This window comes from Lingula anatina, chromosome 9 (assembly GCF_051362555.1).
Source record: "Lingula anatina isolate TDL-2025a chromosome 9, LinAna3.0, whole genome shotgun sequence".
Lineage (NCBI taxonomy): Eukaryota > Metazoa > Brachiopoda > Lingulata > Lingulida > Lingulidae > Lingula > Lingula anatina.
Window position 1 is genome coordinate 2,919,973 of NC_141775.1, and position 128,224 is coordinate 3,048,196.

The 128,224-nt window shown below is 38.6% G+C and overlaps 17 protein-coding genes across 30 annotated transcripts; 8 read left to right on the forward strand and 9 right to left on the reverse strand.

Annotated features, from left to right (window-relative positions):
- Positions 1 to 15,539: 15,539 nt before the first annotated feature.
- LOC106179039 (E3 ubiquitin-protein ligase TRIM56-like) lies at positions 15,540 to 18,113 on the reverse strand. The gene has a single exon (XM_013562528.2). The coding sequence runs from the start codon at positions 18,107 to 18,109 to the stop codon at positions 16,052 to 16,054; it is 2,058 nt and encodes a 685-aa protein (XP_013417982.1). The 5' UTR covers positions 18,110 to 18,113; the 3' UTR covers positions 15,540 to 16,051.
- Positions 18,114 to 19,193: 1,080 nt separating this feature from the next.
- Positions 19,194 to 21,637, reverse strand: LOC106178999 (E3 ubiquitin-protein ligase TRIM56). Its single transcript, XM_013562453.2, has one exon. The coding sequence runs from the start codon at positions 21,257 to 21,259 to the stop codon at positions 19,940 to 19,942; it is 1,320 nt and encodes a 439-aa protein (XP_013417907.1). The 5' UTR covers positions 21,260 to 21,637; the 3' UTR covers positions 19,194 to 19,939.
- Positions 21,638 to 22,422: 785 nt separating this feature from the next.
- Positions 22,423 to 27,010, reverse strand: LOC106179015 (uncharacterized). Its single transcript, XM_013562471.2, has 4 exons — positions 26,871 to 27,010; positions 25,457 to 26,527; positions 24,215 to 24,296; positions 22,423 to 23,786 (listed from the first exon to the last, which is right to left on the reverse strand). The coding sequence occupies exons 2-4, from the start codon at positions 26,508 to 26,510 to the stop codon at positions 23,675 to 23,677; spliced, it is 1,248 nt and encodes a 415-aa protein (XP_013417925.2). The 5' UTR covers positions 26,511 to 26,527; positions 26,871 to 27,010; the 3' UTR covers positions 22,423 to 23,674.
- Positions 27,011 to 27,225: 215 nt separating this feature from the next.
- LOC106179014 (C-type lectin domain family 17, member A) lies at positions 27,226 to 29,812 on the reverse strand. Its single transcript, XM_086996273.1, has 3 exons — positions 29,691 to 29,812; positions 28,543 to 28,797; positions 27,226 to 27,961 (listed from the first exon to the last, which is right to left on the reverse strand). Exons 1-3 carry the CDS (start codon positions 29,737 to 29,739, stop codon positions 27,720 to 27,722), a joined length of 546 nt encoding a protein of 181 aa, XP_086852399.1. The 5' UTR covers positions 29,740 to 29,812; the 3' UTR covers positions 27,226 to 27,719.
- A 589-nt stretch (positions 29,813 to 30,401) lies between these two features.
- Positions 30,402 to 43,659, reverse strand: LOC106179022 (NACHT domain- and WD repeat-containing protein 1). Of its 2 annotated transcripts, none has more exons than XM_086995026.1 (23): positions 43,271 to 43,659; positions 43,007 to 43,082; positions 42,709 to 42,793; positions 42,242 to 42,273; positions 41,861 to 41,977; positions 41,252 to 41,454; positions 40,710 to 40,874; positions 40,314 to 40,500; positions 39,808 to 39,965; positions 39,289 to 39,388; positions 38,847 to 39,016; positions 38,134 to 38,466; positions 36,864 to 37,672; positions 36,310 to 36,516; positions 35,704 to 35,948; positions 35,011 to 35,402; positions 34,613 to 34,721; positions 34,078 to 34,220; positions 33,664 to 33,771; positions 32,977 to 33,160; positions 32,449 to 32,584; positions 31,918 to 32,107; positions 30,402 to 31,643 (listed from the first exon to the last, which is right to left on the reverse strand). In XM_086995026.1, exons 1-23 carry the CDS (start codon positions 43,295 to 43,297, stop codon positions 31,374 to 31,376), a joined length of 4,446 nt encoding a protein of 1,481 aa, XP_086851152.1. In that variant the 5' UTR covers positions 43,298 to 43,659; the 3' UTR covers positions 30,402 to 31,373. The 2 variants fall into 2 exon arrangements, with proteins under 2 accessions (XP_086851152.1, XP_013417953.2); XM_013562499.2 differs by having other exon boundaries at positions 34,078 to 34,223.
- A 198-nt stretch (positions 43,660 to 43,857) lies between these two features.
- Positions 43,858 to 57,288, forward strand: LOC106179024 (ephrin type-B receptor 3). Of its 6 annotated transcripts, none has more exons than XM_013562508.2 (9): positions 43,858 to 43,986; positions 46,694 to 46,851; positions 47,647 to 48,342; positions 48,609 to 48,728; positions 49,459 to 49,572; positions 49,946 to 50,059; positions 50,922 to 50,990; positions 55,532 to 55,720; positions 57,013 to 57,288. In XM_013562508.2, exons 2-9 carry the CDS (start codon positions 46,773 to 46,775, stop codon positions 57,024 to 57,026), a joined length of 1,395 nt encoding a protein of 464 aa, XP_013417962.2. In that variant the 5' UTR covers positions 43,858 to 43,986; positions 46,694 to 46,772; the 3' UTR covers positions 57,027 to 57,288. The 6 variants fall into 6 exon arrangements, with proteins under 6 accessions (XP_013417962.2, XP_013417959.2, XP_013417963.2 ...); XM_013562505.2 differs by having other exon boundaries at positions 55,532 to 55,709; XM_013562509.2 differs by having other exon boundaries at positions 55,532 to 55,702.
- Positions 57,289 to 59,840: 2,552 nt separating this feature from the next.
- LOC106179026 (uncharacterized) lies at positions 59,841 to 64,113 on the reverse strand. 2 transcript variants are annotated; one of them, XM_013562514.2, is made up of 5 exons: positions 64,017 to 64,113; positions 63,202 to 63,574; positions 62,750 to 62,845; positions 62,041 to 62,157; positions 59,841 to 61,685 (listed from the first exon to the last, which is right to left on the reverse strand). In XM_013562514.2, exons 2-5 carry the CDS (start codon positions 63,526 to 63,528, stop codon positions 61,158 to 61,160), a joined length of 1,068 nt encoding a protein of 355 aa, XP_013417968.2. In that variant the 5' UTR covers positions 63,529 to 63,574; positions 64,017 to 64,113; the 3' UTR covers positions 59,841 to 61,157. The 2 variants fall into 2 exon arrangements, with proteins under 2 accessions (XP_013417968.2, XP_013417967.2); XM_013562513.2 differs by having other exon boundaries at positions 63,903 to 64,093.
- Positions 64,114 to 67,777: 3,664 nt separating this feature from the next.
- On the forward strand, positions 67,778 to 70,553 carry LOC106179031 (uncharacterized). The gene is made up of 3 exons (XM_013562522.3): positions 67,778 to 67,947; positions 69,664 to 69,808; positions 70,059 to 70,553. The coding sequence occupies exons 1-3, from the start codon at positions 67,911 to 67,913 to the stop codon at positions 70,258 to 70,260; spliced, it is 384 nt and encodes a 127-aa protein (XP_013417976.1). The 5' UTR covers positions 67,778 to 67,910; the 3' UTR covers positions 70,261 to 70,553.
- A 1,012-nt stretch (positions 70,554 to 71,565) lies between these two features.
- LOC106179012 (uncharacterized) lies at positions 71,566 to 75,435 on the reverse strand. Its single transcript, XM_013562468.2, has 7 exons — positions 75,069 to 75,435; positions 74,713 to 74,896; positions 74,104 to 74,136; positions 73,863 to 73,985; positions 72,934 to 73,157; positions 72,543 to 72,755; positions 71,566 to 72,137 (listed from the first exon to the last, which is right to left on the reverse strand). The coding sequence occupies exons 1-7, from the start codon at positions 75,360 to 75,362 to the stop codon at positions 72,000 to 72,002; spliced, it is 1,209 nt and encodes a 402-aa protein (XP_013417922.2). The 5' UTR covers positions 75,363 to 75,435; the 3' UTR covers positions 71,566 to 71,999.
- Positions 75,436 to 79,330: 3,895 nt separating this feature from the next.
- Positions 79,331 to 87,846, reverse strand: LOC106179025 (uncharacterized). 2 transcript variants are annotated; one of them, XM_013562511.3, is made up of 8 exons: positions 87,676 to 87,846; positions 83,011 to 83,324; positions 82,690 to 82,873; positions 82,380 to 82,412; positions 82,050 to 82,172; positions 81,170 to 81,396; positions 80,804 to 81,016; positions 79,331 to 80,091 (listed from the first exon to the last, which is right to left on the reverse strand). In XM_013562511.3, the coding sequence occupies exons 2-8, from the start codon at positions 83,302 to 83,304 to the stop codon at positions 79,918 to 79,920; spliced, it is 1,248 nt and encodes a 415-aa protein (XP_013417965.2). In that variant the 5' UTR covers positions 83,305 to 83,324; positions 87,676 to 87,846; the 3' UTR covers positions 79,331 to 79,917. The 2 variants fall into 2 exon arrangements, with proteins under 2 accessions (XP_013417965.2, XP_013417966.2); XM_013562512.3 differs by having other exon boundaries at positions 83,011 to 83,321; positions 87,676 to 87,839.
- A 1,586-nt stretch (positions 87,847 to 89,432) lies between these two features.
- Positions 89,433 to 96,447, forward strand: LOC106179023 (uncharacterized). 5 transcript variants are annotated; one of them, XM_086995861.1, is made up of 4 exons: positions 89,433 to 89,562; positions 93,812 to 93,990; positions 94,370 to 95,110; positions 95,515 to 96,447. In XM_086995861.1, exons 2-4 carry the CDS (start codon positions 93,818 to 93,820, stop codon positions 96,218 to 96,220), a joined length of 1,620 nt encoding a protein of 539 aa, XP_086851987.1. In that variant the 5' UTR covers positions 89,433 to 89,562; positions 93,812 to 93,817; the 3' UTR covers positions 96,221 to 96,447. The 5 variants fall into 5 exon arrangements, with proteins under 5 accessions (XP_086851987.1, XP_086851986.1, XP_013417956.2 ...); XM_086995860.1 differs by lacking the exon at positions 89,433 to 89,562 and adding an exon at positions 90,414 to 90,514; XM_013562502.2 differs by lacking the exon at positions 89,433 to 89,562 and adding an exon at positions 90,871 to 91,047.
- A 1,043-nt stretch (positions 96,448 to 97,490) lies between these two features.
- LOC147759783 (uncharacterized) lies at positions 97,491 to 103,498 on the forward strand. The gene is made up of 7 exons (XM_086995866.1): positions 97,491 to 97,544; positions 99,153 to 99,255; positions 99,921 to 100,146; positions 100,391 to 100,444; positions 101,304 to 101,435; positions 101,759 to 101,878; positions 102,461 to 103,498. The coding sequence occupies exons 2-7, from the start codon at positions 99,188 to 99,190 to the stop codon at positions 102,545 to 102,547; spliced, it is 687 nt and encodes a 228-aa protein (XP_086851992.1). The 5' UTR covers positions 97,491 to 97,544; positions 99,153 to 99,187; the 3' UTR covers positions 102,548 to 103,498.
- Positions 103,497 to 108,236, forward strand: LOC106179034 (high affinity immunoglobulin epsilon receptor subunit beta-like). The gene is made up of 7 exons (XM_086995867.1): positions 103,497 to 104,399; positions 104,618 to 104,720; positions 105,125 to 105,323; positions 105,646 to 105,699; positions 106,032 to 106,157; positions 106,505 to 106,624; positions 106,896 to 108,236. Exons 2-6 carry the CDS (start codon positions 104,653 to 104,655, stop codon positions 106,607 to 106,609), a joined length of 552 nt encoding a protein of 183 aa, XP_086851993.1. The 5' UTR covers positions 103,497 to 104,399; positions 104,618 to 104,652; the 3' UTR covers positions 106,610 to 106,624; positions 106,896 to 108,236.
- Positions 108,237 to 109,038: 802 nt separating this feature from the next.
- LOC147759784 (uncharacterized) lies at positions 109,039 to 112,258 on the forward strand. The gene is made up of 7 exons (XM_086995868.1): positions 109,039 to 109,187; positions 109,402 to 109,504; positions 109,894 to 110,065; positions 110,377 to 110,430; positions 110,757 to 110,879; positions 111,218 to 111,337; positions 111,614 to 112,258. The coding sequence occupies exons 2-7, from the start codon at positions 109,437 to 109,439 to the stop codon at positions 111,698 to 111,700; spliced, it is 624 nt and encodes a 207-aa protein (XP_086851994.1). The 5' UTR covers positions 109,039 to 109,187; positions 109,402 to 109,436; the 3' UTR covers positions 111,701 to 112,258.
- A 1,408-nt stretch (positions 112,259 to 113,666) lies between these two features.
- On the forward strand, positions 113,667 to 117,472 carry LOC106179035 (uncharacterized). Its single transcript, XM_086996048.1, has 7 exons — positions 113,667 to 114,416; positions 114,635 to 114,739; positions 115,142 to 115,373; positions 115,676 to 115,729; positions 116,038 to 116,163; positions 116,525 to 116,644; positions 116,941 to 117,472. Exons 2-7 carry the CDS (start codon positions 114,672 to 114,674, stop codon positions 116,956 to 116,958), a joined length of 618 nt encoding a protein of 205 aa, XP_086852174.1. The 5' UTR covers positions 113,667 to 114,416; positions 114,635 to 114,671; the 3' UTR covers positions 116,959 to 117,472.
- Positions 117,473 to 119,166: 1,694 nt separating this feature from the next.
- Positions 119,167 to 122,911, forward strand: LOC106179030 (uncharacterized). The gene is made up of 6 exons (XM_086995870.1): positions 119,167 to 119,561; positions 119,887 to 120,118; positions 120,964 to 121,017; positions 121,285 to 121,410; positions 121,746 to 121,865; positions 122,382 to 122,911. The coding sequence occupies exons 1-6, from the start codon at positions 119,488 to 119,490 to the stop codon at positions 122,466 to 122,468; spliced, it is 693 nt and encodes a 230-aa protein (XP_086851996.1). The 5' UTR covers positions 119,167 to 119,487; the 3' UTR covers positions 122,469 to 122,911.
- Positions 122,903 to 127,165, reverse strand: LOC106179027 (hydroxysteroid 11-beta-dehydrogenase 1-like protein). Of its 2 annotated transcripts, XM_013562516.2 has the most exons (7): positions 126,863 to 127,161; positions 126,216 to 126,325; positions 125,692 to 125,822; positions 124,933 to 125,034; positions 124,350 to 124,563; positions 123,871 to 124,008; positions 122,903 to 123,330 (listed from the first exon to the last, which is right to left on the reverse strand). In XM_013562516.2, exons 2-7 carry the CDS (start codon positions 126,301 to 126,303, stop codon positions 123,083 to 123,085), a joined length of 921 nt encoding a protein of 306 aa, XP_013417970.2. In that variant the 5' UTR covers positions 126,304 to 126,325; positions 126,863 to 127,161; the 3' UTR covers positions 122,903 to 123,082. The 2 variants fall into 2 exon arrangements, with proteins under 2 accessions (XP_013417970.2, XP_086851995.1); XM_086995869.1 differs by lacking the exon at positions 126,216 to 126,325 and having other exon boundaries at positions 126,863 to 127,165.
- Positions 127,166 to 128,224: the final 1,059 nt, after the last annotated feature.

Here is a 128,224-nt window from a genome sequence, read left to right on the forward strand (position 1 = left end):
AATGTGCCCTGGCCACAGATGATTGCGCTGAGAACGCCACATGCGCCAACACCGTGGGCAGTTTCACCTGCACCTGCCTAGCTGGTTTCACCGGCGACGGCACAGCGTGTGATGATGTAGATGAATGTGCCCTGGCCACAGATGATTGCGCTGAGAACGCCACATGCGCCAACACCGTGGGCAGTTTCACCTGCACCTGCCTAGCTGGTTTCACCGGCGACGGCACAGCGTGTGATGATGTAGATGAATGTGCCCTGGCCACAGATGATTGCGCTGAGAACGCCACATGCGCCAACACCGTGGGCAGTTTCACCTGCACCTGCCTAGCTGGTTTCACCGGCGACGGCACAGCGTGTGATGATGTAGATGAATGTGCCCTGGCCACAGATGATTGCGCTGAGAACGCCACATGCGCCAACACCGTGGGCAGTTTCACCTGCACCTGCCTAGCTGGTTTCACCGGCGACGGCACAGCGTGTGATGATGTAGATGAATGTGCCCTGGCCACAGATGATTGCGCTGAGAACGCCACATGCGCCAACACCGTGGGCAGTTTCACCTGCACCTGCCTAGCTGGTTTCACCGGCGACGGCACAGCGTGTGATGATGTAGATGAATGTGCCCTGGCCACAGATGATTGCGCTGAGAACGCCACATGCGCCAACACCGTGGGCAGTTTCACCTGCACCTGCCTAGCTGGTTTCACCGGCGACGGCACAGCGTGTGATGATGTAGATGAATGTGCCCTGGCCACAGATGATTGCGCTGAGAACGCCACATGCGCCAACACCGTGGGCAGTTTCACCTGCACCTGCCTAGCTGGTTTCACCGGCGACGGCACAGCGTGTGATGATGTAGATGAATGTGCCCTGGCCACAGATGATTGCGCTGAGAACGCCACATGCGCCAACACCGTGGGCAGTTTCACCTGCACCTGCCTAGCTGGTTTCACCGGCGACGGCACAGCGTGTGATGATGTAGATGAATGTGCCCTGGCCACAGATGATTGCGCTGAGAACGCCACATGCGCCAACACCGTGGGCAGTTTCACCTGCACCTGCCTAGCTGGTTTCACCGGCGACGGCACAGCGTGTGATGATGTAGATGAATGTGCCCTGGCCACAGATGATTGCGCTGAGAACGCCACATGCGCCAACACCGTGGGCAGTTTCACCTGCACCTGCCTAGCTGGTTTCACCGGCGACGGCACAGCGTGTGATGATGTAGATGAATGTGCCCTGGCCACAGATGATTGCGCTGAGAACGCCACATGCGCCAACACCGTGGGCAGTTTCACCTGCACCTGCCTAGCTGGTTTCACCGGCGACGGCACAGCGTGTGATGATGTAGATGAATGTGCCCTGGCCACAGATGATTGCGCTGAGAACGCCACATGCGCCAACACCGTGGGCAGTTTCACCTGCACCTGCCTAGCTGGTTTCACCGGCGACGGCACAGCGTGTGATGATGTAGATGAATGTGCCCTGGCCACAGATGATTGCGCTGAGAACGCCACATGCGCCAACACCGTGGGCAGTTTCACCTGCACCTGCCTAGCTGGTTTCACCGGCGACGGCACAGCGTGTGATGATGTAGATGAATGTGCCCTGGCCACAGATGATTGCGCTGAGAACGCCACATGCGCCAACACCGTGGGCAGTTTCACCTGCACCTGCCTAGCTGGTTTCACCGGCGACGGCACAGCGTGTGATGATGTAGATGAATGTGCCCTGGCCACAGATGATTGCGCTGAGAACGCCACATGCGCCAACACCGTGGGCAGTTTCACCTGCACCTGCCTAGCTGGTTTCACCGGCGACGGCACAGCGTGTGATGATGTAGATGAATGTGCCCTGGCCACAGATGATTGCGCTGAGAACGCCACATGCGCCAACACCGTGGGCAGTTTCACCTGCACCTGCCTAGCTGGTTTCACCGGCGACGGCACAGCGTGTGATGATGTAGATGAATGTGCCCTGGCCACAGATGATTGCGCTGAGAACGCCACATGCGCCAACACCGTGGGCAGTTTCACCTGCACCTGCCTAGCTGGTTTCACCGGCGACGGCACAGCGTGTGATGATGTAGATGAATGTGCCCTGGCCACAGATGATTGCGCTGAGAACGCCACATGCGCCAACACCGTGGGCAGTTTCACCTGCACCTGCCTAGCTGGTTTCACCGGCGACGGCACAGCGTGTGATGATGTAGATGAATGTGCCCTGGCCACAGATGATTGCGCTGAGAACGCCACATGCGCCAACACCGTGGGCAGTTTCACCTGCACCTGCCTAGCTGGTTTCACCGGCGACGGCACAGCGTGTGATGATGTAGATGAATGTGCCCTGGCCACAGATGATTGCGCTGAGAACGCCACATGCGCCAACACCGTGGGCAGTTTCACCTGCACCTGCCTAGCTGGTTTCACCGGCGACGGCACAGCGTGTGATGATGTAGATGAATGTGCCCTGGCCACAGATGATTGCGCTGAGAACGCCACATGCGCCAACACCGTGGGCAGTTTCACCTGCACCTGCCTAGCTGGTTTCACCGGCGACGGCACAGCGTGTGATGATGTAGATGAATGTGCCCTGGCCACAGATGATTGCGCTGAGAACGCCACATGCGCCAACACCGTGGGCAGTTTCACCTGCACCTGCCTAGCTGGTTTCACCGGCGACGGCACAGCGTGTGATGATGTAGATGAATGTGCCCTGGCCACAGATGATTGCGCTGAGAACGCCACATGCGCCAACACCGTGGGCAGTTTCACCTGCACCTGCCTAGCTGGTTTCACCGGCGACGGCACAGCGTGTGATGATGTAGATGAATGTGCCCTGGCCACAGATGATTGCGCTGAGAACGCCACATGCGCCAACACCGTGGGCAGTTTCACCTGCACCTGCCTAGCTGGTTTCACCGGCGACGGCACAGCGTGTGATGATGTAGATGAATGTGCCCTGGCCACAGATGATTGCGCTGAGAACGCCACATGCGCCAACACCGTGGGCAGTTTCACCTGCACCTGCCTAGCTGGTTTCACCGGCGACGGCACAGCGTGTGATGATGTAGATGAATGTGCCCTGGCCACAGATGATTGCGCTGAGAACGCCACATGCGCCAACACCGTGGGCAGTTTCACCTGCACCTGCCTAGCTGGTTTCACCGGCGACGGCACAGCGTGTGATGATGTAGATGAATGTGCCCTGGCCACAGATGATTGCGCTGAGAACGCCACATGCGCCAACACCGTGGGCAGTTTCACCTGCACCTGCCTAGCTGGTTTCACCGGCGACGGCACAGCGTGTGATGATGTAGATGAATGTGCCCTGGCCACAGATGATTGCGCTGAGAACGCCACATGCGCCAACACCGTGGGCAGTTTCACCTGCACCTGCCTAGCTGGTTTCACCGGCGACGGCACAGCGTGTGATGATGTAGATGAATGTGCCCTGGCCACAGATGATTGCGCTGAGAACGCCACATGCGCCAACACCGTGGGCAGTTTCACCTGCACCTGCCTAGCTGGTTTCACCGGCGACGGCACAGCGTGTGATGATGTAGATGAATGTGCCCTGGCCACAGATGATTGCGCTGAGAACGCCACATGCGCCAACACCGTGGGCAGTTTCACCTGCACCTGCCTAGCTGGTTTCACCGGCGACGGCACAGCGTGTGATGATGTAGATGAATGTGCCCTGGCCACAGATGATTGCGCTGAGAACGCCACATGCGCCAACACCGTGGGCAGTTTCACCTGCACCTGCCTAGCTGGTTTCACCGGCGACGGCACAGCGTGTGATGATGTAGATGAATGTGCCCTGGCCACAGATGATTGCGCTGAGAACGCCACATGCGCCAACACCGTGGGCAGTTTCACCTGCACCTGCCTAGCTGGTTTCACCGGCGACGGCACAGCGTGTGATGATGTAGATGAATGTGCCCTGGCCACAGATGATTGCGCTGAGAACGCCACATGCGCCAACACCGTGGGCAGTTTCACCTGCACCTGCCTAGCTGGTTTCACCGGCGACGGCACAGCGTGTGATGATGTAGATGAATGTGCCCTGGCCACAGATGATTGCGCTGAGAACGCCACATGCGCCAACACCGTGGGCAGTTTCACCTGCACCTGCCTAGCTGGTTTCACCGGCGACGGCACAGCGTGTGATGATGTAGATGAATGTGCCCTGGCCACAGATGATTGCGCTGAGAACGCCACATGCGCCAACACCGTGGGCAGTTTCACCTGCACCTGCCTAGCTGGTTTCACCGGCGACGGCACAGCGTGTGATGATGTAGATGAATGTGCCCTGGCCACAGATGATTGCGCTGAGAACGCCACATGCGCCAACACCGTGGGCAGTTTCACCTGCACCTGCCTAGCTGGTTTCACCGGCGACGGCACAGCGTGTGATGATGTAGATGAATGTGCCCTGGCCACAGATGATTGCGCTGAGAACGCCACATGCGCCAACACCGTGGGCAGTTTCACCTGCACCTGCCTAGCTGGTTTCACCGGCGACGGCACAGCGTGTGATGATGTAGATGAATGTGCCCTGGCCACAGATGATTGCGCTGAGAACGCCACATGCGCCAACACCGTGGGCAGTTTCACCTGCACCTGCCTAGCTGGTTTCACCGGCGACGGCACAGCGTGTGATGATGTAGATGAATGTGCCCTGGCCACAGATGATTGCGCTGAGAACGCCACATGCGCCAACACCGTGGGCAGTTTCACCTGCACCTGCCTAGCTGGTTTCACCGGCGACGGCACAGCGTGTGATGATGTAGATGAATGTGCCCTGGCCACAGATGATTGCGCTGAGAACGCCACATGCGCCAACACCGTGGGCAGTTTCACCTGCACCTGCCTAGCTGGTTTCACCGGCGACGGCACAGCGTGTGATGATGTAGATGAATGTGCCCTGGCCACAGATGATTGCGCTGAGAACGCCACATGCGCCAACACCGTGGGCAGTTTCACCTGCACCTGCCTAGCTGGTTTCACCGGCGACGGCACAGCGTGTGATGATGTAGATGAATGTGCCCTGGCCACAGATGATTGCGCTGAGAACGCCACATGCGCCAACACCGTGGGCAGTTTCACCTGCACCTGCCTAGCTGGTTTCACCGGCGACGGCACAGCGTGTGATGATGTAGATGAATGTGCCCTGGCCACAGATGATTGCGCTGAGAACGCCACATGCGCCAACACCGTGGGCAGTTTCACCTGCACCTGCCTAGCTGGTTTCACCGGCGACGGCACAGCGTGTGATGATGTAGATGAATGTGCCCTGGCCACAGATGATTGCGCTGAGAACGCCACATGCGCCAACACCGTGGGCAGTTTCACCTGCACCTGCCTAGCTGGTTTCACCGGCGACGGCACAGCGTGTGATGATGTAGATGAATGTGCCCTGGCCACAGATGATTGCGCTGAGAACGCCACATGCGCCAACACCGTGGGCAGTTTCACCTGCACCTGCCTAGCTGGTTTCACCGGCGACGGCACAGCGTGTGATGATGTAGATGAATGTGCCCTGGCCACAGATGATTGCGCTGAGAACGCCACATGCGCCAACACCGTGGGCAGTTTCACCTGCACCTGCCTAGCTGGTTTCACCGGCGACGGCACAGCGTGTGATGATGTAGATGAATGTGCCCTGGCCACAGATGATTGCGCTGAGAACGCCACATGCGCCAACACCGTGGGCAGTTTCACCTGCACCTGCCTAGCTGGTTTCACCGGCGACGGCACAGCGTGTGATGATGTAGATGAATGTGCCCTGGCCACAGATGATTGCGCTGAGAACGCCACATGCGCCAACACCGTGGGCAGTTTCACCTGCACCTGCCTAGCTGGTTTCACCGGCGACGGCACAGCGTGTGATGATGTAGATGAATGTGCCCTGGCCACAGATGATTGCGCTGAGAACGCCACATGCGCCAACACCGTGGGCAGTTTCACCTGCACCTGCCTAGCTGGTTTCACCGGCGACGGCACAGCGTGTGATGATGTAGATGAATGTGCCCTGGCCACAGATGATTGCGCTGAGAACGCCACATGCGCCAACACCGTGGGCAGTTTCACCTGCACCTGCCTAGCTGGTTTCACCGGCGACGGCACAGCGTGTGATGATGTAGATGAATGTGCCCTGGCCACAGATGATTGCGCTGAGAACGCCACATGCGCCAACACCGTGGGCAGTTTCACCTGCACCTGCCTAGCTGGTTTCACCGGCGACGGCACAGCGTGTGATGATGTAGATGAATGTGCCCTGGCCACAGATGATTGCGCTGAGAACGCCACATGCGCCAACACCGTGGGCAGTTTCACCTGCACCTGCCTAGCTGGTTTCACCGGCGACGGCACAGCGTGTGATGATGTAGATGAATGTGCCCTGGCCACAGATGATTGCGCTGAGAACGCCACATGCGCCAACACCGTGGGCAGTTTCACCTGCACCTGCCTAGCTGGTTTCACCGGCGACGGCACAGCGTGTGATGATGTAGATGAATGTGCCCTGGCCACAGATGATTGCGCTGAGAACGCCACATGCGCCAACACCGTGGGCAGTTTCACCTGCACCTGCCTAGCTGGTTTCACCGGCGACGGCACAGCGTGTGATGATGTAGATGAATGTGCCCTGGCCACAGATGATTGCGCTGAGAACGCCACATGCGCCAACACCGTGGGCAGTTTCACCTGCACCTGCCTAGCTGGTTTCACCGGCGACGGTAATACATGTTCGGATTACCGCAGTACGTACGCCTTTTTTTCTGGAATTGGCAATTTTTTCAATGCTTCATTTTCAAATTTAAAGTTTGAAATAATTAACTAATCATCTTTGGAAATATGATATGCCATGGATTTATTGGTCACCATTTTTGATACACAAATTAAATGCATTATTGGAACTTACATTACAGCTTGTCCTGGACCCCCCGGAACGGAATTTTGGCACGTCTCCGACGATGCACAGAAGTGTTATCAATTTTTCAATATCAGCTCTGGTTTGGACTTTTCTGCCGCAAGTATTTATTGTTCTGAGCAAGCCAGTGGGGCGACTTTAGCAATAATCCGCACTGCAGAGGAAAATGTTTTCGTTGAAAATCTTATCCCACCTGAGTAAGTTCTGATCCATACATCCTACCAAAGTTGTTTCAATCATTTAGCAGAGTGATCTCTGTTCATAAATATACACACCATGCGCCCCATGATATAAATGTTTCAAAAGTTAAACTGCAAAGGTAATTCAGCTTCTTTTAAACGTTTCTAATCATATTATACCGCTTAATTACTATGGCTTAAGCCAAATTAGTTTCGACGCGCATGAATGCATTACCGACACATTTGTTAGCATTATTGTCTTCTATTTATTATTCAGATGCTTTTCATTTTTGCAGCCCCCCATTTTTCCGCAGCTGGATAGGTTTGATAAAAGTGACTGGCACCACGTGGCAGTGGTTGGACGGGACCCCCACAACATACGTCAACTGGGACGGCGACGGGGGTGGCCTGCCACAGGACAAAGCCACGCGGCAATGCGGCTCCATAAACGATAAGAATTCTCAGTTGCGTTGGAAGGACCAACGGTGCGACGCGTTGGGGAACGTAATATGTGAGGTACGGCTAAGTCGGGTAAACAGAGGCATCGGTAGAGTGAGGTCTTATACAAGCCTAAACTAAGACTGCGTTCCCATAAACCCATCTCTCTAGCTGGTTCAGTCTAACTCTGCGGGGCCTCTCGCTAAAGTTCTTTCAGTGTAATCAGCTTTATTGTCTGCCACACCCCCTTGAGGAACAAGGGGGTCATTGACTATCGTTAATGATCCCCTAGCAGCTTGAGCAGCAGTGCTGCGCTCTCAAACTCCTGTTATACCGGTGTGGCAGGAAAGGTTGTATGCTTGGAACCACAGTCCGGTCCCCCATTATATGGTACAGTTCACAATCGCCCCATATACTAACCTCAATCCTCAGACTAACCTCAACCTGTGTTATTGGTGTGGGAACCCAGACGTCCACTCCTAGGACTGCCATTCCTGGCTTTTGATCACTTGGGGAACGAGGTCTGGGCCACTCTCACGTCCCACCCAGCAACACGTCACGTCGGGATCACGTGGCCAGGACGTTGCTACCACATTATGACGTCGTAGAGACGGGTTGGCCACGTGTTACCAACATGACGTGTTTGCTGGGCAGCCTTTGTTCACTAAGCCTGGTGAAATAACGACCTAGTCCAACCCGCAATTAAATAACAGATATAATTTTGGTGTGATAATAGCGTTATATCTTTTTCTTGCCATAATATATATAAATTTGACCATGTAATCATTTGAAACCATACCCTTTCCAAAACTTAAATAAGTGCCTAGAAATAAATTGTTCAAAATCACCCCCCCCCCTCCGCCCTCGAGATGCCATAGTCCACTTAACAATCAAGTTTTACTAACAGATTAAAGAAGACACTTCAGAAGTAAAAAAAAAAACTTTCCATTCTTTCAGATAACTCTTCAAAGTTCGTCACAGTCCGAGTCCTCGTTGAATCAATTTTCGGGAAACATTGGAAAACTGATTCGAAGGCGCCGTGGCACTCGACAGCCGTCTCCTGACCGCGTGCCTGGATTGCTACAATTGCTGAGCAACAGATGGAAATAACACTGAGCAAGCTACCACAGCCGTTACGGAGACTGAATAACGTAATTCTAATGCTGACGGCATGCGCATATGCAATGATATTTACAGTCACCGACTTAACATCGCATTGGAAGGCGAAATTGGGATTGTATTTCGCGTCAGTAGGATTATATTTGGCGTTGGCGTCAGTAGGATTGTATCTGGCGTTGGCGTCAATGGAATTGTATATGGCGTTATTAGGATTATGTTCCACGTCAGTAGGATTGTTTATTCCAGTGTTATTTCAAAAATCAGTAGGAAGTTATTTTTTATTATTTTTTTCTCTAACACGCAGATGCCAAGCGTACCGCAGCACAGACGAGTAATGTGGACGTGTGGTTAATTAACACAGTATTATATTTTGTTTACCCTTGTCTTAATCGATGTTGATGGATGCTCTGTGCCAGTCGGACTGGTGTAAATATGACTTTTTTATAATGATGTTCTTATTATATAACTATATCGACTAATACCCCGTTCACACTACGCTCAGTTATCCGGATAAATTGCGAATTAGGTCACAATTCGAATAAATGCAGTAGTGTGAACGCAAGAGGATTTTTGCAATGCGCATTTTCAAAATCCTGCAAGCGAGGTGGATTTCTAAGCGCGATCCGGATAACTTACCGGAATCGACACCTGTACAGATGTAACTGCGCATGTGTGCAGTTAAGTGCGGGTACCTATGAACGCTTGTTTATTACTTTAGCGATTGCACCAAACGTATTTGGAGGTCACCACTCACTACAACATGAGGAAACAAACTTATTTTGCCATCTTATACTTCTCAAGAATGCTGGAATGTCTTTAGAGTTGCATTTGTCGTCACAAATTTTTGTTGGTATTTTAAGATTTCATGTGCAGCGCATGCGCGAGTGTTCAAACAGGAAGTTAAACCTGAAATTTTCAACGTGTAATTCGGTTTCGCTTAGCGTGTGTGAACGCAATACCGAATCGAATTCCTCACGAAAAATTCGGATTATTGAAATGCGCATTTTTGCAACTGTAGTGTGAATGGGGTATTAGTGAAAGGCAGCCACTCACCTCAACTATAACCGTCAGAAGAAGCCTGTCATATAACAATTAATTGTGTAGAAACAAGGAAAGCTTCCTCTAATTAGATATGTTAATTTATATAACTTTTGCCTTTTCTTGCAAATTTAGCAAATTAAATGCAAAATAAAACATTTAATTATTCCACTAAGATTAGGTTGAATATCTATGACAGACCAAGAAAAAAAAAACATCTCATGGTGGCTTGATGGGTCTAAGTTAAAGACGGTTGGATTGAATACCCTAGGTCGTAGGTTCACATTTGCATTATAGTTACATGTAGGCGTTAGATTAAGGAATCGTGGTTAGAGCTGGCGTATCAAACAGTCAGCTGAGGTCTGTTAAAATATTGTGCATATTAAAATGTTTAAGCGACAACATTTTGAAAATGTTATCCAAATGTTATGTATAAAGTTTTCAACATAACGTTTAAGGAACGTTATAAAGATCTTTGAATAAAATTATTGAAAAGTTATGCAGAAATGTTACAGTGTCTACCTTTTTGAAATGTTTTTAAAATGCTATGCGTTAGCTGGGCTCATTAGCAGACTTTTACATTCATTTTGGTTCCTGTAACGCAAATAATAATAATAGCCTAATAATAATAATAATAATAATAATAAGCCAGGTTCTGAGGTCTTGGATCGCATTCACAACGAGTTGAGTCATGGCTTTACAAATCCTGGAACTAAATATGGCAGACGTACATGAAAAAAAAAACCCGCCTAATCTTTTAATAGTCTCTCCGCCTCTCACACGCCTCCCCATGCGTCGTTCCTGCGGGGGTACAGTCATTAAATCTCGGCTCCATCGGGACGACAAATAGGGAGGCGATTGCACTATTTTACAATTATTTTTAAGTCTCTCTCTCTCTCTTTCTCTCTCTGTATATACCGGGTACACATATGAACCAAATTACCAGACATATGACCATGGCCACAGTCGAACCCAGGAAAACCAGCTGTTTTATATTAAATACTAAGAGGCTCATTTCTACGCAAACATACGTTTCTATATATGATATTACCTGATTAGATGGGAGTCGGACGTTTGGACTCGCAGCGCATGCTTATTAAAAGAAGTAATACTGTGGTTCTATTGCGTCAATTGTGGTAGTGATGCAAGCAACCGGCACACACGCTGACATCAATACTAATCATCAGTAGAGTCCTGGGCATTGAATATGCAAGAAGCATGTGTGCCATAATTATACCTATACAGAGTTATATTTATATTCAATAAAGCTTGGAAACCTCGTCATTCCAAATCTCCACAACATCGTGTTCAAATTAATTTGACCGCACCAATCGTAAACGTTCACCCAGTCATCCGCCGGATTCGTGCATTCATATAAGCAACGCGTAACGTATCAGCTACATGTAAACGAATAAAACGACCAGTCTAACGTCTGTCATTAGTGTTGTACCGGTACATTTACCAAAGTTTTGAAGCAATTTCCCAGTTTAATTTAAAGAGCTCTTCTTCCAAAACGCTTTGTCTTGTGCACACACCTTCCGTTTGCCCTTCCTCAAAACGTACAAAAAAAAAAGGTGACGTACGCGTCAGAAATGTCAGTCTCACTGTCTGCACCGTGTACCCAGCACATTATGTTAATTGGATCTTGGTCCGCACGCAGAGCAACCCGCTTTACCTGTGGTCCGAGACACCTAATCATTTGACACCGCGCAATTAAACGACATTTGCAATTGGCCAGCATATCCAATAACTGAGGATGATACTACTTACACACATGCTAACAGAACCCAAAAGGCAGGAAAAATTGCACACTCTCTGAAACATCTTCAGAAACAGATCAACACAGCAGTCGAAAAAATTAGCATCATTATGCAAAGGAAAAGGAGAGCGAAAGTGGCATCATTTCAATGCATTTAAACAAGGCAAGGTAATGGAAATAAAAGCCCAATAAATTTTACTGCAACTGGAGTACACAGCGCGTAGGAAAAAAAATGGGATAAAAATTGTCGAAGCACCGCAGGCGGCAGAAGTGTATCAAGAAGGACAAGGCTTTACCGGTGGCGTTTTAAGAAGACCTCTCTCTGAAATGAAATCTATAATCACAAGGCAATGAGCGAGGGCCGTAATAAGCCTTAGCCAAGCAGCGAAAGTGGAGACAGAACTTCGTCTGGCATGCATGATCATCATAAAGACAGCTCTTGACAACACGAAAAACGCGAGAAATCGTACCCACGCTGAAAGAGAGCAAAATTTGGATTGGGGAGGGAGAGACAGTGACCAAACCGCCACCGTTGCCCAATCATCGACGGATTTAGTAAGACATGCTTTCACATATGAAGCATTTTTAAGAGATAGGAGACCCTAACTACGATGATCCAGTACGAAGGTATTGTTTTTCTTCTTTGCTGATAAAATCGATAGTAAGTCTTTAAAAAAGAAAGAAAGAAAAATACTGGCACCGCAATGTAGCACTTATTGTGATGTTTAAAACGGCGTTGAAAGCTGCTCAGGTCAGGGAGAACTGTTAAGAATCGACACCACAGGTTTCACACTGAAATCACTGCTGTTTCGTCATCAGCTCGAATCAGAAAAATTCATCCCAGTGCATTTTATGCGGCAGCTTTACCTCATAACACGGTAACATATTTCTGCACTTATGAGGAAAAAATCCTAACATATCGTTTCTCCTTCATTGCTTTTTGGGTGATGGCACGTTTAAAGAAAGTGATATAAAATCTATAGAAAGACTTTCTTTATTACATATGTTTCATATCGCGAATTGCCTGCAGACAACTTCCATTCTTATCCAAGACCTGGCTCACGTAGGCCAACATGCGACGTCATTTTTAATACATTACAGCATGTTATTTCTACACGTATTGTGTAATGAATTTTTTTTCTGATATGGTACTTGTTACGGACCGAAGCAGCCCGAACATAAAAAAACACAAACAACGAATATATTATAAACAGCTAACATACACTACATACACTAACTAATACTAACATGCTGCAAAAACTTTAACATTTGTCAATACCCTGTGCAGTTAAATTCTAATAGGTTCGTAGACAGTTTTAAAGCACAATGTCACAGTTTTCAGAGTCCCAGTCTGGTGAACGATCCTCCCGATAGTGTGCCTCTCTGTCACTAAATGAGTGTTGTGCTCCTAGGAGAATTCTGTACTCTTGGGCCATCATATTGCGTCGTAACTTGTGTAAGACGTGATCCTATTTCACTGTCTGTCAATCCGCACGTGCTACGGTATTGCGCACTTGTAAGTCACTGTCACGAGGTTTGTTCACCTCTGTTGCTCAATGCAACATACAAATATGCTTTACCAATGCATTCACGGAATCGTGCAACTGTCCCATGGCTTTTTGGCATTGCCCATCACAAAGTACAGTTAATAAAGTACAGTTCTTGTACTGTAAAAGTGTTACACACTGTCCACACTCACGTTTTGCATCAGTTCATGTTCTCCGGAGTCTCGCACTTTATAGCAGTCCCGCACTTCATTTACATTATACAAGTATGCAGGCACATACGGTAATTATTCATATAAATTAAACAACATAAATTAGCTTAACTAAAATAATAAACACAACAACGTCACATACTGCAACAACTCCTTCATGCACATACAAAAAAAAATCTAAGTAGGCTACCAGCTACAAATTTGAATACCCAGATAACGTTCAAAAATAAAACTAAGATTCCCTTCAATAAACTAATTTAAATTAAAACTAAAAGCCACAATTCCAGATTTATATTTGTTATGCCAGCCTATTCGGCTATGGTCACTTTTGTTCTAACAACACTTAACAAACTAACACTCCAAAACTAAGTTTCCACGCAAAATTCACTTTGTACAACTTAGTTCTCAATATTCATATATTTACAAGTAGCCTACATTAAACATATTATATGCACTACTGCATCGAATGAATTGTACTAAAAAGCAGTAAAGATAGATTTTGGAGTTTGACACTTTTTACAAAAGCATACTGTTTGTAAGTAATTTTGGAATGTTACAATTCCAAATTCACACAAAAGCTTGCAAAGAGTGCTGACCCCCGACAAAACAAATAACTGAATAACAAATAACTATGGAGTACTAATAAATTTAAGGTTAATCAACCTATAATTAACCATTAATTAGTAAGTGGAGCATCACCAAAATGTAATAATTTCTTTCCTCTTTATTTGTAACCTATCCTTAAAAATTAATTTTGAAATAATTAATATATAATTAATTAATGAATTACCACCAAAATCCAATAACTACTTCTTAGGCCCATTTGTCGCCTACCTTGAAAATTTCATCAAAGCTCCGTTCATCACGTTTAGACGGAAATGAACTAAGCATCAATAATAAATCGATTAACTAACGGGCCATCACCACAACCGAATCATATATTCCTTGAACTATTTCTGACCTATTTTGAAAATTCATCAAAATCCGTCCACCACTTTTTGACTTGAATAACTACTTATAAATAAATGAATAAATAAATAAATAAATAAATAAATAAATAATGTATCATCACCAAAATATAAACAGTTCTTTCTAGGTTCATTTGTAACATATTCTAAAATTTTCATCAAAATCCGTTCATTAACTTTTGCGTAAACCTGCTAACAGTCAAACAACCGAAAGAACGAACGGTAACCAAAACAATACACTGCCAAAAATAATAACCAAAATGTAATAATCCATGGTATACCTGTAATTGTTCCAAAGAGGCCATATTTTTGTATATTTTACATGCATAAATATATATGCATTCAATGTAATTGGAAATATCAACATTCTATTTTTCCAAATAACAACACACTTTCACTTTCCCTTTGCCTTCTGTTACGACCGGATCTCCATCCTGGTTGATGGTACATGCCTATTGGTCACATAGTCCATCATCTTTGGTTGCTGTGTACTGGATGAACTTCCCATCTGGGGATACACGGTGTATGCAGTGGTTATCGGTATCTGTGAGCAGTATATTGTCATATGCATCAACACAGACACCATGGGGGCGACCTAACTTGTTACCAGGTTATGTATACTGATACAGTGGTTCACCAGCTGCGGACAGGATTTCCAACAAATTTTGAATGGTCTAGAACCCGTCATATTTTGCTAAAACCCCATTCTTTTTAATCAGGCAGAATATCAACTGGGACAAAATATAGTGGTACGTGTACTGTTGCTCAGAATGGTTGTCAAAATAACAGCCAAACCACCTACATTTTCCAAACAGAAGAGAAAGGACGCCAAGGCCCATAGATCCATGCTTCGTGTTCAAAATACTCTAAATTCTCAAGTCAATTCTGTAATGTTTATTTTTTCTTTGCAAACTAGAATGGCAAGCTTTACTCCAGCCTCCCCGAACTCACATATATATCAGATTTCTCAGAGTACAATCCCTCCTTAGGTGACTATTATACCACTCAATACAATGTCTCTCCAAAACGAAAATCAGATTTATAATAGCGACCCAGATATTGATAGGAACGGACGTACCTGAATAGTCATCACGGTTTATTTTATTTATGTATTTTAATTATTTTGATATTGTTGTAGATTATGTTTATTTTAATGAACAATTTATAATTTTTTTATTGTACAATTTAAAATAAGAGGAATATGAGTATATAATTATTACGTAAAGGAGAAGCCAAATGAACGCTGGGATTTGTTTTTGATAATCGCGTCAAGGAAGTACAAAATAATTTTTAAAATAAAACAATCCTTTTTAAATTTGTCTATCATCCATCAAGAAAAAGAAAACATTTTCTATCATAAATACTGAACGATACACGATTTATGTTTAATTTAAAATGCGTTTGTCTTACAATACAACAACACGAAAAATACATTCGGGGTGGCTCACTTTTTACTGAAACTCCAATATCAAGGGTATTATTTTCAAAACATAGATATTATAAAGAAAAGATCTGAAATTAAAATCCACCATTCAAATTCACCTTTTTCGGACCAGTTTTTTATCATGGTTGACTGTAAATAATTTAATCTTTGTTATTATATAACTCAATCATCTTCATTCATATCGACAAACATATAAAAGACATACATTGTAAAACTATGTCAAAATATGAAATCAGAAAAAGCAAGCATAGGTTGTCAGACTTGTGAATATATTCATAAAACCATACTGTTTGACAGTTATATTCGAGTGCTATTAATACAAAATTCCATGGAGAAACTTATCATGTTCTATTTAAAATGAATTTTTGGCACATTTCAAACAGTTCATAATGTCCATGGATTTTTTATATCTTAATATATCATTATTATTATTATTTATTAAGTCAATTTAAATCTAATTTTTCAAATAACGATAGACTTTTAATTTTCCGTCGTGTTCGGTTACTACAAGATCTCCACCCTGGTTGATGGTGCATGCCCATGGGTCGCACAGTCCATCAGCTTTGGTTACTATGTACCGGATGAACTTCCCATCTCGGGATACAAGGTGTATGCAGTGGTTATCAATATCTGTGACCAGTATGTTGTCATATGCATCAACACAGACCCCATGGGGTGAACCTAGATTATTATCAGGTCCTGTGTACTGATACAGTGGTTCACCAGCTGGGGACAGGATATGGACTTTCTTTGCTTTATCATCACAGGCAATAATACAACCGTTTTTCATATATGCCACCTTATATGGTTCATCGAATATTGGTGTCCCATTGTAAGAATTTATTTCATGATCAGCAGTCAATGCTATTCTTTCTCTGTCAATGTCGTACAAACGTATCGCCCTTGCCGTCCCCAGACGTGCAACAGCAACCTCCGAATAATTGTCGTTGAGAGCCACACCCCATGGTTCCTGGACACAAGTCGTTTGGAGCACTTCCCATTGTGATGACAACATAAAAAGCTTGTTATTGCCATTATCAGACACAATCATTCTGCCATCAGGGAAGTGACATATTCCTACAGGGAACTGTAGTTTGGTACCTGAAACACTGGTAATGGATGTCTTAAATGTGCCATCTGAACTAAACACATTCAGTTTGGCTTCTGTGTCATAAACGGTGACATACTCTCCAGTTGGACTAATTGAAATGTCCCCTGGTCTGTAACAGCCAGTGTCAAACTCCAGAACGCACTCAACCTTGGACTTAAATGTTGGTTTGACTTGTGGAACAGGGACCATTGATGGGGAGTTTGAAGGCTGTTCATCATCTTCACCAGTGGGCTCGGGGGTGCACTCCTGAGATAGGCGATTCTCTCTCAATTCTTCATAGATTTTTCCAAGGGCAGCTCCACCCGATATATCTTGGTCAACATCTTGGTTGGTTTTAAATGTGAGTTCATATTCTTTGGGTATTTCGGTTACGACTGTTGTGTGCTGTAGCTCGTCTATTCTATTTCTTAACTGGTGCTCTAACATGAGGACCTCTAACGGGACACCTCGTTTCAGAGTATTTCTCACAGCATTTACATCACTCTTAATCCTGGAAGATAAGCCGCTGAAATGATCGTGGAACATATTTAAGTTTTTCATCTCAGCTAAAAAGATTCCATCTACTTCTTCAAGATGGGCTTTTTCTTTTTGGCGCACTAACTGACAAAGGTTATCTGCTCTTTGTGAAATTTCAACCTTAATGGATTTTTTGTTTTCCTGGAAGGATAAACTTATTTCATCCACTATCCCCATTGCCTCTTGTATTATAACGTCTTCTGTCTCCAGTTCTTCTAATCTTGACTGTAGTTGACAGCTGGCATTTTCAGAAGCTGTTGACAAAGTTATCACCTTGTGATCATCGTGACTTAAGATCTTACAATCACGACAGACGGGTTTCTCGCATTTCACACAGTAGTACCGAAGTGGTTCGTCCTTGTGTTCAGGACAGAAAATAACCTGCTGTTCTTGTATTATCTTTTGGTACTTCTCACTTTGTATTTGTTGAAAAGTGAGGACCTTATGGTCTTTGGTGAACCTGGTACTGCAGTGTAACTTAGAGCACTTTTCACACAAGTAGTCATGGCAGGTGATACATTTAGATGTGGCAACAGTTTCGGTTTCAGACGCCAAGGCACAAAAGCTGCACTTTGCCTTTTTGGTTGGTTTAAGCACAGTGTCCTGCAAGCTTTCAACAAAGAAATTATGTTTAAAGCCCTCCAGTCCATTCTCAGGCACTTCTATTTCTCGCTGACAAACCGGGCATGAGAACTTACTTCCTGGTTTTAAATCAGAAATTAAAGTCGACAGACACCCTTTACAAAATGTATGCTGACATGGCAAATCTGTTGGGTCCGTGTACTCCACAAGACATATAGGACAATTCACAAAGTTTTCAGTTATCACACTTCTTAGACTTCTTTCATTATCTTCTACCTCACATTCCGGAGCAGCTGTCGCCATTTTGAAGTTCAAGACTGAACCGTGAGCATATTATACTGAACTGCATTGTGAATAAAGTGCAAATCAATAGCTGTGGCTGACCTAAATCTAGGGTCACCCAATCGCAGGTTGTACTGGGCATGTTACTAGGCTGTAATGTTTATTCATAACTATTTATTATTCGTTCGTTTATTTATCAAATTAGTTTCAGTAAATTCAGAAGAGCATACATGACTGATAAAAAACGACCAAGCAAAAATTACTAACAATGTATTTGTTTTTCAAAGTAAAATTAGGAACTGTCCTTTTTTAAATATTTCAGCACCAATAGCAAACATGCATTTTTCACGGTGCACGTGAGGCTGCTGTAGCTATAGATAATTTTAATTGTTTTTACTTTTACTTGTTTTTAAAATGGTTCAGCCAAGGGAAATCATATGCCATGTTATTTAACATTTATCATTACAGTTGCACCTGACAACCCTGAAAGGTGGATTGATCGCCTCGTCATCTTGTGGCCAATGAACATATCACCAGTCTTATGGAGGTGAATGCGTTAGGAGAGATTTATTGATTGTGCTGGCGGTTAAAATCTCACTGGGACTGATATACTTTTTTAAACAAAGCCTTTTAAACCCCAGTGAAAAAAGTGAATAACTTAAAAAGCCTTAACTTCACTTAAATTGAGATACGAGAAAAATACCAGGCGAGGGAGGGGTTATGTCTCATCCCCTAATTTTCAAAGGTCTAGAACCCGTCATATTTTGCTAAAACCCCATTCATTTTAATCAGGCAGAATATCAATTGGGAAAAAATAGTTGTATGTGCACTATTGCTCAGAATGGTTGTCAAAATAACAACCAAACCACCTACATTTTCCAAACAGAAAAGAAAGGAGGACATCTAGCTTTTATGTTGATACGTGAATATGTAACTATTCATAATTATCCATCTATACATTTATACAGTCCATCAGAAAAAAAAAAATCTTACAAAATGTGGGATTTGTTTTTGAAAACTGCGTCAAGGATGCCCAACAGATTTTTTTAATACAAACAGTCCTTTTTTTAATTTGTCTATCATCTATCAAAAAAAAAACGTTTTCCATCATAAATACTGAACGATACATGATTTATTTTTAATTTAAAAAGAGTTTGTCTTACAAAACAACAACACGAAAAATAAATTCGGGTGGCTCACTTTTTGCATAAATTCCAATATCAAGGGTATTATTTTCAAAACATTGATATTATTTGGGAAAGATCTGAAATTAAAAGCCACCATTCAAATTCACTTTTTTTACGGAGCAGTTTTTTAACATGGTTGACTGTAAATAACTTAATCTTTGTTATTCTAAAACTTAATCATTTTCATTCATATCGACAAACATATAAAGGTTAAAGACAGACATTGTAAACCTATGACAAAATATGAAATCAAAAAAGCAAGCATAGGTTCTCAGAATTGTGAATAAATCCATAAAACCGTACTGTTTGACAGTTATATTCGAGTGCTATGAATACAAATTTCTATGAAGAAACTAATAATGTTCTATTTGAAAATGAATTGTGGCACATTTCAAACAGTTCATAATGTCCATGGATTTTTATATGTTAATATATCATTATTGGTATTATTAGTTAAGTCAAGTTAAATCTAAGTTTCCAAATAACGATAGACTTTCAATTTCCGTAGTTTCTTCTTACAACAAGATCTCCTTCCTGGTTGATGGTGCATGCCCGTGGTTCATATAGCCCATGTGATACAGTCTCCAGTTGGACTACCTTAAATGTCAAACACCACAATTATGTAGTTTACTAATGTTGGTTCATCTTGTGGAGAAGGCACTGATTATGGTGAATTTGAAGCCTGTTCTTCGTCTTCACTAGTGGTCGCCGGTGATGTTAAGTTTGAAGCCTGTTCTTCATCTTCACTAGTGGTCGCCGGTGATGTTGAGTTTGAAGCCTGTTCTTCATCTTCACTAGTGGACTCGGAGGTGTCTTCCTCGAATAGGCTAGTCTCTCTCCATTCTTCATGGATTTGTCCAAGGCCAGCTCCACTCGATATCTCTTGGTCCACATCCTGGTTGGTCTCAAATGTGAGTTTTAATTCTTTGTATAGTTCGTCTTCGGTTAGTTTGTCCTTTAAACCTAGTCCAGACGGCTTCTCTAACCGGTCCGGTAACATGAGGATCTCTACTGGGACACCTCGTTTCAGGGTGTTTCTTATAACATTTACACAACTCTTCAAGGTGGAAGATATGCCGCTGAAATGATCGTGGGCTGTACTCCAGTTTTTCATCTGAACAGAAAACGACTGCTCTAAGTCCTGTAGAATGTCTTTTTCTTTTAAACGTACTATCTGACAAATATGATCTGCTCTTTGTGAAACCTCGACGCAAATGTGTTCCTTATTTTCCTGGAACGATATCCTCATTTCCTCCAGTATCCCGATTTTCTCTTGTATAGTTTCGTCTTGTGTCTCAAAAAGTTCTAATAATGACTGTAGTTCACCGCTGACATCTTCAGAAGCTGTTGACAAAGTCGTCACCTTGTGACGATCGTGACCTAAGATCTTGCAATCACGACAGACGGGTTTCTCACATTTCACGCAGTAGTACCGTAGAGGTTCGTCTTTGTGTTCGGGACAGAAAATAATCCGTTGTTCTTGGATTACCGTTTGGTACTCCTCACTTTGTATCTGTTGAAAAGTGAGGACCTTGTGGTCTTTGGTGAACCTGGTACTGCAGTGTAACTTAGAGCACTTTTCACACAGGTAGTCATTGCAGGTGATGCATTTAGCAGTGGCAACAGTTTCAGATTCAGACGCCAAGGCACAAAAGCTGCACTTTGTCTTTTTGGATGCCTTAAGAACACTGTCCAGAACACTGTCCTGCAAGCTTTCAACAAAGAAATTATGAGTAAAGCCCCCAAGTCCATTCTTAGGCACTTCTATTTCTCGCTGACAAACCGGACATGGAAACTTACTTCCTGGTTTTAAATGAGATATTAAAGTCGACAGACACCCTTTACAAAATGTATGTTTACATGGCAAATCTGTCGGGTCCGTGTACTCCACAAGACATATAGGGCAACTCACAAAGTTCTCAGTTATCACAGTTCTCAGGGATTTTTCATCTTCTGATTCCGATTTGGGTGCAGCTGTCGCCATTTTGGGGGTGTCTATGTAACTGTGCTGTTAGTAGGCCTAGAACTGTAATCACCTGATTCATGCTCAAAGATCGTTAAGGCCAAGTCAAAATGTTAGTTAACTCTTTTTTGGTACCTTGTTGTTTTTATCAAGCTGTTTTCATGAAGCTGCAGTTTTTGTCATTTTTGAAGATAAAATACCTAACTCATTGTCAATAATGCTCTTCTAGGTGCTTTTTTTTTTCGTTTGTTTGTTTGTTTGCTTGATTGTTTGTTTGGTTAACAGTTTCATTTTTTGTTTTGAAAAACACAGCTTAACTTGGTTCGGCCTAGCTATCAGTGATGCAGTGCCAGCGTCAGGTGAGAATATGATACTTGTGTCGTACTTGTGCCCAACATCTCCGGTGCTTATCATCAATATTTTCAATATTAACCTTATCGGTATGCGGGTACGTGTAGTTGCTGGGTGCCCCCGTATTATTTTTCTCCAAAACAAAATGTGGTCTGCATCTAAAATAGCAGGAAGGTGTATGCCGAATTAGAATTTGATAATCACAAGGCCAGGACATGAAAATTTTATTTACACATTTATCTTAATGAATATTTACAGAGGGAAAGGAGGCGTATATATCCAGTTTTCGTCATATTCCTCTAGAGCACGTATTGCAACATATCCGGTCACAAGGCAGCGCATTCATACGTCACAATTGATCACAACTAACACACTCAGCGCCAATCACACTGTTTAACTAGTCTCATTTTGCCCGCGTTTTTACTTGACATATAAACTTGCATAGATGGAAGTAATGTAAGCAACCACTTATAATTAGTTGTAAGGGTTCGGTTCCAAATCATTTATATTCTTATAAAGTCAAGTACTTGATCTGTCATCACACCTCATGATCTCACTCTCATAGCTCTGAGATCAATATATATATATATATATATATATATATATATATATATATATATATATATATATATATATATATATATATTCAGCAGCTTATTGTTATCTGTATTTATCTACGGGTAAGAAGTTAATGCTTAACCTATCCTGGCCCGGTCACAAACACCACACTCCTATCTGTTTACCCTCTCGACACAGTTTTAAAGTTTATCTGGGGTCAACGGGTGATCTATTGACGGCAGATCATCAGAGCGTTAACTGACACAGATCCCATACCTTAGAAGAGGGGACAATTAACCACCCCTCCTCAAAACCACAAGTTACAAATATCTTTATGTGTAGACATTCAATTTTCTGGTTCTGCGAACTGATTAATCGGGATAGCTTGGACACTCAAAATTTTCATGCGATATTTCAAAGTAAACCTAATGGGCGCCCCTACCCTCCCCTATCCTTAAACCACGGGGGAAATTAAACCACGTCAGCTTATTGATCCCATCCTCTCCAATCTGAGAAACAGTATTTCCCCCCAATTTTATGACCATTCCATTCTGCAAAACTTTGTGAGCAAGTTAAAAGCAGTTCTTCAAATTCAGAAATCAACTCAAGCTATGCTTTAGATAATTGAATAGAATATAATGCATTTTTATCGCTGAATCTAGTTTTTTTAAAGCTGAATGTATACATTTAAACATACAAATGTAGGAAATGTAACACTGATAAACTTTATGGAGCCTGGTTGACAGAGATGATTTCAGCACCACATGTAGAATGCAATCATTATATTTCTTAACTTTCCGAAATTTTCCTCTCAATTGTGCCGGTCTGTCATAATTTTCGTAGTAAAATTCTGTATCAAACGAGCGCTAATATAATATCATATTCAAATGCCTTTCTTTTATCAGCCCTTTCCCTGCATATTGATCATATTTTAAGAGGGAGGGAGTTACGTGTCACAATTATAGAATTTTTAAACATTTTTTAACAATGCCATACGCAATTTATGGCTTTTTCGAACACGACATATACATGTTTGAAAAAAAAACGTAATGCGTGACAGGTGCCTCATTAACTTCGGTTACACGCTATGAAATAATCAATGTACTTTCATATTTCTCGCTGCCCATACCCCAGAGTTCGTGTATTTTCGGATCAATTCGCCGGTTTATGTCCTGGTTAATACTGCAGCCTATTTCTGTTGAGCGATAAGTCGTTTTTTTTTCTGAGAGTGTTCGTGACTTCATGACCCTGAGCTTCAAACCGGATACTTTAGATTCCCAAATATCTATATCATGTGATAATTACGTTTTTTGCACCAATCACAAACGTTCACCCAGTTATCCACCGGATTTGTGAATCCGTATAAGCTACCCGTATCTTATAGGAAAATGTAACTTAATCAAGAGACATATCTATCTTTTGATATGCAGTTGACTTCAGTCAAACGCTGAAGCGGTTCAGGATCGTGAAACAGGCAGATATGGACATTGGAAAATTTAAAAAGCTGGTCTGTGTCTGTGGACACACTCAGGCTGATGTCTGCTCATGGTATACTTGGTTTTCGAACTCGAGGTGTTGATTCTTAGAGCCCTCTCGTTCATCTGTGTCTTCCAGGTAACGCGGGCTGTTTTGATGTCTTCTGAAATATGTACACAGCACATGCATTTCAAAGTATTTCTAACAGATTAACAGAATTTTGAATTAAGAACCAACCATTGGTAAACTTGTTAATTTGGTGGTACTGTATACACATAAGTTTTCTGTATAATATTTTCTTACAAAGTATTCATATTTAGAATAGTAAGACAAAGATAAGATATAGACTAATGTGTTTGCAAAATATTTAAAGAGAGAATGCTGCTTTACTTCTGTAGTTGCTTTGAATAAAAAAAAAATAAGATAACAAAGACCATTTACATAAGCTATCGCAAGGGGAGAACTTTCAACATTTTCAAGGAAACAGAAATTTACTTTCAGTTTTTCTACAAATTTACAATATAAATACAATACAATATAAATACAAAAAAAATACAAATGACGAAGAAATGCTGGGGCATTATTGCTTACCTACGGCACATTAGAACAGTAACTCCAACAATTATGAATAACAGCGCTGCCCCGCCACCGGCCCCGGTGTATGTGTATATTTCTATAGTTGAAAAAAGTGGAATAAAACGAGCATTGAGTGCATGAAAACGTGGTTAAATATTTCACTTGCCCTATATTCCCCGAAAGGAAAAAAGAACACTATTATAGCTCACTGAACCTTGTTTTATATATTTTAGTTATCAATTGAAGGTTTGAAGTGAGTGGAACATATGTATTAGCCTTCTGTCCGCCCTTAGAGACATTCTAAATCCACCAGTTGTTATACACATGCATATATGACTTGACTGCTTTGCTTCATTATGTAAAAAATTAACTTAAGATAGACGGATGTCATACGTACAGCGTAAGTCGTTAATGACTGACTGACATATTTCCCAAGTTGAAACAAGGCGAGATAAGTACAGGGTTGGAATATATATCGGTTATATACACACAACTAGAAGGGTTAAATATATGCAAGTACTACCCGCGTTATATATTCCCCTCAAAGCCATAGTTGCTATGTTTACATAAAATCCATCAAATAAAAGTGCCTGATGTCAGTATTTCCTTCTGAAGTGTATGGGACATTATGGACAATCACTTAATATTATATTTTAATTACTTCCGCCAAGGAGGTTATGTTTTCATAGACTTTTGTTCGTTCATCACTAGCCTAACTCAAAAACATATGGAATAATTTTGATGAAAATTTTAGAATAGATTACAAATTGGGTACCTTATAGTGATTATATTTAAGAGGCGACCCATCAACTACTTAATGATCAATTAAAAACTAGTTTATAATTAGTTAATAATTTGTCAAGAATCAGAATTCAGTTTTCTCGGTGTATTGTAGGGAAGTGCCAAGTAATGGTTCGCACATATACGAGAAAATTTTCATTTGGAAGGAAAAAATACAATTATTAATTTCTTTAAGGATGCGCATAGTGGGTGGCAGGAACATATAAAGCGTTATATCGACTTAAATGCTATTATGTTATAAAATAAGGATACAAAATGAATACTATTGAAATAAGATTTTTATTGATATGCAATATGTTTGTATGTCTTGGTCGGTTAAAAAGTTTCTGCCATCCCACGCAATATGCATCCTCAAGATATCATGTTCTTGTTTGGTCTCAGATGTAAATTACTAATTATTACCTGGCGTCACCTTTGGAAAAAATAGAAATGACTCTTTGTTGACTCATAACGCACCTTGCTGCCGCCTTTTTCTCTCAGCTTCATGCTGTCTCTCGCGCTGTGCAGCCAGAAGATTAGTTTCTGCTGTAGTTGTGGGCGACAAAAAAGGGTCCTTTGTTTCATATTCATCTGTTGTCTGTTTGTAGATCTGTTGTCTCGTATACGTTTCTGTATGTTTGGTGCTCTGAGTGACCCCCTGTTGTTCGTTTGTAGTGGTCAGCGTCATCAGTTTTGTATTATGGTTTAGAATCACTGTTGATGTTATATGCGGTGAGAGTGAAGATCGGAATGGTTTGCGCGCACTTGTTGATGATTGCTTCAAAATGGGAGTACTGGTTGTGTCATAGGGGGAAAAGGTGATTTGCCTCGTGGTATGTCTGAGTGCATGGGTTGCCATAATTGTGGATTCGCCTGCTGGGGAAGGCGTGTTTATTTTGGGGGCTGTGGTTGTAGTTGTGGGTGTAGTGGTTGTAGTTGTGGGTGTAGTGGTTGTAGTTGTGGGTGTAGTGGTTGTAGTTGTGGGTGTAGTGGTTGTAGTTGTGGGTGTTGTAGTTGTGGGTGTAGTGGTTGTAGTTGTGGGTGTAGTGGTCGTGGGTGTAGTGGTTGTAGTTGTGGATGTAGTGGTTGTAGTTGTGGATGTAGTGGTTGTAGTTGTGGGTGTAGTGGTTGTAGTTGTGGGTGTAGTGGTTGTGGGTGTAGTGGTTGTAGTTGTGGGTGTAGTGGTTGTAGTTGTGGGTGTTGTAGTTGTGGGTGTAGTGGTTGTAGTTGTGGGTGTAGTGGTCGTGGGTGTAGTGGTTGTAGTTGTGGGTGTAGTGGTTGTAGTTGTGGGTGTAGTGGTTGTAGTTGTGGGTGTAGTGGTTGTGGTTGTGGTTGTAGTGGTTGTGGGTGTAGTGGTTGTAGTTGTGGGTGTAGTGGTTGTAGTTGTGGGTGTTGTAGTTGTGGGTGTAGTGGTTGTAGTTGTGGGTGTAGTGGTCGTGGGTGTAGTGGTTGTAGTTGTGGGTGTAGTCGTGGTAGTTGTCAGTGTAGTGGTGGGAGTACTGGCTTTATTTATGGTAGTGGAGGTTATCATCCTTTTGGTGGTTACCTCTGTAAAACAAAAAATATCATACATGACAATTATGACACAAACTGGAATATTTCCATACCGTTAGTTTACTGCCTGCATCCAGGCCTTCGTCTGGCAGTATATCTACATGACAATTATAAGAGGCTCTTTCCCCAAGTGATCAGTGAGAAACAACATCCACTTACATCAGTCTGATGAAGGATGACCGTAAGCTAACGGTATGAATGTATTATTTATACTAGTATGTAAATGCGTTATTTATAATTATCATATATGATCAAACTACCACTTGGATGCAAATTAGATACAAGTTTAATTTTTAAAAATCATGAAATACAATTTTGATGTCAATTATAGAATTACCAGAACATTTGTATCCATCTCCAATAAATCCTGGTTTACATGAACAGGTATAACTCCCTGGGGTATTCGTACAGACAGCCCGACTGTCACAGGTGTCCGTTTTAGTGTGGCATTCATTTACATCTGGAGGATTAGCATAACAAGCATAACATATATAACTCAAAACAAATAACTTATATCAAAAGTAAGGCAAACATATAAATCAGTAATTAACTCTCTTTAAGATTTTTTAATCTTTTGATCAAGAGTGCCGTTACATATGTTACCGCCGTTACGTTTTGTAAACATGCATATATCTATACTGTATTGTTGTAAAGTTAATTACTTACCCTTACACTCATTACAATAAGTAATAAAAGGGAAATCAAATAGATGGAAAGTTAGAGTGATATTGAGTGCAAATTAAGCTTCATCGAGTGTCAACAAGTGTAGAACATGTTTTTAGTGTCAGAAGAAGATGGAAAAGGTCCAAGTCAATAACATTTAATGTGATTGGTCAATTTCATAACAGATTTTAATTTTGATCAACTGTTTATCACATGATAACTAAGTTTTGGACATGATTCAAGTATGAGTAATGCAAATAGTATTTTGGATGAGTTTAGTTGAAAACAAGGTTCTTAGACATTACCTAATAAGGGAATGTTCTATGGTAAAGTAAACATAACAATGGAAAGTTTCTGGAAATCACGCCATAAACAATAAAAAGAACATAATTACACGCGTGATCAGTACGGAGAATTAGAGTATAAATATGGGTAAAATTGTATGAAAATTAAGTGGTGAATAAATGATTGAAGACTCCAGAACCTCGTCGACGTTATAATAGTATTAATGCTGATTTGACTATCATGTCAATGACAGCAAAACGATAAATAATATATTCAGTAAAGCGTCTTCGCCATTAGATTTCAACATATATTTCTTTTCTAAACAATGCGGCTCATACTTGCCATATTGGCAGATAAATCCAAATATTTTATAACACGGATAATCCTTCCATCTGCTTAATTTTGTGAGTACGGCACAATTTTCCTCAGTTTTCCCATTGGGCTCCTGCCCTCCCCAAGCTTTAAAAACCAAAGGACGTCCTGAAATGAATGCTTTTAATGCAGGTTAATATAAACAACACTCTGATGTGTCAAAGTGTAAATATACATGTACATATGAAATTCAACGGGGCTCAATTTCCTCTCACTGTGCCCCATTTCCCTTATTTCTTGGACTGTGACATCTTTGTTAAGATATCAAACTGATTCACCGCCGAAGTATAAAGGAAAGACAACTTTCAGTTTTTCACAATAGCATGCATTTTATGGATAATACATTTGGCAATGAACTTCTGAAAATACCGATGTTACAAGATTTCCATACCGGTATAATATAACAAATGAAAATATTTAGTAAAATGTAGTGAAAATAAATTCACAGAATGATGATTTAAATTTTCATCAGTTCATGCAGTAGCAGCAATTGACACATTCCAGTGCTAGTAACAAACATTATGAACAGGCCTTTGAAACAGAGGTTAAGAAATGAGTTTATGAAGAATTTTAAAAAATGTAACGGGATTTAACTCTGCCTGGTGTCGAAGTGGCGTTTTATATTTTCATTAGAACGTTATATACGAATAGAGTAAACGTAAGGTCTTTTCAAATACAATTAAAATTACCTGATAACCACCGCCAATTTCCTTCTCTTTGTCTATCTGTTGCTCCGATCCAATAATATAATACCATATATGATAACTTGTCAACCAATCCGCTGTTTATATCACTGGTTGTTATTTCAGCAAGACTACCACCTTTTTCTACGCACTTGCTCAAAGCAACTGACTGTTGAGCCTTTTGTTTTTCTACCAGTTCATAGCAATAGCCGCTACCCTTCACTTCAAATGTGGGATCTTTACACACCTGTGTCCCAGTGCCTAAAGTATAATGAGCAGAAATAAATATGCGAATTTAATATCCGGACACAACCGATCCCACATAATTTTCATAATTTGCAATTTGACTGACTGGTAAAAGGCGTGCCAGACAATTAAGCTGATTACAGTGGTTGTACTTAAGCGAGAATGCCAGCAGAGTTGGATCAATCCAGCTAGTATGATAGGATTGTCTGAACGCTTCCTATGCTTTTCTAGGTACCTCCCCTAATTTCTCCCCGAAGGAACGTTGCGAATCAGAACTGAAATCTTGTTGGAACAGGCAAAAGTGTATCGGATGGGGGGTAGATAAAACAATTGAATTTCATTTTAGTACACGATGCGTCACTAGTTTCTGCATCGACTGATCGCTTCCATTCTACTTCAATAACTTTCGCAGCCAATTTCTTTGACCCAGAATTCCTTTTTAGTCCTAAAATCTGCATGAAATTTTTCATTGCAAAATACTAAATCACTATGCTTTTTATGTAATTGCCTAATTTATTACATGGGGGGGGGGGGGGGGGGGGGGGGGGGGGAGTGACTATTAAGTAAACAAGTGAGTTCCATATTTCTACCATACAGTTGTGCCACAAGAAAATGACCTCATTATCAATTGACATCGGCACAATAGGCCTAAAATACGGATCATCTACTGCCACCGAGCGTTTTTCAGAAAATCTTTAACAAAAAATCTTTCAAGGGAAAGTTCAAGATAAAGATATTAAATATAAACCCAGTCATAATTCAAATAAAACTTCCATTCCACCAGAGAATACATGAGGTATAGGTTTGCACGCACGATATCTACAGCCATGAAGTTTGCAGACTCATATCGATTTTTTAAAATTTTCTTTGAGATTTAATCGAATTACTACTTCCTATTCTTTTCTCACCTATCGTGACGACTGCGGTAAGAAGTCCAAAATAACAGGAAAGTTCCATTGTCCGCTAACGTGCAGTATGCCTGTAAAGGGCGGCCATGTGGAATTAATTGCACATTGGACGTTATGTTGATACTCACATATATGTTTAAGAAAAGGGCACAGTTTTCTTGAACGATATCTTATCTTTGATACCGTGCTGCAGTTTTTGATCTACTTACAGTACATGTACACAGATGAAAGATTGCGCACATCATTGTCTTCAGCTTGGAGTTACAATATACATATGTATATTACAAAGTGTCATCTTAAAATATATGTAAAATGACTTTTGATCTCTCTATCGATAACTTTTCTTTGACCCCCTTCCTGATATCCCAATTCTGTTTGCGACCTGTGATTCGCAAGGTAAAAATTGTGTGTAGGCTCACTTATTTTGTTCACGAGCTCCCATCGTTGAGAATCAATATCAAAAGATTAATAAAAATCCGTGTTATGGAGCATTGGCACCAAAATTCTCCCCCCCCCCCCCCCCCCCCCCACAGTCTCGACTTCTTGAGACTTCCAGTGAAACGTGTAAAACAATCGCACCTTTTTAAGAGAGAGAGAGAGAGAGAGAGTGAGAGAGGCGGAGGGGGGGGGGGAGAGCTGACCGACAAAATGCAGACGACAAGTGTCTTTATTAGGAACGTAAACTATCCAAAACGAGAACTTCCACAAACGTTCCTTTCATCGTCGATTTTTATTACAAAGACTCATAATATTATATCTATAATTCATATCACAGATGTTTCACTGGATAAAATTATCATTAAAAAAATGTATACTTTACTAAATCAACAAATATCAAAATAATTATCTCTGTAAAAACGTGATAAATTAGCTCTCTGCTATCAAAAGCAAAGGCAGTTGTAGTTTTAAAAAACACATCAATATTTACTAAATTTGACACGCCTTACGACGTGACTTTTAAAATAATTACAAAATACTTTGTGCTTGTATATGATGATACAATAAAATGAATATAACAGCATACATTATAGGAAGCTTAATCCTATCAAAAAATACAACTTAAGAACCTCAAATTAAGATGAAATTATGATCATTTTTAAAATGTCTATTTAATTAGATTTCCTCCCAGCAGGATGACAATTAACAAGTTCCAATCCTAATGTGAAATTTATAAATAAATGTGTTAAATAAAAAGGAAAACCCCTGATATCCTTCATATCAACCTGTATCGATTACCTCAAGATGGTTTTCAATTTGTAAATGTTTTCTAAATATACAAACAAATGTAAAAATAGGCCGATAAGTTGCTGATCTGAGAGAGTTCCATGTGGGTATTGTGAAATAATTGTAAAAGTTATAACTGTCTGATATCTTTAAAAATTTTACATATATAATAAGTATAAGAAGGGCCTAGATAATTTGGCATACAAAAAATTTTTACCAGTTAAGCTAATAAATTTTTTAATGCATAAATTGAAGTTGTCTGCTTCAAGATAAATTTCGTCCAAAAATATATATATTCATATAAATAATAATAATAATAATAAAATGAATAAAAACTGTGATCATTATATTAAATTGAAATAAGTCTTAACTCAAAAAAGTGTTTAAATTAAAGGCTGCCTTGATTTTCAATTTTCCATCTTCAAGTCATCCCAAAATGGTGTTTGCATAAAAACAAATCTAACCCTCACAAACTTTTCCAAGTCTAAAGAGTAACAGCTGCCGTTTCTCCTCAGCTTCCCCCTTTACAGCAATTACTCCAAGATGGCGTTCATTTCTTGAAAAAGACATCTTTTTCACAGAGAGTTCTGAAAGGGGTAGACCAAAAATGGCTTCTCCAGAATTCCAGGCTTCATCGGTGGCGAATGTCTGCCACAGCCGCAGAGAATGGTCAGTTTGACACCAGGAGGCTATCCAATGACCTTTGCTGGAGACAGCTAACTGACTGACCTGTAATAATAATAATAATAATAATAATAATAATAATAATAATAATATCATCCCCTAGATTACTGAAATTTTGTTTCAACTTCTTAATACAATTTAATTTATTATTTTAATGTTATCTGTATACAAGTTATATCTGTTAATGCCAGTCTAGACTTCAAGCATGTTGCTTTTCCCTCTCACGGAGCTATCCAAATCACTGGAAACTACAATTTTAATCTTGAATCTTCTTAAAAGATCTTTTTCTCATGTCACAGTGGTGGAAAAAAAGGCCTACCTCTCTAGCATGTCTTGTTGAAGGAGATGTTTTGCGATTGTTGATAGATCTACCTAGAGGGCCATCAAATGCGATGACATATCCATCATCTGACCCACTGACTACCACACTGCCATCTAGTGAGGGCTCCAGTGCTGTGGTTCTACCTCCGCCTGTTGTCTGTTTTGGGTCATCTGTGACAGCAGTTCCTCTACAATTATTTTTACACAGTTTAAATTTCTTTTCTATATTCATATTTTGTAGCGTATTTACCATGTCATTGATTGACATCCAAAATTTCTTTTTACATTTTTTTACAATCATCTATAAAATGTATCCTTTATTTAAATTTATGCTAGTAGTTTGCACCTTTCAGACAATCACAAAGTACCAAACTTAAAGATATTTTATGTTTATGTTTAATCAATTCAGGATTACTTAAACACCTTTCAAACAGGATGCACTATAAAACATTTTTGTCTAAGACTTTAAATATCTTAGAGTTAAAAATCATTCAAAAATTAAAATTAATAAATTAAAGAAAATTTTAACCTGTAAAACATCCCGTTTTCTTTCTTTCCAGTGACGGTTTCAATGTCACACTTATCTTTCTCAATTTTTCTCCACACCACCACCTGACGCTGGATACCAATACCAAATCTCTCCCCATGTCCCTGCTCTGTCTTTGCTGAAATAACAAGTACGTAAATATCATAATAGAAAAAAAGCCATTATATGGCAATTATTTGCCTTTGCTGCATTAACAACTACACAGTTCTCAGTTTATTACAGTGACAAACTATTCAACCAGAAAAATCACCTGTACATGTTTTTAAGTCACTTTATAATTTAAAAATTGAAGACCTTTTAACGTGTTTAAGTATTGTGAAATAACATGTACTCTCAAACATGGACAAACTAACAAACACATTCAAATACACACGTGTGTGCAAACACACACACACACACACACACACACACACACACACACACATGCACACACACACATATGCACTCACAGTCACACACAATGCACACACACACATGTACACACACACACACGCGCGCACACATACAAACCTGGTAAAGCAGCAAAACAATTCCCTCTCATTGGCAGAGGCGTCAGGATCCTGTTGCACTCAATGACTTTGCCCGTAACTGTCCTTAAGTCCACTGCCCAAAACTTATAATTTGCGTCTTTTTGTTTATTATAGCTGCCTTCTTTCTTACGCAAGGCAAAAAGCTCATCTGGTGTGATGTGTATCTGTCAAAACAAAAATTCATATTAACACTGGATTTTCATCTTTATAATCAATTAATTGATTAATTAAAAATAATTCAAACTATCATTCCAAATATATGTAAATGAATTGATATGAATCCTCAGCACAGTAATCATGATGGGAATAACAATATGAGTTTGAAGCAAAATTGCAACATATAGCTTCCTCTTTTTCGTGGTAACAAGAAATTATTAAAAATACTGTCACCTGGTTTCTGCTTTTGTGATGAGGACAGACATTACTTGCTGATTATGTTTTCGTAAAACGTACATGTTGAGAAGGTTTTGACCTCCCTTTCCTATTCGAACTGTTGGAATGAACTACCCTTTTGGGAAAACAATTTGATCCAAAACTTTAAATTGAGTCCTATGACTTTTAACAAGTTGGGTAAAATGGTTCAGTTTTTCAATAAAAAAAAATCTTTTGAACTGCTGGCTGAAGGCCCAACCCATCTCTTACAACTGAACTATCTGAAAAGTCTTACCTGGAAGCCAATATAATTGTCTGTCAAGGTCAGTTTGGCCTGGTGGTACTGGACAGGTTGCTGCAGGGGAATGACAGTCAGCACAGAGGCTTGGTGGATGTCATATACCTGAATGATAATAAAGTGAATGCTGCTGTAAAGTGTGGTTAAACATTTGAAGAGACAAACTTTTTACTGATGAATTCATATGTGTTGTGTAAATGAATGTGTGTGTGTGTGTGTGTGTGTGTGTGTGTGTGTGTGTGTGTGTGTGTGTGAGAGAGAGAGAGAGAGAGATTGGTAGCTGCTTTCTGACTTCAGAGTCCTTAGTTGAAGACAGTCTAAGTGCCACAGGTACTTGCTATATTGCCAATTGCTGCTTGTTTCCTGTGTTTCAAGACTAGCAGTGTCTTCGGTCACTCTGTTAATACTCACCTCTATCAAAGTGGCTCCCTGTTCCCTGTGACCCAATACAAACACTGCCTTGCTGCTGTCTCTGGTCAGAATGCACTCCATCAGAGGTGCACTGGAGTGGGTCAGAAGATCCACAGGGAACTGGTGAGATAGCTGGCCACTCTCTGCTGAAAAAATGAAAATCTCTAAAAATATTTCTGAATCACAGTTAAATCAAGGTAGCCCTTGCATATCCCCTACATATAAGAGCAGTGTATTTTCATTAATTGAGGATGTCTACAGAAATAACATTACAGGTTCTGGAGTGTATTTTATTTCTTATTTCTCAAAAGAAAGAGTGTAGAAAATTCTGCCTTAAAACAAATATGTCAGAAATCACAGATTCCAAATGTGTACAGTACATTCCATGTTCAATAAAAGAACTTACCACAGTTGCACTAAGTGCTCTATACTAGCTGGTCTAAGAATCTGCAACTAATTTAGTAAATTGATAAAAGTCAAGGTGTTTTTATTCTGCAAAAATTGGAAAAAAAACTGACAATCCGCAGATTCTTACCAATATTTCCTGTGTCCTGTAATGTGTATTTTGCTGAGACTGAACTTCCCTCAACACACACCAGCAAACACCTGCTGTCTGGGGACTCTGGGGACTCAGAGAATAGTACCTGAATAAATAACACCTTATAATTTGAATGCCTGGATAAAGTTTAATCAAAAGTGAAAATTAAAAAAACACTTATTTCAGAACCTTAAAAAAATACAAAAAAAAAACAAAAATAAATAAATATAAAAAAATAAGAATAAATAAATAAACAAATTAATTAATTATAAAAATTGCAAGCAAGGAATGACTAACAATTGTTCTCCAAAATAAAATAATTTTAAATAAATAAAATCATTAAATCAATTACGTCACAGTAAACGTGATATGTTAAACATCAATGGATAGTCTACCTGTACTCTGTTATTAGCTCCCTCCTCCATCATTAATTCTTCACCAGGGTTCAAAGTCTCATCAACGCTCATATCAACGAGACTGATGAGGACAACTTCAAGCTGAGCTCTCCCTTCCTTCCTCTCCTCCTCCTCTACACAGGACTCAGACTGGCTCTTCTTGTAGATCAGCGCCATCTTGTCACCAGTTGAGCTGAAGTCAATGTCAAGCACTCCTGTGGTAGGGAAAGGAGCACTCTGGTCCCCAGATATCTGAGGTAGTGTAGTAGAGCTACTGTTTTCCTCTCCAGAAGAGTACATCAAACATGGGATGAGGGGCTCCAGGACGGGACTGAGACAGTGGGACAGGTACTCTCTGGACTGCTGCTGAAGGGATAGTATTCTGGGATGGTCTGGAATATGACAGAAAGCCATATTTAATACTGATATTTGATATATATAAAATATTATATATTGGTGTTAATGTAGATTTCATTTGAATACATCCATTACCTGACCTGATTTGGACAATTATTATTTCCATTGTAATGCAAGTAGCTATATGAAGTTAACTATCATCATAGAGTTATGATTAGTCATAAAAAACATTAACACCCTAAATATATCCCACTATAATTGTTATACAATTAATAAAGGCATATACTTATAGACAAAAAATATATATATGCCAATGTCTTAAACCAATTAGCATACCTGGAGATGCAGGCAGACAACCTAGTATATATACAGGTAATTTCAACGAGGATCTGCCACCAACGTTATCACAGCTGTCCATGTGAAGTAGACATTTATGTAACTGCAGTATCTCTTCATCTTCACTGTCCATGTCCAACCCGTCTCTTATGTCCTCCAGCACGTCTTGGAGAGAGAAAGCGGCCATCTTGGATACAAGGAAGTCAATGTTGAAGAGGACTTCTGACTTGAGTTTGTCAATGTTTCTGTAACATTGAAATAAGGTGGCAATTCTTGATTTGGGTAGAAATTGATCAATTTATATATAGCATCATCTGCAGTACTTATGACCATTGCCCCTTCACAGAAGACAGCTTCATAAATTAAACTTATTTTACTTTCAAAAACATCCTGTACAATTGATGTCACATGGTCAATGTTATCATCAATATATCTGACAAAAGTAAGAATTTTCGCTCTAGTTTTATAACAATGTCAATGAAAATAAAATGTGTAATTCTGATAAGACATGAATGTTAGATAAATAAAACTGAAACTATTTCAATAATTTGTTTCATACCATAAATTTTTTCAATACTAATATAACCATAATTTTAATAATCTTACTTGGACTTAACCAAATGATATGGCAGGCACATCAGTTTACGCCTGTTATTTGGTGTTGTCTGCTGCAATGTAATCTGTCTGTCTGCATCTTGGATGACCTTGTTATTTCTCTGCTCGAGGGTGATGGTGCGACATATACTGTCCTCAGCGGAGAACATGGTTACCAAAGTGCTGTGTAGTTGGGCTGCATTTTCCCCCTTGGTGTACCTGTGAATTAATTTACAAATATTTAGACATATTATTAAAGTACAATTTTTAATATTCTATTCCCTTTCAACAAGCACTTAATTTATATATGTTGCCACTTATACCCAGTTTGTTTAAGTCACAAAAGACAAAATCATATTCCACTGGCAAAATATTATTAATGATGACAATTTTCAATTATTAACAGAAACCTTATTAAATTCAATAATTTCTGAAATCTAAAACCCAACACAGTCAACTTTAAATGTGATTGTTGGCCAGGAAAAACTGCAAAAGACAGACAAAAATATGAAAACATCGTAGGTTTTGTAGCTATGAAAAGTGATTCAGGTAATCAAAAAGTATACCTTTCTGTTGCTGCCTCTATAAACTGTCGATGATACCAATTCAGGGTAATCTTACCATGACCTTGGCGTTGTACCAAATATTCCTTGATATCATGGTACACACGTGCCCAGAGCAATGGCGGAATACGTATGATTCCTTCCACAGGAGGATCATGGTAGACATACACCTTACTCAGAACGTCGTCCGTACATGAGAGAGCGTCCTCGATTTCTATCTCTGTCAAACCATTCAGTCCAACTGTAATGTACCCCAATGCTTTCTGGATAAGAAGCTCCCCATACTTATTCTCCAATCCAATAAAAAGTTGTAAAATGGCGCCTCGCACTGTTGTGGCCAGACTTTCCCTGTCAACCTCTGTGTATGACCGCCATGTTTTGGCCTGGTCTAGGAGCAATTTCAGAAACAAAGGGCTCGGACTCTTCTCGAAAACTTCTAAAAACATCGTCTGTTGTTCATCTGTGAGTGCCCTCTTTTGTTTCTTGAAATAGGCCTTCATGATGTCTTGCGCTGTCACGACAGGAAGGGCTCTCAGCTCAAAATATCCTGCAGCCGCCGGCAAATCTGTCTCATTCCCATTCTCGCAATCAATCTGCAACTCCTTAACCAAATTTTTACGACATTCATTCTCATCTGTGGTCAAGGTGGAGATGACCATGCAAATATTACTGGGCAGTTCTTTGGGCACCCATTTCATGCTGTGTCCACCACTGGCTGGAGATAGCTGGTCAACAGAGTCCAGGAGTATTATTATAGGGACAGGAGAGGACCTGGCCACTGTTCTGAGAACCCACTGCAAGTTCTGTGTGACCTGGAACAAAGAGGAAACCTTTAATAACTTCAGCATGTTGAATAAATATATATTTGTATGAAAATGACATTTTTTTAAACCTGTTTTTTCTTTAGAAATACAACTTGGCCATGGCTAAGAAGCTGGGCCACAGTGAATACATCCCATATGGCACCTGCATCATATTAAATCTCTATCCAAGTCGCTGCCCAGCAGACAAATGGCATTGATTCACCATTGAATCAACGTTAATTTTGGTGGATCAACGTTGAATCAACGTAGAATCAATGTTGTTTGCCTGCTGGGTGGGTCATACCTTGACCTTGAGTGTCTAACCTAGGTCATAAGTGTCACATGTTGACTTACATGTATCTATCTATCTAGGTCTCTATAATCATGTGATGACCTATGTATCTATCCATCTAGGTCAGTAAGTTCAAATGTTGACCTATATGTGGGTCACTGGGTCCCACTCACCTTACCTTATTTCTCCTGAGCATGCCTGGAGGCATGATGACCTTGCAGGCCTTGGCCAGCTGCCAACAGATTCCCAGCAGCACACTCAGTATGTTAGTACTATCAGGAGATGTCCCCAGGAACCTCAACACCCGGATACAGCCGCCATCAAACCAATTTGGCAACTGCTCCATCACCTTGGCAACCACAGAGGTTTTCCCAACACCAGATGGGGCATGAAGCACAACTGGTCTCCGGTGCTTCTTGTCCAGGAGCGCCATCTTGATTTGTGAAAGGATCTCATCTTGTCCACAAAACAGTTCACATTTTGTTTGTGCAAAGTGAAGATGATGGAGAACCTGTGATAAAGAAGATAATTACAAATGTAATTTTGAAAGCATTCCAAAAACATCAAGATGCTAGATTTCAAAATAAATAACATTTTTTTTAAATAAATAAATAAAACCGTTTTTCAAAAGCATGACAGACACCAGGTCTCACAAATGCTACAAACACACATCAGGTCTCATAATTGTTTCTGTTCATACATTTCAAGGGTCTCCTTAATATTTTGATAGGAAATCATCAAGTGAATAAAAATTTCTTTCAAAATGCATTAAACAGACAGTGTAAGATGGAAATGTATGTACTACGTGTGCAATTTAGTGTAATAATTAGCAATCAGCCATAATGAATTCTCTTCAATTGGAAAGATGGCATCCAGAACACATTAATTTACCTCTCTGTAAACCTCAGCTCTCTGCTTTCTACTGGATCCTTCCTTAAGACTTCTGAACAATTTGTGATCGGAATCATCGTATGCTTTCTGTACAAGAGACATCATGTCTGACACAAAGTTATCACAGAAACTTTCCAAATACTGTTTGTCTTTAATAGGATTAATTCCTCCTGCAAGTAAAGAAGTAGGGTAAAGTATGAATTAAGACTGTATATTTTGCCCAACACAGACCAACCATAACAAGAAATCAAAGAGGATCATTATGAAATATATATAAACTATGATAAAATCATAATGGACCTAAATGTGTTTACTATGTACAATAATATGCTAATTAGCAAATTGATTCTAAAATATGTGTGTGTGTGTGTGTGTGTGTGTGTGTGTGTGTGTGTGTGTGTGTGTGAGAGAGAGAAAGAGAGAGAGAGAGAGAGAGACTTACCTGATTCCCATTGCACTTGAAACTTCTTAATACTGCTAAGATAAGTAGACACCTTGTCATGCAGCATGGCTCTGTATTTTGCAGCACAAGCATCTATCACCTATATATAACAAGTTAAAGTATTATAAAACAAGCACCCTGTTTCTGTTGGTACAAAGAAAAATACATATATGTATAACAAAAGAAAAAAAAAAATGACGGAATATATAAAATGCACACCCCAGTCCATGCAGTTTCGCATCAGCTAAAAATATCCATCCATGCATGTGAAGTGAGTTACACATGTATGAACACATACATTTGTGCATTTTCAGGACTCATGACATCATAGTTTTTGGCTGATTCATCTTAATCAAAGACTTCTGTTGTGCTGTACATAGAAACTGGCCACAGAGCTAGCACTATATCCATAAACTGATTCAGAAGTATATCCCAAAAGATCCATGGGTTCATTTTAAACAATAAAAAATCAATCAAATAGGGCAGAAGCAATTTGCAAAGAAATGTCCTTGACCTGACCTTTGTGTCATCTTCCTCCTCAACTAAATCCAGGTGGCGCTGTGTCATGTCACCGTCTAGATCATCTTGGATTCCAACCAATTCACGTATATAACACAGGCAATGGGTGTCAATATCCTTGGCTTGGAATATGCCAGTGGTGATTTCTTCTTCAGTTACTGAAAAAAGAAGTCACTATTTAAAGTTACACTACATAAAACTGGCATGTTTTAATTGCATTGTTCCCTAAAAATATGAATTACCTACTGCTCAAATTCTACTCTGTGATCTATGTTCTAATCTTTGGGTGATTTTAAAGACTTGTTGTGTAGATTGAAGACATGAGTTTGTAAGTGCATCTACGTATTAAAAACTCTCTCTCTCTCTCTCTCTCTCTCTCTCTCTCTCTCTCTCTCTCTCTCTCTCTCTCTCTCTGCTTTCTCTGTGCTCTCAATCTTTCTCTCTCTCTCTGAGTGGTCTCTCTCTCTCTCCTGGCTAACCAACTCTATACTTATATCCTATAATACCTGACATAAAATACTGGTGTTCTCTCTCCCTGCTGATTCTCCCTCTATCTGCTAGTACTGTTGCAGTTTCTCTCAGTATCAGCTGAAGTTTTCTAAATATTCTCCACCACTCTGCCTTGTCTTGACTAGACTGTGCTGCCATCTCTGGGCGAGGGTCACCAAAATATGGCAGGTTTGTTCTGATTGGCTAATATGGAGTAGAAATATTTTGTAGTAAGAAACAATGTTTCACATACAGGGGCTTCCCACAGATTTGGTGTACATGGAGTCCAAAATGTGACAGCTCTCTGAAGAAAGCCTTGTTCACATATTGAATTTCACTTTACAATTAATAACTGCACATTTTTTTCTTATTATCATATTAGTGAAAAGAAAAATGAAGAATAATCAGCCTACTTGTAATGTGTACATAGGTGGGACATTGTTGTCATCTCTCCTGTACCACTGCTGTAGCAATTCTTCATCTTCTGAGAAAGGAAGGAAGTTTTTAATTGCTTCAAACTCCTCAACGTCTAGCTCCAGTGGAAATGGTCGGTAACCATAGCGATCTCCAAGGAAACTCTAGGAATAATGATCATACAAAACAGTCAATTCTTGAAGTATGTCATACGTAAATCTCATACAAGCAATTTATAACTTATAAAAATATAAACATGACTTTTTAACTAGATCTTCTCTTTTAAAATATGTGTCCTAAGTATAAACTACCACAGAAGGAAAAATTATCAGTTATTATGACTTGAGTAAAGAAAAAGTTGATTGATAAAAGCAGACAAGAGGGATTCCACATCATCTTACATACCACAAACATGTGCACCAATGCCTCTACAATCTAACTCTGGGCATGCAATGTCCACCATTGATTTTTTAAAAAAATACGGATATATATTACCATTTCCATTAAATGGAGTCAAATAATTTTCATAAACATATCCTACCACAAAGTTAGGCCCAAACGACAACATCTGGCAATTTCTGATCTCGCTGATACACAGCTTCTCTGTGGAGTGGTCATTCGTGGCATCATCGGTCACTCCCCATCTCATATCCACTATCTGAAAGTCCAGCCCAAGGTCTCTGCAGGCAGCCTTCAGCCTGGGATAGCCTGTCTTGGCCAGTTCATCTCTCTCTGCTCTCATATCTGGAGGCAAGAAAATTTTACCACATGGCATTATTTGTAGGGTGCATGCTAAAATTAAACGTTATTTCTTTTGCAAACAATGAATAGACAAAAATAAACAGAAAAAAAAATGCTCAATATCAGTTCAACTTATCTCTAATCTGCCATGGGGACTTGATTTAAACACTGTCTACTGAGTCTATTAAAATTACAATTTTTAGAGTGAAAATTTATTTAAAACCATACTGAACTGTACATTCATTACTTCTGTGCAGATGCCAGCAAGAAAATAATAATAATAATAATAATAATAATAATAATAAATAAATAAACATAATCATCCAGCAAGCTTCTGGTAGAGACCATTGTAAGCATATATCACATATTTTACCTAGTATTTACCTGTAGAAATCCCTTTAAAACTTACCTGAGAAAGTGGAGCTGAGAAAGACTCTGACAACTGTGGAAGGAAGAGGAGGGAGATCTTCCAGTGTTCCACGCAACACTTTCTCTTTAACACTCAGCTTATTTATGGCAGGTAGCACTGAATTTAAAAAAGTAAAATATCAGTTATCAAGAATGTAAAATATAATTATATAACATAAAAATTACATTGTGGATGATTATCTTCGAAAGAAACTGATTAGAAATTATGCACTTAAGGAAAACATATACTACATATTGGAAAAATATTGAGAGCATGTGTGATACTGAAACACGAAAAAATAAATTAATGAATTAAAGAAAGCACACCCAGACAAGTGATTTTCGGATCATCGGATCAAAGCATGTTCAATTTGAGACATACCTGCATGTTTGGATGGTAACCCATTAGTAGATCTAAAATTAAAATTTTATACATAATTATCATTTTACAAATACTAATTAAATGCACAAAACAGTATAGTTCTGAGAAAAGGGTTAGAGGGGGTCATCTTTATATATTGCTGCCTTTTTACTTCCCTGCAAAATGTAGCTGTCCGCGGTTTTGAATCAGTGCTTGAAAAAAAGAGTTGGTGAATGTGTTTTATCTTTCAAAAGTTTTTTTTTTTTTTTAATTCAGAACTATGTTATCAGTCCAAAAGTAAAAGAATTAAGAAAGAAAGAAAGATAAACAGACTGAGAATTATTTTGTTTGCAATGCCAAATGTGACTTTAGCCACATAATTCTTTCTGTGCTGCACCTACTATAATACTTTATACTGGAGTTTGATTCTAAAGTACTTCCTTGCAGACAATATGCATGTGCATGGTGCAGTATGATTATACTGTTACCTTTGTAGCTGTACATTCTTTCTCTGCTGTATGGGTTTGACATGCTGATCATTTTTCTTAGATTTGTCAGTGGATCCCATCGGGCCTAATGAGAAAATTGTAATGCCTTATTAGGCCCTGTATGTAATATGAATGTTTAAGATTTATAAAATATAATAAACTTAAAATCAATAATAATTTTTCTTAAAGATTGCCTTAACTAGTAGATTGATTGCTATGGTGAAGGGTACCCATGCAGTGGTTCATTTAAGAATAATGAAAAATATTTTAATTGAAGGGCATAGGATTGTTCCTGTACCTTTTCCCAACCCAGACACCTGCAAAAAAGACCCCGGACCCCCAAGCTTTCTGGCAGCGACTTCTGGTAGCTGACCCTGTGAAAAAAATAATAAAATTAATTGCATTTTAGAACTGCAGTGTAACAAGGTGAAATAAAAATTATATTACCATATGCATATTACATGCACCAGTATTATAATGGTACTTATATCAGTACTGCATAGAGTGGAAGGGATAATCATGTTCATCAATTTTATTAATTTTTAATTAATTTTTCCCTTACCTTATTAGGATCATTCCCTTTCTTCATAGTGGATGTTAAGTTAAATCAATTACTTGAGGTATTGGGGGTCATTGCAAATGTGCACAGTACAAGTGACGCCCGTGTAACAAAAAAAAATTGATTTCTCCAACACTAGTACAGTGTGTGAAGCTGCAGCTTGCCTGGGAACTCTTGAATCGCAGCCTTACTTAGGTACATGATAAAATACGGCAAGTAGACTGCATCGCATTTTTCTGGTCATCTAAACTGAACTTTACCAACATCTAAGCATGCTCTGTACATCCAATGAGTTAAATGCAAAATTACTTTCTTTTTACATAGATGGCAGAAGCCCAGTCTTTAATCCCAGCATGTTGAGTTTGTTGATTACCTTTCACAACGAGGCCGGCAGGGATACGACCTTCACCTCAAGAGGTGAACATTAGTTTTTCCGGTTCATAACTATATTTTTTAATTTCTTAGGCTCTTAAACTAAGATTTACAAGTTTTAAAGGAAGCAGACATGTGATTGATGCTTTTTGCCTCAATTTATATTTGAAAACAAAGGAAAATAAACAGATAATTAATTAAATATATATCACCGCCAGGTGGCAGTTAAACTTCCGTTTTGAAGCCGGATGAAGATTTCTGAGAAGCCATACTCAGCTTCCGCAACGCCCAAATGCGTAGGTTTCCAAAGACTCCACCAAAATAGAGCAGGCGACAGTTATGTGAAGGTTTGTTGTTTTTGTTTCACTCTCGAGAACTATTGTTTTATTGTTTTGGTCCTAAACGTGCAGGGAATTCACCCAGTACGTCTTCACGACTCAACTCTCCAAGGTGGTGGAGAGTCCATTTTCTGTATCAAGTTGTTTACGAGTTGAATTGCAAAGCACAGCGCTGTAGTGATTAGGACATCTCATTACCGAATGTAAGAAAGGCACATTTGGTTGTCTTTTCTTGGTTTTTGATACTATATAATTAATTCGGTGCCATTAAAGAGAAAAGAATTTTAGAATTCTATTAGTATTAAATATGTATATCATATTGGGTTTTATTTTTATTATTACTTGTATTAGGAGGTGTGAGAGAGTGGACATGTATTGTTAATTGTATCACAGTCATAGAGCTGTAGGTGGCTTTGATTTGACTTGAAATCCTGCAGGCTGTAATTGACAAATTCTTCATTTATTGCTGCCAAGTGGTATGTCAATATGAATTGTGTGAAAAGGACCAACATATGTGTAGAACTTAATTCTTAGATTGGCTGGCCTGCAGGGGGTATAAGACACCGAGATGTGTAGTTTATGCACTGTAGTGGTGAAGTGGGAGAATTTGAGAGCTCTTTTAACTGATATTAAATAATGGTCCGCACAGAAAACAGTTATTCCTTGTAAAGTAACAGCCAAAGAATATATATGGAAAATAGAGCATTGTTGTTTAAATCAGATAAAGCTCTTCTCATGTGGAATTTAATACCAAATTAATTGGCAAGACAATGTCCTGTGACTCAAATAATGTACTATTTTCTCTTTTTATAAATGTCATGTTATTTTCATATTTAATCAGATATATGATAGATTTTTTTTTTGTGTAATGGGTCATCTCTATGATAATTTCACAAGTTGTTGTTCTGGTAGGCTGTGCCATGAGATTTTTAGGGAAATTATGACTTCACTTTCATCCAGAGTTGCATAATGACTCATTGTTCCGTGCTATCAGGTCAAGTGGCTTCTCATGCACTTAATACAAACATCAATTTACCTCTAAGACTCGTGTTTCAAATTGTGATGACATATTACTTGTTATTAACTGCTTACTTTTACAATTTCAAAGGTGAAAATGACTCGGGTATGCTTGTCTCTGAAATGTTTGTCTGTTTTGGAAGTAGGCCAGAGCTAATTGCACAATCATGATTGTTTTGGGAAGATGGGATCATTGTTTTGGAATTGAATAGAAGGTCATCTTATCAGCTAGCAGGCTAGCACCTACTTACGTTCATTATTATATTTCTTATTCATCTGATTGCAGTTATTATTTATTTATTTATTTATTTATTTATTTATTTATTTATTTATTTATTGTTGAGTATTGGAAAGTTCTGATACAGTGAATAGATCTGCCGTGGTAATACACTCTCTGGTGAATAGAAATAACGTTTTGAACAAACTACATCAATTGTTGTATAAAATATCTTTGTCATATATATTATATATATATAGTACATACATGTATGACTCATCCTGGTTGCCTTGAAGTAGTGTCTATTGTCAGGTGTTTGTTATTGATTTGCTTACATCCTGGTTCTGTGTCACTGAAAACTGTGTTAAGGTGTGCCTAGGACCTTTAATGAATATGGCATTGGCTCAGTAATTTCGAACACCTCACATTTTCAAAATTAAAAAAAATTGTGTGTTATGGCTGTCACTGTGAACTTACCCCTCTCTTTTATTCGAAGTCATGCCAACAGAACGTAAATGGGGAAGCATGATTAATTAGTTTTGTTTGGATTCAGTGAGTCAATACCATACCACCGTTCCATATTTATAGAACATGTCTCTGAATATAGGGCATAGGTGTGCTGTTGACTGTGTGACTGCTTTGTAAGTATATTAAAGGGATAATAACTCTTCGTTTTGGCCAAAAAATGAATTTTCCTGGAGTAAACAACAATTTTCCCATACTTACCAATGGTTAATGAATCCATTTTTACATTCAAAGTTAGTCCCTGGTTTTTTTCTAAAAAAGTTTGTTTTTTTGTTATAATCTCTTGAGAGATTATAACAGAGTATATCCATCAGTGGAGGTCATGTGGTCTAAAGACAAACTCAGATATCAAAATAATAGCTATAACTGCCGTTTTTGTGGTAAAACAGAATATATTATATTTCTGTGAGTTGTTCGCAATGTTTTTATTGTGAAATATAGATCCCATATGAAGAGTTATTATCCCTTTAAGAAGCCTTCTCTTGTTTCCAACATACTCTAATATTCACCTGTTTTCTGTACTCTACTCAACGCCTGGCAAAGGCCTGTTATTCTGTGTATATGACTGCATTCAGCAAGAGTCTCTGCGGAGTTGGATCGATCTATTTAGAGTGATAGTTTTATTGTGAATGAGTCCTTTGGCCTTGAGGTGTTCCCCTCAAAGGGGGGGGGGAGGCAGGCATTCCCTAGTATTATGAAACATGAATTTCTTTATTCCATATCAACTGTTTAGGGATACAAAGCTGTCAAAATAATGTGATATTTCATTAATTCACAAAGTATCACATTACTTGCTTTTATTTAGATGTTGTGTACAAGAACAACAACAACTTAATAAATCATTATAATAATTATTTTGTGTGTGTGTAGCATGCATATGTTTAAGAATCATTATTATCATATTTTGCAGTGTGGAGCCTCTTTAATTGTTGACCTGTTATTTCCATTGTTTTCCAGAACTTTGAACCAGGAAGAGTCAACCAATGTGAATTTCAGTGTCAAGTAGCTGAGTAGTTTTGTGTTAGAGACACCGAAGATGAAGACAGTAAATATGGCGGCACTTCTCAAAGCCTGCCTCTGTTCCCTGCTGATATTTAACTGTGCGGGAGATGAAGGTGAGTAGATGACAATCCTTGTTTGTAATATAAAAGGGATGATAACTCTTCACATGAGGTCAATATTTCACAATATTTAAATACATTATAAACAACTGATAGAAATGTAATGAATTTTATGTTACCACCTAAATGGGGGTTATGGCAATTATTCTGTCATCTGTGCTTGCCACTGGACCACATGGACCTCTATAGCTGGCTATATATGTATGATAATCTCTTAACAGATTATAACAAAAGACCAAACTTTTTAGAAAAAAAGAGGGACTAACTTTGAATGTCAAAAGATTCATTAACAGTACTATTGGTAAGTATGGGGAAATTGTTGTTTCCCTCGGGAAAGTCTGCTTTTGGGAAAAAAATCTGTTATAAATCCCTTTAGCCATTCTCTGCCCTGTCATTTTAACAGACACCTTGAATATTTGATTTGAATCATCAAGTGAAAGAATTGATGAGGCTGGCACAGAGAAATGTGGGGGGTAGTACTACGTACTAGTACTGACATGCAATTTAGAAATCAAGAGTAATTTGTATAAATAATTCAGTACAGTAATAAATCGGATCATTTTAATCGATACATAATTTTGGAATCATTTGAAATGTATTTTTTGTAGCGTTTGGTGCTTTTACTGTATAGTTGTCTGCTTTTCAACTGAGCTTTACCACTCAATAAAAGTGTTCTAATTTTAATATATTACTTGAATACAGTATCTGTAAAAATCACAGTTTGACTCATTATCGTATGTTTAGAATTCCACGAAGTAAAATTTAAAAATGTGATTTTTTTTTTTTCAGTTTTACTAATGAGGAGTACTGATACATTTGACAACTGGACGATGCTACAGTTAGATGGGGATGACAACAGTGACCCTCAGACACAGTGGACGAAAAACAATGTCCTAAAAGCTTTTGACGTGCGAAATTTCGCAGGAAACCAAAACAATTGGGTGGTCTCTCCATTCATATCTGTAGATCCACTGGTCACCTCCGTGCGGGTGAGAATGAGTTTTATACTGTACCAATGTGACTACACCATATACACTGTTGACCAGTGCAAACAGTCCTTTAAGTTGTACTCCAAAGTGTCAACCAGTGGACAAACAATAGACGCAGCTTTTGTGAATAGTTTCACAGAACGAGGTCAAGTCGATTTGAATGACCCCGGCAACCCAGATAGTAAAGATACAACCTTTAACATCACCGCCGGGTCCGCAGGGTTTTACGTAGCGTTGAAAGACGAAGGCGCCCACATACAGGGCGTGACCATTGAAGTACATTACTTCAAATGTATTGCTCTACAAAATGGGTTGATATCCTTCCCGGCTTCGTTTCCATCAGACACTGTGGTAACGGGTCAGTGCGCGCCGAACTCCTCACCTGTTGGGTCCCTGGAGAGGGTGTGTTACAGCACAGGGCAGTGGTCCTCGGGGACGGGCTCTTGTGGATGCGACCCTGGGTTCGCCAGGAACAGCTCTGGAAATGCGTGCTATCGTAAGTGGGAGATTAAGGTCTGCAGAACACTGTTGATATTGTTTGTCATTCTATGGATGTAAAGCTGCCAGTATTTGATTTTGAAGTTTTGATTGAGATGAAGACATTCTCTTCACATGAGGTCAATATTTCACAATATTTAAATACATTATAAACAACTGATAACAACTCTCTCTCTCTCTCTCTCTCTCTCGGAAATTGTGAAGTTAGAGAGTCAAATTGAATTCCAGGTACAATTAAATGTTTTGATTATCTGTCATTTCCAGGTCTCTCCCCCTGTGACAGTGCCCCATGTTACAATGGTGGTGTCTGCTCTAATAGTGCAGATGGCAGCACCTTCCAGTGTGCCTGTTCTGGTATATACAGTGGCCCCACCTGTGAGATAGGTAAGGGCTGTATATATTCACTTGTTTTTATACACAGACATTGAAAATATTACTGTAGATGACATGTTTTAGAATTTTCTACTTGTTATGTACATATTGTATGGGGTGCAGAGATAGAAAAAAGTGGAGTATCTGGGATAGCGCTAACACTTGCCAATTTAGCCAAATGCTAAAACTGACTTAAATTGGCAAACAAAATAGGGTTGATTTGATTTGTTTTAGTCAAATTTAAAGCATATGGAGGCAAAGGCATGGAAAAATATTGATTTGGCTAAGGGAAAAAATTTGCTAGGGCTACCCCATAGTATGGTTGACAGAACTCGTTATCCTTATCATAGACACGACTAAAAAGAAAACATTATCAATAATGACAGACAGTTCCCATCCAGCCCATACCCTTTTTAAATTTTTACCTAGCAATTCGAGACTCTTAGCTTTTAAGGGTAGTAAGCGATTTTTAAATAGCTTTTATCCTTCGGCAGTAACTATTTTTAACTCTAACATGTAATTTTAATTTTCATTTTTTATATTTCAATGGCGCTACTACAGGGCAAAAGATTCCCAATTTTATACATTTGTATTTTATTGGCTTAATAAATTATTATTATTATTATTATTATTATTATTATTATTATTATTATTATTATTATTATTATCATAGTTGTCGTCATCGTCATTATTATTATTATTATTATTATTATTATTATTATTATTCCACTGTCTCTTCTAGTCCAGGGGTCCTGTACCCCTGACCCATGTCAGAATGGAGGAACCTGTGCAGACCTGGGAGGCAGCTACCAGTGTTCCTGTCCCTCTGGCTACAGGGGGTCAGAGTGCCAGAATAGTAAGTAATGTACCACTTCTACTGGCTACAGGGGGTCACAGTGCCAGAATAGTAAGTACTGTACCACTTCTACTGGCTACAATAGTGTTTTAAAATGATATGCCTTATGAAAATATTATATGGGAACAGGGGTTTCCCAAGGATTTTGGGTACATGAAGTCCTAAATGTGATTTTGTAAGTTGGATGCCATTCACAGGGAGTCCAACACAAGCAAGCCCAACCAACTCAAAAACTTTGTAAGGTGCTCAGCCGCCTTTGGAAATATAGGCCGTCTTTTGACGCCAATGGCGATACAAATGATTGCTGGATAGCTCTCTGAAGAAATCTTTGTATGCAAAACTTGTAACTTTATCTAACTTTGTTTTCTTTCAGCGGACTTTTGTCTCAACAATCCTTGTCAAAATGGCGGCAGTTGTTTTAACAATGGAGATGGGACGGGATATTTTTGTACCTGTACTGGAGTGTACGAGGGAAGGAATTGTGAAAGTAAGTAGATGGGTTTTTCTGTGCAGTCTGGTTCTGAATGTGGGTTAGGAGCTGACTGAGTGAAAATCCACCTGGGATTTTGTTGTCTGAGCCACAATTTGGTGTACCTGTTATCTACCGTTTTTAAAAATTTATTTTTTTTTTAATTTTTTAAAATCTTTTTTATTTTATTAAAAAATCATGTGTGCAGTATTATCTGAAGACCACACTCTAGAAGAGCCGAGCTTGGCAAAGAAAAATATCTTTAAGCAATATACGGAGGTGCTGTCAAGATTTAATGGAAAATGTTGTGTCACTTTTTCTGTCTTGAAAATTTCAACAACATTGTAGAAAAACCAAATACTATATTCTGTCAAGGAATGATGTAGACATTACCTTGGACTTCTCAGTAGGCAGATGCTATAATAAAGATGATAAGAAATGTAAAGTAAATAGAGCTTGATCTGATCAAGGGGGAGAAGTTGAATTTGATGTTTCTCTGGTATATATAACATTATTATGTACACTTTAGACTGTACATACAGCCATCACCTGTCTCTTACATCGTCATATCCATGCACTTTCAGAGATAACACGATACTGTAAGTGGAAAACTGTTGGTTTTCTAACTGTTAGTCAAGCATGAAAAACTGAAAAATACCATTTTTTAAATTCTGAAAAGTGGGTTGGATTTGTGTTGGACATGTGTCTGACATATATAGCTGTTCATTATTCTTCAAGAAATAAAATATTATTATAAATAAGATATCTGATACTTGTGAATCATAATGATAATTATTATTCTAAATGTACAACTTTACTAACCAGGATTATGGCAAGTACTTGTTTTGTAGTTCTTAACATTTTACCTGTTCTAACTCAGGTCTACCGACTACTACTACTACTACAACTACAACTACAACAACCTCTGGTTCTGTTACCGTGACAACAGGTAATAATAATAAGATGTAGAATAACATTTTTGAGGATAAAAAAGAGATTTAATCCAGCTTATAAAAGGGTGAAGCAGGTTGGTTCTTACCTTCCCCCCTGCCCCCCCCCCCCCCCCCCCCCCCCCCAAAAAAAAAAAAGTTTTCCCCACTTAACAGATATCAAAATGGGGTTAGAGGGTATTGCGCTTACTGGAAGACTGTGTATAATTCAGATTTTAACAAGATGGGCAGGACTAGACTTAGTTTTGCTCATAACATGCATGCATATGATACAGTGTAGACATAATTAGCCACTCCCATGCATGCAGCTATGCTCACCTGCATGCATGCACACTATTGTAACTCCTGTGACCAGTGTGTCCTCTCTGACCCATCTCTCTCTCCCCCCCCCCCCCTCCCCCTTCACTCCAGTAGTGAAATTATTAAAATACTTTGTCTGAGGGATAAAGAAAGTGATATGCAATTATAACCATTCTTCATTGTGCAGACATCTGAAAGCCACTGTGCGGGTGGTGACAGTTGTGTAATTTTTTCCTTTCTTGTGCGTGAGTGTGTGTTCAATTAAGAAACCTCATCTCTAATTGCTGGCTACAGTTCAGGTTGAATATACTAAAATCATTCCTTGTTGAATCATACATGTAATATCTTCTTAAAGCTTGGTTGGGTTTATTAATCATAAAATAGGTGGTGTGGTAAATACCTTATTTGTAAGAAAGTATTGTGTGATATGCACTCAAAAATTTAGTTTTCATTTAATTGAAATCTTAAGTTGGGAATTTCCTTTCTTTGTGTGAACTGCCTTCACCTTCTTTTTTGTCAAGTCTTAGAGCCTTATTTCATTAGCGTTAAGTTTTTAAATACAACTTCTTCTGACAGTAACAGTTCCAGTTCATTTAAAAAAACCTTTTCTCTGTCTTTTCTTTCAGCTCTGTCAAATCTGAGTGTGATGCCAGAGTCCTCTAGATCTCTGCTAGCATTGCTGCCTCTCTCTCTATTACCTCTGTTTGTTTGCTAAATTAATGTTTGCTTTTCATGTATATTATATAAGTTCTTCTAAAACTTGACTTTAAAATTATATTTCTCAAAAAAACTATGATATTGTAGTGTTTGAAGTTATACAAAGCCAAGCTTGTTGCCTATTTGAAAAGTCATGTGTATGTATACTTGGATTGATAGAATAAGTTTAAAGTAGATACATGTACTGTGTTGGCTGATATAGATATGACTGTATGAAATAACTGAAGTGAAGGAACAGCACAACTTTTTCTTGGTAGTGTTTTTTTTTTTTTTTTCCTCATAGTAAAAATCTGAGGTGCTGCTTCTTGAATTTCTCTCTTGTGATATCCCCAGATCATGTCTAATATTTGAAGGGATAACAACTCTTTGTATGAGATATACATGTCACAATAAATACATTGTTAACTAGAAAAGCACTCCGAGAGTGCAGACCTTTGCCAAGTCAGCAATTTTTGATTGTTATTGATTATTGATCTGGATCACCACCAAAAGCTTATCATCTCTTCCTTGGCCCACTTCTGACCTACCCTGAAAATTTCATCAAACTTGGTCCATAACTTTTAGAGTTATGTTGATGACAGACAGACAAACAGGGATGAAAACATAACCTCCTTGGAGGAGGTAACAACTCATAGAAAGATAAATTATATTTTACCACAAAAAAAAACGGGGGTAATAGCAGTTATTCTAAAATTTGCGCTTTTCATCAGACCAAGTTACCTCCATAGATGGCTATACTCTGTATTGTTACAAAAAACTTTTTAGGAAAAAAAAAATGAGACCTACTTTGAAGGTAGAAATGAATTCATTAACCATTGGTTAGTATGGAAAAATTGTCATTTACACCAGGAAAATTCATTTTTTAGCTGAAATGAACAGTTGTTATCCTTTTGATTTGAAGTATGTCTGATCGTGGGTTTCATTTTGGTACCTGTAGCAAAACTTGGTACCTGTAACCGCACTGCCTCTGTTACTGTTTACTGTAATAGTCTTTGAGATTATTATTACTATTTTATTATTATTATTATTATTATTTTTTTTTTTTTTTTTTTTTTTTTTTTTTTTTTTTTTTTTGTTGTTTATTATTTTATCTCATTGCCAGGTCTGTAGCCAGCAATTTCAAAAGGATATTTTTTTTTCTAAAAAAGAAATGGAAATAAAATAAAGTAAAAAAAGTAGACCTGTAATCCTGTTATAGTCGATATAACTGCACAGCAAGCACACAGCATGAATCAGATTTTGAGTTTATTGATCTCATTGTGGCTTAAAGAATTATTCTTTCTACCCCGCCCCCCTGCCCTCACTGAAAAAAAGAGAAAAAAAAAACAGGCTGCAGGCCTAGGCAACATTATGAGATCAATTCAAGCTATTCTTCTTGTAATATATAAACGATTATTTATCTCATGAGAAAACAAAATTTATATTAAACCAAGAAGTTAATTTGCCCTACCCACTATTTAGAATCATTATGTTACATTGTAAAAAATAATTCTATATCGAACAATTATATTGGTTCGTCAAGAAATAAAAATTTCTGTGATTCCCTAACTTTAGCTCATGTTTGGTTATTTATATTTATTCACTCTGTTTAAGTCCCAGATTAAATTTTTGTTGATTATAATGTGGCAGTGCTGTTAGTAATGATACACTACTGTAGGTGGCAGCATTGTACGTGTAAGGCCTATGGTTGCAACTACAGGTATTCTTGTCTTCGTGTTGATATTTTTGAGTCATTTTTGAAGTTTTACTACCTTAGATTTGTATTATAGTTCACGTTGAAGGTTATGTCGCTTGCTAACATCTTTTCATATTGTTGAACTTTAACAAGCCCACTAAACAAAACATTTGTATTTGATCTGTTTTTTCTGGTTGTCGTTGGTAATAATAGCTGGCAACTCCTGGGACTGGATGGTGTTAATTTTGCACAGATGAACAGGAAAATTAACTGTATTAACTGTGAAAGGTTGGATAAATATTTAAGATTCATATGAAGTTGTTTTTTTTTTTTTTCCACAAAAAATCGACCAAATGCCACCATATATTTGAAATTGCTTTTTGGCTTTCTGTGCTGTATATAAGAGGGGCAGATAAGTAGGTCAGATATGAAAATGTAAAATTTATGATGGAAATTTTGAAAAAAAGGACAGTTAAAAGCTGTTTTATGGATGAACAAGTAATTACTTTGGTTTATCTCTTGGCATATCAACTGTATTTGAGTCATATATTAAGAAACTAGACAAAGTAGAAGTGATTTATATGCATTACTGGGAATCCACCCTCCACAGACACTCAGGTCAAATGTATCTTTAACAATAATTATGTGTATTAAAGGCATCCTTGAAGATGAACTCAAAGGCTCCACCAGAAGGGACTTGTACATTGCACACCTTTTCTTTTCTCATTTCTTGATTAGAAAGACTGATCCAGATAAGTGGATGTCACTAGTCATTGTGTTATATATGAAAAGATTCAGATACAGACAGAACAAACTAAGGGGATGTTTTAGGTGGAAACACTGATGTTTTGTTTAGTGCCAAGAAGTGATGAAACCCCTGGACTGTATTTATGACTGCATTCCTATAAACTCATCATACTAGCTGGGTCAGTTTAAATCTGTGGGGTGTCTCGTAAAGTGCTCTCAGTGTAATCAGCTTTATTGTCTGGCACGCCCCCTTCAGTAACTAGGGGGTGATTGTCTATAATTGTCAATTAACCCCTTGTAGCTTGAGTAGGTGTGCCTGACATTTAGGCTGCTTACATTGAATGCAATTTAGTGAGAATCCCCTGAGAGTTAGATCGATCCAGCTAGTGCGATGACTTTATGGGAATGTTCCCTAAACTCCTATGTTACTTACAGTTGAATTAGCATATTGAATTAAGGTTCCATGCATATTTCACTTATTTATGGCTTAAACTTTTTTTTATTTCCTTTAGGCTTCAATATTTTAATCATAATATCATATTAGATTTGTCAATTTTTTAAAGTCAATTACAAAAAGTCACTGCTATTATTCTTAAATAAAATCTTCTGTTTTAAAGTTACTACTAAAGTTTTATTGTTCATTTCATTGATGACATCCTCTTTTTAGGCAGCATGAAGGTGCATCACTTTTGTAATAAATATAGTACATGTTTGCCTTTACTATATAAGTTTTTTTACCTGTGCATTTCTCAACTATGTCATAGCATTTTTACTGATTTTTAATTTTTTTCTTTTTTTAATTGTAAAGAACTGTCTTGGTGACAAATTAACATTACTGTTTAATGATGTGTAGAAAGTTAATTAAGTTAGGTATTTTCGTCAAACTATCAGGGTTTGTCATTTTCAAAAATTTTGCAGGATATCACAGCTTAATTTGGTTGTGTACTAACAGGATAAATTAGCTTAGAAAATCACTCAAATGTAAGATTCATTTGGATTTTTTTTTTTTTTTGGCAAAAATGATGATTTAAATGTTCTTTCTGACAAAAAAAATTAGCCATTGTGCATAGCATTCTAAACATCTTGAATTTCATGTTCCAGACGATGGATCTGTGACTTCTATTACTACTCCTCATACTACAGTGATAGCCACCAAGACCCCCCCTGGACAACAGTCAAATAATGACCTCTACATTGGACTGGGGGTTGGCGCAGGGGTCATCCTGCTGGGCTTGGCGGGCCTAGGAATTTACTGCTACTGGAACAAGAAAGGTAACAGGTACAGAACAGGTATAATCGCTTATTGTCATTATATGTGTGTACAGAGTGCTTACTCTGTGTGTTCTGAAGTCATGCATCAGACATGAGCTTTTTGTGTGGAATTGTGGAATTTTGCATTATTTTGGGTGACCTCAAGGGATATTAACCCAAAAATTTGGGTTGGGTGTTTGTAACATATGGTAATTAACAAAGACCAGTTCCTGGAGGAGAGGGACAGAACAAAAAAAAAATTGTCTAGTTCAAAAAGTCATAGTTATCTTTATAAAAAAGTATAAAGGATAATTTCTTCATGTACGTGTATGCCATTTCCTTTTGCAAATGGGTAACATTAACAGGTAACCTTACCACGCACCCAAATATCAACATAGATTGAGACATTGTTTTTTTAAAAGTGTGCGAGAAAATCACATGTCATTTAATAAAAACTTTGCTCTGTCATATTTGGTTCTGAACATTAGTTGCAGATTTTAGTTTTGAAATCCTGGGCTCATATCTGATGTATGGCAGTTTTCCTCTGAGTGACTTTTTCTCTTGTTTTCTCCATGTTGAAAACTGAGTTGAAGGTTTGAAGAGATATTAATAGTAGAGCATATTACTGCATACCATGTGCCATAATTGTACATTCAAAGAAGTGCTTGTTTTAACAGCTTGAAAAATGTTTTTCTTATTTGCATTTTAAAACTCAGTCTGGTTAATTGCAAGTAATCTCTCATGTGAAGCATATATTGTTTCACTGAGGTTGTGGAAATTTGATTAAACTTTTTATTTGTTTATTTAAAATTAATAAAGCGCATATCTTGTCTATTAAACATGCGGCATACCAAATCTTTGTGTATGTAATTTTTTTTTTTTTTTTTTTTTTTTTTTTTTTTTGGCATTTTATAAAAATCATACTGATTGCTGCAATTATAATTTGACCTCACATTTGTGGCATGTTTTTGGTCACTGAGCTGGTGAAAATGAAAATAAACTGTTTATTTACATGTTCTAAATTATTCAAAGAAAGCACACACCAAATTATTCACCCCATCGGGCATAAAAGAGCTTTAAACTGACACTTTAAATTTAAGGTCCTAAATTTGACCTACGTATCTGACCTACTTATCTCCCCCATTCATATACAGCAAAGCAGGCAAGCAGAAAAATCTGTTCAAATATGCAATTTCATTTAATACAAAACAATGTATTTCTGTATTTCTCTAAATTAAATATTTGAAACCATGTGGTGACATTTGGTTAACTTTAGTAGCCAGAAAATTTGAGATCATATACATCGTTATAAGTTGTGCAATTTTTTGTAGGAGGGGCAACATAGAAAACGGTCCCGGCTATCTACACGATGAGATGGAGGTGAAGAAGCTGAATGAAAAGGAGGGAGAATCTGCTCCTCAGAACTCTGAGAAACCAAAGGCTTAAGCTTTTGTCTTTTCACTGAGAAAATGCATCTGCTTTCCAGAACTCTGAGAAACCAAAGGCTTAAGCTTTTGTCTTTTCACTGAGAAAATGCATCTGCTTTCCAGAACTCTGAGAAACCAAAGGCTTAAGCTTTTGTCTTTTCACTGAGAAAATGCATCTGCTTTCCAGAACTCTGAGAGAACAAAAGCATAAGCTTTCATTTTTTTTTTTTTTTTTTTTTTTTTTTTTTTTTTTTTTTTTTTTGCCAAGAAGATGTATCCTTCTCAGGAACTTAAAATATTATTTGATAAACAAATGATGCGTTTTCATTGACTGTCAGTATAAATTCAAGATTTCTGTAAGCCTTTTGTTTTTTTTTGTTTTTTTTTTGGAAAGAATATAACCAAATTGTAGTATATTAAATTCTGAAACACTCAATAAGGAGTAAAACTGTTAAAGCATTGTGTTTTGTGTCAATTTCTTAATGAAATAGGTATTTTTTTCTGTAAAACATGCACTGCACAATGTATAGCCTAAAGTTAACATGATACATGTGCTGTGTGACATGTAGGCATCTTTCTTGAACTTAGCTGTGAATGTCTTAATATGTGGTGGAGAACTAGTTAGGAAAATTACCCATGGTGCTTAGTAGGGATATTATCACAGCATGTCAAGTCCTCTCTGGCTCTGTAGTTTGAAAAGTTCCAGTATTTGAATATCTGATATTTAATTTGAAATGATGAATCAGATATAATATGTGTTAAAATTGTTATGTTAGTGTGTATTTAGTATTTAGCTTTGCTCTTGTGAAGAGAATCGTTATTCAGTCATGTAAACATAAGACACCTGTATTTATTTTTGTTTAGTAGGTTTTTAAGAAATTTGTATAGGCCAATTTCAGCTTTTGTGTATGCTGAGAGAAAATTACATATTAAAACGTCAAAAACAATGTTGACTGTAATGTATTTTTGCTGCAGAACATGTTGGAATATTTTATTACTCATCATTAACAGTTGCATTTAGTTCTTTTTTTATGTGGAATGTTGTTACTGTAGCAAAAAAAAGTTTCATCAGTTGAACTGATAGCATAAGGTATACTAATGATTATTTCTTTTTAAACTGTGTTGTTAAATTAATGTTGTTTTTAAAAGCACATTTCAAGGGGTGTTCATGGAACTTTTGTCTTATTATAATTATATTTTTTGTCTTTATTAAGTTGTACAAATCGGAAAATTCTCACCTTTTTACATGGCGCTGTACCAAATTCTGTATCACTCTAGTATGAACGATTAACAACATGGCATTCTGATAAGAGAGTCACTTCAACAGAGCCCTTGAGCTTGAGGCAGCCAATTCACCAGATTGGTTAGCTTTCACATTTGGGCTTGTGAGGGGGGGGGGGAGTCAGTAAGAGCACATTCTGAACAGCAGACTAACAGATCTGCAGATCAAATATGGCGACCTACTAAAAAGCTTTCCACTTTATTCTTGATTAGACACTGAATAGATTCCCTGTGGGGATTACGCAACAATCATTCAAGTGGGTGGGCCATATTTGATCTGCGAATATGTTAGTTCGCTGTTCGGAATGTGCTCTAAAACTCATGCTGGTTTTGAGAATGGTCTTAGTTTGTCTATTGTAAGGGCGCATCCCCATAGATTTTAGATCGATCTATCGCAGTGGGGAGTCTCACTAGATTACTGTCAGATAATCCAGCTTAAATGTCCGTCCCACCTACTACAAGCTGTAAGGGGGTAATTAACTTTCGTGCCCGCTCGGCTCACAGCTATTTAGCGTGAACCCCCAGGGAGTTAGGTCGATCTAGTTGGATTGATCTAATCTCTGGGAATGGGGTCTAAGGGTCTTATGTAAGAAAGTATTTTGGTTGCCTTAGATTATAGAATGTAAGAGTCTTCTGTGTTAATCAAGACAGGGTAGTGTTTGGATGGCGTTGTAAGAGCACACTGTATGGCTGTTCGTTGTTTTCATGATAGCTGGCAACGAAAGATAATATCTTTCTCTTAAAACAAAGAGTTTTAGTTTGACTACAATAATTACTTGGGTCTTTTCAATGGGCAAAAATTATGAAACTTTCAGATATGCTATTATACATATTAATTTTTTATCACAAAAATTATTTATCTGTGTAGCATTTCTGGTGCTTTTACAGCATAGAAGAAAAATATAGTAAGAGTAACCTGCTTTTTAATTTTGTTGCTACCACTCGACAGGATTGCAATAATTTTAAGAAATTGTTACTTAAAACATACAGTACCTTGAAATTCACAAATTTCCCCAATGAGAAGTTATGAGTAATCACCATAATCACAGAGGACGTGCACATATCTCATTTATGGGGACAATTGTTATTGCTAATGAACATACCAAAATGCAGTGTCAATAACCACGCTTCAAATGTTTCACATTTGCGTATGTATAAGCCTTTCCTGAAAATATTATATGCATAATTAAATAAGGGGGCATTTTCTAGTCCAAATTGGCATATTTGCCTTTTCTTTTAAGAACATTATCATAGGACCACTGAAGTAGGCCACTTAAGTATGCAAAATGACTAATTTTGATTTTTAAAAAATCTCAGATTTTCTTGTCAGTCCTCCCTCTAGATGGCTTCTGTCTGTTATAGCAGTGTTGTGGGCACATATGCTATGTTATTATTCTTTTTCCACATTGTTTCTGAAGCATTTTGCGTAATAAAAATACTCATTAAAACAATTCCATGAAATTTGTTTTATTTCATCACTTGTCAGAGGGTTATTGACTATTTGGTAAGTTCTTTTTGGGGTACACAACAATATTAATGACTCAATCTTTTCAATGGACATGAATTATCAAACTTTCAGATACATTAATATCACTATCTAATATTTCTACATAGTATTTGTGGTGCTGTTACTGCATAGAACAGAACTATAGAGTAGCCCGCTTTTCAATTTTGTTGCTGCCACTCTACAGGAATGTTCTAAATTAAAAGTTATGACTAAAAAATACAGCATCTGTAAAATTCACAATTTTCCCTCGTTGAAAAGATCAGTCTGAGAGTAATAGCATGCACACACACAAACACACACCAATGACACAGGCACTAAAAAAAAAAACATTTGCTACACCTCCAATAACTAAGATGTTTACAACAATATCTAAAAAGCACTGACAAGATAAAACTTTTTCTCTCTTTACTTGTAATACATTGAGCTATTGTGCAGAATCTAAACTAAATGTTTGCACTGATGAAAAATTATATTGTTCTAATTTTTTTTTAGATGATAACATGATTGAAACTAGAAAAGCACTCCGAAAGCGCAGACCCCGCCAAGGCAGGGATTTTTTATTATTATTGATTATTGATCCGGATCACCACCAAAAACTAATCACCTCTAAGTTAACCCATTTCTGACCTAGCCTGAAAATTTCCTCAAAAATTGAGTTATGTTGATGACAAACAGACAGACAGACAAACAGGGCTGAAAACATATTAACCTCCTTGGCGGGGGTAATTAGCTAATCAAGGACTTTCATTCAATACCTTTTTTCCCTGAGGTTTAAAATAATAATTTACAAAATAATAAAACCAATTAAAAAAAAAAAACCAACATGATCTGAAATGTTTGTTCAAACAGTGATCACAACATTTATGTCCATGTAATGATAAACTCGAAAACAAACATAAAAAGTAAATAATCAAATCTGCAAATTAACAACATAAAAAAGCCAAGAAACACATGAGCCAATAGAAGTCCCCATTCAGAATGGATGATCCGAGTACTAACTGATCCACCGACCACACTTCAAAAGAGATGCTGCTGATTCTCGATGATCTGCCTGTCTCCACACAAGCAGTTGCTGCAGGGGCCTAGCAATTAAACCTTGGAGCCAACATTTAATCCGTTTAATGGCGCGTGTGGAGGTGGAGAGACCATCAGGAATCAGCAGCATCTCTTTTGAAGTGTTGTAATTCATAACTAGTCAGCGGTTCAGTTAGTACTAGGATCATCTACTCTGAATGGCGCCAAACTCATTCAAAACCCTGTGTTAGGACTTGGACACACTTTTAATGATAGTCCTTGTCAAATTGAAATATCTCTCTCGAGTTCCAAACATCACATCATCCACTGTATACTGGGATTCGTTCTGCTTAAACACTTGACCCAGAATAATATTAAGTCCAGACATTTCATAACGGTGGCAACCAGAGTATTTATATCGCGGCTTGTAAATGAAGGAACATCCTGTGGCTTGTGCACCATAGGGGGCGACACAGTCTTTCACAAGAGCACACTGCACCCAAGGCAGCATCAGTTGATCTTGAATAACCTGGGTATTGTAGAGTATCAGGTTATTGGCCTCAACCATGCGGTGGAAGTGATAGTCTTCAGGTTTTGTGTTGAAGAAGCCAAACATCTTTGGATGTGTCAGTGTTGACGTGGAGTCCTTGCTGTCAAGAGTCCAAGCTGAGAAGCCTGTCCTTTGTGCATGTTTTATAGCGCCATCTATAGTACTGGCAACAAAGTATCTGTTGGCATCACTCCAGAAAACTGCTTGATGCTGCTTAAGTATTATCTGAAATACATATCAGGAATATTTTGCAGATAAATTAACATATCACATTTATTTCATATGGGATCCAAAAAAATGAAAGACTTCCATTCTACTTTCATTCATCCCCTTTTATTCTGAACAAAAATTATTTGTATTTTAGCATTTTTTTAAAATTAATATATATAAGAAATAAATCAGGGAAAGTTAATGCTAATGAATTCACAGTAAAAGCAACATCTTAAGAAATACTCACAATGAGAACGAAGGGGACAAGGAGAGGAAGAGAGGAAGAGAGGGGGGAAGAGAGGTAGAAGGTGTGTGTGGGGGTGTGTGAGAAAAAGGGAGAGAGAGAGGGGAGATCTTTTCATATCCTCACCTGTATACACACTGGTTTGTATGCTTTAATATCAAGGTCAGTCACATGTGATGGGAAATCATCAAACTTGAATTTTCTTATTTCACAACTACTTGTGAAGTTGCATGCTAATTTTAACTGAAAGGAGAAAAGATGAATTCAAAGTGAATCAAAGACCAACCATCATCAGATTTTGAACTGTCCTCCACTCAGCTGAGAGAGAAAAGAGGTGGTTACAAGATGATTCTGCCTCTGATGCTGAAAAACAGGACTTTATAGTGTAAAGAAAATTGTACCTTGCATTTCAGGCTTTGTCTGTTAAATACACAATTAAATTAATAATTAAAATAAGAAAATATTTTTATAGGTGCATTTAAAGACTTGTGTTTTACAAACACAATCATCCTAGACAGCACAGAGTTTTGGAATTGGCCCAAAATAAAGCAAGGTTTCAAGGGGATTGAAGGAGATCAGATCAGATATAAAATTCAGCATAATATCTAGTGTGGTTAGCAATGAATAAAAACTTACTGAACTTATCCACTTCACCCTGTTTTTGCTTATCAGTTAATCCCGCCTCATTTAAGACTATCTTGGGGGATTTCCATAACAAGTACAAATTAGCTTCTGCAGACAAATATGCCTGGTCACATGTTATATCTGTATCCACTTGTACATTGTTCTTTTATCCTTACAACATTCGTTTCTTTCTGCATTTGCCTTACTGTACCTTATTAAGATCATATGAGCCAAGACCTAAGTCAAATACCACAGTTTTCAATAGTTTCTTCAAAAACTTTTTCTTCGACTCAAGCAGAAGCTGTACCTGAATGAAAAACATAATAAATTCATTGAACTTCACAGAAATTATAATAAATAGTGAGTAACAGCTAAATAATATTTTAAGAATACATACTTTCCTTCATTATAAAAGATTATTCAAGCAGTTTACTTGCTGTAAAATTGAAGCATCTTGACAGAGAAGAATTTCATCAGCTATTTCAATATTAAGCTGATGACAGAAGAAAAATTACTTCATTATGAAGCATCTTAAATTCTTGTCAAACAAATACATCCTTTTAGATGTGTGTGTGTGTGTTTGTGTGTGTGTGTGAGAGAGAGAGAGAGAGAGGGAGGGAACGAGACGGAGAGAGAGAGAAACCAGACTTCCTGTATACTTACTTGTTCTGTATTCTTAGAAGACACAGCAGTCACTAAATACGGCAATACATGTTCCTTCCCTACTCCCCCTGCAGGATAATTGTTAGTACTGTAATTAAACCCCAATAAATCCAGGTACTTTTCATCCAAAACTAAAGTCTTTTCTCGAACAATCTGAACATTTTTAAGATTGGAGATCTGCTTATGTGTCTCGGTGACAATAGTTCGTATGTGTGGTGTTGGATTGACTGCTAGCCATATGGTGGCCGAGAGGGTGAGGAGAGACAGGATGAGGATGAAAAAGTTCTTGGTCTTCATAAAGCCTATCATCCCAGCGGCAGCCGTCATACATGTACACTTTGCCTCAGTTCACTATCCCTAGAGATATTGGTCTCTGGAAAAAGAATTCACCTTGGCGTGAAGACTGTACATGTGGCAAGAATCAGACAGTGAAATCTATAATGCATTTATAATTGTATTTATCACTGTGCAATGCGTAATATAAAACAAAGTTACTCACTAGCTTATTAATTAGTAAATATGTTTAAACTTTCGAGAATAATAAGATTTAACTTGAATGATCAGTACATTTCCTGATCACTAGTCACCATATCGTTACATGTTGTTAGTTCATATTTTGTCAGTTTCTTTTATCTCGTAACCCCTCCTCTTAACTCTTCTTATGATCACTGAGTTTTCTGTCAAAATTAAAATACACATACGATTGCTGCTAGTTGTCGATTGCTAGTACACTTTCACAGATCTATCTTCAAGACCATAAGCACCATGCAAAGTCCCTGTGAAAGCATAGTGTTCAACAACTGGCAAAAACACACCTCTTTTCCGTTTTCCTAGGTGATATTGTTTTTGGGATTACCCGCAGACAACCATTTTGGGAAGTGACGTCATTATGCGTGCAATGGATGCGCGGCACACATGGGGACGGGTTTTTTTTTTTTTTGTGGGAGAGGCAGAGGGTGTTCGAAAAACAAACACGATTTGCTGTTTCATCAACTGTATTTTATGTTTGCATGTCCATTGGGTTTGGTATTTAAGAATATAGAAATCTTCATAAACTCAATTTTCACCGTGTAGTATTGGGAGTAATTTTAGGTGTGCATGCATTTATACAGGCTTTTCCCACGCTATGATACAGCTACAAGGTGCCATGTACATGTAGGCCTACGTCATATTACTGCATTGTCAATATTTGGGTTTTATGAAATTTGTTGTTAACACTTAACCGATTGTGTTTTTTTTTTTTTTTTTTTTTTTTTTTTTTTTTTTCCTACTATAGGTGCTGTAATTATAAGTTGACCGTTTTTCATTAAAAAAAAAAAAAGATAATGGGAAGAAGCAGAAAGAAAGATAGGAAAAAAGGCGTAGGGCCTACTAGTAGACGGTGCACTATAGGTAGGCCTACTGTAGGTCTACGTACACAATGGGTACTGTTATCAGGTAAAAAATATTAAAAATGTCAAGCAGCCGATCAATAAAGAAAAAATCCCGAGAGCAGTTTGCCAATTTCACGGCTTGGGCTTATTTAGGCTACCAATTTATGCCTTTCAAGATTTGATCTGAAAACAGCAAAAGCAATGGAGGTAATTTTTTTTTTTTTTTTTTTTTTTTTTTCTTTTTTTTTTTTTCTGTAACTGGACACTGTAACAATTAATCTAAGCTCAAATTAAAATAGCTAAATTGTTTCTTCTCTTCTCCATATGTGGACTCAGCAGCATTTCGTCTTCAGAAGAGTTTTTTTTTTTTTTTTTTTTTTTTTTTTTTGTTCTCGCTTGTTTGGTCAGAATATGCACATGTCCGTAGCTATTGTTTCAGGATTTACAGCACCGCACAGGGCATAAATCAGTGTTGGAATAAAGGAAGGTGAGAGTGACGTCGGATGTGTTGGAGACCAGACACTTCCCTTCTCTGTGACTTGATAAAGAGATTAAAAGAGTGCCTCTTCTGCTCCCGACAGGGTGTTTCAGAAAGTCGGAACCAAAAACAAGAAAATAGAATTTGGACGACATGAAACTTCCTCTCTGATCGACGCAAATTCTGGAAAATTTAATAATTCCTTCGACATGTGCCACCAGCATGTCACTTGAACAGGACCCACCCAAAGTAGACCTACCAACATCCCCTTTTTTACATGAAAACTTGGTTCACACTGTCTTCGTTTTCCCCATAAAATGTTTGTCAAATGCTTACTTAGGTCCTAGGCCTATTCATCGGGTTGGCCATATCTTCAATATCTTTATTGGCTCTGCCGATATTATGCTCGCTTCTTCAGCTTGAAGACAATAGATTTTTTGGTTAGTTTAAGGGGGGGTCTAATATTGATAAACATTACCAGTATATAACATACGGTATGCTATCCCGTATGCCTCTTTATACAGTATTGAAAATCAAGTAAGATCGACTGTAGAATTTAAATTAAAATCCAAAAGATATCGACAAGAATATTGTTTTACTTTCATAAAGAGATGCAGCGGTTGGATAGAAGCTTTTAAGTATATTTTGCTTCCTCTAAATGTTAAAAGTCTATTTTTGCTTGAGAGAAATTTCAAAGGTCTAATCGACAATATCGTTTCAGTTTTGGATAGGCCTAACACTCTTTCCAAATAAATGCCTCTCGGGCAAGGCAGATTCCACCCCACAATTATATTAGCTGTGCCTATCAGTAACTATCTAATTAATTATCTACCTAAGACGCCATTCCCATAGATTTTAGATCGATCTGTCCCTGTGGGGAGTCTCACTGTCAGCTCAGCCGGCTTAAGCGTCTGTCCTGCCTACTAAAAGCTGTAAGGGGGCAATTAACTATGGTGCCCGCTCGGCTGACTGCAACTCAGCGTGAAACCCCCAGGGAGTTAGGTCGATCTAAACCTAAATTTCTGGATCGATCTAATACTCTGGGAATGCACCCTAGGACGCATGGTAGATCTTATATTGGTGCAGTTCCCAGTATCCAGTGGATCTCAGGGTGCTGTCAAGAGTTTGGAATCCTATAGTGTTATCAAAGTAAAAACAAACCCACGCCGTGAAACCCTGATTTACCCAGGAAAGTGTTAACAAAGTACACATGTAGAAACAAACATAAGCCAGAAAGTCCTGATTTACCCAGGCCAAGAAAACTGTCCTGTGTAAACTGGCTTTTGAACACACGCACGCTCTCTCTCTCTCTCTCTCTCTCTCTCTCTCTCTCTCTCTCTCTCCACACACACACACACACACACACACACACACACAAAAAAAAAAAAAAATCTTTAAAAATTTTACTTTTTTGTACCATTGAATACTGTTTATAAATAAGCGGACTTGATTGACCTCTTGATTAGGCAGTTCTGTTTATTCACTATGGAACTTGACATGGCTCCTGTGGCTTGCACGATGCTGCGTGATGTTGGTTATTGCATGGAGTTTTAAGTCCGTTTGGTGCGTGCCTTGTTGAACGCGTGATCGATCCTTTCACTCGCTCGGTCAAGCAGTAAACTTTTGCGTAAAGTAAGTCAAGTTTCTGTTTTGTATAAAACAAATTTCTTAATCACACGTACGGCAATTGTATTCCAGTGACCTTTTCTTTTCCTTTTTTTAAGCTATAAAATTTTTAAAAAATATTTCTCACAAAAGCGTTCTTTTGTTTTTAATTCTTTTCGTTCTTTGGGCGTCATCGTGAGTCTAAAGACGCAATAACATGTTTTGCTTTGCGCCACATCGCGACTCAATCAGGGGCAACCTTTGGCATCTGCCCAGCGTATAAAGATAAACGCGTTTATGTCATTTTCTTGACGAAAAACACGCTTATCCCTTTTTTTTCTGAACTTTTGAAGTTCTGATCCCATAAAACAAGGGAAATAGCATGTAACTGAAACTGACTGGGAGAACGAGTTCTAAATTAAATCAGCCTGTGGAAATCATGTTGGTGTCAAGGTTATGCTAAAAAGAGAAAACAAGGCCGAAAGGACAGCGAATACAAACCAATGGAGTAGGCTGAGTATGGTTAAAACACCAATAGGGGGTTTTCCGACTTAAACGATTGTTTTAGGTGCCAAAGAGCAACAAATTTACCAAATTCCTTTTTCGAGGTTAACGAATTTATGTTTATGTCCCTCTATATACATCGTACCAGAAAATAATCAAGGAGGGGGGGGGGGGGGTAGTTCAGACCAAGCCCAGCACCTCCTTGCATCAAAATCCAGAGGAACGAATACGCCTCTTAAAAACATATGTAGCTTGGATTAACATAACCATATTTTGATATACCATGTAATCTGATAAAGTCACTTGTATTGGATGAAACCCGGCCCATTCCAAAGTTGGCCTGTCAGTCTATAGGTCTACTTAAAAAACCGACAATAAAAGGGGACTTCATTCCCCTTTAAGTTAATTTATTTAGCCTACATATCAGATGTTTTTGCATCAAAAGGATAACAACTGGTCAAGGCATCGCCGCTTTTCAATAGTTTTGCAACGCGTGGAATATGGTCAAGTTAATAGGTGAAAGTTACTTTATCAAAGGCTTGATCGACCTTCCAGGTCTTGAAAGGCAAACAAAACGCAGCGAAAACGATGTCCAAAATCAATGTTGCGCGTGGCACGTGACCGTCACGTGATCACAGGCAGTTTCAGTCTGACATAAAAGACCCAGAACCGCTGCTGCGAACGCTTATCGAAGAAAACTACCGTAGTCTAACTTTAGGCGGAAGACTTGGGAACAACTGTCCGTCAAAATGATGAAATATGGAGTGATCTTCGTGCTTTTGATAGGTGAGTCCATGTTTACCCTGTGGTCTACAAGTGGGTGTGACACAGAGAAAAGTAAGCGTAGGCAAAGCGTTCTTTATTTTATGCAGCCTACCTGTTGGAATTAAAATCTTCTGGGCACTTAATAACGTAACGGTTATGTGTTTGTTCCACATATTATTCTCATATTACAGGATTTTTTATTCGACATTTCCCTAAATAAAAAATAACGCCAAAGTGCATGGCTTTAAGGAAACTTCATATAGCTATCTACGAATCCTAGGCAGGGTGCAGCTTATATAATTAAAAGTAAAGGAAAAATGCATGGTTTTAAGGAAAATTCATAACTATCTTTGAAAATTCAGGGTAAAGCTTAAATGAAATTAAAATTAACACCAAAACGCATGGTTTAGGGAAAGTTCATGGCTATCCTTGAAAAATCAATGTGCAGTTAAAATATAATAAAAAGTAACACCCAAAATACATGGTTTTATTGGAAGTTCATAACCAAATTCAGGGTCAAGCTTATATTTAAAATATTAAATTTATTTTATCTCCATGTTGGCAATGTGACAGTATAAAGAGACGACGGGCGTCTTGCCTTGAGCTAAACATTCTGAATTTAGCTGCCTCGGCTGTTGGGTCTTTCCTTTGTGTGTATAAATAGCAGTTTCTCATGTCAACGCTCTGTGTTCCTGCAGGGTTGGTATTCCAAACCAGATGTCAGTGTTTGTTATTGCCGGAACTGTTGTAACAGTTGGGAGCCACGTGTTTTGCAGAATCACACGTACGGGAGCCACAACCTGGTCTTTGTCTCACGCGTATTCTGGCTTATGTTCTCAACCAAGATATATATCAAGATTAAGCAGCGATGTAGATATAGTAATAATAAGTAATTTATTCCAGCTTGTTATGTTACACGTTTATCATTGTTGGCTGTTTATGCTACTTTTGCTTCTTCTGTTTGTTTACATAGTATAGGAAAGAAAAAAGTACATGTATATGTACCAATTGCAATAGATGATTTGATAAGATACGTACACAATTGATAGTAATAAACTTTATTAGTTTTAGCAATGCTAAGATAGGCAATAATAATCTTTATTAGTTTTAGTAGAATAATGCCATAGGTAATATTAAGTTAAAATTGTATGTATATACATATAAATAACACTATACAGGTACAACCAGTAGTCTATATTCAAGGCTGATAATTGTAATATAACTGTACAGGTGTGTCTGTGTTGTTTCTGTATATTTAATTTTATGAATATATGAAATTGCTGCAAGTCTGTTTACATATGACTAGGGACCAAGTGAATGTCAGTGTCACTGTGCTTCCCACGAAGTGATCGTGTATATTGGTACAAGCTTTATTTATTTATTTATTTATTTATTTATTTATTTATGGCAGTCGTGGTATCTGGAGAGAGACAGGGCTAATTACACACAGGTTAAGTCAGTTAGTGATGTTTAAATTACGTCTTCCACATTTTTTCTTTTCTTTTCTTTGTTTTTTGTTTATTTATTTAATTAGAGAGCGCGATTATTTTTACAAGAAAGCTTGAACGAGTTCTCTCTCCCTCTCTTTCTCAAATCTTTGATGCGATGTTACAAACACTAATTATCGTTTATGAGACAAGATTGTCAGATACTGCAAGCCGATCTGTCTCATCCATAGCATGACCTAAAATAGATCAAGTCTCCGAAGTATGATTAGTTTTTGTTGTTATATTTCAGCACTGGCTTTGGGCGCCCGTGATAGAGCGCGCATGGTAAGCCGCGCTTGTCAAAAAATCCGAAAAACTGGCGAATGCCCTCGACCTATGATTGGGAAGTTCTTGTGCAAAGACTTAGGAAACGGGGAAATAGAACACAAGAATTTGTAAGTTAATAACTTGAAACGCACGTTTGTTAAAGTCTCCTCCTCTTCCCTACCTCTCCTCTCCAAAACACAGGCCCCTTAAATCTCATTTCATATATAGAATGAAATAAAATGAAAGCATTTGAATTTAATTCAGTAACGAATATACCGGTATAGCCTCGATATCGATAACAACAAACGCTTATCCATGAACTCTGTTTGTTTGTTTGTTTGTTTGTTCCAATATTCTTTTTTTCCTCGATAATTCCAGGTGCCAGTTCATGAAGGACAACTGCCATGACCCCAGAGAAGACGGCTATCACCTGTGTGACGCAGACAAAGAACCAATCACCCACCGCAGCTCGGGTCACGTGGACGGGCAAGGGAGGTTCCATGCGCACGGTCGAGGCGGTTACCATGACAGCGAGGGTCACTACCACAATCACGGACGTGATCAACCGCACCACCATTAACCGGGAACGTCGAGAATTTCGTGATTTTGAATTGGAATTGAGAGTAGCTGTTAGGCCACGTGACTTGTTAGTTTTCTGATGTAGTCATCTTACAAACTGGGGGACATACATGTATATGTTCTATGTCAACTGCCAAATGGCAGGATCGAATTCTTTGGTGAGCCTTAAATACTCAACCTAAAACTGTGAAACATAGACGCACATTTGTCAGTAACAATTTAAAACTATTTCTATTCAACAACTGTACCACCTAAGTTTTAAAATTAAAGCTTTAGTTTTTTCCAGAAATGTCATTGCCTTTGTTTGTTTTATTTTAATGCATTTTCTTAATTTAATCTTTTAAAGAAAACACACTTTAAAAGAAACGTAATCCAGTGATAAAGTGTCATTAACTTGGTCAAACCTACAGGTAGGGGCGTCTTTATGAACTTAAACTTTAAACCTCCTATTACGGCTGCAGATAGGACATTAAAACACCTTAAGCGAACGATAGAATAACAGAATAATATTTAAATATGGCCTAATCTAAATTTCCCATCATTTTCGCTGTTTTATACTTTACTCTTCAGTATGGAAAGAGAAGAGAAAAAGTAATAGAAAAGCAAGTCCTTGGTTTGCACCACGATATTATCCTAAGTGTGTCCGTCACTTTCGTGACTGGAATTTCAAACGTTTTGTGAAATGAGACAGACAATACCCATTTTCAATGTGCCTTTATTTGAGTTTGAATTATTCTTGGAGCACCGTTCAAGTACTATGAAGCGAAGTTTGTTGTGAGTTTCCGTGTGTACAATGTGCCCCTTTAACTGAATGTATACAGTGGCGGGTGTTTCGCTTGCCTTCTAGGCATGGGCGTCCGCAGGGGAAGACAATGAGGTTAGTTGACCCCCTGGAATTTTGGCAGGTACGTTAATTGTGGGTACCCAGCCAATCATTAACTCCGCCTTCAATGATTTTGACCCCCTTGGTTAAAAAAAGGAAATTCAAAATTACGCAGAGGGGCGACCGATGCCTGGCAGTTAGTTTCATAAAGTATAAAAAATAAATGAATGTTGCCCATGGTTTTATAGCGCTTTGAATAGACAGAAAGAAGTGGCTTTTAAGCATAAAGATAAAAACTTGTCCACCGGGATCAACATTCATCGTAATTAGGGGATTTTTTTTTTCAATAATTGATCCGTTTTAAGTTTTTATAGGATGACGCTTGGGCAGGGACGGCTCAAGTCATGCAAAAATAAAAGAATGGAATACAAAATCAAAAAGCCAAAACAACAACAACATCATCATTACATTTATTTTTATAACAGCAAAAGCAGTTATGAAAAGAATTACATTTCTTAAAATCTGACAATACAACGTAATTTACCTTACGAGATCATGAAATACATGAAATACAAATATCACAGGAATGACGAGCGCATTCATGGAGCATCCATTCCAATTTCAGTGTATTCAACATTTCTTCACGACTCAATCACCCTTCATTCCCCACAGTGTTAGAAATTGAACATAGATGGCGCTATTATCCAATGGAGAGGGATTCAAAAACAGACAAAGTTAACTCTCCCTAACCCCTTTCTTCTCCCTCTCTCTCTCTCTCTCTCTCAACGAAAACTATACAGCACGCAAACAGCACGCAAGAACGCACAAATTAAAATATATATGAAATAAATAATTTCTGTTTATATTGAATCAAAAACAATGGAATTAGCAATAATATTCTTGCTGCTTCAAACGACCTAAAACTCCAATATGCCACCCGGAAGTGATACCTTCTGAGGCTCTGGTTGGTCAGAAGTGTCGGTGACATAAGGGGGCGGGGCAATCGCCTGCTCGTCCTCTCGAAGATTGACGCGAGACTGATATGAGGGTGGGGCCTAAAAACCAAAAGGTAATAATATAAAATTGAAATAATTGATAAATCCTTCTTAAACGAAGAAGAAGGGTGTTGCATTAGGAAATATATGACAATGCATTCTTTATTATTTCGTTATTGATAGCACTTTTTTGTTATTTTATTTTATTTTATTTTATTAAATTTTATTTTTAATTTTATTTATTTATTTATTTATTTTTGCAACAAGGTTTCTTTTCCAGGCCCCATGCAGATAGACACAACTGTGCAGGGTTTCTCGCTGAGTGTCAGCGGGCCATGCAGAGTCTTAAATTTTTGGATAGATGCATCTTCGTACTGTCGAGACGTAGCGTTGGGTAGTCGACCGACGCTCACTGTTCATGCGGTGGATTTGAAGAAGAATTGTCAATGTTTCTGAAATGCTTACCACAACTGTGAATATATCCAGATGAGACGAGTCTGTCACCATTGGGGTCACCACATTTCTTCCATTAATGGCCTGTCTGGGCGCTTGCGTTTGATTAGCAGACGATCTGTTCCCCCCTGGTATGCTAAGGGAGGCCCCGTTATTTGGAGTGTAACGAACTGTGCCTCCTGTCATTTCCCGCCGCAGTTTTTTCTTTTGCTGGCGATGTACGACCTGATTAATAATATAGATATTCGTAACTAGATACTTGGAGAAAGATTTTAAAATATTATCTTAATTACCACTTACCATATTTTTTTTCAAAACGGGCGAATTGCTTTCATATTAATGTAATACGATGTTAATCAAGTGGAACACACACACACACACACACACAAAAAAAAAACCCAACCTGTAGTGCGGTGATGATTATCGCCATGAGAGCCAGAACGCCACAGATGATGAGAATAACAGCCCAGTAGGAAAGGGTTACATTGCCAAAGCCGTTTTTGTTTGTTCCACTTGGTGAGAGCGTTCTATCGTTATAGTCAATAGGACGGAAGTAAGCACGAGTTGACTGTGAAGAAGAGGGGGCTACAGTGGTCCTGCTTGCTTCTCGTGGGGATGTAGTTGTAGCTGAAATAAAATTAATTGGGCAATTTCAAAGCATTGGAAACAGCAGATGGAAATTTGAAAGGCCTCGGTGTGTTATTTTCGTGGGATCTCTGCACCATCCCCATCACCCCCACCCTAAATATGTGTTTGTAAATAAACGTTTACGTCAGATGACCACGGATGACGTAACGCGTGGTGTGATTTTGACGACACATGAATGGTCGGCGAGAATGCATTCCTTTCTTACATACATGTATTTCTTTCTAGCACTCTCAACCAGAGTCACAGAGACAAGTTTTTCTTTAGTACTAAGACTACAAACATTTAAGGCTATTCACTTGCGGTACATGTTTCTGTACCGTAGGGAATTTTGTACAAAATGACGTCATCAAGCGCTTAGCTGCCTCAGGTAGAGCGTTTATTTCTTCATCTAAACCAAATCCAGTTTGGGAAAAACAAATATTTTAGCCTCTTACCTCGTGTAAAATAAGGCACATTTAAAGTGTAAACGTCAGACAAACTGCCATAATTGATTGATTAGGCCGGCCGTACGCTTTTTTTAACCAAACGATCAAATTTGTACGGCCTAATTCGATCATCTGAAAAATTGTGACAAATACATCATTATGCCTTTGGTCACCATGACCCTCCATTAAAAATAAGAAAAGATTCAAGACGAGGACAGTTCCGCAAATGTCTCTTTAACGTATAATCGAGTCTTCCTACCTGGGTCACACCTGGAGAGCGTCTCGTCAGAATTGTCTCCACACTGGTCATAGCCGTCACAGAGCCGACTGGTGAAGACACACTCCTTGTTACCGCACTGCCACAGGTAAGAACGGCTACAGCCTGAAATAATTGAAAAAAAAAATAAATAGGTAAATAAATGAATAAACAGGTAGATAAATGAATAAACAAATTACCCCTGAACACGGTTCTGACTTGTTCCGACGGGAATTGTACTTACTTATAAACGGCGGTGTCTGTGTGTCTCCAGGTTCTGCAACAGAAAGAAAAATAGATTGACATTTAGAAAGCTGTATTATGGTTATATCTATCTATCTATCTATCTATCTGCCCGTCAGTCCTTCTGTTCGTCTGTCCTCATTCACCCACTGCACTTCTCCCTCCCTCCCTCCCTCCCTCCATCCATGCTGAGTATATTATCAAGTGCCGGAGACGTCATTTATAGTACTTTTTGGACCTCTTCTTCAAATATTCCTCAGCCACCCGTTAATCACATATATGACAAGGTATTATACCCCTACGAAAATTTGTCTCATTTAACGTTCACTTACGGTTCTCAATCTATTCTAGAGCATTTGGTGTATTTTTGGAGTTCTGATGTTGTTCTGTAATGAATGTTATAGTTCGAGAACTGTTTTTTGGAAGTCTTTCAGAATGTCCTACAACAGATTAAGAACAGTTTTCATTAAAAGAGGAAAACATCATGTTCTAGGAGAGATTGAGAACCGTAAGTGAGCGTTAAATGAGGCAAATTCCCGCAATAACCTCTCCCACGGTCCCGGCTTTGCCTTACCACAACCACTGAGGTAATATGAAAGGCACTACTCACGCCCGGGGGTGGTTGTGTACGACATATTAAACCCATTCCCGGAGATGGAATGGTCACTTTTGAATTTTATGCCCAGCCATCGACTCGAGCTTGTCTTGACGGCGGCAGGGGTCGCTGGATCACTGTTTACATGCATACAGTGAAAGTATAGCTCTTGTGTGTTGCTGCACGGGCCATCACAAACCTGTCAACCAAATCAATAAACTCATCAATTGATCGACCAATACAGGTATTTCTGGGTTAACGATGTAAATCAGTCCCTTCATTGGTTTTTCAAATTATTATTTTGCAATATTCAACTTTTTTGCAAAATAAATTAAAAAGCAAACAATTCATAAAACTACTGCTGTACTTACTTGGACATAGTCCCTGCACAGTATATACCTTTGGTATAATGCGGCTTGCAATATGACATAATTGATGGTCAGTCTAACCCTTTGACCCACTGGAGCCTCCAGCAACCACACACAGTACTCCTCGTCGTCATAGCTCGCGCTCTCCCCGTGACCTGGTGACGTAATGGTCCCCTCTGGGGTCAGGCTGAGATTAAGGAAGCCCCCGCATGTACCCCAGGTGGAGGTGGTGGCAGCGAGTGGGACAGAAACGAGAACCAGTAAGGCGCCTGTGGTTAGATATTTGACGGAGAACATGGCTGAATGTATGGGAACCACTGAAAATAAAATGAAAAAGATGAAATAATGTGAATTGATATGTGGATTATTTCACAAGAAATGGCACTCTGAGTACTCTAGCAATGTGTACCGGTATAATGACTGACATGGCTTTCTGCTTCATGGCTTTCCTGCAAGGCGCTTATATCTTCCAAATTTACCATTTATCATGTCTCCTGCTGTGGCAAAAAGGCAGTTCATCTACTTGTAAAATTACCCATTAAAAGACAAAAGGAGTTAGGAATCAAAGTCATGGTCTCCGAAAGCCTCCGATTGCGCATGTCTGATGAATCTTAAGCTAATGCAAGTACAGATAACAGCGGAGAATGTATTTTTGTCAAAGTTACCTTAAAAACGCACTGTAAAAACTGATTTTATTGAGTAACTTAATCCACCCAGGAATACCATTGACGTAAAGCTCAGCTCTGGTGACAGCATGAAAGTATATATAGATATACATCCATGGTGACAGTAGGATAAAACGGTACAGCCATGAATATATGTGTTTTGTTCTGTAGTATGCCTTGTCACTGAGGTTGAATGATAAGGTAAACCGTCTGTCTGTTATCTAAACCTGCCATGATACAAAACAAATCATGACCACATACAAAATATATCAATATGAAGAAAACAGACGGAAACTGAAAATATATTTTATGGCTTGGGTTTCTCTCAGACGACAACCTCATTTGTCAAAGCTTTTGATTTACTGTTCTGGGGTGGGTGTTGTCAAAAATTGAGAAGTAAATGGACGATAACGACGTCGACGGCGTACCGGTTTATTGCATATTCATCTGTTATGACAACAGGGCCTATGTGTTCCATAGATATGTGCATAATTGGCTATATCATCAGAAATAATCATCGTTATAGTTGCCCAGTTCTATCTCTAAGACATGAAGAAGTCTCCAAAAATAAATACCTCCTAGTACTTTTAATATTAATCTATTTCATTTCAGCATTGGAACTAATTTCATTACCTAAGGATAATTACCACGCATCCACTATAAAGATAATTTTAAGATACTATAGGGTCTATTTAAAACGCCACCAAACTGGTGAAATTAATTAGGTTGAAAGTCACTTCTCGATCGTGGTCTCATTCGCTAACAGACACGCAGGGGGTGGTAGGTTAATGGTTTATTATGATTAATAAGTGAAATAAACTACTGTGGAGGAGTTTGCAAAGGTTCTCTTATGTGCACCTTAAATTACATCATCATCATCATCAATAATAATAATGAATTGATCCAAAAATGGAAGGGTGGGTTCAGACTTGCACACTAAATTTTTAAAATACTCAATGTATCTATTGATACAGTATCAAAAAGTAGGTTTCTATGTCATTACTATAAGTCAGGCACGGTAGCATGCAGTACTTGACTTCGAGACATCTGTATATTTTCCCAGTTAATAAGACTTGCCCATGGAGAGACGGCATTGTTGGCTTCGTCACCATTCGACCATGCTGTGATATGCTGTATATGTTTGACCAGGCAGTCTGACGATTTAATGCAGACTTTACCAGTAACGACACTACAGACACCTGCTATAACGTCGATCAAAAGGCGAGTATTATACATTTGTACCTAACAACTAGTGCTTGGTATCAAGTATTTTTGTCAAAGTTACCTTAATAACGCACCGTAAAACTGATTTTATTGAGAAATTTTATCCACCCAGGAACCCCATTGACGTAAAGCTCAACTCTGGTGACAGCATGGAAATATATATATATATATATATATATATATATATATATATATATATATATATATATATATATATATATATATTTCCATGGTGACAGTCGGATAAAACGGTACAGCCATGAATATGTTTTGTTCTGTAGTATGTCTTGTCACTGAGGTTGAATAATAAGGTGAACCGTCTGCCTGTAATCTAAACCTGCCTTGGTACAATACAAATCATGATCACAGATAAAATATATCAATATGAAGAAAAAAGATGGAAACTGAAAATATATTTTATGGTTTGGGTTTCTCTTAGATGACAATCTCATTTGTCAAAGCTTTTGATTTACTGCTCTGGGGTGGGTGTTGTCAAAAAATGAGAAGTAAATGGACGATAACGACGTCGACGGCGTACCGGTTTATTGCATATTCATCTGTTATGACAACAGGACCTACGTGTTCCATAGATATGTGTTTAATTGGCTATATCATCACAAATAATCATCGATATATTTGACCATTTCACTCTCTCAGACATGAGGAAGTCTCCGGAAATACTTCCTTGTACCTTTAATATTAATCTATTTCATTTCAGCATTGCAATTAATTTCTTAACTTAAGGACAATTACCACGCGACTACTATAAAATAATTTTAAGATTCTTTTGGGCCCATTTAAAACGCTACCAAACTGGTTTAATTATTGTAATGTTTAAAGTCACTTCTTGACGGTGGTCTTCTTCGTTAACAGACACGGGGGTGGTAGGTTAATGGTTTATTATGATTAATAAGTAAATTAAACTGTTGTGGAGGTGTTTGCAATGGTTCTTAAATTACAACATCATCATCATCGTCAATTATAATAATGAATTGATCCAAAAATGGAAAGGTGGGTTCCGAGCTGTCCCAAAATCTTTAAAATACTCAACGTATCTATTGATACAGTATCAAAAAGTAGATCACTATAAGTCAGGCACGGTAGTCTTCCATGCAGCACTTGTTCTTGACTTCGAGATATCTGTATATTTTCTCTGTCAATAAGATTCCAAAGACTTGCCCATGGAGAGACGGCATTGCTGGCTTCGTAACCGCTCGACTGAGCTTAGCAAAATATCAGGCCTGCTGCAAACTATCTCACAAATTCACTGCAAATTTGCAAGAAATTCTGCAAAAGCTTGAATACCTTGCCGCTTGAAAAATTTGCCGCTAATTTGCCTTAACATAAAGACTTTTCTTGAAAACCTGCTGCAAACTTAAGTTGTTAAGGCAAATTTGTTGCAAATAAACAGCAATAAAATTGTTTCTTGCAAACTCCAGCAAACTAATTTACTGCAATTTTGGATCAATATAGCTGCAAACGTTTCATTTTGCTAAGGGTGTTGATATGCTGTATATGTTTGATCAGGAAATTTGACGATTTAATGCACACTACAGACATAACGTAGATGAAAATGCGCGTATTATACATTTGTACCTGAAAACCGGTGCCTGGTATCAAGTACTCCTCTTACCTTTATACGTAGACATATATACGTAGACTTTATACATGAATTTGGGAATTCATGTTCCCCTTGCTGTGTTTCCGTCCCAGTTTCTGTGTCCGCCTGCCAAATTCTCTTCAGTAAAAAAGACCAGCAGGCACTTTGCATTAAGTGTTTATGAACAGTGTATGAACAGGTAGACCTAAACGCCGAGTATTTATGTCACTCCAACTATATGTTCATCGATCGCGCTGCTGACTGAATTTCCAATGTGTTTCCACTCCCTAAGCAGCATACCACCAAACAATAAACACCACTAAAGATACATGCGTGCGCTGCAATGTATAAAAGTGTTGCAAAGCCTATATATATATCTTGAATTTAAAATATTGTTTAAGTAAATATTTCACAGGAAAATCGACGCCATCTTGAAAATGATGGCCATCTTGAAGACGTTGTATGATCAGATGCATCATGTAACATATAGCACTCTTATATGTGTGAGCTAGACAATAATTATTTGATAATTTAGCTGAACCAAATTCCACGTCATAACTAGAAAAGCACTCCAAGAGCGCAGACCTCCGCCAAGGCAGCAGTTTTTATTATTATTGATTTAAGGGAAGTATACCTATTTATTTATTTATTTATTGTCAACAATTGGCCCTTTTAAGTTTTTTATAGGATGAAGCTCGGGGCAGAGACGGCTCCAGTCATGCGACATGGAAGAATGCAATACAAAATCAATTTCGCCAAAACAACAACAACAATACTAAATTAATAAATGATTTTTATGACAGCAAAGCCGACTATGAATTAGAATTACATTTCTTAAATTCTGATAATACAAAATTATTCACCTGTCGAGATCATGACTCACAAGGGTCCAAATATCACAGGCATGACGAGCGAAATCATTGACCATCCATTCCAATTTCAGTGTATTCAACATTTCCTCACGTCTCAGTCATCCTTCATTCCTCACACTGTTAGAAATTGCACCTAGGTGGCGCTATTATCCAATGGAAAGGAATCCAAAAACAGACAATGCTAACTCTCTTTAACCCCCATCTTCTCTCTCTCTCTCTCAATGAAAACTATACAACTTACCACACACCACACAGCAGGCACAAATTAAAATATATAAAAAATAAATAATTTCTGTTTATATTGAAGGAAAAACAAATTCTTACTACTTTAAAAATTACCTAACACTCCAATACATAAACATATTCATTTATAAATTGGTACAAGTGGACGGTGGTAAAAAATTCGATTTCATTAAAAAAATAAAGTTAATCTAGTTTATCGTGATAACGGCACCCTTATACTTCTCATCCCAAAACCGACGATCTTTATTTTATTGTTTCTCAGTCTGCGCTCTGTGATCTAAATATACCCCAGGTGTGTCGCCGCCCGGAAGTGATACCTTCGGAGGCTCTGATTGGTCAGAAGTGTCTCTGACATAAGGGGGCGGGGCAATCGCCTGCTCATCCTCCCGAAGATTGACGCGAGACTGATATGGGGGTGGAGCCTAAAAACCAAAAGTTAATAATAAATAATTATAGTAACTGATAAATATAAATCCTTCTCAAATGAAGAGGAAGGGTGTTGTATTGAGAAATATATGACAATGCATTTTTTATTTATTTATCATAATTGATAGCACTTATTTATTTATTTTTTTATTTTTTATTAATATTATTATTTTATTTTATTTTATTTTATTTATCTTATTTATTTTATTATTATTTATTTATTTATTTATTTTTTTTTTTTTGCAGCAAGGTTTCTTTTCCTGATCTAAGGCCCCATTCAAATAGACACAACTCTGCAGGGTTTCTCGCTGAGTGCAATCAGCAAAACACATTAACACGCCTCCTACTGGCGTAAAGTAGAATCCCCAAAAGCTGGAGATCATACGAGTACGTTGGAAACAAGAGGAGTGTGTTTCAGATATGCTGACTGCATTTTAACGCAGAGCAGGGTCGATCTACAAAGACAGTTGGCGTGTCTATTGGAACGGGGTCATATAGGCTACAGGCAACAATTGTCAATTGTTAACCCATTAACAAACAGCACGTTTCAGATTAATGTACTATCTGGAGAAAACCACGGCCAGAGTCTTAAATTTTCGGATAGATGCATCTTCGTACTATCGAGATGTAACGTTCGGTAGTAGACCGACGTTCACTGTTCTTGCGGTGGATTTGAAGAAGAATTGTCAATGTTTCTGAAATACTCACCACAACTGTGAATATATCCTGATGAGACCGGTCTGTCACTATTGGTGGCAACACACTTCTTCCATTAATGTCCTGTCTTGTCGCTTGCGTTTGATTAGCAGACGATCTGTTCCCCCCTGGTCTGCTAAGGGATGCCCCGTTATTTGGAGTGTAACGAACTGTGCCTCCTGCCATTTCCCGCCGAAGTTTCTTCTTTTGCTGGCGATGTACGACCTAATTTACAATATAGATATTTGTAACTAAATAACACATAGTTGGAGAAAGAATTATAAAATATTATCTTACTACTTACCATATTCTTTTTCAAAACGAATGTATGGCTTTCATGTTTATCAAGTCGACCTCGAATACAAAAAGAAGACCAACCTGTAGCACGAAGATAATGATCGCTATGAGAGCCAGAACGCCACCGATGATGAGGATAACCGTCCAGTAGGAAAGGGTTACAGTGCCAAAGCCGTTTTTGTTTGTTCCGCTTGGTGAGAGCGTTCCATCGTTATAGTCAATAGGACGGAAGTAAGCACGGCGAGTTGACTGTGAAGAAGACGAGGCTACAGTGGCCCTACTTGCTTGTCGTGGGGATGTAGTTGTGGCTGAAATAAAATTGATAGGGCAATATGAAAGCATTGGAAACAGCAGTTGGAATTTTGCAAGGCCTTGGTGTGCTATTTTCGTTGACCCCCCTCCCCCTTAAAATGCGTTTGTAAATAAAAGTTTACGCCACATGACCTCGAATGATGTAACGCGTAGTGTGATTGTGACGACACATGAAAGATTGGGGAGGAAGCATTCCTTTCTTACATATATAAGTCTTTTTCTATCACCCTCATCCAGGGCCACTAGAACTAGAAACATTTCTCTGGGTATTCATTTGCTGTACAATTTTTGTACCGTGGGAATTTTGAACAAAATGACGTCATATCATGCACGTAACTGCCTCTGGTAGAGCGTTTATTTCTTCATGTAAACCAACCCCAGTTTGGTAATACAAACATTTAAGCTTCTTCACCTCGTGTACAATAAGGCACATTTAGAGTGTAAACGACAGACACACTGACATAATTGTTTAGTTTGGGTCGCATGCTTTCTTAACCCAACAAACACATTTATTAGGCTTAATTCGATCAATTGAAAAATAAGCATTGTGCCTTTCGCCCTCACGACACCCTCCGTTAAAAATAAGAAAAGATTTAAGACGAGGACAGTTCCGCAAATGTATCTTTAAAGTATGATCGAGTGTTCCTACCTGGGCCACACCTGGAGAGCGTCTCGTCAGAATTGTCTCCACACTGGTCATAGCCGTCACAGAGCCGACTGGTGAGGACACACTCCTTGTTACCGCACTGCCACTGGTAAGAACGGCTACAGCCTGAAATATTAAATATATAAATAGATAAATAAATGAAATAAGTAAATAAGCAAATAAATAAATACTAGTAGATATATTTAGGGTATCTAGCGCAGTCTGTTACAATGTTAAAGCAATTTTAACAGATTGCATGGTAGCGGCCCTCTGGACAAGGGGTATGGTTTCATTCTGTCTGGATGTTTTTTTTTCGACGGGAATTGTACTTACTTATAAACGGCGGTGTTTGTGTGTCTCCGGGTTCTGCAACAGAAAGAAAAAAGTGACTGAGATTCAGAAAGCTGTATTATGGTTATATCTATCTATCTATCTATGTTTCTATCATTCCTCCCTCCCTCCCTCCATCCATGCAGAGTACATTGTCAAGTGCCGGAGACGTCATTCATAGTACGAACCCTTTATTATTTATATATTCTTCAGCCACCCCTTAAGCGCATTTATAACAAAGTTTTAACCTCTCCCCCAGGCTCCCACTTTGCCTTACCGCAATTGCTAAGATAATATGAAAGGCACTACTCACGCCCGGGGGTGGTTGTGTACGACATATTAAACCCATTCCCGGAGATGGAATGGTCACTTTTGAACTTTATTCCAAGCCATCGACTGGAGCTCGTCTTGACGGCGACAGGGGTCGCTGGATCATTGTTGTCATGAGCACAGTGATAGTAGAGCTGTCTTGTATTGCTGCACGGGCCATCACAGATCTGTTAATTAGATCAAAAAACCAATCAATTAATAAATCAATACAATTATTGGTTTTTCAGATTTTGCAATCAAATTATTCAATTTTTTGCAAAATAAATTGAACAAGAACAATTCATAAAACTACCGCGATACTTACTTGGACATAGTCCCTGCACCGTATTCGCCTTCCGTAAAATGTAGCTTCCAGTAAGACATAATTGACGGTCAGTCTAACCCTGTGCCCCAATGGAGCCTGCAGCAACCACACACAGTACTCCTCGTCGTCATAGCTCGCGCTCTCCCCGTGACCTGGTGACGTAATGGTCCCCTCTGGAGTCACGCTGAGGTCAAGGAAGCCCCCGCATGTACCCCAGGTAGAGGTGGTGGCAGCGAGTGGGACAGAAACGAGAACCAGTAAGGCGGCTGTGGTTAGACGTTTGACGGAGAACATGGCTGAATGTATGGGAACTACTGAAAATAAAATGAAAACGATGAAATTACTTTAATTGATATGTGGATTATTTCACAAGAAATGACACTCTGAGTACTCTCTCATAGTCCGGTTGCTTAGGGCAAAAAAATGGCCAAATCGTGACACAGCGGATAAAAGCACCAAATTTTGCATTTGGGTACCTTTTGACATACTAAATCAAATTAGAGCCGTAGCCCATGGAAAGAATTTACCGTTTCGCCAAAAATCCAAAATGGCCGCCAATTTGTGAAAATTTGTAGAAATATGTACATATCTATGTTGATTTTTATCAAATTAAGTATTTTCTCAATGTTTTCCACATCCTTATTACCCATATTATGCATATGTGTCAGATAAGAAACTAGTGGCCTTGGACTTATTGAAAAATCCAAGATGGCCGCCGTATGGCATAGGAATACTAGAACATGTACAAGGGTTAATGCCAACTAGGAAGATGCATTGCCCACTATCTAATTTATTTTGTTTCTTATTACACAAATAATATATTTGTGGTAAGTAACTTACCTTTATTCACAGGCTATTCGAGAAAAATCCAAGATGGCCCCCATATCAAAGGAATACTAGTATACACATAGGACTTCTTCTGCCATGGAGATAAAATATTAATTGATAAATTAGGTTTGTTTCTGAGTATTTTCCACATCTTTTTAATTCACATTATACATATGTGATGAGAATGTTATGTGTATCCTTTTTGAAAACAAAACAAAACAAAATGCCTGCCATTAGCCATAGAAGGTGGGGTTCAGTTAATACCTGCGAGAGATAGGCTTACAAATAAAATGAAGCTAAATTCAGTTGTTATTCTGTTTTTTTTTTTGTTTTTTTTTTTTAGTATTATTATCCCATGATACATATCTGATAGGTAATTAATGTCCATATTTTATCATTTTGGGGAAATCCAAGATGGCCTTCATTTCCCCATAGGAAAACTGGTGCATTAGATTTTATAGGCACTTCTAAGGCAAATGAGGGTAATCATGATATTTTTTCAAAATACTTAAGGGTATACACTTGTTACCCACCAGATAGTGTCTAAAAGTCCAAAATGAATGTGGGAAATACCGAGAAACAAAATTCATTTTATATTGAACCCGATGTCTCTCTGGCAGTAGTTGACTGTACTATTCCTATTGTGAATTGCAGCAATCTTGAATTTTCTCAAATACTCAAGATGTACACTTGCTACACACCAGATTTATAAAGAGTCAGGTTAATAAGGATGTCAACATGTTTAAACATCAAACGGCTTTATTTCATGTTGGAATCAATGTCTGAACTGTTCTATTAATTGACACCTATGTGCATTTGAATGATATATTCCTATGACAACTGGCAGCTATCTTGGGTTTTCTCCGAATAATACTCAAGGATACATACACTTTCAAAACACACAGAGTCTTTCATAAGGATAAATAGGATATGAAAAACATTTAAAAACGACCCAAAGTTATCTACATTTAAATCGTACTCAGTGTATCTCTAGCATTATTTAATTATGTGTTCGAATATTCTAATGACAAAAGGCAGACATCTTGAATTTTTTTCAGAATACCCAAATATACCCACGTGCTACAGACCAGGTATACATCATAGGGGTAATAATAAATGGAATGAAAAACATAAATTATTTTTAAAACAAACCCATGGAAATATAATAGTATAATGAACCATATGCCTCATTAGCAGCAATTGAAACCCACCCATTAGTATTCCTATGTTAAATTGTACGTATCTTTTTCTCAGTATATCCAAGGATGCACACTATTTACCCACCAGATATATATCATAGGACTAATAAGGATGGGCAAAACTTGATAAGCAAACACAAATTCACCCTGGTAGTAGATGAAAAGCCATGGATGTGCAGTTGTAATTCCAGTAGTATTCCTATGGCCAGTGACGGCCATCTTGGGTTTTCTCAAAATGATCAAATATGCACATTTATTACCTGCTAGATATGTATCACAGTGTAATAATAATAATGTGTAAAACACTAAAAATAAACTGAATTTGATAGTAAATTAGCTGGCGTTAGTTCCAACCCTTTGTAATACTAAAAGTATTCCTATTACATATGACGGCCATCTTGGATTTTCTCAAAATGCCCTAGTATACTGTTAATTACTCACATACATATTGTGTGGGTAGAAAAGATGTGGAAAACACTCAGAAACCAGCTTAATTTGATAGTGAAAAACTAATCTTTCCAGTTGCCATTAGTTGAATCCCCCGTATACTAGAATTCCTGTGGCACATGGCAGCCATCTTGGATTTTCCAAAATGCTCAAGAACACTTCATAGTTACTCACCACAAACATGTTATGTGGGTAACAAAGATCTGAGAAACAGACTTAATTTGATAGTGGACAACGTATCGTCCTAGCTGGTAATAGTTGTGCACTAGTATGTATTCCTATGGCTGTTTCTATGGCAAATGACAGCCATCTTGGATTTTTTCAAAAAGTCCAAGGGAACTTGTTTGCCATCTGACATATATGAATAAAATGGGTAATAAGGGTGTGGAAAACTCTGAGAAAATAATTTATTTGATAAAAATCAACATAGGTATGTACATATTTCTAAAGAATTCAATATATTGGCGGCCATTTTGGATTTTTTGGCCAAACGGTAAATTTTTTCCGTGGGCTACGGCCCTAATTTGATTTAGAATGTCAAAAGGTACCCACATGCAAAATTTGGTGCTTTTATCCGCCGTGTCACGATTTTTTCCTTAAGCCACCGGACTATCAGTGTGTATAATGACTGACATGGCTTTCTGCTTCATGGCTTTCCTGCAAGGCGCTTAAGTATCTTTAGAATTTACCATTTGCCTGAGTCGTGAATTGGCATACAGTTCATCTACCTATAGGCCTAGTTTTACCCATTTAAAAAGTGGAGAAAAGTTAGGGAGTAGATAACAGGCATGACCTCGGAGAGCATCCGAAGAAGAGCGATTGTGCGCATCTGATGAATCTGAAGCCACATGTAGAGATATAACAACGGGGAATTTATTTTATATCAAAGTTACCTCAATAACGCACCATTAAAACTGAATATAATGAGTTACTTAACCCACCCAGGAATAATTTATATGTTAAGCTCAGATTCGGTGACAGTAAGATAAAACGGTACAGCCAATGTAAAGCCTTGGATGTTCTGTTCTGTACAATGTCGTGTCACTAAGGCTGAATAACTGTCCGTAATCTAAACCTGCCTTGATACAATAAAAATCCCATATAATATAAATCAATAATTAAGACGTACACAACAGGTGAAGGACCGATATATGAAAAAAACAGACGGAAACTAAATATATATTTAATGGCTTAGATTTCTCTCGGACGATAACCTCATGGTCAAAAAGTTTTGGATTTACTGCTCTGGGGTTGATGTTGTCAAATCATGAGAAGTAAATGGATGACAACGCCGTCGACGGCATACCGGTTAATTTCAAATCCATCTGTTATGACAACAGGACCTACGTGTTCCATAGCTATGCGCATAATTGGCTAAATCATCGCAAATAACCATCGTTATAGTTGCCCATTTCCATCTCTAAGACATAAAAACGTCCCCAGAAATACTTCCTTGTAGCTTTGATATTAATCCATTTCATTTCAGCATTGTAATTAATTTTATTACTTAAGGACAATTACCACGCGTCTGCAACAAGTACGATATATCTTTAAAGACAATTTCAAGATCCTGTTAAAAGAGGGTTCCAAACTGGTTAAATCGTCGCGAGGTTAAAAGTTATTTCTTGACCGTGTCCTGATTCTCTGACAGCGTCCACGCAGGGGCTGCATGGGTTACTGGTTAATTCTGATGAATAAGTACTGTAAATTAAACTACTGTGCAGGAGACTGTAACGGTTCTATTATGTGCACCTTAAATATCATTACCATCACCGTCAATGATAATTATAATAATGAATTGATCCAAAAAAAAAAATGGAAGGGTGGGTCTCGGCTTATCCACCAAATCTTTAAAATACTCAATGTATCTATTGATACAGTATGAAAAAGCAGATTTCTGTGTCATTTCTGTAAATCGGGCAAGGTAACCTTGGACAGGGCGCCATGCAGTACTTGTCCATGACTTCGAGACATCTGTATAGTTTCTCAGTTAATAAGATTCCGAAGACTTGCCCATGGCGAGATGGCATTGTTTGCTTCGTTATTGATCGACTATTGGCATATTGTATATATTTGACCAGGAAGTCTGACGATCTAATGCAGATTTTACCAGTAATGACACTATAGACACCTGCTATAACGTCGATCAAAATGAGTAACTTATACAACTGGAACCAAGTACTCATCATACCTTTATACGTAGACTCCCAAATTCATGTTCCTCTTGCTGTCTCTCCGTCCCAGTTTCTGCGCCCGTCTGCCGAATTCTCTGCAGTGAAAAATACCAGCAGTTACTTTGCATAACCCACAGTGTGTGAACAGGTAGACCTAACTAAACACCGAGTATTCATGTCACAATCACTCCCATTGTGTGTTCATCGATCGCGCTGCAGACTGAATTGCCTAGGTTCGTATTGACTATACGTGCTCTCAGTCCCTAAGCGGCGTACCACCAAACAATAAACATCGTTAAAGACTCATGTGTGCTCTGCAGTGTATTGAAGTGCTGTAAAGCCATTGTAAATTGCATACATGAACATGTACAGGTACAAAGGCAGATTTAAGGAAAGGGTAAGGGTTGGGCTGAGATTTGATTTTCTAAAATATTTTACAGTGCAAACGGGGCGAAGGGACAGATGTTAAAGTGGGACTAACCTTCGTGTCCTCTAGATGTGTAAAATAAAAAGTATAAATGAGCAAAAATGTCCTTTAGCTTGGTAACTGAATTGTAGATGAAAATTATTAAGCAGAAGGTGAAAATTTCCTTCCTACCGTGAGCTTGCAGTCAACATGTACTTAGGTCTTCATCAGACTAACTTTTACACGATTTGCATATACCCTGTGCATGTAGGCCGACCCCAGTTGCAGTGACGACAATTTTCAGGATAAACTTTAAAAACTTTTAAACTTAGGACGACGACCAGGTGGAATGATATACGTACATGTAAAAAAGTGAATGCCGATGCGTGTATTCCTCTAGCTTCCACCTCCTCTTGCGCTAAGTCTACAAATGTGGCCAAATGAGCCAAATGATTAACTTATTGTCATTATATAGGTAAAACAGACAGCGAGGGTTGAACATATGCAGATATTAAGCAAACATCTCAAGGTATGACTACCGATAACAATAAACACTTTTTTATCATTTTTGCACGTTGGCTTCTTTCTTTCAAATTCTTTGAAATTTTCAATAATTTTTAAATGCAGTTCTTTCAAATTCCCTTGTGATTCAGCACGGCAGAATGCATAATGCTAAGGAACATCCTTTACGATTTTGGATACGTTTCTCATACATTGGGAGAAGAAATGTATTACTAGTACCTCAATTATTGGCCTTAATTATTGCATCAATGACATACATATATATATATATATATATATATATATATATATATATATATATATATATATATATATATATATATATATATATATATAAATACAGGTCAGTCACGCTGGTGGATAATGGCGAAACCCCTTCCACCCCAAAGTTTTTTTTTATTTTAAAAGGATATCTATAAACAGTTCACACATTTTAAGCCAATATTTCACAAACTTGAAAGATGTTTTCAAAACAATTTCCCGACCTCTGCAAATTAGGAGAACGTGCCTCCAGTGAGAGGCAACCTGTTTAAAAGAATGATTTATGACACGGGGAATACTGCAATCAAATGGCTCTTTATTACTCACATTACGTGTGAAGTGTTGCCATTTATTCCTTCAAATACATAATTTAGCCACACGTCTTTCTCAGATTTAGACCTAAGCAGTTACTGGGGTATGAGAGTCCGTCTCAAGGCCTGGGACAGTGAAAGTCGCCACAGCCGGGTGTATCCACATACATTTAAATGCCGGTGTAACGTGACAGAGAGTCCCCCATTACAGAGAGTCCGCTTCCCATTCATTTGTACAGGTGAGCCTCCCCTTAGATTTTGACCCACATAGGTCAGGCTAACCCTAACCATTATAACTTTGTGGAGGGCGGACTTTCTGTTACACGGACCCTCAGTTTCGTTACACCTGTAGTGAAAGAGAACACCATTACTTTTATGCGCAGCTGCAACACGGTTGAAATCAGGTATATTAGGTGATCATTAAAAACTAAATCTAAGGTCTAGAATATCAGAACAAGCAACACTTCAATATTAGCGATACTGTAAATGGCAAGTATTACAGGGATCATAGACCCCATTCCCATAGATTTTAGATCGATCTATCCCTGTGGGGAGTCTCACTAGATTACTGTCAGCTTAGCCGGCTTAAGCGTCTGTCCCGCCTACTAAAAGCTGTAAGGGGGTTATTAACTATGGTGCCCGCTCGGCTGACTGCAATTTAGCGTGAACCCCCAGGGAGTTAGGTCGACCTAAATCTTATATCTCTGGATCGATCTAAATCTCTGGGAATGCACCCTATAGAAATGGTAAGCGTTCAACTCCCTGGCAAACACAGAACGTTTTAAAACGTTACCATATCGTTACCAAAGTGTTTTTTCTTTGTTAAATGAACGTTATTGTAACGTTATAATATTGCGTGCTGTGTTAGCTGGGTGTCAAGTTAAAAAGGGGTCTCGGGTGTCTATTTTGGCACAGTTTGTAGGGTTGCAAGTAAAAGGTGTTTTGTTTGGTATGGTGGATCCAGTTACAGTGGGGATGGACTTACCTACAGGGAGCAACGTATGCTGAATCTATTGCGGCTGTTCCGGGGGATTTGATTTCATCCAGAAAAAATTAATTTTATATTTCTGTACCGAATAGGATTTGCATAGGATTTACCTGCATACTTTAACTTTTATAAAATGTTTTGGTTGATACCATTTAGCATACAATATACTAGTACAGAAAAAATTAACGTTTGCTTCTGCCTGGTTTCTACAAGGACAAATATATTTTGCGATTAGATTAGGCATCATGTGTCACAAGTACACACAAATGAATGACGTACACACATACAACCGGTCAGGGGATCTTGCCGGTGTGACAGGAATGGTAGTCCTAGGAATGGAAGTCCGGGGTCCCATATGATAAGTACAGGTTAGGGTTAATTGGAGAATTGGGCTTAGTATATAGGTCGAATGCCACCTATGCAAAGTAATGGGGCCTGCGATTCCTAGCGGACTACGGTACCATTCCTTGCACACCGGCATCAGAATAATTGCGCTAGTTGGTGTTATCTAAAACAGTAATGACATGTATTCGTCCACAGACTCTCTCCCATCGTTTAACAGAAATGCATTATAATTTGTCTGCACAGATAGACGCCGTGTCTAACCATCTTAAAAACAACCCGTATATTAGCTGCATGCGTTCCCATAAACGTGATTGGCGTGATACATGTAAACATAGTCATCAGGTCAAAATTACATAAAACAAACAGGCGTCAAGTCACACACCGCAAACAGACTCGAGGTCCTTTTGTTAATGTATCGCCTCAAGCGATTACATCTTGCAACCTTATTTGAGAAAAGTCCCAGAAGTGATTTTATATGTAGATGCATGTTCACTGTTTTCTACCAGTATAACGGCTTGATATAGGTACTGGTATGTTACGTGTATGCTACGGTCTGGTAAGTAGGTCTAAGATAAAGCCTAATGTCTACCTGATAGGACTGCAACAATGGGGCTGCGCAAACGTTCAGTGACCTTGTTATTGCGTACCGGTATTTGGTATATTTATTTGGACTAGTGTCGGTCAATGACACACAGGTATAGGTTAGTCGTGAAGGACACGCGTCGAGATTCTGACTCGGAAGAACATCCCCTGTGAACGTTTTGCAGATCACGTGTTACAGGTAATGACTTGTTATTGTTTGGCGTACATGTATAAACTCATTAGTAATATCTAGAACATACTGTATATGTATAGACTCATTAGTTATATATGGAGAACATATATGAATGTGACGTTAGTACCTGGAATATTGGTACCCTCTACTGTGGGGCGACAGATTGATTTTCCACAGATATTCATAGATATGTCTCTAGATAAATAGACGGTCATTTTGGTCTGTTGTCAACAGAGAGGGAATATTGGTCAGGGGCGGATTTAGGCCGTCTTCTGAGTCTTCCGGAAGACGGTCAGATTTTCAAGTTTACATTGATGGGTATATAATTTTTTTCTGTCGGAAGACGGTCAAAAATGAAGGATGAATAAACAAAGATAATTTGGAAGACTGTCAGAAAATATCTTTGGGTCCGCCCCTGTTGGTGTCAGTTTATTCCCCCACATATAAAGGAGAACACCAGGCCCGCAGCCAGGGGGGTTCGGGGGGTTCGAAAGAATCGCCCTTTTTGCTGGGAAAAGGTCCAAGTTGGATAAAATTTGATCTAGGTACAAGAAGGTTTTATGGTAAAAGGTCCACTTTTTCAGAAAACGAACCCCCCATTTGAAATTGCTGGCTACGGGCCTGAACACTGTGTGGCGGATTCAGAGTAATTTTCTGGCAGTCTTCCAAATTATCTTTATTGATCAGTTCTTCATTTTTGACCGTCTTCCGACACAAAAATTTAGATACCCGCCAATGTAAACTTAAAAATCTGAACGTTACTTCCGGAAAGTTACGTGAAAAGTTACAAGAGTTTGTAAGTCCACGACTTTCAAGAGTTTTGAGAATACCGTGTAAGTCCAAGATACAAATTCACGTAAATAGTTACAAATTGTTGTAAGTTACAAAGTTTTGAGAATACGGCCCCTGACCGTCTTCCGGAAGACCCAGAAGACGGCCTAAATCCGCCCCTGACACAATAATACAGTACAAGCAAGCAGCCACCATGATCTTACAGGTTAAACCAAACACCTTTGATATGAAAATATGAAAAGGCCTTAAACTATAGTTAGATATCGTATAACACTTAACGTGGATTGCGGCATTAGTTATTTATTGCGTACGCCGGTCTGAATGTAAAACGTACATGAGCCTACCAGGTACCAGTAGGGCCTACATTATACCCAGCATACACCAACTTAATTCGTGCATGACTTACCGGTACAAGTATTTATTACATAAACCTGTAGTGAATGTAACGGGAGAACCGGTGTGACAGAAATGGTAACCCTAGGAGAGGAATTCCGGGCTCCCGTATGATAAGTGCGGGTTAGGGTTGGTCGGAATATTGGGGTTAGTATAAAGGACGAATGTCACCTGTACAAAGTAATGAGAGACGGACTACGGTTCCTAGCGGACTTCCATTCCTGTTAAAGGAGAAGGGTCATTATTTGGCTTTTATAACTTAGACCCCATTCCCATGGACACCATCGGTCTGCGTGGATCGATCCAACTCTGCAGGGACTCTCGCTGATTGCGTAAATGCCAGGTACAGAAATGCTGTTGACTACGAGTACGTTGGAAACAAGAGGAGGCGTGTCATGCAGTTAAGCTGATTGCACTCAGCGAAAGTTACCACAGAGTTGGGTCGATCCACGTAGACCGATGGAGCTTATAGGAATGGTGCCTTTAGCAGGTTTGAATAAACTATGAATGTACTGTATTCTCTCTGCTATGTTCAATATGACTTGACCACAGTATGGGAAAAACAAGAGTCACGCCTTGATAATTATACATTTTGTATATCGCTAACAGAGGGCGACTCAACCGGCTTGTAATGAGAGCATCACACGACTGCATTTGTATTTCGCTTACAAATTGTGCACTGGGCCGATGGACTGTCCTTAACCACGCTTCAGTGCGTTACGGGCTTATTATATGTGCACTTGTCCTTTTGTTCGAAGTACTTGCACCTGTTTTACATCACATAAATCTTATTATCTATTCATTATTTTCATTCATTCATTAGTCTGAATACCAACCTAAATGTTAAAATCGAATTTTGTTTTTCTGTGTAACCAGCGCATTGAAGTAAGATATTTTTGCTGTTGTTATTGTTGTTTTTATCCAATTATTCATCTCCTATTAAATGATAAGGTTTAATTGTGGCATAAATACAAGTGCACGTACGTGTACAACCTCACCTGCCGCTGTGGTGAGGGATTGACATTTCTCATAAGTTTGTTATTGCAGCACATGTAGGTTATAATGACCTGTGTAAATCCTTTAGTCCTGTACAGAGAAAAGAAAAGGCGCCCTGCATTCTAGGTTTCAAAAGACAGTACTCTATACTAAGGGTACACCATGACTCTGTTGGTACTGACCCGCCACCTGTACTATGTACCCGGTAATAGCGCTGTCAGTCATGTTCAGTATTGAGAAGAATATACGGAATTGCCTGACATAAACTATATTAAAAACTTTATTATTGTGATTTCTGTTCGTATGAACAAATGTGATCTAACCATGCAGTATGAACTTTCATATATTTTTTATACAATTTCAGTTCACAATGATCCGAATTCTGCTATCTTTGCTGATTATTGGCCTCGCTGGAAAAATCGAGGCCGCAGACCACGTGTTGGACATGACGTACCCCCTGGGGCCAAACACGACATATTGGCCGGGCACACCGAAATTCCACTTCTCTATAGACTTCAGGAACTTTTCGGCGACTACTGGATGGTAAGTACACGTGTTAATTAAGAGAGAGAGAGAGAGAGAGAGAGAGAGAGAGAGAGAGAGAAGGGTGGAGGGAGAGGAAAATTTTCAAACATGTTAAAATAATAAAATATAAACAAGTAGGCCTAATACGTTAATTGTGTGTACTGTTGTATTGGCCTTCTATTGTACGTATTCATCACAAAGTATATTATCAGTGTCTGTTAGGTGTGAAGGAGAGAGAGAGAGAGGAAAGAAGGGAGGTAGGAAGGGAGGGAGTGAAGCGTTATCCAACATGTAAAACTAATAAGGATATACAAGTAATAAATTGTGTGTCCTGCTTTACTACAGGTACATCGTACGTATCCATCACAAAATTATCAGTGTCTGTTCTATTATCCAGGTATGAGGGGAACAGTTTCTGTGCTGCCACCAATGGAGGGACCAGTTTGGAAGCCCCGTCTTTTCTGATACAAGGGGGCACCACCGCGGATAACATTCCAACTCACAAGCTGATTGGTCCAGCCGTCAAAATTGACATGACGTCAAAAGCAGCCGCTGACCCGGATGTACAGCTGACGGTGGAAGATATTGAGAACTGGGAAACCGCAAATGGACGAGTTCCCGATAATTCCATCCTATTCGTCTACACAGGCTGGGGCCAGTATGTCGACAACCGGACTGCTTTCTTTGGAGACCCCAGCACAACAGAATGGCTAGACCCTCAAGGGAGGTCTTTGCTACATTTCCCTGGTATTTCTCCCGCCGCAGCGTCGTGGTTGGCCTCCAACCGAAAACTTTTGGGGATAGGGATAGACACACCATCTTTAGATTACGGCCAGAGCGTCGACAAGGCTGCAAGTGTCGCCCTCTACAGAGGAGGCATTTACGGACTGACGACGGTGGCAAATCTTGACAAACTTCCGACCAAAGGGGCGACGGTACTGGCATTTCCAGTCACCATCCGGGGGAGTAGTGGTGGTCCCGTCAGGATCGTGGCCTTGCTAGGGAAGACTCTGGAGGTAAAGGAAAGCGATGTTATTGACATGACCTACGTGTTCAGTGTTGATACCACATACTGGCCTGGGGCCGGAAGTTTTAACATCACGTCCGTCGTTAAGGGACCGTCTGGGAATATGACCTGGTAGGTTAAGATGTAGGAAAAGACGCGACGTCTGATTAATTAAAAAATTACCCGGTATGTTAGCGATAGTGAAAAAATTACCCGGTATGTTAGCGATAAAAGTTTTTCTTGCATCTCAGTCATTTCGAAAATATGGTTTTCATAAATATTTCTCTTCCTGCAGAGAACTTTTAGAGTTTTTATAACGAGTGTTGAGAGAAACGAGTATTACTTTCATTTATAAAATAGCTCTCTCCAGGACTTTCTTATATTTTTAAGAAAGGGGAGAATCATCTCCTGCTGTGATTTTACAAAAATGTTTGATTTTTTCTCCACACAGTTGCGTTTATATAATACATCTCCATTATGTTGCACAAGAATTGAATGAATGAAGAATTGAACATAACGTCGTCCTTGTACTCCAGGTTAGACAGAGGCTATTTCTGTACCCCCGAACACGGCGGCAGCCATTTTGACTTCCCAGCTCACATGTTTCGAGGTGGATACCGCTCTCACGATGTTTCAGTCGAGAAAGTCATCGGACCAGCGGTCAAGGTGGACATTCAAGGTAAAGCCAATCAAGATCGTGACGCCCTCCTGTCTGTGGATGACCTTGAGAAGTGGGAAACAGTTAATGGGAAAATTCCAGACAACGCCATCGTGTTTGTTCAAACCGGATGGGGGAGATACTACGGAAACAGAACGGCGTATCTTGGCTCAAGCGACACTCAGGTATGGACCGACTCCGCCGGAAAGTCTCAACTTCATTTCCCTGGCATCTCCGAGGAGGCTGCCAATTGGCTGAAAGACAATAGGAAGATTTCCGGGGTGGGGATAGATACTGCGTCACTCGATCGCGGGCAAACTGTGAACTTTGAAAGCCACGTGGCTTTCTTCAGTGTGAATATCTATGGCGTGGAAAACGTTGGCTATTTAGACAAATTGCCGACGACTGGGACAACTGCGTACATCTTGCCCATGTACCTGTTTGATGGAAGCGGTGGCCCTGCGCGGATCGTCGCCATTAAAGAAAAAGAGGGAAAGGATACTAGTGGAGCTTCCGTCACTAGTTCATCTAGTTTCGTTTTGATAGTTACGATTTCCCTTCATTGTCTTGCTGACTTCTTCTAAACTGCAAGAACGTGAAGTATCCTGGATTGAAACGTGTGGTAATGTAGTAAGTCTAGGTTTTTCTACGGTTTCTAAAACAGGTGCGTGTACATGAAAAATTAAGACTGACTTATTAAAGATGGACAACTTTATTTTCCTAATATATCTGGTAAATCTTGCATTGGACTCATATATACATAGTGTAAACTGAACATTTTTTCTCAATAAAAAGGTCTTGTTTGTCCTAACCGAATTCTTCTCATTTATTAAACTATACTTACCGACTTCTAACGTATGTAGGCAAAAAACAAATCCAAGCCCGTGCGACCAACTAAAGAACATCGGTTGTCACCTTGACGTCCGTTGCACTGATCTTCACACCTATCGCAATCCCTACACTTATATTATCAAAGGATCATGGGCACTCAAAATGTTCGCCGTTTTGAAATAACAAAAAGCGGTTATCGTACTTATATACCTGTCTCCGGGAGACCACCGGAATGTCACCCAGCTGTTAAACAGAGCGCATTTAAAACATGTTGATCTGCAGACTTACGTTTCCAAGGATCAAATATGGCCAGCCCACTTAAAAGGTAGCCTCTCATAATCCCCTGATAGTCTCCCGGCCTCCATACCTGCCGTCCCCTGAAGGGCCTAGCAATAAAACCTCGGGACCGAAATTTATTTCGTTTCATGGCGCGTGTAGAGGCGGCGAGACCATAAGGAGGTTAAGAGGCTTCTTTTTTTTGTCATATTTAGTCCGCAGATCAGTAAGTCCGCAGGTCATCTGTTCTGAATATTCTCATAGTGCCAGTCACTCGTATCTGTTTCCGTACCCCAGTTCACTTTGTGGAGCTATAATAGCAGCCGGCTACCGAGTTACAATTGTTTCAACAGCCCTACCGTCTTCGAAGAACATGGGAGGCGATTTTAAACATAAGCTTTCTTTAATTGGTCTTAATCCAGCATTTTGCCCTTTTAAACAGGGGGCAAGGGATTAAGTTGCCATTTTGCTCTCACTCTCTCTCTCTCTCTCTCTCTCTCTCTCTCAGTGCACATACCGTACAACAATAATAAACAACATTTATAAAAACAAAAACATAAAAAAGGAAAATGACCTAAATCCCAACTTAAAACACAGGCTGGACCGCTGATTTTTGTTATACACTACGACATATTTTATAACGTGTATAAGACGAACAGATTATTATAAGAATAGATGACAGAATGGACGCAGTGTCAGGAGACCAGTGTATGTTATGATATATGGACTTTGCTGCTCTCCTTAACCCGCGTGACTACCTGGTGACTTTTATCAGACTTTTATGGGCACATCTTAACCAAGGTATGTTAAATATTCGCTTAATATCGGTTTATATTCGGGTCTATTAGTAAATGCGATAATAGTACGGTTCTATATAAATTGGTAAAACAAATCTACAGCAATGATCTTGATTTTGCGTTCTTCCGTGTTCAAGAGTGTTACATGTATGTGTGCGTGCGTGTGTGTGTGTGTGTGTGTGTGTGTGTGTGTGATGTGCGTGCCAGTGTGTGTTTGTATTTGTATATGATGATTTGTGTGTAAACATTTGCGTTTGTGTTTATGATTGCTATGTGTAATTTTGTTTGCGTGTGTGAATACCAGCCATCAAATAGTTTGGTAGTTGTGTTGCTGTTTCTATTGTGATAATTTAGGTCTACGTGAGTTTTTTATCTTACCTTATCAACAGACAACAGCACATTCTTCCTTGTTTATTAACTGAAAATGGTACTTTAAGCTAAAAGCAGATAAGTATTGGCCTAGATACTTTGCGTCATGTCAGCGAGCATCCACAGGTACCTAGCCGCGGAAAAAAGTACCAAACGACAGTAATCTCTTTCCATCGGCGTCTGCTGAACACACAAACCATTTACTTCATTGAAGGTGAATACATGTACAAAGCGAGGGGGGCATGTCCATGGCCGCATTCAGAACAATGGACTAACTGGTCCGAGGGCCAAATATGGCGACCCAACACAAAGCTTGTCGTCTAATCCGCTAATAGACACTGAATAGATTCCCCGTGGGGAATTATTCAAGTGGGTCGGCCATATTTGACACTCGGACCAGTTAGTCAACTGTTCTGAAAGCGGTCTATTTCTTACCACTTTTTCTGATAGATGATGTTTCAAATAGCATAACTTAAAGATATACCACATAATTTCATTTTATTACCCCCATCCCTCCCGAGATAATAATATTTGAACATATATTTTCTGCTTACTTTCTGTGGTATATTTAACCCTCGGTCGTTTTCACCAACTCTCACTTGATTAATTATGCAACTTCACGAGCAGCAGTAATGCACCATACATTACGTATACATTACTACGTCACTTGGTGGACTTTAAAGAACTGGAGGGACAGAAAAGTAGGTCAGATTTACAACCAGAAGAAAGTGCAATTTTAAACCTTTTTTCGGCTGATCGAACGCTTAATTTGGTTTATTTGCTGATAAGTGGTCTCTATTTTGTATGTGTGAGAATCATGTGACACTAGAAATTTATATACGAGTACCTAACATCAGTTTGTATGTATTATAAAGTTATTCTTGAAAGAGATAAGCGAAAACTATGCTTAAGGTAATATACGTCAGGTGATCAAGAGACCCTTCGTAGCCTGAATCATACCAGCATGTCCATCATATTTACTCAGTGCAGTTCAGACCACTGTTAAGTTCCTATTAAGTTTTGTCGGGACGGTGGGCATCTCGGTTTGACGTGCTATTTATCTGCTGATAATCTGTATCGATAAAAAACCGGAACCTATGCCGATCCGGTCACCTTAAGACTAACGCTACTTGTACAGTACGACACTGGACGCCATTTTAAAGGGATATATGCAGTGACAGAAGTGAAACAAAAGCTGTCAAAAACATGATAATTCCGATAAAATATCAAGGTTTATTTGTAGGTGAATTCAGCCGTGAAAAAGGGACTCCTTAAATCATGTCGACGGCACCCACAGAATTGGACCGGCTCTTGCCGCCGGCTTACTCCCCAATGGATACAGGCAGGTATGTTACACTTGAGGGAATGTGTGTGTGTGTGTGTGTGTGTGTGTGTGTGTGTGTGTTGGTAATTGTGCGTGCTAAATTGCATGTTTGCCCACTCAGGTCTGCTACACCTGGGGAATTGGTTTGTGCATGCTTGCGTGTGTGTCAAGACTCTACCCGCACGAAAACGCAGTAGATACTCCAGCGCAGTAGACTACTGCAATCATACTGCAAACATGCCTCAAATCTGCTTCGATTTGGGAGCTAATTAGCATATTTGAAGCATGCTTCTATCATGCTGCTAATCTACTGCATTAATGCTCCTCCTCTGTACAACCCTATGTAATTTTTGAAGTAGAATTGCAGTAGGCTATACTGCATTTCTACTGCAAATATGCTCCACAACACTACTGGACTGATGCTTCTTTCCTACTTCGATACTACTGCACTTTCGTGTGGGTATAGTCTTCATTTTTCTCATTAGGTGACCGGCATGGGTAAAAAAAGTCGTTTTTTTCATTGGGCATTTTGGTATTATTTCTAGAACAGCCTTATGCACCAGGGAAATTAATGATATTTTATATTGGAATCCATCCAATGATCTCCAAATAATTATTAAAAAATGTAGAACCTAACGTGTTTTCAAACCACTACTATTAATTACGTCTCTTGTTTTACGATTTCAGTCACCACGGCCGCACGAACCATTTCTATAAAGAAAAAACACTGAGATATATCGGCGTCCTGCATATAGTCGTGGGAGTGTTGTGTTTTGTCCTAGGCGTCTGTTTTGTCATTGGTCTACCGTCGTTCTTCCAAACCAACCATACTTCCCCTCCTTGGCCAGGCGCATTTGAGCCATACAGTACGTACAATGCAAGAAACTGGATTGGAGTGATTGCCGGATCTTTGGTAATATGGCAGCTTTGGCCATTTTAACACTTAGTGTTCGTGATTGTTTTGATAACCTTATTTTCCCTTTTTTCTGTTTAATATTCCGTCTTTTGGTCATGTTTATTACTCTTAAGAATCATTTTTTTCAAAGGATATATATATATATATATATATATATATATATATATATATATATATATATATATATATATATATATATATATATATATATATATATATATATAGTTGTCTGTCATTTCAGTTCATCATGACCGGAATCTTTGGCGTAATAGCCGGAGGAAGAAATACATGTTTGGTATGTCGACAGTTACAATACAATTTGTTTCTTTTTTTTAACAAGGAAGCAAGAAAACTATATATATATATATATATATATATATATACCTGTATATGATAAACGCTTTAAACTCCAACGTTAACTCAAGTCCTTTTCTGCTTATTGGAGATTGCCTATCACATTTCATGTGCCTGTAGCATAGTTGTACATCAGGCTCATAGCCAGCAATTTCAAAGGAGGGGGGGTCTTTTTCTGAAAATAAAGTCGACCTTTTTACCGCGAAACCTACAGTACATTTGCTTTATTTTTATGTTTTCATAAAAGACAAATATACACAACAATTGGCAGACTTAAAATCATGTTTAGTTTATCGAAAAGTGGTAAAAATTACAACCCTTGACTGGAAGGGGGTGACAGAGAAAAAGTGATGGTATAAACCTCAGGATGATAGCTATGAGCCAGTCTACAGAATTAAATATTGCAAATCTCCTCGGAGTCCACAGCGCTAACCTGAAAGTGTAACAGCTGGCTCCTCAATCTTAAGCGATCAAAAGTTACCTAGTCTTTGTTTATAATTAAAACAAGACATCCACTTTTACAAGCCGGACCCCCTAAGTTGACCCAAACTGAGAAATGTAATAGAAGCTAGATCAAATTTTGGTACAGAGCGGACCTTTTCCCTGAGAAAAGGGCGATTCGTTAGAACTCCCCGAACCTCCCCCCCCCCCCCCCCGGCTCCGGGCCTTGACATTCATATATTTTATTGAATTTTTCAAAATTACTATGTTTAATGTAAAATACTGTGTGTGTCTTAAACACACACACACACACACACACACACTGAGGTAATAGTAAACGCATAAGCCGTTGGTTACAGATTGGTTTCTACATGACTGCATCAGTTGCTTCTACCTTGGTCGCCTTTGGCCTGTTATTGATCCCCTCGCTGGATGACCTGAGCAACGTCGGCGGAGCTTTCGAGGATGATGCAGAATATGCTCAGCTGCAGGTATGTTCTTTTGCCCTCTCTCTCTCTCTCTCTTTCTCTCTCTCTCTCTCTCTCTCTCTCAGACACACTTACTCCTACACACATGCGCGCATTTAATGGTTTGTTTCTTTACGTAATTATCAGCTTAAACTATCAAATAAATATATATCCCCATTTACGACTGATAATCTGTGTCTGAAAGATGATATGCTTTTCGATAGGAGTGAACAGTACGAATGCATAGATTATTTAGAATCATATTAGAGAAAATAAAAAGGTGAAAGGGTCCTGTGCGATGGGAATATTAGGCCGAGGATGAAATAAGAGCAATATTCTACTTTTAGGCGTGGACAGTGCTGATATGTATGTGTGGGGTCATGGTTTCACTCGCCGTACTCGAGGGAATGTTGTCACTGGCATCTCTCATACTCTGTGCCTTGAGCGTGTGTCGTTGTTGTAAAAAGGTTAGTACTGGCGAATCTTGACGTTAGGCCACTTTTGAATACCAACAATCCTATGACCTTGTCTACGGGAGCATTCACACAGAGGAGAGACGAAGTCTAATAAGGCCTCGACCTAAATATGACGGACCTACATAAAGAGGGAAACCGCTTAATCTTGTAATGGTCTCTCCGCCTTTCACACGGCTACCCACGCGTCGTCCCTCGACCGGTTGAATTGAGCATATATTCAATTAGTACGCCCCTGCAGGGACGACGCGCGGGGAGGCGTGTGAGAGGCGAGAGACCATTAATGGATTAAGCGGTCTTCCTTTCATGTAGGTCCGCCATATTTAGGTGGCGGCCTTTTTAGACCTCGGCTCTTCTCGATGTGAATGCTCCCTTTTATAATGTCAATAATTTTATATAAGAAAGAGGGTAAAAATGGTAAAAATATTTTTTTGAAATCTTGGTGACAAGCAACAGGGGTGACCTGAGGGTTAACAACATAGAAAATAACAGACTTGAATTGTGAACTGAAACTTCCACTTTTGGGTACCCAGGATAATAACACATAGGTTTGAAATATATCAATTTCTTTTTCAGCGCGAGGTGCCGGCCTCACTGCCAGGTTACACTGCGACTGCGCGACCGGAAAGCCGAGGGCCTAGTGCCCCTCCGCCACAAATCTAATTCCAGCAACTATTTTCCAGTACATGTATATTGTGCTTTACGATGGTGCAAAATGTGGAATCAAGAGAAGAAAAATCTGCCAATTTAGAAAAAGCATTATTTCTGTTATATATCTACATGTGTTTATCTGCATGTTTTATTTATTTTCATTTTCCTCATTTCTACCATTCTATAAGGTCTGTTCGGAAACGACACTTCCGATCAAAATGGAAAATTTTTCAGTGACTTCGCCAACAAATATAATTTAACTGAGATCTTTGTGTGGTAAAATCTGAACGAGAGCCTGGCAGGAGCAAGCTCCAGATGTCAACGCTAGTGTACATTTTATGTTTTCGCGCCATTGTGATTTGAATGATCTCCATGGAAACCACGCGCTGATCTTTTAGGTGTTCTCCTTGAGTTCTCCTTGTCTGTTGCTGTAGAAATACTTCGAATGAACTCTGGGATAACTTCTGTTTTAAAAAAACAGAAAGAAATAAAACTACATTTAATAAAGCCGGTGTGTTTCAGTAAATAAAAAAAAATGTGTAATATTATTTTATTCAAAAATATTTAAATGTAGAAAGGTTTTCAAAACGAATTGTTGATGCCCAGAAGGCATTTCACAGTATCATACCTCAGATCAAATGAGATGAGAAGCACCTACTTTCCAACCCCGCTGAGAATCACACCGCGTACTAGGCAAGATCGGTGTCGCGTCTGATAATTCGAAGCGCGTACTGACGCACAACTTGAAAACAGATAGTGTGGTCCGATATACCGGTGAATTCATAATCATTCGGTGTCGATTCTGGTAGTTGGGTAGACCTATTAATATCGGTTTATATTTGGATTTATTAGTCTATATTGGTAAATGCGATAATTGTACGATTCTATATAAAATGGTAAAACAAATCTACAGCAATGATCGTGATTTTGAGCGCGTTCTTCCATGAGAGAGAGAGAGAGAGAGAGAGAGAGAGAGAGAGTGTGTGTGTGTGTGTGTGTGTGTGTATTTATATATGATGATTTGTGAGTGAACATTTGCATTTGTCTGTACGATTGATATGTGTAATTTTGTGTGTGTGTGTGTGTGATTATCATAATATATCGTTAATATATAGTTCGCCAGTTGTTTTGCTGTCCCTAATTGTGATGATTTAGGTCTACGTGTGTTTTTAATATTCCCTTATCAACAGTCGACAATGCATTTCTATTTTTTATTAATTTAATAATTGCACTCCCAGCTGAAAGCAGATACGTTTTAGCCTAAAAAAGCCCTATATTATACCGACTTAATTCCCCTTATATTGGTGTGTGTTGGACACTCTAACTGTTTAATTAAATGGAGATGAGTACCACTTGTCACCACACAGTTTCAAATAGCATAACTTGAATAAATATCAAAGAATTTCATTTTACTTCCCCCTCAAAAAAAAAAAAAAAAAAAATGCGCCATACGTGTAAATTATCCCGTCACTTGGTGGGCTTTTAGAAACTAGAGGGACAGGACACCTTTTCAACCAAACATTTTAAGAAATTGCATTTAAAGCCTTTTTCGGCTGATCAAGTGTTTAATTTGGTTTATTCATTGGCATGTGGTTTTTATTATGAATGTGCAAGAAACTGGCAGCACCAGTGATTTATATACGATTCACAAGGTATCTCCGATCGCTTTGTACTGATGAGTTTGCATCATAAAATTTATTTTTAAACGAGATAATGGAAAACTGCGCTAAAAACAATGCAGGTCAGCTGATCAAGAGGCCAGTTTGAACCAGAATCATAACAGCACTTTTGTCATTTTAGGGTGGTGAATGTATTTCAGACCACATTTACTATTTTAAAAGTTTCTATTAAGTTACTTTTAAGGGTAAGTATTGGTGGAACGCTATACATCACAGTTTGACATGCTATTAATCTGCTGATAATCTGTATCGATGAAAACCGGAACCTGCGCCGTTTCGGTCACCTTGAGACTAACGCTTGGACATTGGACAACCTTTTAAATGAATTTCTGCAATGACAAAAGTGAAAAAGAAGCTGGCATAAACAGGATATTTCCGGTGAATAATCATGGTTTCTTTGTAGGCCTAGTCAGCCGTCAAAAAGGCACTCTTTAAATCATGTCGACGCCGCCCAAAGAATTGGACCCGCTCTTGCCGCCGTCTTACTCCGTAGGTGATCCATACAGGTCTGTAACTCCTGTAAAAATGGAATGCAGGATACATGTGTGTGTGTTTGTGTGTGTGTGTGTGTGTGTGTGTGAAACTGTTTGTAAGTGTGTGTGCGTGCTAAATCGCACCTTGGTACACTCAGATCTGCAGCACATATGAAATTGGTGAGTGCGTGCTTGCGTGTGTGTCAAGATTTTAGTCTTATTTATTTCTCTTTGTTTGTGTGATATATGGACTGATGGGTGAAAACATTGTTTTGAAATTATTTCTAGAACAGCCTTATATACCAGGGTTATTATTAAAATTTCCTATTGAAATCCATCCAATGAACTCCAAATATTATATAATTATTTAAAAGTTTAGAACCTAACGTGTTTTACAACCACTAATCTTTATTACGTTTCTTGCTTCACATTTTCAGTGACCACAGCCGTACAAACCATTCCTATAAAGAAAAAACACTAAGATGCATGGGTGTCTTGCATATAGTCGTGGGAGTGTTATGTTTTGTCTTCGGCGTCTGTTTTGCCTTCAAAACAAACCATGACTACCCGCCCATGCCAATCGTACTTGACCCATACAGTACGAGGTACTGGGTGGGAGTAATTGCCGGATCTTTGGTAATATGGCCGCTTTGGTTCTGTTGTCATTTTTAACAGTCTGGAGTCTTTTGGATTGTTTTGATAACCATATATTCTGTCTTTTTCTGTTTAATATTATGCGTTTTTGTCATGTTTATTCTTAATTACCTCTTTTTTTCAGAATATATATATATATATGTATATATTTGTGTGTGTGTGTGTGTGTGCGTTTGTGTGTGTGTGTGTGAGAGAGAGAGAGAGAGAGAGAGAGAGAGAGAGGAAGGTTGGGGGGAGAGGGAAGGATCTTTTAATTAAACATACATTAAAACAATTTAATTCAAATAGTTGTCTGTCATTTTAGTTCATCATCACCGGGATCTTTGGAGTGATAGCCCGACGAAGAAATACATATTTGGTATGTGTGGATAAATTTCCAATATGTTTCTCTTATCTTTAGAAGATATCAAGAAACTAGATAAATGAAAATCTTTAAAACTTGAAGTTGACTCAAGCCCTTTTATGCGTACGGGAGACTCTCTTTCTCGTTTCATGTAGCATATATGTACTAGTACATTCAAATTTTTATATTGACTTTTTCAATTACTATGATTAATGTAAAATACTGATAAAGTGAGGATTATATCGTTGTGTGTGTGTGTGTTTTTGGCATACACACACACACACACACACACACACACACACACACTATATCGACGTACTAGTAAACTTAAAAGCTGCTGGTTACAGATCGGTTTCTACATGGCTGGAACAGTCGTTGCTACCTTGGTCGCCTGTGGTCCGTTATTGATGTTCTCGCTGTATGACCTAAGAAATTATGGCAGATCTTTCAAGGATGATACAGAATATACCCATGTTTGTTCCTTTGCCCTCTCTCTCTCTCTCTCTCTCTCTCTCTCTCTCTCTCACACACACACACACAGACACACACACGCACACAGACACACATGCGCGTGTTAAATGCGGGTTGGTTACGTTATTATCAGCCTTAAATATTGTATCTGTCCCAATTACCACTTTTGATAATCTGCATCTGAAAGAGCACATGCTTTCCGACGTGAAGTAGTGAACAGTAGCCCGTGAATCTGTAGAATCTTATTTGAAAAAAAAAGAAAAAAAAGAAAAAATGACATGTAAAAACATCAGCAGACAGGGATCTGTGCGATGGGAATAAGAAAATAAGAACACTATTCTATTTTCAGGCATGGACGGTGCTGATGTGTATGTGTGGGATCATGGCTTCACTCGCCGTTCTTGAGGGGATGTTGTCATTGACATCCCTCATGCTCTGTGCGTTTAATGTGTAGCACTGTTGTGAAAAGGTAAGTATTGGCAAAACTATACGCTAGGCCACTTTTGAACACCAATATTCCTCTGTTCTTGTCTATAATAATGTCAATACATTGATATACAAGTAAAAAAAAAGGTTAAAATGGAAAAAATACATTTTAAAAAATCCAGGTGACAAGCAACAGGGGTGACCTGAGGGTCAACAACATAGAAAATAGCATACTTAATTGTTATCTCAAACTTCCAAATAAAGGTATACAGTATTATAACACATATGTTTAAAATGTATCAATTTCTTTTCAGCACGAGGTGCAGGCCTCCATGCCAGGTTACACTGCGACTGCGCGACCGGAAACCGAGGGCCGAGTGCACCTCCGCCAGGAATCTAATTCCAGGAACTATTTTCCTATACATGTATATAGTGCTTTATGATGATGCGAAATGTGGAATCAAGAGAAGAAAAATTTGCCAACTTAGAAAAAACATTATTTCTATTACACATGTGATTATCTGCATGTTTTATTTATTTTCATTTCCCTCATATTCACTATTCCATTATTTCTGTTCTAAAATGACACTTCTGATCAAAATGGAAAAAGTTTCAGTGACTTCGCCAGACAAATTTAATGTAACTGAGACCTTTGTGTGGAATTATCTGTACGAGAGCCTGGCAGGAACAAGCTGTAGATGTCAACGCTTGTGTACATTTCATGTTTTCGCGCCATTGTGACTTGAATGATCTCCATGGAAACCACGCGCGGATCCTCTAGGTGGCGTTCTTCTTGTCTGTTGCCGTAGAAAAGACTTCGAATGCACTCTAGGATAAATTCTGTTGCTGAAAAACAGAAACAAATAAAACTACATTTAATAAAGCTGGTGTGTTTCAGTAAATAATAAAAAAACGTGTAATATTATTTTTATTTAAAATATTTAAATGTAGAAAGGTTTGTAAAACGAATTGTTGGTGCCCAGAAATCCATGTGTCAGTACGCATTTCACAGTATCGTACCTCGGAACAAATTCTGAAATGAGATGCACTACTTTCCAACCCCGCTGAGAATCACTATCACATCGCGAACTAGGCGAGAGCGGTGTCGCGTCCGATACTTCGAAGCGGGTGCTGACGCACACCTTGAAAGCAGATAGTGTGGTCTGATACAGACCTACCGGTGAATTTATAATCATTCGGTGCCGAGTCTGGTAGTTGGGTAGGCCTGTCAATATCTGTTTATATTCGGGTCTATAGGTAAATGCGATAATTGTACGGTTCTATATAAATTGGTAAAATAAATCTACAGCAATGATCGTGATTTTCAGCTCGTTCTTCCATGTCCAAGAGAGTGGTTGTGTGCGTGTGTGTGTGTGCGTTTGTATTTATATATAATGATTTGAGTGTGAACATCTGCGTTTGTCTTTAAGGCTCTGTTCTCACAACTTTTAGATCGATCTATCACCGCGGGGAGTCTCACTAGATTACTGTCAGATAATCCCCCTTAAGTGTCCGTCCCCGCCTACTACAAGCTTTAAGGGGTAATTAACTTTCGTGTCCGCCCGGCTGACAGCTATTTAGCGTGAACCCCCAGGGAGTTAGGTCGATCCAATGTAGGTCGATCTAATCTATGAGAATGGGGTGTATGATTGATATGTGTAATTTTGTGTGTGTGTGTGTGTGTGTGTGTGTGTGTGTGTGTTTGATTATCATTATATGTTAATATATAGTTCGCCAGTTGTTTTGCTGTCCCTTATTGTGATAATTTAGGTCTACGTGTGTTTTTAATCTTCCCTTATCAACAGTCAACAATACATTTGTACTTATCTATTGACTGAATAATGGTACTCTCAGCTGAACGCAGATTCGTTTTGGCCTAAAAAAGCAAGTTACTTTGCGTCATGTCAGCGTGGATTTACTGGTATACGACAGCCCAATATTTTATACCGACTTAATCCCCTTTATATTGGTGTCTGTCGGACACTCTATCTGTTTAATTAAATGAAGTTGAATACCTGCACAAAGCGCGGAATCATGTCTAATTCTTGCCACTTAACCCAACAAATGTCACCATACAGTTTCAAATAGCACAACTTAAATAAATACAAAATAATTTCATTTTACTTCACCCTCCAAAAATAATGTTTTGAATAATGTTTCAGCTTCTCGTGCAGCAGTAATGTGCCATGCGTATAAATTATCACGTCACTTGGCGGACTTTTACGAACTAGAGGGACAGAAAAGTAGGTCACTTTTTCAACCAAACATTTGAATAAAGTGCATTTAAAGCCTTTTTCGGCTGATCAAGTGTTTTATTTGGTTTATTAATTGGCATGTGGTTTTTATTACGAATGTGCAAGAAACTGGCAGCACCAGTGATTTATATACGAGTAAGAAGATATTTTCCATCGCTTTGTACTGATGAGTATGCATCTAAAAGTTATTTTTAAACGAGATAATGGAAAACTGCGCTAAAAACAATGCACGTCAGCTGATCAAGAGCCATTTCAGTCACCTGAATCATAACAGCACTTTCGTCATTTCAGGGCGGTGAATGTACTTCAGACCACAATTACTATTAAGTTACTACTAAGTTACTATTACAGGTAAGTATTGGTGGAACATTATGTATCTCAGTTAGACATGCCATTAATCTGCTGATAATCTGTATCGATGAAAACCGGAGCCTACGCCGTTCTGGTCACCTTGAAACTAACGCTTGGGCATTGGACACCCAAAGGAATTTCTGCAATGACAAATGTGAAACAGAAGCTGACATAAACTAAATATTTCCGGCGAATAATCATGGTTTCTTTGTAGGTCTAGTCAGCCGTCAAAAAGGGACTCTTTAAATCATGTCGACGCCGCCCAAAGAATTTGACCCGCTCTTGCCGCCGGCTTACTCCGAAGTTGATCCATACAGGTCGGTAGCACTTGTTAAAATAGGAGGCATGTGTGTGTGTGTGTGTGTGTGTGTGTGTTACTGTGTATTTACGCGCGTGTTCGTGCTAAATTGCACGTTATACCACTCAGATCTGCAGCACATGAGGAATTGGTGTTTGCATGCTTGCATGCATGTCAAGATTCCAGTCTTCTTTTTTCTCATAGTTTGTGTGATATATGGACTGATGGGTGAAAAAATCGTTTTGTCATAGGGCATTTTGATATTATTTCTAGAACAGCCATATACACCGGAGCTATTAATGACATATAATATTGAAATCCATCCAATGAACTCCATATAATTATTAAAATTTTAGAACCGAACGTATTTTCCAACCGCTACTATTTATTACATTTCTTGCTTCACAGTTTCAGTGACCACAGCCGTACGAACCATTCCTGTACAGAAAAAACACTGAGATACGTCGGTGTCCTGCATATAGTCGTGGGGGTGTTGTGTTTTGTCCTTGGCTTCTGTTTTGCCATTGGTCTACCGTCGAACAATACGAGTGACTGGATGGGAATGATTGCCGGGTCTTTGGTAATATGGCAGCTTTGTTTCTGTTGTCATTTTTAACGGTCTTTTGGATAGTTTTGATTACCTTATTTTTTGTCTTTTTCTGTTTAGTATTATGCCTTTTGTCATGTTTATTCCTAACCACCTGTTTTTTTTTAAGAATGCCACGTAGTGTGTGTGTGTGTGTGTGTGTGTGTGTGTGTGTGTGTTAGAGAGAGAGAGAGAGAGAGAGAGAGAGTGAGAGAGAGAGAGAGAGAGAGAGAGGTGGGGGAAAGAATTTTTTAATGAAACATACCTTAAAACAAATTTATTCAAATAGATGTCTGTCATTGCAGTTCATCATCACCGGAATCTTTGGAGTTTTAGCCAGAAGAAGAAATAAATGTTTGGTATGTGTCGATAAATTTTCTATAGGTTTCTTTTATCTTTACAAGATAGCAAGACAACTAGATATATAAATGACAAAAGTTAAAACTCAACGTTAACTCAAGCCTTTTAATGCGTATGGGATACTCTCTATCTAGATTCATATAGCATACTAGTACATTCAAAATTTTTATATTGACTTTTACAAAATAACTATAATTAATGTAAAATACTGATAAAATGAGGATTAAATCGTGATGTGTGTGTTTGGAATATGCACACATACACATACACACACACACATATAATACATCGACGTACTATTAAACTTATTAACTCTGGGTTACAGATCGGTTTCTACATGACTGCATCAGTCGTTGCCTTGGTCGCCTCTGGTCCGTTATTCACGTTCTCGCTGAATGACCTAGAAAATGTCGGCGAAGCTTTCGAGGATGATACAGAATATACCCAGGTATGTTTATTTACCTCTCTCTCTCTCTCTCTCTCTCTCTCTCTCTCTCTGTCTCTCTCTCACAGACAAACTAACTCCTACACACACATGCACGTATTAAATGCGGGTTGGTTACGTAATTATAAGCCTAATATATTAAGTTAGTATCTGTCCCCATTTACCACTTTTGATAATCTGTATCTGAAAGAGCACATGCTTTCCGACGTGAAGGTGTGAACAGTAGCCTACGAATGATAAGAATGTTATTTGAAAAAAAATAAAAACGAGATATAATAACATAAGCAGACAGGGACCTGTGCGATGGGAATAAGAAAATAATAACAGTGTTCTATATTCAGGAATGGACAGTGCTGATGTGTATGTGTGGGGTCATGGTTTCACTCTACGTAATCGAGGAAATGGTGTCACTGACATCTCTCATACTCTGTATCTTAAACGTTTGTGGCTGTTGTGAAAAGGTAAATATTGGCTAATCTTGACGTAAGGTCACCTTTGAATACAAATAATCCTCTGATCTCTGATCTTGTCTATAAATATGTCAATAATTTGATATAACAAAGAAGGTAAAAATGGTAAAAATTCGTATTTTAAAAAATTCTGCTGACAAACAACAGGTGTGACCTGAGGGTCAACAACATAGAAAATGACAGACTTGAATTGTGAACTTAAAGTTGCATATTTAGGTATCCAATATTATAACACATAGGTTTGAAATGTATTGTTTTCATTTTCAGCGCGAGATGCCGGTCAGGATGCCAGGTTACGCTGCGCCTGTGCAACCGGAAACCCTAGGGCCAAGTGCACCTCCCCCAGGAATCTAATTCCAGGAACTATTTTCAAAAATATAGTGGAGCGAAATGTGGAATCAAAGGAAGAATTATTTTTCAGTTTCCTCATTATCACCATTTTATTATTTCTGTTATTTTGAAACGACACTTCTAATCAAAATGGAAAATATGTCAGTGATTTCGCCGGACAACAAATTTAATTTAACATATATATTTTTGTAGTTAAATCTGAACGAGAGCCTGACAAGAGCATGCTCCAGATATCAACATTAGTTTAAATTTCATGTTTTCGCGCCATTGTGACTTGAATGATCTCCATGGACACCACGCGCTGACCCTCTAGGTGGAGTTCTCCTTGTCTGTTATAGAAACGACTTCGGATGAAGTCTGGGATAACTTCTGTTGCTGAACAAAAGAAACAAATGAAACTACATTTAATAAAGTCGATGTGTTTCAGTAAATAAAAAACGTGTAATATTATTTAAATGTTTAAATGAAGAAATATGTTTTTACAACGAATTGTTGGTGGCCAGAAATTCATGCCATGGGACGAAATTCATATGTCAAAAATATATGCTCCTTATTCATTCATTTACATTATTTACATTTTGTTCATTCATAAGCTGTGTCAGTCACTCGTATCTGTTTTGGTACCCCAGTTCACTTTGTGGAGATAGCACCGGGTTATCAAGTGACAGTTGTTTCAACAGCCCTACCGTCTTCGAAGAAAAATAGAACATGGACAGCAATTTGTAACACATCACTTCTTTTATTGGTCCCAATCGAGCACTTCGCCATTTTTTTTTTTTTTATAGTGGGCAAGGGCTAAAGTTTCCATTTTTTGCTCTCTCTCTCTCTCTCTCTCTCTCTCTCTCTCATGTAAGGATGATGCTGCTCTCTTTAACCCGCGTGGCAGACTGTTGACTTCGAGCAGACTCTTTCATGGTCACATCTTCCACCAAGGTATGTTAAATATTCATTTAATATCGGTTTATATTCGGGTCTATTAGTAAATGCGTTAATTGTACGGTTCTATATAAATTGGCAAAACAAATCTACAGATCTACTGGTCGTGATTTTGAGAGCGTTCTTCCATGTTCAGGAGTCCTTTTGCGTATGTGTGAGTGTGTGAGTGTGTGTGTGTGTTTGTATTTATATATAATGATTTATGTGTGAACATTTGGGTTTGACTTTATGATTGGTATGTGTAATTTTGTGTGTGTGATTATCATCATATGTTAATATATAGTTGACCATTTGTTTTGCTATCCCTAGCTCTGATAATTGAGGTCGACACGCATTTGTAATCTTCCCTTATCAACAGTCATCAGCACATTCCTCCATATTTATTAACTCAATAATGATAATCTCGACTGAAAGCAGATACATTTTGGCCTAAAAAAGCAAGTTACTTTGCGATCCAAGCGCGTTCTTCTATGTTTAAGAGTGTGTGTGTATGTGTGTGTGTATTTATATATTATGAATTATGTGTGAACATTTGGGTTTGCTTTTATGATTGATATGTGTGATTTTGTGTGTGTGATTATCATCACATGTTAATAGATAGCTTACCAGTTGTTTTGCTGTCCCTAGCTGTGATAATTGAGGTTGACGTGTATTTGTAATCTTCCCTTATCAACAGCACATTCCTCCTAATTTATTAACTCAGTAATGGTACTCTCGGCTGAAAGCAGATACATTTTGGCCCAAAAAAGCAAGTTACTTTGCGTCCTGTCAGCGTGGACCTACTGATACCCTGCACTGGGATAAGTACCATACGACAGCTTAATATCATACCGACTTAATTCTATATATTTTGGTGTCTGCCAGGCACTTCAACTGTTCAATTCAATGAAGTTAAATACCTGCACAAAGCGAGGAGGCATGTCTAATTCTTGTCATTTAACCCAACGAATATAACCTCACAGTTTCAAAAAGCATAGCTTAAATAAATGCCACCGAATTCCATTTTATAACCCCCCCCCCCAAAAAAAAAAAAAATAAATAAATAAATATATAATATAATATCTCGCCAACACTCATTTGAATAATTTTTCAGCTTCGGGTGCAGCAGTCATGCACCACTCGTGTAAATTATTACGTCACTTGGCTAACTTTTACGAATTGAAGGGACAGAATGTAGGTCACTTTTACAACCAAACATTTAAAGAAAGTGCATTTAAATCCTTTTTTGGCTGATCGAGTGTTTAATTTGGTTTATTTATATGCATGTGGTCTTTATTTTGAATGTGCAAGAAACTGGGTGCACCAGCGATTTATATACATGTAAGATTAACAAGGTATCTCCGATCGCTTTGTACTGATGAATTTGTATCATTAAGTTATTTTTAAACAAGATAATGGGGAACTGCACTAAAAGTAAGACTCGGTTCCCATGCTTAGAGCGATCCATCTGGATCGATCGATCTATCTGGGGAGTCTCACTAAATTACTGTCAACTGAATGTCTTCCACGCCTGCCGAATAAGCTAGGGGTAAAGATAATTACCGCCTAACAGCTTTACTAGACATTAAAGCCGGTCAAGTTGACAACAATTTAGTGCTACTCCCCAGGGAGATAGATCGATCCAAATATCTGTGGGAATGGTCCCTGATACACGTCAGCTGATTAAGAGGACATTTGGAATCTGAATTATAACAGCACTTTTGTCATTTTAGGGAGGTGAATGTACTTCAGGCCACAATTACTATTAAGTTACTACTAAGTTACTATTAAGTTACTATTACCGGTAAGTATTTTTTGGGCACTTTGTTCATATATCTCAGTTTGACATGCAATCAATTTGCTGATAATATATATCGATGGAAACCGGAGCCTCCACCGTTCCGGTCCCTTTGAAACTAACGCTTGGACATTGGACACCCTTATAAAGGGATTTCTGAAATGACAAATGTGAAGCTGGGAAAAGCAGGATAATTCCGGTGAATAATCATGGTTTCTTTGTAGGTCTAGTCAGCCGTCAAAAAAAGGGACTCCTTAAAATATGTCGAAGTTGCCAACAGAATTGAACCCGCTCTTGCCGCCGGCTTACTCCCAAGTTGATCCATACAGGTCTGTTACACCTGTAAAAATGGGAGGCATGTGTGTGTGTGTGTGTGTGTGTGTGTGTGTGTGTGTGTAACTGTGTGTGTACGCGCGCGTGCGTGCTTAATCGCACGTTATTCCACTCAGATCTGCAGCACATGAATAATTGGTGCTTGCATGCTTGCGTGCATTTCAAGACTAAATCTTCTTTTTTCTCATAGGGGCCTAGTTTGTGTGATATATGGACTAATGAGTGAAATATCATTTGGAATTTTGATATTATTTCTAGAACAGTCTTATACACCGGGGATATTAATAACATATTATATTGAATTCCATCCAACTAACTCCATATAATTATTTGAAATTTACATGTATGAGCCAAACGTGTTTTCCAACCACTACTATTAATTACGTCTCTTGCTTCAGTTTCAGCGAGCACAGTCGCCAAAATCATTCCTATAAAGAAAAAACGCTGAGATGCATCGGCGTCCTGCATATAGTCGTGGGAATGTTTTGTTCTTTCCTAGGCGTCTGTTTTGCTTTTGATCTTCTGTCGTTCTTTAAAACCATCCATCACTCCTCCCCTTGGCCAGACGTATTTGATCCGTACAGTAAGAACAATGCCAGTTCCTCGATGGGAGTGATTGCCGGATCTTTGGTAATACTGTATGACGGCTTTGGCTCTGTTGTCATTTTAACAGTCTTTTGCATAGTTTTGATGACCTTCTTTTCTGTCTTTTTCTGTTTAATATTATGTCTTTTTGTCGTGTTCATACTTAACCACCTTTTTTAAGAATGTCAGAGGGAGAGTGTGTGTGTGTGTGTGAGAGAGAGAGAGAGAGAGAGAGAGAGAGAGAGAGAGAGAGAGAGAGAGAGAGAGGTGGGAGGGAGGAAAGGGTCTTTTAATTAGACATAAATTCATTAAAACAAATTCATTCAAATAGTTGTCTGTCATTGCAGTTCATCATTACCGGAATCTTTGGAGTTTTAGCCCGAAGAAGAAATACATGTTTGGTATGTGTCGATAAATTTTCTATAGGTTTCTTTTATCTTTAGAAGATAGCAAGACAGCTAGATATAAAACATTTATGAATGAAATGACAGACTTTAAGCCTCAACGTAAACTTAATCCCTATTATGGGTATGGGAGACTCTCTATCTCGTTTCATGATTTTATTGATATTTTTAAATAACTATATTATAATCAATATAAAATACAGATAAAGTTTTGTTTATATCGTAGAGGTTTTTTTTAACACACACACACACACACACACACACAACACTGACGTACTAGTAAACTCATAAGCTGCGGGTTTCAGATCAGTTTCTACATGACTGCATCAGTCGTTGCTGCCTTGGTCGCTTTTGGTCCATTATTGATCTTGTCGCTAAATGACCTGAGGAATGTAGGTGGAGCCTTCAAAGATGATGCAGAATATAGCCGGGTATGTTATTTTGCCCTCTCTCTCTCTCTCTCTCTCTCTCTCTCTCTCTCTCTCACACACACACACACACACACACACACATTAACTCCTACACACACACATGCACGCATTTTAAAAATGCGGATTGGTTACGTTATTATTAGCTTAAAATATAGTTATCCATCCCCATTTACAACTTATGATAATCTCTATCTGAAAGATCATATGCTCTCCAACAGGAAGGATTGGGCACTAGCCTAAGAATGCGTAGAATCTTATTTGAAAAAGAAACAAAAAAAGAGGAAGAATGACTTATAAAAACATCAACAGACAGGGATCTGTGCGATTGAAAAAAAGAAAATAAAAATAATTTTAATTTCAGGAGTGGACGGTGCTGATGTGTGAGTGTGGGATCATGGCTTCACTCGCCGTACTCGAAGGGTCGTTGTCACTGACATCCCTCATACTCTGTGCCTTAAATGTGTGTCTCTGTTATGAAAAGGTAAGTATTGGTGAATCTTGATGTTAGGCCACTTTTGAATACCAAAAGTGATCTTGTATATGCTTATGCCAATAATTATATTACAAAGAGACTAGGTAAAGGATCATTTAAAGACCAAAGGCAACGCTTTGTGGAAGGTAAATTATATATTTTGAAAAATCCTGATGACAAGCAGCAGGAGCGATCTAAAGGTGAAGAAATGAAAATGACAGACCTGAATTGTGATCTGTAACTTTCAGATTTAGGTGCCTAGTATTATGACACATAGGGTTGAAATGAATTGTTTTCATTTTCAGCGCGAGGTGCCGGTCTAGATGTTAGGTTACGCCGCTTCTGTGCGACCGGAAACCCGAGGGCCAAGTGCACTTCCGCCAGAAACTAGGGACTATTTGCCAAAACGTATTATATAACGTATTATGATGGTGCGAAATGTGGGGTCAAGAGAAGAAAAATATACCAATTTAGAAAAGCGTTATTTCTTTTACACAAGTGTTTATCAGCATGTTTAATTCTTTTTATTTTCCTCATTATCACCATTTCATTATTTCTGTTATTCTGAAACGACACTTCTGATCAAAATGGAAAATGATTGAGTAATTCAGACAACAAATTGATTTAACTGAGATATTTGTGTGGTATAATCTGTACGAGAGCCTGCCAGCATGTTCAAAATGCAAACATTAGTGTACATTTCATGTTTTCGCGCCATGGTGACTTGAATGATCTCCATGGAAACCACGCACTGACCCTCTAGGTGGCGTTCTCCTTGTCTGTTTCCGTAGAAACGAATTCCAATGAAGTCCGGGATAACTTCCGTTGCTGAAAAAAAAGAAACAAATAAAACTACATTAAATAATCTTGTGTTTCAGTAAATTGAAAAGGAAAACGTGTAATATTATTTAAATACTTGAATATAGAAATTTTTTGGAAACGAATTGTTGGTGCCCAGAAATCCATGCCATGGATTGCCCTTAAAGATACATTTTGCTAAATTCATGTCAAAAATACACGCTCTTTATTAATTCATTTACATTATGCTCATTTATATGTTGTGTTGCATAGTGGCATTGTCTGCTTTTTCCTCTTGCTTGTCGTGGTCACCACCTCAGTACTTGTGAAGTTATTTTTGAATGAGATAAGGGTAGACTGCGCTGAAGGGGGTCTCTGTCAGATGATCTAAAGGCCCTTTGGAACTGTTGGAACGGCATTCCCGTCATTAACGGGGTGTTAATTCTCATTCAGACCACAATGAGAAACTGGAGTAACTACTAAGTTTCGGTGGGGCGGTTGGTAACTTAATTGACGTGCTATTTATATCTGCTGATTAACTGGAGCCCGTCTTATAGAGCTCTCGTAGTTAATGGCTTACTATACGAAGCTTCTCTAAAATGATTTGTTTTCTTTAAAAATCAATTTGTATTAAAATAAATCTAAAACGAGTAAAATACGGCTGATAACATCTGATATCTTTAAAAATTGGTTGTGGCAGGGATGGTGGGATAAAAATCCAGGATCAAGTATGATAAACCCAGGTATTGGGGTACGTAAGTGGAACAACTTCTGGGTAACTCGAATAGACTGTGGATCTGATGGTAACATTGGTTGCTACCCAGTAAACACGTCATGTTCGGATCACGTGGCTACAAAGTTTCTATCACAATATAATGTCTTAGCAACGTGCTAGGTAGAAGATCCACAATTCCTGCATCCCGCCACAGATAACACATCAGATGGTGCTCATTGCCAGCGCGGGCTCGTTATTAAGAAACCAATTACAAGCAACGAGAAATGTTTTGTCTTGCACAACCTTTAGTTTAATCTAATACGTTCACCTCATCAACAAACAGTTTGCTAGCATGGCTTAGTACCTTGTGCGTATCAGCCGATACCTTAGAATAAACACAGCCTGGCTGATCAGGGGAATTCCTATGGGCGGCCAAAAGGGCAAAAAATCATGTCGTCGATTCAGTTATGTTTCGTCGATTCATTGCCTTCTCATCGATTCAGTTTCAAGTTTAAACGATCCTGTCATAAATTCAACATCTACTTTCGTCAATTCAATTGTCAAACATTTCTCATCTATGGTGTATTAAAACCAGTGCTGTCACTATTTTCGTCGATCGTGTAACTATTCTCGTCGATCGTCTAATCTCGTCGATCGCCTGGAACTAATCTCGTCGATCGTGTAACTATTCTCATCGATCGATTAATCTCGTCGATCGTGTAACTATTCTCATCGATCGTCTATTCTCGTCGATCGTCTCATCGATCGATCGTCAGAGGGCGCTGCGGTAGCACATAGGCCTATTACATGACTATCAAAATGGCAGACAACAAAATGATTGCTAGTGAAATAAGAACATTTTCTCAACAATTTCAATTTTAGTTGCTAATAATTAAAATCTATTCGGTTGTAGGGACATTATTTTCTAGTTGTTTTCAACTCTGACCATGGCTGGCTGAGTAAAAAAATTGCGTGATTGACAGACAGAAGCACGTGTTGCTACCGCAGCGCCCTCTGACGATCGATCGATGAGACGATCGACGAGAATAAACGATCGATGAGAATAGTTACACGATCGACGAGATTAGACGATCGATGAGAATAGTTACACGATCGACGAGATTAGACGATCGATGAGAATAGTTACACGCATGCGCATGTCAATGAGCTTATCATTATTTGTCTTGGTGCAAAGCTGGGACTTTGGAAGCCATTTTTTAGAGACTCTCTTAATATCGGAAGTGTATCAAAACAGGTGAACAATCGGTAATTCCGGTGAATCGTCTAGGTTCCTTTGTAGAGCCAATCAACTGTCTAGTGGAGACTGAGACTGAAAATCATGTCTACGTCGCCAACTGAGAGGGACCCGCTCTTACCGCCACCTTACTCGGATGTACATGTAAATGTAGCCAGGTATGTGATACCTGAGTGAATGTAAGGTGTCTGTGTGTGTGTGTAATGTGCATGCGCGCTATGTGCGTGTTTTGGTGTGTGTGTGTGTGTGTGTGTGTGTGTGTGTGTTTACACACAAAATAATTTTTTTTCAAAGTGAGTGATACTTAGGGGTGAATACAAAATCGATTTGTCATAGGGGATTTGATAATATTTCTAGTACAGGTTTTAACACATGCATTACCAATAGCATAAACAGTAACATTTAAATCTACTCATTGTATTAAAATAGTTATTAAAATTATTCAATCACTTCTATTAATTGTCTCTTGCTTCACAATTTCAGTAACCGCACGAACCATTCCTATAAACAAAAAACCCTGAAATACATCGGCGTCCTGCATATAGCCGTGGGGGTGATCTGTTTGGCCTTAGGCATCTGTTTTGCCATTGATCTACCGGCGTTCTTTAAAACCGATCACAACAACCCTCCCTGGCCACCTACAACGAGATATCCTGACTTTAATCCCAGTTCGATAAATGCGCGTTGGTGGATGGTGCTTTCTGGTGGATTTTTGGTAATATGGCAGTTTTGGTTCTGTTATTAATTTTCGAAAACGATTCGAGTTTTGATTGTCTTATTTTCTGCCTTTTGGTTTTTTATGTACAGACAAATCGTGTCTGTACATACTGGCCACCACCTACGTCTGTCGTTTGTGACTTCGGATTTCCGTGGGCCTGTACACTTTTGCTAGTTACAAGTTCTAAATATATATATGTTAGCTGCAGTGCATTATATAGAATTGGTAGTGATTGTGCTGTTCAGCATTATGTCACATTGCACCAAATAAAAAAAAGCTGTTTGGACACTGCTGCCCTAATGGCCATTAATTAAAACATGCAACTAACCATTCACCAACTTACAGAAAAGAAACAAAGGACTGAAATACAGCTTGAATTGGAAAACTGGTAATTGGTATCTTTTTCTGGAAGTTATTCATTTTTTTTTTTTTTTTTGGTGAATATTAAATTTTCACATATGAAAAACATGTAGCTTGATCACATTCTTTTTGTTACGTAAATTTTTCACATCATGACATTTTCAAGATGTTACTTTGAACTTTCATGTGCTTATGACTAATGCTCATCATGTCCCTAATATCCGTATATTCCCCAATATGTGTAATTGCATGAAAATTATCAAAATAGTATCATTTGTGCATCATTATTTTCTTCTTTTTGTCTGTACATTTGAAAGCCTTGCTGTCTTATTTTATTTAAATTCTATATTTAATCTACATTCTACTTTATCAGCATATTTACTAATACTGTGTGTGTGTGTGAGAGAGAGAGAGAGAGAGAAGGAGAGAGAGAGAAAGAGACATTAAAACACATTTATTCAAGCAGTTGTCTGTCTTTTCAGTTCATCATCACTGGATTGTTTGGAGTAATAGCCAAAAGAAGAAATACATGCTTGGTATATGTCAACAATTTTTCTACATTTTTCTTATTTTTTTACAATGAAGCAAGATACAGGTAGCTTATTAGATAAACCAAAATTATAAACTTTGGAGGGAGACTGTTTATCACATTTTAGATGGCATATATCCCAACTTTGGTATTGAGTATTAAAATCAGAAGTGTTTATGTAAATATCCAGATGTAATGAGGACTCCATCGTAGTGCGTTTCTAGGCATATGTTCCTTCACTTTGACATTTATACTGATAAACTGTGGGTTACAGATCGGTTTCTACATGACTGCGTCAGCCGTTGCTGCCTTGGCTGCCTTTGGACCGTTATTAATCTTCTCACTGTCTGATATGAGAAATGTCAGTGGAGCCTTCGACAAAGATTGGACATATACCCCGGTATGTCCTCATCTCTTCCCTTCTCTCTCTCTCTCTCTCTCCGACAAACTCACTCCTACGTATTTGCACATGCACGAATTCAGTGCAGGTTGGTTACGTTAATATCCGTTCAAAAATAGCAAGTTTGTATCTTTCCCAATTTACGACTCTGGTAATCTGTATCTGAGAGAGCACATGCTTTCCAAAGTGGAGTGCCTATAAGAATGTCTAAGTTGTTAAGAACGTTATTTGAAAAAAAAAAAGAAAACATCAGGTAAAATGAGTTATTAAAACGTCAACAAAAGGGATCTATACAATAGGCCAAGGATGAAATAACGACAATATTCTACTTTCAGGCGTGGACGGTGCTAATAAGTATGTATGTGATCATGGTTTCACTCGCCGTTCTCGAGGGAATGTTGTCACTGACATCCTTCATACTCTGTGCCTTAAGCGTGTGCCACTGTTGTGAAAAGGTAAGCCCACTTCTGAATACCAGTAATCCTATAATACTATAATTATGTCAATAATTTGATATAACAAAGAGAGTAGGAAGTGGATCATTTAAAGATCAAAGGCAACACCTTGTGCAATAGGGGCGTTTCACGGAAGGGGAAAAAATATTTCCTGATGAGAAGCGGCAGGGGCGACCTCGGCCACACAAAGGGTTTTACAGTTATACAGCTCTTAAAAATTCTCTGTAATGTCAATTTTATTAAGTAGAGAATTATTTTAAAAACTGATGGTGAATTGCCAAAAATATCCTGCAGTCGAGAACCAAAATGAGCGTGAAAAGCGTGAAAATATTTTGTGAAGATTAACATGGAAGCAGTGAAATAAGCAGTTACAGCCATTTGAACACACTGGGTCAATTAAAAAAATGAAAAATATTAATCATTGTAAGCCAAAACTCCCAAATCAAGATAACTATTGCGATTACGGAAAGTGATGATGTAATTTCATGGTTTAAAATGTATCACTTTATGTTTCAGCGCGAGATGCCGGCGCCGATGCCAGTTAACGCCGCGCCTGCACGGCCGGAAAGTCGAGGGCCGAATGCACCTCCGCCAGAAATCTAATTCCAGTATACTATTTTGCAATACATGTATATAGTGCTTCATGATGTTGCGAAATGCGAAATCTAGAGAAGAAAAATATACCAATTAAGCACAGCAGTATTTCTATTATACCTGTATTAATTATAATGCATTTATCTATTTCTAATTATGTCATTATTGACATTTCGCATATTCTACAGCGACAGTGCACAAATGTTCTGATCAAAATGGATCACGTTTCAGCCAATGATGGTCGTTTCACTTCGGATGCGAGACAGTAAATTAAATTCACCACTGGTTTTGTTTCACTATAATAGTAGATCTCACTACTCTACCAGTAAGTCAACCAGGAAGTGGCTGGATTGGTTGTCCGCTGAATATGTTCGCAACTGTGGTTCAAGTCTTTTCAGTTATTACTATCTTTATCGATACTTATTTAGCAATATTAAACGGAATTTCACTTTTATATGTTATTATTGCTTACAACTTACTTGACTTTTATTTGAAAGATTTGAGTCTTTGTCAAAATACACAAAAATGATTTTCACCTTTGTACACATAGATTTTATGACAGTTCTTTTGTACAATTGGCAATAGACAAATCAAATATGCAATGTATAGTTCATGTTTTTATGTCATGGCGGCAGTGAGCAATAAGTAATGCAGGCAGGGCCAGCAGGTCTAAACCTCTGGGTGGTACAATCTGTGCGAGGGCCTGGCACGAGCAAGCTCCACGTGTCAACGCTTGTGTATATTTCATGTTTTCGCGCCATTGTGGCTTGAATGATTTCCATGGAAACCACGCGCGGATCCTCTAGGTGGAGTTCTCCTTGTCTGTGGCCGTAGAAAAGACTTCGGATGAACTGTAGGACAATTTCTGTAGCTGAAAAAGAAAAAGAAATTATATTTTAATATAGCTAGTGTGTTTCATAGTAAAATTAATTTAAAAATAGGCGTAACATTTTAATATTTAAATGTAAAAAGGTTTTTGCAACGAATCATTGGCGCCAAGAGATCCCTAGAACGGACTTTGCTTGTCTTTGCGATACGTTTCTTCGAATTTCAGATGCCAAATTACATGTACCTTATTCCAAGCAAAATAATTTTATTGGATTTCTCTCTGTTATATGACCGTAACGTTTTCTCAAATTCCAAAGATCATTGAAAGATGGAAAGCAAATTAATTAAACACGTCATATTCATATCACACAACACGAAAACACGAAACTAGGTGTTAAATTTATTATGAAGAATTGTTGGTAATGCCTTTTAAGGCCGAAACCTTCGATACAAGTTGTTTTATTTTTTATTCTAAAAACTGTTTATAATGCCTATAAAGGCCGAAATTTAAGAAACTAGCTGTTTTATTTTTTGATTTTCAAAATGTTGATAATGTCCTTATAAGTCCATAACTCCGTCTTACTTGATCCCCCAATGCTGCACAGTGTGACAGATACCCCAGATTTCTTTGTCATCAAATCCTTGTGTAGAACGCTGAAGAAACCCGCCAGAGCGTTCTTTGAAGCGGTGTACACTGACATATGGGGAGAGTTCATTGCACCTAAAACGCAATCATAATTACAGGCTTCACAAAAAGTGGCTTGTCTTAGGGATTTTTTCCTGTGGCCAAATATTTGGAGTCGATTTAAAAGCTATGCATGTATCATATCATTTTTTTTAATATCGCTTATTTGTCATTCATTTCCCGTAAGTTTACAGATTCATCACAACTGCCTGCACGGATGTCTGTACAAGGTGACCAAGACTCGAAAGGAAAAAACATACTGAATAAGAAAAAATTATAATAATAATAAATAAATAAATAAGTAAATAAATACTGATGACATAAAGAAATTCCATTTGCTTTCGAATAACCCATTTCCCATATTGATATATAAATACCAGCCATTGAGGTAACAACAGCGATTCGACCGCGGCTCTTCAGCAGCAGGGGAAGTGCGTGCGATGCCAGGTGAACATGTGACCGGAAGCCTATATCCATCCCCGTTGCTAGGATACTAAGATTGGCCTTGGTCCCCAGCCAAGGGTTACAGATAGTTATCAAGGCGTGTGTCAGAACTAATATGTCTAAACCACCAAGCCGCTCTTCTGCAAACTGAAAATTGGTAAACTGTAAGAATTGATTGTCTTTTCGATTCTATTTCTTAACTTTTTACTCCACGGTCAAGGTATTGAATTTCGCGCCCTTACTTTCAATATATATAAACAATCAAATGGTCCCAAAAAACAGAATTGACATGTGTTAACTCTGCAAATATCCATTAATCATAAATCTAAAAGGAACGCCAAATAAATATATGCCTGCACTCAAAGTACTTTTTCTTTATTTTTTCAACAACGCGGCGTTTCTTGCTTCTGGCATTCGACTATAATAAAAAAAAAAATCGTTGATTGAAGTGATCATTCGGAACTTAATGAAACTCGTAATTATCCATTCTAGATATAAACCGCTACTTGTACTTACCTTAACCACCCTCTCTGTGTCCGCCATCTTGGACATATCTGTCACCACATACACGTGGTTTGGTGATGGATTTGGAGAAAGTTTCTTACATTCTTTTTGTACCTATAGATAAAGTTCCCTTAAATTAAGAAGTTATTTGTGAACAATCCGATGCTGAAACCCCTCAGATGACAACAAAAAAGTCATTATTGACGTACCTTACACACGCTTTATCCCACTGGAATAATGAGTGTTTCTTAAATCCTAAATGTATCTTATTAATTTTGCTGTTTCGAAATAGAGTTATCAAAAGTTGGCCCTATTACAGTGCAACATCTTCTCAAAAGATTTAATGTTACAAACCTCATTAATAATCAGTTAATTAATTGAATTTCTCTTATCAATTGCAATTATATAGCACCGAGTATCCAACTGCTTGGAGGACTTTTTCCGCCCACTTTACTCCATTCTAAGTCGGAGTTTTGAAAATATTTGACAGTCAACATCAAATCCAAAAGCCAGTGTTCATGAATTACAATTATATCACTTTTTGGTGACGGGTATATGTGCGAGTTGGGCAAAATTTGTTCTCCGCTCAGCTTGTAATGGAGGCTGTACAATGAATATAGCTATAAACGGTATTTTATTCTACAACTAAAATGCTACTACGTGTACTTCTACTACTACTACGAGTAATAATAATAATAATAATAATAATAATAATAATAATAATAATATGTCGTTTGGTGATAAAAATTTTGCGACATTGTGTGTCTGTGCCTTTTTCAATGCTTTCTCTCTGCCGTCAACCAGGACAAGAATTGCTCCCATCTTGGCAAAATGGTACGCCATCTGTTCTCCAATGCCAGTGGAAGCTTCGGTCACTAAAACCCTCTTGCCCTTCACTTCGGCTGAAATGTGAATGTACATCATAATATAGACAAAGATGGGTCAGTCTGTTATGTCTCCCTCCTCTGTCCTCTAGGATACTTATATAAAATAGGTACATGTACATGTCTGTCAACCTGGGCTCGGTGCTGGGGTGCCCCTGCCAATTAGAAAAGAATGACAAATGGAACTTAGAGTATGTTTAGGTTAGTTGGTTTGAAACACATTTAAATGATATAAAGGAAAAACATGAGTAGTATTACGTTCTTAAATACGTTGAAAATAACTGAATAATTGTCACCAAATTAATACTCTACTCTACAAGAGGTAAACTAAACAAATGTCTTTGGGAGGATATGGATCGAAGAGTAATTTAAATAATTTTTCGGTGTTCTCCATTGAATAAAAGTACAAACACGGGTCAAAGTCATCCCTGTATGTCACTGCCACCAATGCGACTAACGCGGCCAGGGCTGTTGCAGTTAATTGTAAGTTTATCGCCATTCCGATATCTGTATCATCTTGTCTGAAACAAAATAATGTGTGTGTACTGGAAAGGCCAATTATTAATAAATGAAAAGCTGTTGCATTGACTGTGCATGGAAATCAGAATTTATATATTGCAAGAACCTTCAAAACACACACAATCTTCTATGAGAGAGAGAGAGAGAAGTACATGTAGAAGAGGGAGATGAAGGAAAGGCTCCTAACTTCCACACGCAATTATTAGCATAAAACAAACACACACACACACACACACACACACACACACACATTAAACAATGCAGCTGATATGTGTTCCAGTATATCTATAGCATTATCATACATGTACGTACAGTTGCCCTCACTTACTACCCGTGAATCATGGGGTCTTTTCATTTTTTGAGCACCCCGGAGGGAAGGAAAGAATCAACGAGTGGAAGAAGAGGAGGACGAATAGAAACATAACCACTGAAATGTTCTACTCATCACGAACAGTTACTCTCTAGAATAACGTTAACAAGACGCAAATCACTGTCATCGCATGCGAACATGTCTAATTATGCTGCAACAAGATACTCACCATCGTGATTCACCTGTACAGGTAATTGCAGGTAGAATATATGGCATGCAAACAGCATTAAATACAACACCGTGTCTCCGTATCCTCATTGCGAGTACACAGCTTCATCCTCTTGATCAAATGCTGCTTACATCACTGGCGGACAGGACTGACATCTCCATTAATGTGCTGATAATAACATCATTAGGCCCTTAACCCCACGTTGAGAACAGAGATGCTAAAGCCTGTGGAGTTATAAACTGTCACAGCCTTCACCTGTGTCGCGACACAGCACGCGCTGTTAAGTAGGTCATTCACAGTACATGTAGGTCACGTTAAAGGAAAGCAAGGAGGGCGCGTGTCTCACCTTTATTGATAAGAAGTGCAATGTTTTCATAAGGTTCATTCGAAGGCCCGCAGGTGGGGTTGGACAGTTTGGAAACAATAGCCCGTTTGAACGGCAAAGGATCGCTCTATATCAAAATTAGGTCTTAACCCAGCATGCCATTTCATAAATCCGTTCATCTACATGTACAAGTAAGAATGTGGTTATTTATTATTTATTTATTTATTTATTTTAGAAAAATCAGGCCTCTCTTTGAAACCGCTGACTACAGGCTGAAATATGTGTGTTAGTGTTGTACTGGAAGAAAGGCATAAGGGTACGTCGTGTATTCACAACATGTGTCTCACTGCACTGGTGCATGTACCGGGTGAAAGTGCCCACTGAGTATCACTGATGTTATATTCACCGAAATTAAAATAAAATATTAATGGAACTATTACATGTACTAACATCATTATCATCATTATCATCATCATCATCTTATTATTATTATTATTATTATTATTATTATTATTGATCTTTCTTTCGTTTATACCCCCTTTACACTGGACGGCGTCCTTTCTGCGTCCTTTCTGCGACCATGAAATTTGGCATCTCTGTGGTCTAAATAAGGAGACACGAGCATTGATTTTGTATCAGAATGAATGCTCAATGATCGGCCAGTTGTTGGCACGTAACGTATTATAATTTTTTAACTCTCAAATGGGCCCGTACTGCTGGACGCAGAAAGGACGCCGTCCAGTGTAAAGGGGCCCTTACTGGTAAAATGGGCGCATAACCCTGTTAACTCTCTCTGAATACGGTATAACAACCGTTGTATTTTTAATACATCTAATTGGCTTACTTAGAACCAGGTAAGGTATCCATCCCTAGATTGGGTTTGCATTACCGGATGTCTATTTCAAATTAGTCATCATTATACTAATGTCACTTGGGCTTATTTTCTGAAAGAGACGTCATTCGACATCAATGATACCTTGCAGTTGCATAACATGCACGTGGATGGGTTTCAAACCAAATCAGGACGACCAATCAGC

Bases quoted from the DNA above. Each gene is read 5' to 3' on its own strand.
- LOC106179035 (XM_086996048.1), top strand. From the start codon at position 114,672: ATGTCGAAGTTGCCAACAGAATTGAACCCGCTCTTGCCGCCGGCTTAC. The intron at 114,740-115,141 runs GTCTGTTACACC...CTCTTGCTTCAG, and splicing joins TCCCAAGTTGATCCATACAG to TTTCAGCGAGCACAGTCGCC. The intron at 115,374-115,675 runs GTAATACTGTAT...CTGTCATTGCAG, and splicing joins GAGTGATTGCCGGATCTTTG to TTCATCATTACCGGAATCTT.
- LOC106179012 (XM_013562468.2), bottom strand. From the start codon at position 75,362: ATGTTCTCCGTCAAATATCTAACCACAGGCGCCTTACTGGTTCTCGTT. The intron at 74,137-74,712 runs GTGAGTAGTGCC...TTTCTGTTGCAG, and splicing joins GTACACAACCACCCCCGGGC to AACCTGGAGACACACAGACA. The intron at 73,158-73,862 runs GTAGGAAGACTC...ATTTTATTTCAG, and splicing joins GCTCTCCAGGTGTGACCCAG to CTACAACTACATCCCCACGA.
- LOC147759783 (XM_086995866.1), top strand. From the start codon at position 99,188: ATGTCGACGGCACCCACAGAATTGGACCGGCTCTTGCCGCCGGCTTAC. The intron at 99,256-99,920 runs GTATGTTACACT...TTACGATTTCAG, and splicing joins TCCCCAATGGATACAGGCAG to TCACCACGGCCGCACGAACC. The intron at 101,879-102,460 runs GTTAGTACTGGC...TTTCTTTTTCAG, and splicing joins TGTGTCGTTGTTGTAAAAAG to CGCGAGGTGCCGGCCTCACT.
- LOC147759784 (XM_086995868.1), top strand. From the start codon at position 109,437: ATGTCGACGCCGCCCAAAGAATTTGACCCGCTCTTGCCGCCGGCTTAC. The intron at 110,066-110,376 runs GTAATATGGCAG...CTGTCATTGCAG, and splicing joins GAATGATTGCCGGGTCTTTG to TTCATCATCACCGGAATCTT. The intron at 110,880-111,217 runs GTATGTTTATTT...TTCTATATTCAG, and splicing joins ATGATACAGAATATACCCAG to GAATGGACAGTGCTGATGTG.
- LOC106179034 (XM_086995867.1), top strand. From the start codon at position 104,653: ATGTCGACGCCGCCCAAAGAATTGGACCCGCTCTTGCCGCCGTCTTAC. The intron at 105,324-105,645 runs GTAATATGGCCG...CTGTCATTTTAG, and splicing joins GAGTAATTGCCGGATCTTTG to TTCATCATCACCGGGATCTT. The intron at 106,158-106,504 runs GTTTGTTCCTTT...TTCTATTTTCAG, and splicing joins ATGATACAGAATATACCCAT to GCATGGACGGTGCTGATGTG.
- LOC106179031 (XM_013562522.3), top strand. From the start codon at position 67,911: ATGATGAAATATGGAGTGATCTTCGTGCTTTTGATAG. The intron at 67,948-69,663 runs GTGAGTCCATGT...GTTATATTTCAG, and splicing joins GATCTTCGTGCTTTTGATAG to CACTGGCTTTGGGCGCCCGT. The intron at 69,809-70,058 runs GTAAGTTAATAA...CGATAATTCCAG, and splicing joins GAAATAGAACACAAGAATTT to GTGCCAGTTCATGAAGGACA.
- LOC106179022 (XM_013562499.2), bottom strand. From the start codon at position 43,297: ATGAAGAAAGGGAATGATCCTAATAAG. The intron at 40,875-41,251 runs GTAGGATATGTT...CATTATTCCTAG, and splicing joins CGTTTGGGCCTAACTTTGTG to AGTTTCCTTGGAGATCGCTA. The intron at 35,949-36,309 runs GTAAGATTATTA...TCAATGTTACAG, and splicing joins TATCATTTGGTTAAGTCCAA to AAACATTGACAAACTCAAGT.
- LOC106179030 (XM_086995870.1), top strand. From the start codon at position 119,488: ATGTCTACGTCGCCAACTGAGAGGGACCCGCTCTTACCGCCACCTTAC. The intron at 119,562-119,886 runs GTATGTGATACC...TCACAATTTCAG, and splicing joins GTACATGTAAATGTAGCCAG to TAACCGCACGAACCATTCCT. The intron at 121,411-121,745 runs GTATGTCCTCAT...TTCTACTTTCAG, and splicing joins AAGATTGGACATATACCCCG to GCGTGGACGGTGCTAATAAG.
- LOC106179027 (XM_013562516.2), bottom strand. From the start codon at position 126,303: ATGGCGATAAACTTACAATTAACTGCAACAGCCCTGGCCGCGTTAGTC. The intron at 125,823-126,215 runs GTTTGTACTTTT...TTCACATTTCAG, and splicing joins CAGGGATGACTTTGACCCGT to CCGAAGTGAAGGGCAAGAGG. The intron at 123,331-123,870 runs GTAAGACGGAGT...TTTCTTTTTCAG, and splicing joins GTGCAGCATTGGGGGATCAA to CTACAGAAATTGTCCTACAG.
- LOC106178999 (XM_013562453.2), bottom strand. From the start codon at position 21,259: ATGGCGACAGCTGCACCCAAATCGGAATCAGAAGATGAAAAATCCCTG.
- LOC106179014 (XM_086996273.1), bottom strand. From the start codon at position 29,739: ATGGAACTTTCCTGTTATTTTGGACTTCTTACCGCAGTCGTCACGATA. The intron at 28,798-29,690 runs GTGAGAAAAGAA...ATTATACTTTAG, and splicing joins TACCGCAGTCGTCACGATAG to GCACTGGGACACAGGTGTGT. The intron at 27,962-28,542 runs GTAATTTTAATT...CATTCATTTCAG, and splicing joins AAATTGGCGGTGGTTATCAG to GACGTCCTTTGGTTTTTAAA.
- LOC106179024 (XM_013562505.2), top strand. From the start codon at position 46,773: ATGAAGACAGTAAATATGGCGGCACTTCTCAAAGCCTGCCTCTGTTCC. The intron at 46,852-47,646 runs GTGAGTAGATGA...TTTTTTTTTCAG, and splicing joins TAACTGTGCGGGAGATGAAG to TTTTACTAATGAGGAGTACT. The intron at 50,060-50,921 runs GTAAGTAGATGG...GTTCTAACTCAG, and splicing joins CGAGGGAAGGAATTGTGAAA to GTCTACCGACTACTACTACT.
- LOC106179026 (XM_013562514.2), bottom strand. From the start codon at position 63,528: ATGACGGCTGCCGCTGGGATGATAGGCTTTATGAAGACCAAGAACTTT. The intron at 62,846-63,201 runs GTAAGTATACAG...TTTTTCATTCAG, and splicing joins CTTCTAAGAATACAGAACAA to GTACAGCTTCTGCTTGAGTC. The intron at 61,686-62,040 runs GTGAGGATATGA...TATGTATTTCAG, and splicing joins ACAAACCAGTGTGTATACAG to ATAATACTTAAGCAGCATCA.
- LOC106179015 (XM_013562471.2), bottom strand. From the start codon at position 26,510: ATGATAACCTCCACTACCATAAATAAAGCCAGTACTCCCACCACTACA. The intron at 24,297-25,456 runs GTGCGTTATGAG...TTTCAACTATAG, and splicing joins GAGAAAAAGGCGGCAGCAAG to AAATATACACATACACCGGG. The intron at 23,787-24,214 runs GTAAGCAATAAT...TACATATTTCAG, and splicing joins ACTGTTCTAATGTGCCGTAG to AAGACATCAAAACAGCCCGC.
- LOC106179023 (XM_013562502.2), top strand. From the start codon at position 91,024: ATGTTACGTGTATGCTACGGTCTG. The intron at 93,991-94,369 runs GTAAGTACACGT...TCTATTATCCAG, and splicing joins TTTTCGGCGACTACTGGATG to GTATGAGGGGAACAGTTTCT. The intron at 95,111-95,514 runs GTAGGTTAAGAT...CTTGTACTCCAG, and splicing joins CCGTCTGGGAATATGACCTG to GTTAGACAGAGGCTATTTCT.
- LOC106179025 (XM_013562511.3), bottom strand. From the start codon at position 83,304: ATGTTCTCCGTCAAACGTCTAACCACAGCCGCCTTACTGGTTCTCGTT. The intron at 82,874-83,010 runs GTAAGTATCGCG...TCTAATTAACAG, and splicing joins GGTGCAGGGACTATGTCCAA to ATCTGTGATGGCCCGTGCAG. The intron at 81,397-82,049 runs GTAGGAACACTC...ATTTTATTTCAG, and splicing joins GCTCTCCAGGTGTGGCCCAG to CCACAACTACATCCCCACGA.
- LOC106179039 (XM_013562528.2), bottom strand. From the start codon at position 18,109: ATGGCGACAGCTGCTCCGGAATGTGAGGTAGAAGATAATGAAAGAAGT.